This window comes from Trachurus japonicus, chromosome 5 (assembly GCF_045865225.1).
Source record: "Trachurus japonicus isolate A0001 chromosome 5, Traja_1.0".
In the NCBI taxonomy this organism is placed as follows: Eukaryota; Metazoa; Chordata; class Actinopteri; order Carangiformes; family Carangidae; genus Trachurus; species Trachurus japonicus.
The window spans coordinates 20,794,350-20,938,528 of NC_140911.1; the positions used below are offsets into that span (position 1 = coordinate 20,794,350).

The 144,179-nt window shown below is 43.0% G+C and overlaps 9 protein-coding genes across 9 annotated transcripts; all 9 read right to left on the minus strand.

The window, feature by feature from the left end:
- Positions 1-5,209: 5,209 nt before the first annotated feature.
- On the minus strand, positions 5,210-8,401 carry LOC146987517 (odorant receptor 131-2-like). Its single transcript, XM_085777907.1, has 3 exons — positions 8,164-8,401; positions 6,779-7,568; positions 5,210-5,340 (listed from the first exon to the last, which is right to left on the minus strand). The coding sequence occupies exons 1-3, from the start codon at positions 8,317-8,319 to the stop codon at positions 5,210-5,212; spliced, it is 1,077 nt and encodes a 358-aa protein (XP_085634033.1). The 5' UTR covers positions 8,320-8,401.
- A 5,098-nt stretch (positions 8,402-13,499) lies between these two features.
- LOC146987518 (odorant receptor 131-2-like) lies at positions 13,500-15,057 on the minus strand. Its single transcript, XM_085777908.1, has 2 exons — positions 14,902-15,057; positions 13,500-14,297 (listed from the first exon to the last, which is right to left on the minus strand). The coding sequence occupies exons 1-2, from the start codon at positions 15,055-15,057 to the stop codon at positions 13,500-13,502; spliced, it is 954 nt and encodes a 317-aa protein (XP_085634034.1).
- An 8,155-nt stretch (positions 15,058-23,212) lies between these two features.
- On the minus strand, positions 23,213-24,013 carry LOC146987519 (odorant receptor 131-2-like). The gene has a single exon (XM_085777909.1). It carries the CDS (start codon positions 23,996-23,998, stop codon positions 23,213-23,215), a length of 786 nt encoding a protein of 261 aa, XP_085634035.1. The 5' UTR covers positions 23,999-24,013.
- Positions 24,014-28,381: 4,368 nt separating this feature from the next.
- LOC146987520 (odorant receptor 131-2-like) lies at positions 28,382-32,743 on the minus strand. Its single transcript, XM_085777910.1, has 3 exons — positions 31,955-32,743; positions 29,290-29,471; positions 28,382-28,451 (listed from the first exon to the last, which is right to left on the minus strand). The coding sequence occupies exons 1-3, from the start codon at positions 32,723-32,725 to the stop codon at positions 28,382-28,384; spliced, it is 1,023 nt and encodes a 340-aa protein (XP_085634036.1). The 5' UTR covers positions 32,726-32,743.
- Positions 32,744-51,255: 18,512 nt separating this feature from the next.
- Positions 51,256-52,733, minus strand: LOC146987521 (odorant receptor 131-2-like). The gene is made up of 2 exons (XM_085777911.1): positions 52,578-52,733; positions 51,256-52,053 (listed from the first exon to the last, which is right to left on the minus strand). Exons 1-2 carry the CDS (start codon positions 52,731-52,733, stop codon positions 51,256-51,258), a joined length of 954 nt encoding a protein of 317 aa, XP_085634037.1.
- Positions 52,734-88,484: 35,751 nt separating this feature from the next.
- On the minus strand, positions 88,485-89,302 carry LOC146987522 (odorant receptor 131-2-like). The gene has a single exon (XM_085777912.1). The coding sequence runs from the start codon at positions 89,217-89,219 to the stop codon at positions 88,485-88,487; it is 735 nt and encodes a 244-aa protein (XP_085634038.1). The 5' UTR covers positions 89,220-89,302.
- A 19,975-nt stretch (positions 89,303-109,277) lies between these two features.
- On the minus strand, positions 109,278-110,051 carry LOC146987523 (odorant receptor 131-2-like). The gene has a single exon (XM_085777913.1). The coding sequence runs from the start codon at positions 110,040-110,042 to the stop codon at positions 109,278-109,280; it is 765 nt and encodes a 254-aa protein (XP_085634039.1). The 5' UTR covers positions 110,043-110,051.
- A 9,512-nt stretch (positions 110,052-119,563) lies between these two features.
- On the minus strand, positions 119,564-121,627 carry LOC146987524 (odorant receptor 131-2-like). The gene is made up of 2 exons (XM_085777915.1): positions 121,478-121,627; positions 119,564-120,349 (listed from the first exon to the last, which is right to left on the minus strand). The coding sequence occupies exons 1-2, from the start codon at positions 121,625-121,627 to the stop codon at positions 119,564-119,566; spliced, it is 936 nt and encodes a 311-aa protein (XP_085634041.1).
- A 13,000-nt stretch (positions 121,628-134,627) lies between these two features.
- Positions 134,628-138,416, minus strand: LOC146987525 (odorant receptor 131-2-like). Its single transcript, XM_085778050.1, has 2 exons — positions 138,267-138,416; positions 134,628-135,395 (listed from the first exon to the last, which is right to left on the minus strand). The coding sequence occupies exons 1-2, from the start codon at positions 138,414-138,416 to the stop codon at positions 134,628-134,630; spliced, it is 918 nt and encodes a 305-aa protein (XP_085634176.1).
- Positions 138,417-144,179: the final 5,763 nt, after the last annotated feature.

Sequence of the window (144,179 nt, forward strand, 5' to 3'; positions counted from 1 at the left end):
ATGTGCCCAAACAACCGCCAGGTGGCATCTGTGAGCAGCAGATCGCCTCCATAAGACAGCAGCACGGAGCAGTGCAGGCATGGGGAATGCAATATAATAATAATACAGTATAGTTTTTCAATGAGAAAAATGTAACGACGGCAGCTATACGTCTCACTCTCTTTTATCGATCCTCTTGTCAGCTCCAAACACACCCATCTGCACCGCGATTAGGCTATGGACCACAGCGTGGTTTTCCACACAGCAGTTAATTAACTCAGTGGGCGATGCTGCCGGTGTGTTTTTAAAATGAGCCAACTACTGTACAGTAGTGTTCATTCCCCACCTTGTTTGACTGAGAGTGTAGCTGGATGATTTCTCATGAATGAACGGGCAATAGCCTATGTCACTTTCGGGCTGGGCGATAAAACAGGATATCCTGAAATAACTTTCCCTCGATAGAAATAGGCTACAAGATGTGTGGATATAGGTTTCATTCATCCATGTTTTGACAGACAACACAAACAACCAGTGGCAGGGACGGACTGGCCATAGGGCAATATGGGCAAATGCCACAGCAGCCGCGACCGAAGATGCAGCCGTGCTGATGGGACCGCAAAAAAAAAAAGTCAGTCGGGGTCAGCTTTACAGCCGGCCGACTCTGAAACACTCGAGACACAATAACATTAGTAACGCAAGAAAGGTATAGTTCACTTAGTAGAGCAGCTCTCACTGTAAGCAAAGATTTTATTTCAGTCTGGGATGCCAACGTGCAGTTTTAGTGAACAATGCATTTTCTCTTATCATCATTATTATGATCACTGATAGGCTATAGCCTATATGTGCGGCTATATCGTATGTGTGTGTTTGTGTAATGCAGGGGTGCTTTAAAAAAAAACACAGTTGTCTGGACAGCAGGCATTTTTCTCACAACCGACCTCAAAAGCGAGGCCAGGTCCGTCGAAGCATCATTCCGGTTTGTTGCCGCTCCACAGAGCACATGGCTACTTAATTATGCACGTGCTGACCATATATGGTTGTGCTGATGCATTCTGGGGGTGGAGTACGAGGTGTGTTCATGTCTGCACCATTCTTGGGTCCGGATTTATCAATGGAATATTGCGGAGAGTTGTGCGTATGCACAGCTTGATCAGTGTTTCCCACAGAAAAAATACATAAATAAATAAATGTGTCCACGTCTCACGTGTGTTTACGTGCGGTGCGCCCGCACGCGAGAGAGGCGGCAGGTTGAGAGGCTGACTGGCGGAGATGAGAGCTGGTGAGATGCTAACATGGTTATTTAAAACACCACCTCTGATCTCTGCCCGCACATAGACAGACACAGGTTCACATACAGACAGGGGCGCACGGCAAATGCAGCTGCAGCGCTATTAAACTAGAGCAACAGCAACTCTCATATTTAAATTGTGTTTTATATTGATTTCATATATTTCACTGATTGCAATTAGGCTATAGAATGCTAGTGTGTGTTTTATTGAAAGCGAGGCTGGGTGAAAATCGCCACAGTGGGGTTTATATGCAGCGGTCTGTAGGACCAGCTTATAGACACATCAGCGACACATTAGCACCTTCATTTATCTCTGATCAATAGGTGTGCTTGTGGATACTTCACTCAAGTAGGCTACAGCCCTGCCCTGCCCCCCACAGAACTTCACACAGCTGTTCAGTCAGCTTAGAAAAACCGGTTCTTACAGTAGCTACCTCTCCTCACACTTTTCATAAGCCGGAGGACAAAACTGTAGGCTTCATTGTTTCGTTTCATTTCGTTAAGTGAAAATCATCTCTGAATTATGGAACTAAGAATAAAATAGGCCTATCTTAAAAAAAAAAAAGATCCTATGATATTTAGCCTAATTGCATTATTTTTATTCAAATGTGACTGAGACCTTTATCTACCTAAACAGAGGGTAACATGAATAAATATCCTGTTTTGTATTTTTCTGGAAACTGTTACATTATGTAACGTGACCGCGGCACTCTCTCCCCCTGTCTCCCTCCCAAATTGGGCATATTATGATAAATATAACTGTAGATGAAAACAATAATTGAAGAAAAAATAAGCTATTGTCGGCCCGAGGTATAAATGCCCAGAAATCGAATGTTTCATTTGAGTAAGTTGTAAGCTTCAGAAACCATCACACATGGAAAAGTCACGGACTGAGAGACCTGTAGTTTTAATGTAAACAAGTCATTTATGTAAGAAAAACACAAACGTCTGTGTGAGACCATCTGGGTGGTTCTAGTGTTAACATTAGCCTAATGAAGAATGAAGAAAACACGTTACAAATGAACTATGACCGAATTGACAGCAGAAACAGTGTGCACTTATCTCAAGGAAATTTAAATCGAATGCAACTGTAACTTGTAATCCAAGAGGCTTCAGCCTCTTGACTGAGAGGTGAAACGTCTTCCTAGACCAATAACCAAGTCCAGTTGCATTCGATTTAAATTTCCTTGAGATAACTAGGCTATGACCGGGAGTCCGGGACAAACGAGAATATTCACAGGCTTTAGTGCATGTGCACACGCCGGCCGGAGTCACTCGCAACAATGTAGCTTTCCCTCGATTAAAGTAGTTCTGTCATCTCCCACTTTGTACCGGATAAGAGACAGCACCCGACAGATGCTAAATGTTTGGATGCAACAAAGTCACTGTTAACAAAATCAGCATCTAGTCTGTCCCTTCAAGAGCAGCTGCTGACAGATGTGCATTATTGCTCCGCTCGTGGGTCCAGCAGCATCGGGTCCAGGCTGCTGGCACGGACGTAGCGATCGTGGGCTATGAGAGGATTGTTACATTCACCAGAACTTGCAGAACTCAAACTACTCAAACTTGGAGCCACCCAGCCAGGCTACAGGAGAGATCAAATATATGCAGGGGCCCCCCAAAAGGCTGAGAACCACTGATCCTGTTGAACGTAGGCTACTGTAACCACTGTGAAACAATAAAACAACAACATTGATCTGATTGACCGGCGTAGCGGTCCCTCTCTCCACTCACTCTCTAGCTCTCTCGACCACAGCTGCAAATGAAGTACCTATGGCCTATGAACAGCGCCACTCTCCATTGCAGCTACGTTGTGGTCAAACGTGGAATTACCCCAAAATCTTTTGAGCTGCATCTCAGTACGATGCTTCCACCTAGTGGCTACAGTGTGACCTACAATTTCACGCAACGCGTGAATCACGCGTTACGTGAGGGAAACGTCCAAATGAAACTCGTACCCACTGTATTTGCCGAAATCCACCGCGACTGACGATTCTCCAACAGTCAGGTAGAGGGAGCAGGAGGAGCAGCCAATCGCCGCTCCTACACGTTTGACGAAAGTAGGGATGCTCCGATCGATCGGCCGCTGATAGTTATTGGCCGATATGGACCCTAAACAGGTTGATCGGTGGGCTCTCAAAGTGCAGATCAGAAAAGCAGATCGCGTATAAATAAATATATATCTATACAGCTCTGGAAAAAATTAAGAGACCACTCCCAAAATGATCAGTTTCTCTGGTTTTACCATTTATAGGTATGTGTTTGAGTAAAATTAAATTAAATTTTTTTATGTTTTAATCTATCAACTACCGACAACATTTCTCCCAAAATTGAAAAAAAATATTGTCATTTAGAGCTTTTATTGGCTAATGACTAAACTACTCTAAATAACAAAAATATAAAGTCTTTTCAGACCTTGAATAATAATAATAATGCTAATAAAACATGTTCATATGCATTCCTAAAGAACACAGCAATAATATTTTAACTCAGGAAAAGAAAAGAATGACTGTCATACATGTAGAGATGCTTTTAAGAAACATTTTGTGAAAGTGGTCTCTTATTTTTTTCGGCGAGATATCTTGCTGGAGATTCTGAGCAAGATAGTTATCTGTAGTTTACCTTAGTACTTGCGAGTACCCGACCCAGTGCAGGACTGAGAAGGTGGAGACATGTGGCGTGTATTTGTGACAATTAAAAAGAATTAAAATTTGAAGGAGCGACGGCTAGAATTTAGGAATGGCGGCCCGCCACTGCCAAATGAATGTAGAGGAAACACTGTTACCTGAAAGTTGCTACTGCTAATACTATGGTTTGTTTCTGCGTGTTTCCGACTTTCCGACCGGTCTTGGTCTTGTCAGGTTTGGTTCGTTTGCCACACAACAACAAAGAAGAAGAAGCATTCTGCAATATGTAAATTTTGCAACGCGTGTTTAACGGAGACAGGAGGGACCACATCGACTTTCACCAGACATCTGGAGCGAAAACACCGGGAAAGGTAAGCAACTAGCTCTGATACTTAGTTAGCAGTAACGTTAACCACCTCTCCAACCTTCCATGACCAAACAGATTATGTGTGTAATTTATTATTGTGACTTATTATGCGTTCTTACATGTGCGGTATAAAGTTAGATAATAGGGATAGATTTTTGTAAGCCTCTGCGGACTTTATTAACCTCGTGAACACCGAGTGTAAACACATGCTAAGTACAGGTAGCTAGCTCTTATTGAATGGCTTTGACTTCAGCTAACGAAAGGCTGTAGCATCGGTCGTCTTTGTTTGGATTTCAGTGTTTCCCGCTGAAAACCACCACCACCACCATGCGTGGTGACGGTGGTGGGGGGTGGGGGTACGGTACGGTGTCACTGCTGCTGCACACAGTCTGTCAATCCGTGAGAGCACACACACACACACACTTAGATACGCTTGCTCCCTCTCGTGCCTACATGATCAACATGCAATGCAGCCCTATTTTATTATTATATATTTTATTTTATTAAATGTTTGATGTGGTATATGATGTGGTACAAATGTATGATGCGGTTAACAGGGTTAAGTCGTCTTCTGTGTGGCCCTATGAGCCTATCATGCCATTACAGCTGCAGAATGGTTTAGGCTACAGATTCTGTAGTGAACAACATCAGACCTTATAGAGTAGAAGTGTATTTTCTGTTAAGATTGGTTTCATTTCTTATCAACAATACACATGAGTTAGTTGGCTGACAGGAGGAGCAGGCATAGTGCTGCAGTTATGCAAAAAGATGAAGTCAAATACATAGATGATCTGTTAATGTGTCATACTGGACTGGATTTAGGTTTCATAATGCAAAGACCTGATGTTTAGACTGTACACTTAATTTTCATATCACTTGCAAGACAGTTTATTGTGGTTGAATATGAACAAATGTCTTACAGATATCCCTATTTTGCAGGTACTTGGACTACAAAGCAGGACCTGCATCACTGGCGATGGCAGACACCACACAGCAGATGTAGCCGATGTCGATCTGGCCCTCTGCATTGTGTTTATGTCGGTACGGACTGCCCAAGGTGGGGTTCGGACCCTGGTCTCCTGCACGGCAGGCGACGATGCTAACCGTTTCGCCAAGAGGTTAATGACCACTTGGCAGTCGGGTTAGCCCGTCCTTTATGGGTGAGTGAGTGCACCTCCGTTACACAGACAATATCTTCCTTTGCGCAAAGAGTCCACTTATATGCCCCAAATTCATTTCAATTGTTGAGGAGTATGGCATTAGCAACAAAATAAGCTTCATTCTGACGGATAAAGCGTCCGCCTGCAGTGAGGACTATCGCCTCAACGTGGGGCAGCAGCTCTACCACGTGAGCTAAACGCCGCCCCAACGTAGAAAACTTCGAACAGCTGTGGTCATCAGGTGAACGCCTGTCTTGCTTCGCACACTCGCTCCAACTGGTCGTCAGTGATGGCATGAAAGAAGTGAAGGCAATAGCAAGAGCCATTGCTAAGGTCACCAAGTTCACAACCCAGCAGTTCTAAGGTCAGAGACATGTTTGAGACCCACTTTGGGGCTAATAAATCAATGCCGGCAGCTAACAACACACGCTGGAATAGCACCTTAAAACAGTTAAAAGCTCTCACCACACTTGACCACCGGGCTGTCACAGAAATGTGCAATGAATGTTTTCAGTCCGAGAATGGGCCCAGCTGAAAGACCTTTGTACTGTGCTTGAGCCTTTTTCTGAGGCAACAGACCTCACAGAAGGAGACACTGTGGTTACCATCAGCATGGTGGTCCCCACCGTCCTGGACTTAAGAACTCATCTCAACAAGATGGATGTGCAGCTGCCGCAGATTGTGACAATAGTTAGAGCACTAAAAAAGTCTTTAGAGAAAAGGTTCTCAGGGATCTTCAGAAGGATCAACATGGAGCAGGGGGATCCCGAGGAGCCATTTAATCATCGGATCTACTGTCTTGCTTGATCCCCAGTTTGTTTTGAGCTGAGTTGATTTAGATGTCTATAATGGGGAATCCGGTCCAGCACTGAAGAGGTTTAGAGACGACCTTAAGAAATCATTAACAGGTGGCTATAATTATTATGGTTGTTGTTGTTGTTGTTATTGTTGTTATTATTACAGTTATTGTGTCGAGGCCCCGCTGTGGCAGTCGTCCTTTACTTTTCTTGTTAGTGATGAATGTGATGAGCAAATAAAGATGTTGGTAAGTATAAAAACATTTCTGGTTAAGTTTTGGATTTTATGTGCATTGCATGCATTGATATCCTTTGCCATTGTGTCTAAGTGATGATATTCACTTTATTGTTTTTAGAGATGGAAACGAGATGGCCTGTAATACAAAACTATCAACCTCTGCAGCACCATTGCTCTGTGCTAAAAGGACTCAAAGATTACCAGAGAAAATAAGGATCATGGATGGTCTCAACACGTTCGGAATCCACTGAATATGCAGTGTCAAGAAGAAAGAGGATATTGAGCAATTGTCACTACAGTTTTATAGGAGGTGTCATGTTACGCATGTTGACATTTTCTGGGTGGCTGCTTGTGCTCACTTTACAAAGCAGGTAACGTCTCACATATCTCCTAAAAGACTGGTCTCGCAATCCATAAACAATGGGGCTAATGAACCGTGGCAGGATCTGGACAATGATGTAATTGACAAAGCGTATGGACAAGTGCTGTTTGGGCATTAAGTAGATCAAACCTTGTTCAAACATGGGCATCACATAAGTAAGCATGCACAACAGCAACTGAAATCCATGTAGGAGAATAGTATTTCTGGCTTTCTTAAAGTCTAAAGTTGCTCCTTTGGCAGCAAACAGAATCCTGAAGTAAGTATAAAAGAGTATGAGCCAAACCAAGGCAAGACAAAAAATGTTTGACACTTCTCCCTTCTTTAGGCTGTAGTAGCTTCTAAACACATAAAAAGGAACACATAACACTCTGGAGTGAAAGAAGTGCAGAGGCTCTGTGGCCAGGAGAATGAAGAGATCTGGTAAGATAGATAGTGAACTCGCGACCCAGATCAAACCAATGAAGATGTAGGTTTTCTTTACAGTGCAGATCAGGCCATGACGGAGGGGGATGCAGACAGCGATGTAGCACTCAACTGCCATTTTAGCCAGGTTGAGTAGTGTGTTGAGGGTGGTGAGGATGGTGATCATCAATAGGTTGAGGCAGAAAGGTACACTGATGGTAAACAGGGTGTAGCTGAGAATGTGCAGCAGAGTGGACAGGGCCAGCTGTGTCATGTCATTTATCACCAGGTGAATGAACAGGATGTAACGAGGGCTCGAACTGAAGATCTTTAAGAAAGGGGAATCAAGCAAAAAAACATAACATGAAAAACAGACGACCGTGGCAGCTGGGTTCAAGTCTGTCTCATGACCTTTCTTTGAATAATCCACCCTGTCTTCTTTGATCAGATTGATTGAATACGATGGACACTCAAATTAATTTCAGAATGTCTGATTTTTCTTTGGAAAAATAACTTCACAATTATCCCAAATCTATGACCAGTTGAAGAAAACTTTAGCTCCATTTGGCTTTATGCACAGCTGCACTATTTCCTGAACTTTAGCCAGCTCCTTTATTTCCCGTCTTACATTATTGGACACACTGATTAATCCAGGTGTGTCTGACCATTGTTGTGAGGTCAGACACACCTGGATTAATGTAATGTATAATGACAGGAAATAAAGGAGCTGGCTAAAGTTCAGGAAGTAGTGGAGCTGTGCATAAAGCTTATTAGAGGTGTAAGTTTTCAATACATAATGGTAAATCTATATGAACAGGAAAATAATAAATAATAATTGTCTGGAAAATTGATTTGGTAAAAAGATGGATCTTTGCTCCTACAGTACTTGCATATGTGTGTGAAAAAACAGCTTTGCTTTAGACCTGGTGCTTTCTGAAGGTGTGGACCAGTGTACCATTGATGTAGTTAATGGAGATACAGAGGGCTGTGACAATCACATTTTTGACCACGGCTGTGGTGAAGGAGTCCCGCTGTCTTCCAGCTGCAGTTGAAGTGCCATTGACAGATGATAGATTCATGTCTGAAATGGAAGAGTCCTCCGTGTCTGAAAGAAGCACATACAAAACTTCAGATCATGCTGTACTCTTCACAGTGTGAGTATTAAAAGAATGTAATGGTCAATTATATATTCAAAATTAAGAGAAATGCTAAGCTTTGAAAGTCTGATGATAACCAATCTGCCACACATGTACAAATCCAAAGGGTAAAAGATCTTCCCTGGATCGAATGTGTAAAGAAACATAAATTAAAATTTCCTATCTGTCCTTCGTTCCTACCAGAGCACAACATTCTATGTTACATTGTATGTCACAGACTATAGTTTATTCTGACACTCTATCAGCTATCATAGAGCAGATGGCTTTGTCTATCAAAGTTGACGTAGAGGGATCACGACCACTGAATGAAGATAATTTGCTAATTTTTCCCCCTACAGTACATTTACAGGCAGCAGCTACAACCCTCAAACCTCTGGATTCCATTTATCACTCTGCTCTCAGATTTATTACCAGGGATATATCAATATGACACTTATCATTGCTTACTATATGAAAAAGTTGGTTGGTCCTCCCTTTCTGACAGATGCATGAAGCACTGGTATATGTTTATTTTTAAGGCCCTTACTGGTAAACAGCCCCCATACATCTCATCTCTATTAGAATGGCGCTCTGGATCTTATTCTACTCGCTCTAGTGGTTTATTATTTCTTAAGGTCCACTTTGTACATTCAGAGTTGGGTAAATCTGCCTTTTCCTTTGATGCTCCTAACTCATGGAATATTCTCCAACATACTTTTCCTGCAACTGTTATTCAGTGTAATTGTATTTATGTTCTGCTGCTGCTTGTAAACTCATCGTCCCTGTAAATGAGGGAAACCTCAGTGACCAACAAGTTAAAATAAAGGTTTAAATAAAAATTACATCTCCCAGAAAACCCTTACGTTATTTTCAACAGACACAGCAATATCTTTTAATAATGAATAGCAGGAAAAGTACATCAATATATCATACAGCAATACAATAGAATGATCGACACAATAACACAGTCCTTTGCAGCCCATGCAATATTGATTCAGTGAGATAATGACAGTAAGCGTGAGGAGAATGCTCATACCCCATTGGATGTCACATACAGTAATAACAGTCTGCCGTGCATGTGGATGCAAGCATAGGCGCCGATTTATGTTTTTGCCCGTGGGTGCTCAATTATTATTATTATTTTTTTTTGGTGCTCAAATTAAATGAATACCACCTAATGGTTGTCTCAAACTGACTTTTATTGCATAGCGATTGACAGCGAGGCTGGATGACGTATAGGCTACGTATGGAAACAGTGGATTTTTTTAGGTGCTGTGGCTACAAGCAAATCTCATATTGTCTCTGTACAAAGACAACAAAGACCTTTGTAAATGTGAAAACAGTGTAGACTTATACAAGATTTGCGTTTGGGCAACACTGATCTAAATGAATTTATTCATGGCCACATTAAGTGAAATTATTAACTTTACCGATTATCCATCTGATTATCTCTCCTGCTGCGAGCACACAACTTATTTCAGTGTAACACTGACTGTATATAAAAGTAAAATATATAGATTAATATATAATGAGCTCCTGACGCTCAGCTCAACGGGTGAGGAGAACATCTGTAGGCGGAGACAACTCTCGGCGGAGACGCTCAGTCAACAGCAGCGGATCAGCTGATCTCTCCCTCCGTACAGGCGCTCCGTTCTGATCCAGCTCCACTGGACTTTCAAAGTAAAGGTGCCGCAAGCTGTAAATAAGTTGAAATAGTGAAACAGCGGCGCTTTTATAGCCGGTTTTAGGATTAAATTGGGAGCATTGGTGGTTGTAGACGCAGTTCCACTTGGTTTTCTTATTACAAACTTGTCCATTTTTAACCGCCGATACGCAGCCAACCTTCACATTTTTGCTGTGTGTGTGTGTACGTGACGGCCTCTTGTTTAGCCGTAGCTTGTCTCGCTTGCCAGACCCTCCTCCAGAGAAGAAGCTCCGCAGCCAAATCCGATCATCTGATTGGTTACGTGACTACGCTAACGTGTGCACGCACAGAGCTGTAATGATTTTGATTGGTTAATACGATTTAAGTAAATGCAGTTCATTTTAAATATACAGTTTCACCACAAGTTTCATTTATTCACTCTTTTTATTTTATTTTTTTGATCGGCCATCCCGATTGGCCAGTGGGTGCTCAGCGTTGCCAGTGGGTGCTCGAGCACCGGAGCACCCACGGGATCGGCGCCTATGGATGCAAGGAGTTTATAGATTAATGGGAGTTATTTGAGATCATTAGTTGTGTAGGAGTGTTCATGTTTGAATGTGTGGGTGTGTTCAAGCTCCACTGTGTAATTCTATTGCCTATTAACAAAAATTGATTATTTCATTCAAAAGTATGAACACAACAAACTGAAGTGTTCTGCGCTCAAAAAAATAATTGACCCAAAAATGTTGACGTTAAGTATTTCATTTGCATGAAGTTTTTCCATGTAATTTTATTAGGCAAATTCAATGTGAGGGTTCCATTTATAGTCTAGCAGCAAGTCCTCAAAAAGGCTTTAGTTTTTGAGATACCCCTACCTGAGGTAGAACAAAACATGTTAGCTGTTGAGGTGTTCAGCGAAGACCTACAGGGAAACTGTGCTCACTCCCTAGCAGTGCAGGACCAGGTTCAGGGACAGAGAGATGTGTCTGCTTTTGTTGACTTTGTTGATAAGCTGATTTTTAACTTCAGCAAACATTTTGACAACTTCTGCTTTGGACAGCACCTGGCCATCTTCATTCAGAACCCATTTCTCATCACAGATGTCACATCTCTCATTTGCCTCGTAATTTTTGACTGTGCCACTGTTTACTGCTTGGAATGCAGTGTTTCCCCCAGAAAATGTGTTAGTTAAGGTGGTGCCTGTCCTGTCGGGGGGGCAAACGGATCGTTCGATCGTCCGGGGGGGGTGTCTGGCGCGCCGTATTAAGTTTGGCTTTCACCACGCGCTGCTGTTATGCATGCGCGCTTCTCTGTGGTGTGTATGTGTGTGAGAGGATGCAGAGATGAATGGAGATGAATGAAGGCGATCGTCCGACGGGGGGGTGGGGCGAATATCGCTACATTTTTATTTTTTTTAAGACGTTAGTTTAGGCGGCAGCTCTTTGTTGTTAAGGCGGCCGCCTTAACAGGAAAGCGCTACGGGAAACCCTGGAATGCAGAGACTTGATTGGCTGAGTAGCATCACGTGGGATGGCTTAACTTGTATGTGATTGGTCAGTTCATTTCCTGATCTTAACCAGCGCAGCTTTTCTAGTGTTTACAGCATTGGTTATACACACTGGAAAAGCTGCGCCGGTTAAAAGTATCCCGTCAAATTCATCTAATAATTAATGGATTATAGATCCGGGTCTGTACAGGATTTCCTCTGGGTCCGGACTCGGGCCACGGGCCACCAGTTAGTGAATTATGGACTAGGACAGTGATCATCAACTGGCGGCCCGCGGGCCGAATCCGGCCCGCCGAACCTTCCAATCCAGCCTGCGACTGAGTTCTGATAGTTAAAAAGTAGCTATTATATTTCTCAGTCTCTGTTGGTGTGCGCCTGTAAGTCAATGCGCTGGGACACGGAGACACGCAGACACGCTCAAAGAAAGTGTTAGTGTGCGCCTGCCTGTAAGTCAATGCGCTGGGATTAGGAAACGCCGCGGGACCCAAAGCCGGGTGCATGAAAGTTTAGGGAGCTGGACTGCAGGGTTTTCCCTGCCTGTCTGCAGAGGTGAGCTGCCGGGGTGAGTTTGGCCGCCGCCTTGGTTAAACTGGGTGTGCACGGGCCGTTCAGATGTAGCGTCTTTTGCGCACTCAAACCCATTCAGTGTAGATGCGCGTCATGCGTGCTCACAACCCAAAAACGATGCGGTAGCGGCGCGTGTTTGATGCCACGCGGTTGTTTTTTGTGCACGTCCTGTGGCGCACGGACCTGCTTCTCCCTCCGGTGTTGTGTCCCGGTTCCCCCTCTGCCTGTGTCTCTCCTACTGTTTCCCACTGAGCTCTGCCCGGGTGTGGAAAAACGTCGCCTCCAAGATGTAGAATGTGTATTATAGAAGAGAAACACTACTGACTACTCAGGACTACTGACTTGTATCATCAGAACCGATTGTCAGCCTCCTTTCATATTTAGGCTGAAAATCACAGGGCCAGTCAGCAGTGTAAAGCTCCAGCATGTGGGAGCATCTGAAAGTCCAGCTGTCAAGATTTTCATTTTATATCATACCAAACACCAGAGATTATATGTATAAATGAAAATTATGAGCTTACAGGTAAAATAGAATATAAACAAATAAATTAGGCCTATTAGGCAAAAAGGTGAATTTAATTTCAATCTCGGCCTATTTAAATGTCCGGCCCCCAAGGTGTCTGTTGAGAAAAATTCTGGCCCTTCAACAAATATAGTTGATGACCCCTGGACTAGGATGTCATTTGCGTGGCACAGAGCGCCCTTTGCCGCTGCGATGATTTGGGAGATTCTCAACTGAAAATGTTCAGGCGTGGAAGATATACCAAAGGGGAGCCTCTGAAAGCAGTATCTTCTGTCAGTCTGAATCTGTCGAACTGTTTTATCCATTGCGGCCATGAGCTGGGCTCCTCAAAGCTGAAGTTACCAGTAAGGTGCGATAGAGAATAGGGATGTAACGATACACTCAACTCATGATTCACGATTACGATTTTATCACAATTCTTTTTAAATCAAAATGAGCTACAGACAAATTATGACCTAATAAAATTATCTCTTCTTCATAAGAGAAAGTGCAACTGAAATAGTCTGAAAAATTCACCTTTCATTACAGATACACTGCACATCACCATTTATCACCTTTTATCACAAGTAAAACTGGTCTTATTTACAAATAATCGTTCAATTAAAAAAAATCAAATAGTTTGAGCCAATTTCATTGGTCGATTGGTCTGAGGAAAAACAAAATAAACATTTGGAGCCGAGGCTTGTCAAGAACTGTGTATGAAGACAGACAGCTTTTCATATGAGTCTTTATAAACACTGTAAAACAGGACTGAAAGATTACCAAAGAAAATAAGGTTTATGGATGGTCTCACTCTCAACACGTTCTGAATCATGCAGAACATGCAGTGATAAGCAGAAGGTGGACATTAGGCAACTGTCACTGCAGTTTCATAGGAGGTGTCATGTTATGCATGGTGACATTTTCTGCGTGGCTGTTGTGCTCACTTTACAAAGCAGGTAACGTCTCACATATCTCCTGAATGTCTGGTCTCGCAATCCATAAACAATGGGGCTAATGAACCGAGGCAGAATCTGGACAATGATGTAATTGACAAAGCGTATGGACAAGTGCTGTTCAGGCATTAAGTAGATCAAACTTTGTTCAAACATGGGCATCACATAAGTAAGCATGCACAACAGCAACTGAAATCCATGTAAGAGAATAGTATTTCTGGCTTTCTTAAAGTCTAAAGTTGCTCCTTTGGCAGCAAACAGAATCCTGAAGTAAGTATAAAAGAGTATGAGCCAAACCAAGGCAAGACAAAAAATGTTTGACACTTCTCCCTTCTTTAGGCTGTAGTAGCTTCTAAACACATAAAAATGAACACATAACACTCTGGAGTGAAAGAAGTGCAGAGGCTCTGTGGCCAGGAGAATGAAGAGGTCTGGTAAGATAGATAGTGAATTCGCGACCCAGATCAAACCAATGAAGATGTAGGTTTTCTTTACAGTGCAGAACTGGCCATGACGGAGGGGGATGCAGACAGCGATGTAGCACTCAACTGCCATTCCAGCCAGGTTTAGTGGTGTGTTGAGGGTGGTGAGGATGGTGATCGTCAGTAGGATGAGGCAGAAAGATACACTGATAGTATACAAGGTGTAGCTAAGAATATGCAGCAGAGTGGTCAGGGCCAGCTGTGTCATGTCATTTATCACCAGGTGAATGAACAGGATGTAACGAGGGCTCGAACTGAAGATCTTTAAGAAAGGGGAATCAAGCAAACAAACATAAGATGAAAAACAGACGACAACATGGTCCAAGTCTGACATTGTTCAACCTTTTCTGAATAAGCCAATCTCTTCTTGGACCAGTACTGGAATATTACAAACTCGCAAATGATTGTCAGAATTTTGAAGTTAATGAGCCAGATCATACAAATATTATCATATGGTGTCAATACACATGCTTTTGTCTTGGAAAGGCATTTTTGTCTATTTTTAAATCCTTCATACCATCATCCATTATTCTGCTAAATCAATGATCAGATAATTTTACACAGTGCACTTTAACCCCTCTCCCCACCCCCCATTAAACCATTAATATTTGGGAGTTATTTATTTACTTATACTATTTATTTATACTTTTTAATAGATATAAAACTGCCTTTTGCATATATTTATGCTACATCTCTGTTTATGAAGCCAAAGATGAATTTACACAACAGTGGACAATAAAGATTTTCAATTCAATTCAATTTCTTTTTAGCCTGCTATCATTTTTCTGGAAAATGGATTTGGTAAAAATGATGGATCTATACTCCTAATTGCACGTCGTATATGAAAACACAGCTATGCTTCAGACCTGGTGCTTTCTGAAGGTGTGGACCAGTGTACCATTGATGTAGTTTATGGAGATACACAGGGCTGTGACAATCACATTTTTGACCACAGCTGTGGTGAAGGAGTCCCGCTGTCTTCCAGCCGCAGTGAAGGTGCCATTAACAGATGATAGATTCATGTCTGAAATGGTAGAGTCCTCCCTGTCTGAAAGAAGCACATCTTTAGGTAACGCTGTACTCTCCACAGTGTAAGTATTAATAGAATGTAATGGTCAATAATAGATTCAAATTAAGGGAAATGCTCAGCTTTTAAAGTCAATCTGCCACAAATGTACAAATCCAAGGGTAAAACATATTTTCCAAATGTTAAAAACAAAAATCCTACCTGTCCTTCCTTCCTACTGGAGGTGCATTCTACATCACAGGCTATTTAATTTATTCTGACACTGTATCAGCTATCATAGAGCAGATGGCTTAGTCTATCAAAGTTACCGTAGAGGGATCACAACCACTGAATGAAGACAATTTGCTGATTGTCCCCTACATTATATCTTCCAGAAAACCCTTACGTTCTTTTCAACAGACACAGCGATATCTCTTGATATTGAATCTAAATAGCAGGAAAAGTACATTAAACAAACATATATCATGCAGCAATACAATAGAATGATCAACACAATAACACAATCCTTTGCAGCCCATGCAATATTGATTCAGTGTGATAATGGCAGTAAGCGTGAAGAAAATGCTCATACCCAGTAGGATCTCACATTATACCAGTCTGTTGTGCATGTTAATGAGAGTTTATAAAGGTTGATGGAGGTCGTTAGTTGTGTATGAGTGTTCATGTTGACGTGCGTGGTTCATCTGCATATTTGTGTTATTTCAATGAATGAGATAAGTGTGTCAAATTGAATTTTATAATCAGTATATGATATATCAACTGACAATGTGAAGCTATTGAATGGTGTCTCTTTAGTAGTAATGAACCTACAGGAAATTACCAAATGAATCTGCAGCTTATTTGGATTTTAAATAACTTAAAGACGAACCTTTCCCCTGTTTTGCTAACCCTCTACCTGGCCATGTGTATATTTTAGATGAAACTCCTCCAGAGTTCTGTAATTGTGTTGATGATATATGTAACATATATGCTCTCTGTAACCGTGATGATGATACGTATGCGGTCTAATATTATTGTCTGGGGGTTCCACATGGGCTTTCCTGGCTACATGGGTGGACCCCACATTGTCCACAGCAAATACATATACCACATTTACTTGTCACACATCAGTTTTCTACAACAACATTTACTGGGGGGATTGTGTTGTTCTATGGGATAGAGATGGGAGGCTCCTGGTCTCGATGTGAAGCGATTATTGATATAATTTTTATCCAGGTCTTGATCTAATGCAGATAGTTGGGCGTAGTGTTGTCATGATACCAACATTTTGGTACCGGTATCGGTACCAACATGTTTTTCGATACTTTCCGATACTTTTCGGTACTTTTCCAAATAAAAAGAGAACACAAAAAATGTCATTATTGGCTTTATTTTAATAGAAAATCTTAGAACTATAACATATGCATCAGTAATCAGTAAATCAGTAAACAGTTACTGCTGCTGCAGGATTAAATTTCCATCTATATTAATCTGAACTCTTCCTAAATTAAAACATTAGTGGTCTGTTTAAAGTCCCACTCCCGCGACCCTTTTCGGCCATTTTAAAACCAGCTCATTAGCCATGCACATTAGCAATGCACCTCTGGGGGGTGGGCGGAGACTGCGCTGCTCTGCACCCGCCCAGCCACCTCCTCGCACCCCACCCCCCCGCTTGCTGACAGCTGGACATTGTACAATTACAGATTCAGCGCGTTTAACGTAAAACTCCACACTGGGATTCGATCCCAGACTGGTGCATAGTCCTTGCTCACAGTGCAAGCTGCTCTACCAGGTGAGCTATCCCTGTTATACCTTGACAGCTACACCGAGCTGTGAAGGCTTTCACCTCTGAGCCAGATGCAGAGCGGGGCGGGAGCTTGTAGCACTAGTGCCCTCCCCTGGAGCTGTGACACCCTCAACTCCAGTCTTCCTGAAACTGCCAGTTTGAGTCTGCCATTGGTTCACAGCAGTTTGAAGGCAGAAAAACTCTGAAATGCAATTTTGCACTGCTGATAAGTGCTCTAACACAAGAAAAATGCCACAGGAACATGTGAAAAGCTCAAAAAACACGATTTTCACGGGAGTGGGTCTTAAAAATGAATATCAACTTGTTTTCTTTGCATTATTTGAGGTCTGAAAACACTGCATCTTTTTTTGTTATTTTGACTAGTTGTAATTTTTGGGAGAAATTGTTATCAGTAGTTTATAGAATGAAACACAAACGTTCATGTTACTCAAACACCAAGGGGGCAGTTGTCGGTCTGAGAAGTGAAGCTCACTTCCGCGTTCAAAAAACTCCAATCCCCTCGGCTTCCTCTGGGGGCTGGCTCCAGAAGGGAGCAACTCCAATTGAGCCCCATGTTAAAATAGCCGATTTTACAGCTTAAAAAAACATATTTACAGCCTGGTACATTTTAATTTTTTGGTCTCAACCGATAGTTTCTACCCCCGCACACACTCTGAGGGGGGTGAATTTTTTTTAAACTCTACCGTTTTACTATTATTAGGTTTAAAGTTCTGGCCAATTAGGGCGCAGAACCGTTGAGTGACAGGTCCGGAGACCGCTGCTACGAGGCCAGTGGGCGGGCTCTCGGCCGGCCAACCGCCGCACCGCTCCAAATATGGCAAGTAGAATCCAACATGGCGCGGTTCAAACCCCCGTAGTAGCGGCACAAAACAGACTCCCCCAAACCAATGGCGGACGTCACGGGTGCTACGTCCATTCTTTTTACAGTCTATGTCAAACACACACACCTACTGTTTCCCATACGTAGACCAAATTGATTCTGCCCCCCCCCATCAACGCAAGAGAGAGAGAGAGAGAGAGAGAGCATGCCAGTGGTGGTGCGCGGTGAAAACGAAACTTATCAACCAGCAGTGTTTGCATTAATTAACGAGTCTGTGGCGGCCGTCTCTCTCTCGCGCGCACACACAGAGACACACACACAAACACAGGCACATGGACAGGTGGCGCTGTAACGGTAATAAAAAAAAAAGCACCTTGCTTCGTTTGTGGCTCGCTCACTTGCTCGCCGCGGCTCAAATTACAATGCGGCGACTTCACGTGGCGACGTCACCGCTGCCGGTACCGGTCCCATCTAAGCGCAGTATGGTACCGTTTTAAATGCGTCAGTACGGGGCGTCGCGTGGCGAAGTGGTTAGAGCGGGCGCCCCATGTATAGCGGCACAGTCCTCGCTGCAGTCGGCCCTGGTTCGAATCCCGTGTCGGGCGCCATTTACTGCATGTCATTCCCCCTCTCTCTGCCTCCCCGTTTCCTGTCTGTCTCAACTGTACTATCTATAAAGGTATAAATGCCCAAAAAATATATACTTTAAATGCGTCAGTACCCCGGTACCACTCTAGTACCGGTATACCGAACAACCCTAGTTGGGCATTTTGTCCAAGTTTTTTCTAGGTTCCATTTGGACCTTCTTATGTAGTTTGGCCTGTATCTATGTGATGCTACTATTGTTCTTTTTTTCTTTTCTTTTTTGTCCCTTTTCTATTCATGGCATTCTATTTATTATAGTCGAACCCACAGCCTCTTGTCTCGTCACTGTGCGTAAAAGTTCTATTTTCTGATATGATAGGGATATTTATGATGGCTCACTTTTGTCCTAGTTGTATGTAAAACATGTTTACAATACATTATCTAATATCTCACTGTCCTGAATAATTTCTATGATTGGGTTGTATACCGTGATGACTGATTTAGACCAGCTGGTTCTGTTTAAAAGGGAGACACACCCACAAAACCAGTGCTGAGGATGGCTGCTGGCCGAAACGCATCCTTTTCTGTACTGCTGCTGTGCACCTTATTTTAAAGGTCCAGGGTTTCCCCCAGTGCATTATAAGCCTGGCGGGCCGCCAAGCCTTACTTGCCCCACCGCCAGGCTAAGCATCGTTTATTAATTTTTTAAAATCAGGTTTTGTACTCCATAAACACGTGATCAGGTATCTTTTTCATCACCTGACAACGTCACTGCTGCTTCACCAGCTGACCGAGAGGAACGCACCGAGTCCACGTTAACGTGAGCCGAGCCGCGGCTCCAGAGGCTCAGCCAGCTGTTGTAGCATGGCAGGTAGCTGTTAGCTGGTAGCTGTTAGCTGTTAGCATGTCGTCCCCTGCAGCGTCAGAGCTCCGGACTCCTGTGAGCCGCGGGGCTTCTTTGACCTGATGTGGAAATGATCCACTGTTTCATTTTTCAGCTCGTAAAGTTTGCGATCACACACGTTGTCTTCTCTGGTCCAAACAGTAGATCCGTGAGTGTCACGTTTCCATGACGACTGACTGGAAAAAGAGCGTATGTAACGTGACTCCAGATGTAAAAAAGATCTCGGAGAAAAAAAAAAAGATCTGAGAAATAACGCCACACTTCAACAATGGAGACACCAGTCAGTCGTTTTTTAGTTTTTAATGCAAACAGTTGATGTTATTTATTTAAATATTTTTGTTACAATTATAATAATAATAATTATTTTTTGTGGTTGATTGAACAGTATTTCAAGAGTGCCTTTCTGTAAGACTCATCTTCTAATAACAAATCTATCTTCTAATCAAATTTCCAGTCAACTTTTAATATCGATCTTAAGGCCTTATTGAATCACGCCTTCTAAATGCTACTGCTCCATTAATGAATCTGTTCCCTACAGGGCCCTGCCATCAGTCAATGGTCAGGGTCAGGCCCCTGTCACAAAAAAACACGCTTGGGCATCGGTGGCCCGCCGATGGGCTACCGATGTCACCCTACCACCGGGCTTAACAAGTTTTCTGGGGGAAACCCTGAGGTCCCATATTATACTCTTTTTAATCAATTTCACACAGCCGTCAGACGTCCAACTACACTGTATTCAAAATGTATTGCCCCAAACTGATCCGTGGTCCTGAATTTCAGCTGTCTAAAAGTCGCTCAAATGAGCTCTACTGAGAACAGGCTGTTTCTGTGCCTGCACCTTTAAATGTTAATGAGCTCTGTCTGTCAACGCCTGCCTTGCCTGTTACACGCCCCTCTCAGGGAGAGCATGTGGCTAACGGTAGCATGGGCTAATGTTTATGGGTGGATGTATTGCTATGGCCAGAGTGATTGATATAACAGAGTGGCGACAGCTTTTGATGTCACCGCCAGTGTGGTGATGTGGTTCATGTAGCTCCCAATAGTCCCAAACTAGGCTTGACACAACGTTCAAAACACACAGCCAGTATCACAACTAAGCATAAAGTCCGCTAGCCTAATGCTAACGTATAATGTAAAACTCCATAGATGGACTAACAGAAATTAGCATCGCTATCGCCGTTTCGTGGCAAACCAACAGCCATAGCAGTAAAGATGCTAAAACCTGTTTTAATTCTGGTTTTATCACTGTTATCACGTCAGTTTTAATATTTTTTCATGCGAGAAAGTCACAGTTTAATCCAGAGTCTGTGGTCAATTTGCTCCGACGTTTGTTTTGGTCTGTGTGAGCCCCGACCGGGGACCGTGACAGCGGCTGTCACAGCGGCAGCAGCCGCTCTACTGGGCTGATCTGCTGGGGCCGACCTTCGTCGTCATCCCTGGGGAGAAAACGAGCCAAGTAACTTATCCGCATGCTTTTAGGCTGTCTTTACACTGCACGGCTCAAGTGGCCCAATTCCTGGCTCAGATCGGATCTGTAACATGAATGTGTAAACGGGACAAATGCGCATTGAATCGGATATTGTCAGATCGGAAACAGACAGATCGGATCTTTCCTGGCAATGCGTGCCATACGTCATCAATGAAAATATTAATTCACGTGCTCACGCGTCTTGCTGGACCTCTGTAGCCTGTGATTGACACATGGGGCTGACCTGGACTACCGTGGCCAGCTGTGGCCAGCTGTAATTGCTGTCACAGTGTTTAATTTTTGTGGTGTCCGCAAGTCTGTTTTTTTCCCCCCTCACTAGTTCTTGTTCTCATATAGGCCTACAGTAACATTCATTTCTATGCGGATCAATATGAGGGCAAGCGAGGGAATTTGAAAAAAGAGAGCGCGCAAGATAAACACCAGATTTCACGTTTTCCTACCAGCAAAAACTGAACCAAGCCGATAAGAAATCAAGAGAGAAAAAACAAACAATGTACACAAATGTGCCCAAGAGGCTGTCCCGTCCTCACTACGTGAACGACGGAGGATCGAACGGTGGCACAACTGTCACCGTCACTGTCAGCTGCTCATCTCACAGCAGCTCCGCTCCACGCAGCCACTTCACTAACTTTATTTTGTAACGTTCACTTTATAAGTGACGTGTTGGATATAAACTCTGAACACCAGTCTCACCTTCGTTTAAAAGTATTATTATACGTGACAATCTCCTCAAATCACTAGTTTATTTCCAGCGGGTCGTTTCATGCAAGCACAGCAGATGTAAATGCAGATTATCAGATCTGGGTCACTTCTGATAGAACATGTAAATAGACTGTCAAAAAAATCAGATATAGGCAACAAATTGGAATTGGGCATAAAGGCCTGCAGTGTAAAGACAGCCTTAGAGGTTTACCGCTGGCTGGTTAAATTCTTTTTAGGATATTAATGTTGGTCTCATTGATGAAATCTAACAACTGTGGCAGTCACATTAGTTTGTTTGAATGAAAAGTGAGGAGGAGCTGGGCTAGTACTGAAATCACCACATTTACGTAAATAAATAAATGTTTTACAATGAACCGATCAGTCTACAATAAATTTTATTTTGTTAAAGCAGAAGTAAGCGATCCGGTCGTTTTGGCTAATGCTGCGTTCTAGGCAGGCTTTTGAAACCGTAAGTTACAGCTTCAAGTCACGACTTACGACTTTGTAGCGTTACAGGCAACCCACAACTCGCGTTTCTCTGACCTGTTGCCTGTGAAAGTCACTATAACGGCCACTCGTAACTTCCGACTTGTGAACTCGCCCCAGATCGAACTGGTACGACTTCACAGGTCAGAAAAACACGAGTTACGGGCTGCCTTGAACGCACCATAACTTCTTGTCAGCCGATGGAGTTAGCAGCCCCCGCCCTCGTCATGGATCTATTGGTCCTCGTCCCTACGTCACCACATTCACGCGCATCCCTTGGCTGCACACACAGCCCTTCATGCTGTTCTCTCTCCTCATTGGATAAAAATTGTAGGATACAAGAAAAGTTTTCTCCTCGGCTCAGAGCAGAGCAGAGGGACTGAGAGACCCGTGTTTCGGTGCAAACACTCTATGTAAGTGATTGCTGTCGGGAGATATAACTATTTAAGACTTATATTAACACAAAAATATCGCTTACTTCTGCTCTAAGTAACATGGTTACTTACACGGCAAAGATTATTAGGCTACCACTTTATGACTTAAAATTGGTCGGCATTTCATCAACTTAGCTCAGGAGGAGTTTCTTGCTGTGCACTGCAGCCATAGAAACAGACGTGACCACAGGAGCTGAGTCTGAACAGCCTGTTTTAGCACCAGCTGGCAACAGATTTTCATATAATGGTGGCGGATAGTGCTCACTTTTGAATCGTCCAAAACACACACTACGTTGCCCCCCGCCCCTTCAGAACTCCAAAAGCATTTTGATGACACTGAAACTTCTCCAAACCCTTCCTTAGTAGACAATTGGGTGAATATTGTCATATACAAGCTGGGACCCCCCTTTTTATTTCTTTAGTGAACATGAGCATGAATTGGGGAACTTTAGTGATTCTGGAAATTAAGCCCTTGACCAAGTGTTGCCCTGCAGATTCACAAGGAAGTCCAAATTTTAATGGGGATAGAAAGAATCCTTTTTATTGAACATTTATCATTGGACATTGTCATGTCTTGAGGGGAGCAAGTAATAGGAACCAAACAAATTAAATACTTATCTATTTATTTAAAGGAGACTTATTATGCCCCTTTTCCACAAATTAAAATAGTTCCCAGGTGTCTTAAAGACATGTCTTTGACATGCTTCAATCAAAATACCCCAAGGATCAAACATCGCAGCACTTTTTTCATCTGCTCAAAACAGCCCAGTTAAGAACGGCTGGTTTCAGTGTCTGTCCATTTAAATGCAAATGAGCCGTACTGCTTGCCCCAGTGCAAAAAAAAAGGTGCAAAATTCCGCAAAAATACTTTTAACAAAAATTGTTTCTTTTTTCATTTTAATGTGGGACAGTTAAAACTTAATAGAGACACCTCAAACTGGACTTTATCGTGGTCTCACAGATTTTTGTGGAGGAATGTTAGCCCTTGTGTGGAACAGATGTCTTTTCAGATGGTTTCTGAAAGTTTTGTCTCGCAGCCCATAAACCACCGGACTGATGAGTCGAGGCAGAACTTGAACCAATATTGAGACTGTGAAGCGAATGGCCAGTACCCCTCTTGGGAATAAGTATGTCAGACCTTCTAAAATTAGATGAAAAACATAGGTAAGCATACACAACAACAGCTGGAAGCCATGGAGGAGAACAGTGTTTCTTGCTTTCTTGGCATCTGTTGCAGCTGCTTGTGCAGTAAACAGTATCTTAAAGTATGTATATACAAGAGTGAGCCAGACAATGACCAAAAACACAGTGTTGGATATGTCTCTTTTCTCTCTTAGATATGGGTTTCTGAAAATATTTTCTCTGAGGCAGAAAACCCTTGAGCTAAAGAACTGCATAGACTCTGTGGCCAAGGCGACAAATAAATCTGGCAGGATTGAAAGTGAACTTAGCACCCAAATCAGGCCGATCACTACATAAGTTCTCTTGACTGTACAGATCTGTGTGTGGCGGAGGGGGAAACAAATGGCAATGTAACACTCTACTGCCATGACGGCTAGTGTCAGAGGATTGTTCAGATTTGCAAGTATAGCAGTCATCAGCAAAATGATACATAAGGAGACGTTTAGAGTGAACACAATGTAACACAGGACTTGAACGACGGTGAATATAGTCAGCAGGATGATATCATTGATTACCAGATGGATGTACAGGATGTAGCGAGGGTTCATATTGAAAACCTGTAGGGATGGACACAGGAAAAACAGCACAGTTGATTACATGGTAATACATAACAATAATAGCCTGTGGTGCTAACTTCCAAAGGGATTCCTTGAATTAGGTCTTAGAATTATACATGTGAATTGATTCAGACCTGATGTTTTTTGAATGTGTGTACCAGGGCACCATTGACATAATTAATGCAGATGCAGAGAACCACAGTAATCACATTCTTGACCACGGCTGTTTGTAAGATGTCCCGGTAGACTGGTGTTGTAAAATTTCTTTCAGTGTGTGAGAGGCTCATGAGTACATTGACCAGGTCCTCCAAAGCTCTTTTACCAGGGAGAACTGTAGGTCACAGTAGAAGAGAAGACAACAGAGTATCAGCAATGAGCCGGTCAAGCTTTTCTCATGAAATAAGTGATTAAGCCATTAATACCAAACATCTATTCAAATGAATTACATTTGCACAGGGTCAGGGTTCGACATTAACAGTTGCCCGATTGCCCGGGGCAAGTAAAAATTGCAGGCGGGCCAGTAGGACCTGTGCGGACTTGTCCGGTCAGGGCTCCGCTTTTCGGCTCTTCGCGGCGCTTCCACGTCCGGTGGACGTTCCGCAGCGCTATGCAGGCACTGGGCACTGCAGCCAAAGATGGTAAATAGAGAATCTTTGCTGCAGCCTACATATCGAGCAGGTCATTACCGCTCGAATATGAACTTTTCACCCCACATTCGAACGAATATTCGAATGTCGAATAAAAAGTGACAGCCCTATGCTCTACCAGGTGAGATAGGCTATCTACGTCACTCGTGGCTCGCCGTATTTAATTGGCGATTTCACCGAGTATTTCACTGACGGTGAGCGGCCTGACGCTGCTTCATTAACGCCGCCGCTGTTTCTGACTCGGGGCAGACGCACGCAGCAACAGTCACCTGTTACCGTTACCATACCGACGAGCTAACGTGTCCTTTTTAGTTTTTATAACCCTGTTGTCAATAAACACACGTGGAAACGGTGCTTCAACCAGGGGTGTCAAACATGCGGCCCGCAGGCCAAAACCGGCCTGGCAGTGGGTCCAATCCGGCCCTTATCATGAATTTGCCAAGTGTGAAATGTATCAAGAAATTTCAGGTGGTTCATAATATGTTTTGTAAAATGATAGTTCATTAACTGTAAACATCTTAATAATGTACTAAAACAGAGGAAAAATGTAATTTTTAAAATATATTTATAGGCTATCATGCTATTGTTTACTGGTAAGGCCTACTTGAGATCAAATTGTGCTGTTTGTCGCCCCTGAACTAAATTGAGTTTGACACCCCTGTGATGATTGGCTGTTTGCCTGTCACTGTTGTTTCAATGTCCCACATCCTTGAGTTTTACAGGGGCATCTCAATAAACTAGAGTAACATGGAAAAGTCTAGGCTATTTCCAGTAGTTCAAGTCAAATGGCCCCAACCAAGTACTGAGAGCATATAGATGGACATGAACATTTTTATATTAAAAATGCTTTTTTAAATTGGTCTTTTCTAATATATTAATACTGAAGCTAAATTGCCCACTGTCCACTGCGGCATGTGAATGCAATGAAAAGAATAAAATCTGATTGGAGGAGCCAGCTATCTGTTAAAATGTTGTCCAGGTTAATGTTTTTAGCCATTAAAAGGCCCTTCAGTTCAAGATTTCAACTGTGATCGGGCATTAAACAGGTGGCTCACCTGTTCAGATGGAGGGTGTAACTGCTACTGGTCAAATAATGTGAAATAGCAGTTAATTTTACATGTCAGCAATGATTGCCATTTAAATGCAATTATAGATAATAATAAATACTGCTTTCTGAAGAAATAAGTGTTGTGTAGTGTTGTATATTGTCAACAGGAAGGATTTTAGTAAGATATACGTCATGAGCAAAAGTATACACAACCAGAAAAAAAAAACCTAGGCAGGGCAAGTAAGAATTTAGATGGGGCAAGTAGATTTGAGAAGTACTTGCCCGACAGGGCAAGTAGGAAAAAACCTTAACGTCGGACCCTGAGGGTGTTTATGAACAATGCACAGATTTATAGTTCTTCCATGTTGATGTGCGGTTAACTTTTTACTGAAATCAATGATGTCAGTGACTCATAATGTCAATATACATTATGTTACAGAGAAAGGATATAATTTTTCCTTTAAGCAGATTACTCAATTCTTTAACATGACTGATTACTGCCCCACAACAAGACACTCAAAATCTGTTAAAGGCACAACAGCAATCAAGTAAATAAAGCAACAATTATTCCCTGTCACACTTTGATATACAGTAGCAGAGCCATTTCTAATATAAGTATTTTCACCTGTGTTTTTCTGCCATCACAAGACAAACAGTTTATGCTGTGAATAGGACCTGTCAAACCCTTTGGTCAGTCAGACTTCATATGAATCTTTAAAATAGACATTTTTCAAGTGAAATATTTTTGACTTGTCATAGCATAAAAACATTTATGATGGCTCTCCTGTGTTATTCCCAGTAATTCCCATGCCCCAGCCAATCTTCCCAGTGAGCTTGCACACACAAATCCAGCACCCCCAGATAAGAGAGCTAAATGATATCCAGTAATGAATTATACCAGCATGTGACCTACTATTACACATAGAAATCTGCTGTTATCTATAGTCTATAGTCAGACCACAGTTTATAACAATGATGTGAATAAGGTTCAAATCTTGTCAATGAACAGTATAACCTTACAGGACACAATGATCGCCTACAGAATAATAGTAAATTAAAAATACCCCATTATTGATATATTATCTCTTTAGACTTAGACAGTACAACACTCACCTTAGTGTTTGTCATATATGGCAATGATACAGTAAGTCTGATGTCTTTGAAATTACTTAATATATAGTAGTCACTGCAACTGTCATGGGATCAATAACAGTAATGGGCATAACGTGTGTGTATGTGTGAGTCGTCATGCTTTGGTGACATTAACCTGCTTACACAATTACATCATGCATTTAGGTTCAGGCGTACATATGTTTATTTGTTGCTAATGTTCTAGAGACATAGTCATTCTTACTTTAAATTTGTTTGCACTGTTTCAGTGTGAGGATTTTCCTTTTGGTAACGATAACCTTAACTTTTATTAAGTTTAAGGTTTATTTTCAGTCTGGCTTTGATTGAGGTTAAGAGTAGGGCTCACTGATTTATTATCTTAGATTCATAAGCTTTACTATACCTCTAATGTGTAAACACATTAGAGGTATCAATCAATCAATCAATCAAAATTTATTTGTATAGCACTTTACAGTAAAGTATAGCACTTTACAGTAGCCAGACGGTACCCAAAGTGCTTTACATCAAGGCAATAAAATAATACATAAAGAACAATACATAGAAATCCAGGAAAGTGCCACAGTGCTGCAAGAAGACACAAGAAAGTGCTACTAGTGCTGCAGGGTGTTAAAAGCCCTCTCAAAGTGCATACAGTAGAATAAAAACAGGTAAAAATAAGTACACTTAAGAGCAGGACTTCCCTAGTCAGAGTTAAAAGCTAATCTAAAAAGGTGCGTCTTTAGCTTCGATTTAAAAAGGCTGAGGTCAGTAATGGTGCGAATGTCGGGTGGCAGTCTGTTCCACAGCCTGGGAGCTGCAACAGCAAACGAACAATCGCCCCACTGTTTATATCTAGAGCTTGGGACCTCTAACAGAAGCTGGCCGGAAGAACGGAGGGCCCTGCCATGATCGCGGATAGTTAAAATCTCTGACAGGTAGGAGGGAGCCAGGCCGTTGATGGCATAAAAAACAAACAATAAAAGTTTAAAATCAATTCTAAAACAAACAGGAAGCCAGTGGAGAGACGACAGCACAGGGGTAATATGTTCCCGCCTGGATGTGCCTGTTAAAAAAAGTGCGGCAGCGTTCTGGACGAGTTGAAGACGCGAGATTAAAGACTGGCTGAGGCCAACATACAGTGCATTACAATAGTCGAGTCTTGAACTGATAAAAGCGTGGATTGCCTTCTCGAGGTCCTGCCGACTTAAAAAAGGCTTCACTTTGGCCAAGAGACGCAGCTGAAAAAAAAAGCTGGTGCTAACAACAGACCTAATCTGCTTGTCGAATCTGAGTCCACTGTCAAATGTTACCCCAAGATTCTTTACATGTGGTTTAAAAAAGGGCGCCAAGGTCCCAGAGTTTGCAGGTAAAACATTTGACATAGATGGAGTGGCAAACAAAATACATTCAGTTTTGCTGTCATTCAGGTGCAAAAAGTTCAGAGCCAGCCACTGCTTTACATCAGCAATACAGTCCAGTAACTTAGCAAGTGCAATGTTTTCATTGGGTCTCATGGGCAAATATAGGCAGGGGTGAGGGGGGCTGATTCAGTTGTTGTCAGTCATGGGTTCAGTACTGCGTGCTGGAGGTTGCCAGACAGTACGCGGCTACCCAGCCTGCTTGGATGGATACCATCACCCTGGTAAAAGGAGGGACGGTTCCAGAATAAGTTAAAATTGTCAATGAAGTTGAAGCCCTGCTCTCTGCAGGCAACCTGGAGCCAGGAGTTAAGGGACAGGAGTCTGCTGAAACGTTCTGAGCCAAGATTGAGTGTGGGAAGAGGGCCACAGATGAAAACTGTTTTACCACAAGTTTTCAAAAACTCAAATAGTTTGTTGAATCTGGCTTTGAGCACCTCAGATTGCCGGAGGGCAATGTCATTTGTCCCTACATGGATAATGATGCGGTTGACAGAGGGGGGAGTTGATTGGAGCAGGTCAGGGAGCTTGTTTAATAGTGAAGTGACAGTGGCACCAGGTAGACAGTGTGTAGTGGAGTTTTGAAGACGGATGTTCCTAGTGATGGAGTCACCCACAACCATCTTGGTGGGTGGAGAGATATGAGGGAGAGTAGAGCGGGGGGCCGGGTGACTGGGGGCAGGTTTAGTGTATTGTGACCTTGTATGACACGAGGCTGGAGGCCTGGCAGGGCCTGCCCGGGGTGCGGGGGTGAAGTAGGCTATGGAGCGGCGGAACCCTGGGGGGGGCTTTGGCACAGTGGGTGGAGGAGGGAGGGGTCGCGGGGAATTAGAAGAACCCTGTGAAGAGGGGGACCTGGGTTGAGAGGGCGCGGGCAAAATAGGGAAGTCTTTCTGACTAAGAATGTCATATCTGTTATCAAGATGAAGATTAAAATGAGGAAGAAGAGGTGGGGGGGGGGTTCTTTCCTTCCTTTGCCACTGAACCACCAACCAGTTGTTATGATGGAGGGGGGTTGGGCATGGCGGGGCAGTATCTGAGGGCACGGTGACATCTGACCCCAAAGCTCTGTTTGGGTCCGTTTGGGCTGGTCCGAAGACGATGGTGTCCAGAAATTTCTCATCTTCCTGGATCTGGTAGAGGCGAGAGATTCTTGCTTCCAGCTCCAGGATCTTTCCGGCCAGACGGGTGCAGCTGTCACAGCTGGACGGCGAGGAGAGCGGAGGCATGGATGCGATGCACTGAAACAGAGGGAGAGAGAACAGCAGCCAGCAGAGCAGACAGCCGGAGAGAGCCGGGAACGATGTGCAGGACGAGGCTGCGGAGGAGAGGAAAGTGCCGTGCAGGACACCTACCCGCCAGGGCTCCGTCCTGGAGCCCACAGCAAAGCGAAGACGACACAAGACAGCAGCCGGAGGCTTTACCCGGCCAGGGCACGTAGACCGAGCCCGCTGGTGGAGACGAACTCAGGTGAGCCTCCGCTTGCGGTGGCAGTACTCTCCAGAGTCACTGGCTGCAGGATTCAGTCGAACTGGCTTCAGCCACAAGCCGAAGTGTTCGTAGGAAGATTATCCACGAAGTAGCGGAGGGAAATGTCCATACAGTGGTGGTGGAAACCCAGAGGAGTGAGTAAAAATTTTAAAACCGGCGTCACTCTAATGACGTCTCGGAGATGGCGGCGGGCGGCAGCGAACCACCCAGATTCTGCTTAAAATAGAGCGATCGGCACATTCGATCATTAAAAACAGTAGCCCGACTGAAAGAGACACTCCTTAAGATGTGGATCGAAGTCTTGAATCAAATTAAAAAGCCGTAGAAACTAGGGATGGGTACCTTTCGCATTTGAATCGATACGGTATCGATACTCAGTACCTGGGAACCGATATCGGTACCAATCGGTACCTGTTTTCGGTACTTTTTGTGTGTAGTAATTAAAATAAAAAAAAAATAAAAATGTCTAAAATTTTAATATTTACCTCTTAACAACATCACAACTCCTCAGCCTTTAAGAGTATTTTATGTTTTAGGGATGGGCAATGATTTTCATATAATGGAATAGTTATTCAATGAAAAAAAAAAAAAAAGCTTATGAGACTATAGTCTTGTCTGAAAAAATGTCCGTTTTTACTGTGGGAAAATGAGAAACATGGAGAGACTCCTACAGCCATCAGAAAGCTCTGTGTGAAACTTTGTCAAATAAAAAAAACAACTGAAACTGCAGAGCAAACTCTGCAACATGTGGACTTCACGTTTTGACGAGAGGAGAGTGAGAGACTTCATCCTCGTTTAGATCTGCTCTCATTACGTGACGAGGACTTGAATGGCGCCGCTGTGATGAGAAGCGGGACTCGGGACCGGACCGCTTCGGTACGGATTGTCACAACAGTCCGTTCTTCACGTTTAATGACGGGTGGCTGTATTTCAGGTAGTGATTTAAAACGACGGGCTGGCGCTGCCGCTTCTCCGCGTCTCATTTCAGAGAGAGAGAGAGAGAGAAGGGGGGCGGGCGCGAGTGTGCGGGGCTCATGCAGACTGCACTCTCTCTCGCTGACGCACGACGATGGTGCGTTCAGGTACCGAAATGTGGTACCGATTGACTTTATGTGAATCGATACTCGGTACTTTGGTGGGAATTCGGTCGGTATCAAAAAAGTACCGAATTTCGGTACCCATCCCTAGTAGAAACAAGTAAAAAAGCGTTGTTTCTGAGAGCCGAACTCGACAGCAAGACAGCGAGACAGCGAGACTGCAGACAGACAAGACAAGAGGTATTTAATGTGTAAACACAAAAATAAAAAATATCGCTTACTTCTGCTCTAAGTAACATGGTTACTTACACGGCAAAGATTATTAGGCTACCACTTTATGACTTAAAATTGGTCGGCATTTCATCAACTTAGCTCAGGAGGAGTTTCTTGCTGTGCACTGCAGCCATAGAAACAGACGTGACCACAGGAGCTGAGTCTGAACAGCCTGTTTTAGCACCATCTGGCAACAGATTTTCATATAATGGTGGCGGATAGTGCTCACTTTTGAATCGTCCAAAACACACACTACGTTGCCCCCCGCCCCTTCAGAACTCCAAAAGCATTTTGATGACACTGAAACTTCTCCAAACCCTTCCTTAGTAGACAATTGGGTGAATATTGTCATATACAAGCTGGGACCCCCCTTTTTATTTCTTTAGTGAACATGAGCATGAATTGGGGAACTTTAGTGATTCTGGAAATTAAGCCCTTGACCAAGTGTTGCCCTGCAGATTCACAAGGAAGTCCAAATTTTAATGGGGATAGGAAGAATCCTTTTTATTGAACATTTATCATTGGACATTGTCATGTCTTGAGGGGAGCAAGTAATAGGAACCAAACAAATTAAATACTTATCTATTTATTTAAAGGAGACTTATTATGCCCCTTTTCCACAAATTAAAATAGTTCCCAGGTGTCTTAAAGACATGTCTTTGACATGCTTCAATCAAAATACCCCAAGGATCAAACATCGCAGCACTTTTTTCATCTGCTCAAAACAGCCCAGTTAAGAACGGCTGGTTTCAGTGTCTGTCCATTTAAATGCAAATGAGCCGTACTGCTTGCCCCAGTGCAAAAAAAAAGGTGCAAAATTCCGCAAAAATACTTTTAACAAAAATTGTTTCTTTTTTCATTTTAATGTGGGACAGTTAAAACTTAATAGAGACACCTCAAACTGGACTTTATCGTGGTCTCACAGATTTTTGTGGAGGAATGTTAGCCCTTGTGTGGAACAGATGTCTTTTCAGATGGTTTCTGAAAGTTTTGTCTCGCAGCCCATAAACCACCGGACTGATGAGTCGAGGCAGAACTTGAACCAATATTGAGACTGTGAAGCGAATGGCCAGTACCCCTCTTGGGAATAAGTATGTCAGACCTTCTAAAATTAGATGAAAAACATAGGTAAGCATACACAACAACAGCTGGAAGCCATGGAGGAGAACAGTGTTTCTTGCTTTCTTGGCATCTGTTGCAGCTGCTTGTGCAGTAAACAGTATCTTAAAGTATGTATATACAAGAGTGAGCCAGACAATGACCAAAAACACAGTGTTGGATATGTCTCTTTTCTCTCTTAGATATGGGTTTCTGAAAATATTTTCTCTGAGGCAGAAAACCCTTGAGCTAAAGAACTGCATAGACTCTGTGGCCAAGGCGACAAATAAATCTGGCAGGATTGAAAGTGAACTTAGCACCCAAATCAGGCCGATCACTACATAAGTTCTCTTGACTGTACAGATCTGTGTGTGGCGGAGGGGGAAACAAATGGCAATGTAACACTCTACTGCCATGACGGCTAGTGTCAGAGGATTGTTCAGATTTGCAAGTATAGCAGTCATCAGCAAAATGATACATAAGGAGACGTTTAGAGTGAACACAATGTAACTCAGGACTTGAATGACGGTGAATATAGTCAGCAGGATGATATCATTGATTACCAGATGGATGTACAGGATGTAGCGAGGGTTCATATTGAAAACCTGTAGGGATGGACACAGGAAAAACAGCACAGTTGATTACATGGTAATACATAACAATAATAGCCTGTGGTGCTAACTTCCAAAGGGATTCCTTGAATTAGGTCTTAGAATTATACATGTGAATTGATTCAGACCTGATGTTTTTTGAATGTGTGTACCAGGGCACCATTGACATAATTAATGCAGATGCAGAGAACCACAGTAATCACATTCTTGACCACAGCTGTTTGTAAGATGTCCCGGTAGACTGGTGTTGTAAAATTTCTTTCAGTGTGTGAGAGGCTCATGAGTACATTGACCAGGTCCTCCAAAGCTCTTTTACCAGGGAGAACTGTGGGTCACAGTAGAAGAGAAGACAACAGAGTATCAGCAATGAGCCGGTCAAGCTTTTCTCATGAAATAAGTGATTAAGCCATTAATACCAAACATCTATTCAAATGAATTACATTTGCACAGGGTCAGGGTTCGACATTAACAGTTTAAAAATTGCAGGCGGGCCAGTAGGACCTGTGCGGACTTGTCCAGTCAGGGCTCCGCTTTTCGGCTCTTCGCGGCGCTTCCACGTCCGGTGGACGTTCCGCAGCGCTATGCAGGCACTGGGCACTGCAGCCAAAGATGGTAAACAGAGAATCTTTGCTGCAGCCTACATATCGAGCAGGTCATTACCGCTCGAATATGAACTTTTCACCCCACATTCGAACGAATATTCGAATGTCGAATAAAAAGTGACAGCCCTATGCTCTACCAGGTGAGATAGGCTATCTACGTCACTCGTGGCTCGCCGTATTTAATTGGCGATTTCAGAGTATTTCACTGACGGTGAGCGGCCTGACGCTGCTTCATTAACGCCGCCGCTGTTTCTGACTCGGGGCAGACGCACGCAGCAACAGTCACCTGTTACCGTTACCATACCGACGAGCTAACGTGTCCTTTTTAGTTTTTATAACCCTGTTGTCAATAAACACACGTGGAAACGGTGCTTCAACCAGGGGTGTCAAACATGCGGCCCGCGGGCCAAAACCGGCCTGGCAGTGGGTCCAATCCGGCCCTTATCATGAATTTGCCAAGTGTGAAAATGTATCAAGAAATTTCAGGTGGTTCATAATATGTTTTGTAAAATGATAGTTCATTAACTGTAAACATCTTAATAATGTACTAAAACAGAGGAAAAATGTAATTTTTTAAATATATTTATAGGCTATCATGCTATTGTTTTACTGGTAAGGCCTACTTGAGATCAAATTGTGCTGTTTGTCGCCCCTGAACTAAATTGAGTTTGACACCCCTGTGATGATTGGCTGTTTGCCTGTCACTGTTGTTTCAATGTCCCACATCCTTGAGTTTTACAGGGGCATCTCAATAAACTAGAGTAACATGGAAAAGTCTAGGCTATTTCCAGTAGTTCAAGTCAAATGGCCCCAACCAAGTACTGAGAGCATATAGATGGACATGAACATTTTTATATTAAAAATGCTTTTTTAAATTGGTCTTTTCTAATATATTAATACTGAAGCTAAATTGCCCACTGTCCACTGCGGCATGTGAATGCAATGAAAAGAATAAAATCTGATTGGAGGAGCCAGCTATCTGTTAAAATGTTGTCCAGGTTAATGTTTTTAGCCATTAAAAGGCCCTTCAGTTCAAGATTTCAACTGTGATCGGGCATTAAACAGGTGGCTCACCTGTTCAGATAGGGCATGGAGGGTGTAACTGCTACTGGTCAAATAATGTGAAATAGCAGTTAATTTTACATGTCAGCAATGATTGCCATTTAAATGCAATTATAGATAATAATAAATACTGCTTTCTGAAGAAATAAGTGTTGTGTAGTGTTGTATATAGTCAACAGGAAGGATTTTAGTAAGATATACGTCATGAGCGAAAGTATACACAACCAGAAAAAAAAAACCTAGGCAGGGCAAGTAAGAATTTAGATGGGGCAAGTAGATTTGAGAAGTACTTGCCCGACAGGGCAAGTAGGAAAAAACCTTAACGTCGGACCCTGAGGGTGTTTATGAACAATGCACAGATTTATAGTTCTTCCATGTTGATGTGCGGTTAACTTTTTACTGAAATCAATGATGTCAGTGACTCATAATGTCAATATACATTATGTTACAGAGAAAGGATAGAATTTTTCCTTTAAGCAGATTACTCAATTCTTTAACATGACTGATTACTGCCCCACAACAAGACACTCAAAATCTGTTAAAGGCACAACAGCAATCAAGTAAATAAAGCAACAATTATTCCCTGTCACACTTTGATATACAGTAGCAGAGCCATTTCTAATATAAGTATTTTCACCTGTGTTTTTCTGCCATCACAAGACAAACAGTTTATGCTGTGAATAGGACCTGTCAAACCCTTTGGTCAGTCAGACTTCATATGAATCTTTAAAATAGACATTTTTCAAGTGAAATATTTTTGACTTGTCATAGCATAAAAACATTTATGATGGCTCTCCTGTGTTATTCCCAGTAATTCCCATGCCCCAGCCATTCATCCCAGTGAGCTTGCACACACAAATCCAGCACCCCCAGATAAGAGAGCTAAATGATATCCAGTAATGAATTATACCAGCATGTGACCTACTATTACACATAGAAATCTGCTGTTATCTATAGTCTATAGTCAGACCACAGTTTATAACAATGATGTGAATAAGGTTCAAATCTTGTCAATGAACAGTATAACCTTACAGGACACAATGATCGCCTACAGAATAATAGTAAATTAAAAATACCCCATTATTGATATATTATCTCTTTAGACTTAGACAGTACAACACTCACCTTAGTGTTTGTCATATATGGCAATGATACAGTAAGTCTGATGTCTTTGAAATTACTTAATATATAGTAGTCACTGCAACTGTCATGGGATCAGTAACAGTAATGGGCATAACGTGTGTGTATGTGTGAGTCGTCATGCTTTGGTGACATTAACCTGCTTACACAATTACATCATACATTTAGGTTCAGGCGTACATATGTTTATTTGTTGCTAATGTTCTAGAGACATAGTCATTCTTACTTTAAATTTGTTTGCACTGTTTCAGTGTGAGGATTTTCCTTTTGGTAACGATAACCTTAACTTTTATTAAGTTTAAGGTTTATTTTCAGTCTGGCTTTGATTGAGGTTAAGAGTAGGGCTCACTGATTTATTATCTTAGATTCATAAGCTTTACTATACCTCTAATGTGTAAACGGAGCTAAACCGCTGGACCTTAAAGGGGAATTGCTGTTTTTTACAATCTGGACCTTATTTTTTAGCATAAAATGCGATCATTTACTCACCCAGATAACTTTGGTGTCATTACAAGTCGTTCCAATGAAATTAGATCCAGTCGAGAGCCGTGTATATCCGTATAATGCGAGACAGGGCAGTGGAATGCAGCCTCTAATAGCACATTATCTGCTGCAAAACTCGTTCATTTCACCAATATTTTGTTAGTGCCATTCCCCTCTGAGTCCAAGGTAACCTGTTATCAACATCCGGGGTCTGTAGGTTGACCTACTAACCTCTGACCTGGATGATATCATCTCCGACCGCTGCCCGCTCATTCTGATAATAATCATTCCGCTTCGGCATTCGGATCCATTTTTAGCGCAACTAGCCAGAGCTTTAGTAAATCCAGGTTGCGGAAAGGAAGCCTGTGGAAGCTGAACTTCGTCCAACTGGTCATTTTGTTCCGACAATTCGGAAACACGCATAAACGAACCATAGCATTTAGCAGTAGCAACTTTCAGGTAAACAAGCCGCACCGTGCGGCGCTCAGAGATGATGCAGGTCAGAGGTTAGTAGGTCAACCTACAGACCCTGGATGTTGATAACAGTTTGTCACGTTCTGTGTTCCCCTGATTAGTTTAGTTCCTGTTTTATTTTTATTTTGAAGTTCTGTGTATCATGGTCTGTGTCTTTGTCCTAGTTTAGTTCCTGTTTTATTTTGAAGTCCTTGTCCTGTCTTCCTGTGTGCTCCCTGCCCTTGATTACCTAATGTGTCTCACCTGTGTTAATTGCACCACCTGTGTCTCGTTCCCTCATGTATTTAAACTCAGTGTCTCCCTTTGTCTTCGTCCGATTGTATTGTATTGTTGTATACCCTGCCTTTATCCCCTGCCGTGTTCCTGTGTTTCCATGTTCAAGTGAGTTAAATAAACCCTTTTTTGTGCCACGTAACCTTGTTTCCTGGCTATCTGCATCTGGGTTAGGGATGGGAATTGCTAAGAATTTAGCGATTCCGATTTCATTATCGATATTGCTTATCGATTCGATTCCTTATCGATTCGATTCCTTATCGATTCGATTCCTTATCGATTCTCTTATTGATTCTCATTGGGTGAAGGAATAAAAGTTTTTGGCTCATGACCCCATTTTGACATCACAAATTTCTGGTGACCCTTAACTCATTGAGTGCCAACCACGTAATTTCTCGTTTTTCGTTCCCATGCGTTGAGTGCCAAAAACGAGATTTTACGTTTTTTGCTTTTTTTTTAAATTATGAAAATAGACACTTTAATACACATTATATGTAAATTTGGGGACTCTACGACGAGCAGAACTGAAATAGATGACGATCAAAGTCTCATGACAGCTCATGATCTGGAAGTTTTTATCATAACTCTGCTTTTGCAAACGGAGTTCTGCATGTGGATGCAGCAGCTGCTCTGCTCTCACCTGCGCTGCTGCTCCAGCTGCTCGAGCTGCTCGGAGCAGAAACAGGAAGCTCTCAGCTGACAGTCCTGCCCGGTCTTCATCTGGAGCAACACCGTGTCCTCCCGCGGTAAAATCTGATGGTCTCTGGGCCGCCGGCACCGACCCGTACCACAGCAGGACCGCGACCACCGGTGGGGCCGGTGTTCCAGAGCCGCTGTGGCCAACAGACCCTCACGTTCCGCGGCGAGAGGCTGTGACACGGCACGGTGCGTCTGTGTTATTGTTGTTTAGTGGCGCCCCCCCCGCCCCCGATGGTGGTTTTGTGAATAGAACAGCAATTGTTGTATATATTTATCTTACACGAGCCCTTTGATCCAGAAATGCGAGTGTCAGAAGAGCGACAGACACAAACAGAGCAGCTTTCATAAAAGACGCTCTATCTCCTTTTCTAGAAAAAAAGCAGGGATTTTGGTGAAACCCAGCCATGTTTAGCTTGACTTTTCTCAGGAACAGAGGCACGTAGAAACAAACGGTTTGTGGCCATTTGAAGCATAAAGTTTCACCTTTCAATTGAGCTACAGTATGTGTTGGTGGCAATAATATAGAATACACTATGGCTCTACATAAAAAGTCAAAAATGGTCTAAATTGCCGGTACACTTGACTAAAACTTTGGAAAGGAGCGCGGCACTCAATGAGTTAATCAAGATGCGCAAGCTCAGATATTTGTATGTTGAAATTTTTTTAAAATCAATTACTAGACATTTAAGGCGATCCCATTTGAATTCCAGGCGACCCCACATGGGGTCCTGACCCCAAGGTTGAAAAACACTGCATTAATGGCTCTAACATTAAAAAGGTAGACAGGACCGACCTGCCTGGACAGGTTAACACTATAGACCACTGTGGCTGTGGGGCAGCTGTGCTCACAGGAGGAATTAAACAATGTTTCCAACGCATCTGTATTCTTCTCACTAGTTATTGTTTTCATATAACGTTTGTTTTTATGCAGAGTGAGCGAGAAAAGACACAGGGCGTACCATTTCACTTGGCTACAAGCAAAACCTGGAACGAGGTGGTTGGAAATGAAGAGAGAAAAACACAAAGAATAGACATGTAGCCTGTTCAGGAGACGTTGACCTGTCCTCACGACGTGAGGGAGGGAGGACGGGATGGTGGCTCACAGGTTTAGTGATGAGGAAACTGTCACTGTCAGCTGCACATCTGTCAGCAGCTCCGCTCCACGCAGACACGTCACACAGCGTGTGTTGTTTGGTTCAGAAACTCGTGCATTTGCAAAGAAAAAAACAAACGGAATCGATAAGCGGACTCGTTTAGCAGACACGCACACAATCCCAAGAATTGATCCAAGTTGGAACCGGTTCCGGAGAGGGACCGGTTCGATTCCCATCCCTAATATGGGTCCTGTTCTCACCAAACCTGACAGAACGATCGGACCGCAAATGGACCCAGGGCCTGTGTGAACTGTTTGGGGACCTTCAGTGCATAGTTGCTGAATGCAAGCAGGACTATGGCCATAATTACAAGGAAGCAGCCGGCTACCTCATTTATGCCAGTGTCATGGAGATGCTGCAGAGTACCAAGACTTGGTGGGGGATGTAATTCCCCAACCCTCCAATACACTGCAGGCAAGTCCGCAGCCTTCAAGTTCCCCTCAGCCTGGGCCACAGCCTTCAAGTTCCCCTCTGGCTGGTTCCTGTGTTTCCCTGTTCAAGTGAGTTAAATAAACCATTTTTTGTGCCACATAACCTTGTTTCCTGGCTATCTGCATCTGGATCCTGTTCTCCCCAAACCTGACACAGGTTACCCCGGATTAACTCATTGAGTGCCGCGCTCCTTTCCAAAGTTTTAGTCAAGTGTACCAGCAATTTAGACCATTTTTGACGATTTTTGTAGTCCTTGAGGGGCTCTTGAGAGAGTCAGCATGTGTGATTTTGTAGTTAAACCTCAACAGTCTTAGCCTAAATTTGAGAGTTCTTGGAGGTAGATCATCTATGGACTGAGAGCCAAGCAGAGAGATTAAAGGTTTGTGATCAGTTCTCACTGTGAATTCCAAGCCTAGCAGGTATGAGTTTAAGTAGTTGTATCAATGTCTGCATGTAATCAATAACAGATAAATAAACATTTTATAAAACATTAACATTTTGACAATGTTTGTCACTTAGCGTTGGAGTGCACAGATAACATAAAATAGCTCTGGAAAAATTGAGCATCTTAAAATAAAGTTCTTATTTTGAGAGAAATAAAGTTTAAACAGCTTTTCTCATTTTTCTTTAACTGTCTCACATCTTGACTGAACAATCTCAACCACTTTTACAATAAAAATCTTAACAAATCCTAACAATTGAATAGGGCTGTCCCAAACGATTATTTTTCTCCCGATTAATCTATCGACTGTTTTTTCGATTAGTCTAACGATAAATTTTTTGACTAATCTAATGATTATTTTTTGGTTGACGATTAGTCATGTACAAAAAAACACTTCTGAACACTTCTCTTATTTAAATTCTTCAGGTACTCTTTCTGGTGTGCATTCCTCTTTATAATCTTTTTTTTTTGGAGGGGAAAAACAACACAAGGACGTGTTTACATCTATGGATACATAAAGCAGCGGAACCAGTGTTTCCCACAGGTTCCCTCCTCCCATGCTGCTCTGTTGCAGTGTTAATTTTGACAACAAATTCTAATTTAGTTTTAGTCTTAGTCTTTTGACTAAAATACAATTCAGTTGTATATTGTTGTATACAGTTGTCATATTTTAGTCATCTGAAATATTTTAGTTTTAGTCTAGTTTTAGTCGACAAAATATCTTTAGAATTTTAGTCAGCTAAAATTACAGTGGATTTAGTCGACAAAATGTTTCTCCAGAATATCCAGTCATTGGAATTATCCATCAATCTGTTATGGAATGGTATTAAGGTTTGAGTCTACAATACAAGCACAGAAACAGTTGTAATATGGTGCATTTTGTTTTATTCATGTTCTTTTAACTTTCATGTTAATACTGAGTTTCAATCAAATTGCTTTGGTTTTCTTTGGAACAGTTTAGTCAGTCTCCCATCTACTATCTCCATCATTAGCACAAAGTCCTCAGCTGCAGTTGTGAGTGGTAAATGTGTGTGTCCAGTCCATCTGGCCTGCTCCTTGGTCTGTTGTTCTAGAAGAACTGAGGGAAGCTGTAGAGATGAACTGCTGCTGGGTTGCATAGCAGCACTAGCTTTATCTCCACTTGGTCCATGGTCATCTGTGTCATCATCAGAGTCTTCTGTATCTGTGAGGGTGAATAAGGGGGGAATCAAGTTGTGATCTTTGTCGCTCAGTCCTCCCAGATCTCTCTGTCACACTATACACACACACACGCAGGCACACATGCACGCGCTTGCACACGCACACACACGCGCAACGAATCAATCTTCTAATCAATACAATTCAGAGGTGGTTTCCTTTAGCTTCTATTGCATTTCATGTTTAGTCCTATAAACACGGTGGTTTGTCTGATAATATAACTTTAGCGTGTGTGCTTACCGTCGCGTGTTCTGGATGAGCTCTGTGTAGATGATGCTTCACGTTGCTGGTGTGTGGATCGATGTGGGTCCCCGCGATTTCTGCTCCGGTTTACAGGGGGTCCTGGGCATTGTCCTTGTTGTCATATGTGAAGTGTGTGACCAGATGTCATTTCTTCGTTTCCGTCCTAAACTCAGCGCTGATATTTCCGTGGTGTTGTGTTCATAACTCATTCTGTCGCGCTCGGAGCGCGTGCACCGCAGGACGCTAACGAGCGAGGTCAGTTTTATTTTGAAACTTTTCATGTGCCGCGGCTGTGGCTCTGCTTCCGGAGAAATCAACATGATTGGACCTCTTCTCCATTCGGCCCTCCCTAACATTTTCGTCTCGTTTTTATTCGTTGACTAAATTGTTTATTAATTTCATCATCGTCTTCGTCATCACAGCTGACTTTTTATTTAGTTTTTATTTAGTTTTCGTCCGTGAAAAAGGTTCGTTGACGAATATATTTCGTCATAGTCTTCGTCAACGAAATTAACACTGCTCTGTTGTGGCCTGGGTCACAGCGGAGAGCGGAGCGGATCACTTCCTGCTTTTTCCCTGCATGTTTTAGCGCTGTAGCGTCACTTTACTAAGTTTTATTTAGAAGTTTACGCCGACGTTTCATGTAAGTGAAGCTGTACCTGTGTGAGCAGCGACGTACCGCCGGGGCGACGTTGTTCGTCGGACCGACGTAACGCTGGACCGACGGAGCACCGGAGCTCCGGAGCTGCAGCGGCTCCTCACACAGGCAGAGCCCGTCTGCAGGCCTCCTTGGCCGGGCAGACGTCCGTGCTCATCGGGGTAGAGAAAACCATCGCTAATAAACATACGGTACCCGCAGGTTTTTTAGACGTTTACCACCGTGTGGTTATTCTTTTTAGGAGATGGTCTCATTGATGAAATCTTACAATTGTGGCAGTTGGATTAGTTTGAATGAAAAATGAAGCTGTGAGAAGGAGGAGGAGAGGAGGTGCAGTGCTGCGGAGCTCTGTAGTCTATGTGCACAAATCACCACATTTACATCAATAAATGATGGAGATTAAGATGGCGGCCGTGAGGCTTGCCACAGTACAAGCAGCGTTCCTGTCTGTCATTCTAGTGTCTTCGGTATTTGTTTGTAATGCGTCGTGCCTGATCCAATACGGCCGATCGGAGCTCTTAAACCTCCAACACATCTCTCACAGTCATCTGAGTCTGTCTACCTTGCTGGAGGAGAAATTACGGGACTTTAACATCTTAAGCCATTCAACACCATGGCCGCCGACCAAGAAGAGCCGGCGCTCCGGCACCTCTGCCAGGTTCAGGAGACGCCCTTACCGGCCACCGCTCCCAGCTCTTCTGCTGTCTAACGTCAGATCCCTCCGGCATAAGATGGATGAACTCCAACTTATGATACAAAGCAATAAGGACTACAGCGACTGCTCCGCCATCTGCCTGACAGAGACCTGGCTGGATCAATCAGTACCTGACCAAGCGGTAACACCTCCAGGTTTCACATTACACCGTGCCGACAGATCATCCAAACTGTCGTGCAAGAAAAAAGGCGGTGGTGTCTGCATGATGATAAACGAACGCTGGTGTACAAACTCTACAGAACTCACCCATGTATGTTCTCCGCATCTGGAATATCTCACTGTCAAATGCAGGCCATCATTCCTCCCACGAGAATTCGCATCAGTAATTCTGATCTGTGTTTACATCCCACCTGAGGCTAACGCCACCACCACCATAGCTGAGTTAGCCAACCACGTCTCCTCGGTGGAAAACTCACATCCAGACACAGCAGTTATCGTCCTTGGGGATTTTAACCGGACTAACCTGTCAAGTGAGCTCCCCGGCTACCATCATCAGGTAACTTGCCTGAGCAGAGGAACCAGCACGCTGGACCACTGCTACACTCCCATCAAGGAAGCTTACCGTGCTTTCCCGAGGGCTCCGCTGGGCAGGTCCGACCACGCAATGCTGCTGCTAATTCCACGGTACAGGCAAAAAGTTAAGTCCTCCAAGACTCCAACAAAACCTGCCCGGTGCTGGTCCACCGAGGCCATCGAGAGACTTCGGGGCTGTTTTGCGTGTACAGACTGGGATGTTTTCCATGTGACAGGTGACCTCAACGACTACGCCGACGCAGTGACGTCATACGTCAATTACTGCGTGGACCTCTGCATACCACTCCAAAAAGTCAAGCACTACAATAACAATAAACCGTGGTTTAACAAGGACATTAAAATATTAAGAATGGAGAAAAACTCAGCACATTTGTCAGGAAATAAAGAGCAATACATGGCTGCAAAATATAAACTGAGATCAGCAATAAGAAGAGCCAAATCAAATTATGCTACTAAACTGGAGGAACAAATCACCACAAACGATACACGTTTCATCTGGAAAAAACTTCAAATCATGACAAACTACAAAAAGAAACCCTCCTCCATACCTGGAAATGACAGTCAGCTTCCAGACACACTCAACTCCTTCTATGGCCGGTTTGAACAGGTACCGACTCCATCACCACCTCTCCCTGACCCCCTCCCCCCCTCTCCTTTCACCATCTATGAGGAGGAAGTGAGGAGCACCTTCAAGGGACTCAAGAGGAACAAAGCCGCCGGCCCAGACAACATCAGCCCCTCTGTTCTCCATCACTGTGCTGCGGAACTGGCCGGGGTTTTCACTTACATTTTCAACATCTCCCTCTGTCTATGCTCGGTACCCAAGTGCTTCAAAGAGTCCATCATCATCCCGGTCCCTAAGACTAAGAACATCTCCTGCCTCAATGATTATAGACCCATTGCTTTGACATCTGCAGCCATGAAATCATTTGAGCGCATCATACTGAAACACCTGAAAACTGTCACCTCCCCCCTCATGGACCCACACCAATTTGCATACAGAGCCAATAGATCAGTTGAGGACACAGTCAACTTAGTAATTCATCACACACTGAACCACCTAGAGTCTGCAAACACATATGCCCGCATCCTGTTCATGGACTTCAGTTCTGCATTTAACACAATAAACCCGGCCAAACTGTTCACTAAATTAACAGATATGAACATTGACCCATGCATTTGTCACTGGATTTACAGCTTTCTCTGGAACAGGCAACAGAAGGTCAAAATCAACAACAACACATCCTCCCCTCTGACCCTCAGCACGGGTGCACCCCAGGGCTGTGTGCTCTCGCCCTGGCTATTCTCCATCTACACAAACCAGCTCACATCACACCATAGTTATGTCAATCTGTACAAGTATGCGGACGATTCTACTATTGTAGGATTCATCACCAACAACCAAGAAATAGAATACCGTGGCGTGCACAGATCAACCAAGTAGTGACCTGGTGCACAGACAACAACCTCCTACTCAATACATCAAAAACAAAAGAACTCATCATCGACCTAAGACGCCAGCCATCCCTCAAAACCCCTGTGCTCATCAAAGGTGAACCCATCTCCATTACCGAGTCATTCAAACTGCTCGGAACCCACATCACCAATAACTTAAAATGGAAAATCAACACAGAACACATCTACAAAAAAGCTCAACAAAGACTCTTCCATCTCCGACAGCTCAAAAAGTTCAGAGTCAGGTCCCATCTCCTGCTCCGTTTTTACACAGCCATCATTGAAAGTATCCTCACCTCATCCATTACAGTCTGGTACAGCAGTCTTGATACACTTTCAAAGAAGAAACTACAGCGCATCATCAACAGAGCATCCAGAATCACTGGCTCCCCCTTACCATCACTTGAATCACTTCACCACAAACGGACACTGCGCAGAGCCCGGAAAATTGCAAGTGTATCCATCTGCGGCCTGCAAGAGGGAGGCGTGTCGAGTAGTAGGCACTGTAGGAGGCGTGTCGCGTAATGACGTCACTACGAGACACGCCCCCCGCCACTACAGGGAACGCCCTACACACGGTTCTTAAAGGGATATGAGCCCACTACAGTTGCATGTTGCATGCAAAAGTTAACGACTTTGCCTACGCGTTCTTTGCCCTATAATGAATGTATTCAAAAGCTTACAAATGTTATTATTACATTTTTAATTGGGTAAAAACAATTAAGGCAGGATTTCTTTATAGTAAAATTTAGATGTAAAATTTTCTGACTTTGTCACAAGAGAAAACACAAGATAATTAACAGACAGGAATTCATGAGCTAAATGTCAGTGCTTATGTGGGAGTAAGAGCGTAATGTGTTGATATATATATATATATATATATATATATGTGTTGATATATATATAATATATATATATAAAAGTAGTGGCCTACCCTATATTTATTTATATAAATAAATAAAAGTAGTAAATAATAATGTCAGTGCTTATGTGGGAGTAAGAGCGTAATGTGTAGATATATATATATAAATAAATAAATATATATATATATATAAATAAAAGTAGTGGCCTACATAACAAAATTAAAATAATGTGATGACAATAACTTTTATTATTCCTTAATGGGGAATTCATTTGTGAATCTCTCCATTCTGTAGGTTACTGAGCAGTGTTGCTCCCTTGCTTTCTCTCTTGATATCAGCAGGGATCATCAGCAGCATTCTCCTGGAGCTTGAGTTGCTGGCCCTCTCGCCCTCTCTCCTACCTGCAACACCTCTTGGGCTTTGTTTGGTATTCTGATTTCCTTTATTTCACCCTACAACACACACACTACTGTACTCATGCACTCACAGCACTGATCATAGACCATAACTTTCTTTGTCATGGTCGTTTTGTGACAAGTAGCAATTCATCTCAACTATATTTGGTCTGTCAAACGTATTTGTAGTGAAGAAGAGATCTATTTAAAAAAAACCAAACCAAAACATTTCAAGGCTCATTTTTATTTTATTTTATAGCCTGCTCAGAAATGCCTCAGAGGAGAGGGCTTCTTCCAGTTTCTCCTTGTAAATTTGGAGCTTCTTTGCTCCCTCCTTGGACATGTGCCCCACCAGGGCTTCGGCCATCACATTTAACTCACTGTCAAAAAAGAACAATAAAGGTTTTCAATTACATGTTACATCACACATTGATGTGTCATGTGTCTATCATCAATTCTTTACATATTAATCTTACCACGGTTGATATTGAGGTCCCATTCGGAATCTCGCCACAGCCTCTGGCACTGTTATGTTGAATTTCTCCGCCAGGGTGATTGCTGGCTAAGTTACAACACCCAATTCTATTTGGCTCAACCTTTTAGGATCATTTGCAATAAAACGTATGTATAGCTGCATGTCACTTATCAAACAGGCAAATAACCCTCTGAAACTTTGCTAACGTTACATTTTGCTGAGTCAGCAACGGGCTGGCTTCGTTCTGTTTATACACTTATATTTAATAATATGGATAAATATAGCCTTACTTCCTTAGTCCATCGCTAAACACAATTATTATATACATTAATCGATGAATTAATCAAATTACACTGACACTTACAGTCTGCATATGTTCGGCCATTCAGACTAGTCAAGTTTTACGGCGGAACTGGTGTACTTCCTGTTTTGTTATCCGTTTTGGCGGTCTCATTTTACATCTCGCGTGGTTCAACGTGACTTTCCCGTGTGGAGGGGGCGTGTCGCGTAGTGACGTCACTACGCGACACGCCTCTACGCGAAACGCCTCCCTCTTGCAGGCCGCAGACAGACCCCTCTCGAAAATTGTCCAAGATCCCACTCATCCTGCACACTCTGCCTTCCAGCTGCTCCCCTCTGGGAGGCGCTACAGGACAGTGGCCTCCAAAACAACCCGCTTCAGAAACAGCTTCATCCCCACTGCAATAAATATCTTGAACTCTGTACACTGTGGAACAAGCATGGCACTATAAGTTGCAATTGTATGTCTGTCTATACATGTTATATGTTTGGAACCTGTACCAATAAGCTGTACTGGAAGCAAATTCCACCAGCCTGGCTGTGTGGTCATTAAAAGAATCAATCAATCAATCAATCAATCAATCAATCAATCAATCAATCAATCAATCAATCAATCAATCAATCAATCAATCAATCAATCAATCAATCAAATAACTGTTTTACTATGAACTGACCAGTCTGCATATATTTTAAATGTATTTTATTAAGTTATATTACATGTTACATGGTTACAGTAGCCTACATGGCAAAGACTACTCTATACCATCTTTGGTTAGGGTGAGACTAGGTCATGGGCACATTTCATTACACAATGTAGACTGGTCAGATGCATACTGGAGATCTGGCAATTTGCCTACTGCAGATTTAGCTTTTGTTTGCATACTACATTTTGGCCAAATCAGTACTAGTAGTAGACATCGTCATGGTAACGCAATGCTGAGGGAGTGGTTCATTTGCATTTAAAGGGAGGGGCCACTGAAACAGACCGTTTTGCAGAGCCCTGTTTTTGAGAATGCTGTGATGTTTGATCTTTGGGGTATTTTGACCGAAGCACGTCACAGACGTGTCTTTAAGACACCCAGGAACTATTTTAGTTTGTGCAAAAAGGAGCATAATAGGTCCCCTTTAAAGGGATAGTAGTATTTTTTTAAAGTGGGGTTGTATGATCTCCAAATAGCCCCTAAGTACTTTAATTGCAGTAGAAGACTCTTTACACCTAACCAACTGCTGATCGGCGGGCGCTAACCCTGGGCGGAGGGATACGTGAGTTGGTTAGGTCCAAATAAAAACTGCACTTTGAAGGGCTGGAAAAAATTATATTATAGCGAACAATGGAACTGTGTATTTTTTTTCACGTAAAACCTCTTTTAGGCCGCGAAAATAGGCCGTTTCTTTGGGTCCATTCATAACAATGTATGTTGTAAATCTCTGGGCAGGGCTATGGGCTGGCGTTGCTAACGGGAGGAGTGTAGACAGTCTTCTACTGCAATTAAAGTACTTAGGGGCTATTTGTAGATCATACAACCCCACTTTAAAAAAATGCTACTATCCCTTTAAGCAGGTATGCTCGGTCGAAATCTTTATGTCTTGGGTCATAGTGGCGCTCATCTTCTTTTCCATTTTGTACTGACGCCAGTCTGAACTTGTTGAACTGTCTTATCCATTGTGGCCATGAGCTGGGCTCCTCAAGGTTTAAGTTACCAGGAGGTGCGATGCGATAATATTTGATCCGTCATTTGCCTGTCTCTGTCCGGGCTCCGGTGTGGGTCCTATGTTCACGTATACTGTGTAGCTTTAGCTTGGCCTCCGCGTCGGCCAGGTATACGATGCCTGTCTGTACCGGACTATCTCAGACTTACTTCACTCAACTAACACTGCCTAGTACCTACTTTATACTCACAATAGGTTCACCCCTTTCTGACAAAATGTAGAAGTGTTTATATTCATAACAATAGACTGCAGAGACTTCAGGTGAGTTGAACATGGCTTCTTTTACCTGTGCATCATAAACATAACACATTCTCTTCTTCTACGCTCCTCAACCTTCGCAATACACCTCAAAGCCGCCACCTATGGGCCACATGTGCTATCGCACTGAACATCTGTACATATCCCTCTGTAAATTGTGTACCACACCTGACCACAGGGACACAAATTAATCTGCAATCCCTCTTCTCATTTCACTCACAGAAGGAAAACGAATGAGTGTATTTTCACAACAAATGTTGGGAAATTATATTATATACTGTGATGTAAGTCAGGTCGGACACAAAGAACTGGTCCTAAACCTGCATTCTTTCCTTTTATAGGCACTTGAGGGCAGAAGACCATGAGCAGAATCAGTGTTTATCATTTTCTCTGGTGATTTTTGAGTAATGTTTTAAAGTGTTTATAAAGACTTGCTTGATGAGCTGTCTGTCTTGAGTATTCATGGACACAGGGACATTAGTGAACATCCTGTGGCATGTGGGATCCACACATTGCTCCAGGGAGCGGGTGGGTATAGCAGGAGAAAGTAGGTCAACAAAGATTTGATGATAAGATGAGAAGTGATGTTGTAGTACAAAGGGCCCCTTAGTATAACATCTGCAGTGGACAGCCCTCTGTTCTGCCCCAGCTATTCATATGAGCTCATACTGCTAATAGGTGGCAATAAAGGGTTGTGAATGAACCCAAGCATATTTAAGTTAAAAGTTAAAGTTAAAGATACTTTATTAATCCTTTGCAGGAAATTACAATGTTACCAGCAGTAGGGATGGGAATTGATAAGAATTTAGCGATTCCGATTCCATTATCGATATTGCTTATCGATTCGATTCCTTATCGATTCTCATTGGGTGAGGGAATAAAAGAGAAATGGGTTTGTTTGCATTAATGCAGTGGTTCCCAACCTTTTTTGGCTCATGACCCCATTTTGACATCACAAATTTCTGGTGACCCTTAAATCAAGGTGCACAAGCTCAGATATTTGCATATGCTGCATTTTATTTGATCTCGATTTATATTCGAGAAAGTGAAAGTATAAAGAATATAGTTGTTTAAGATTGTCTGTGGTGTTTTTAATAATAATTTAAAAAAGAAAAATAATTAGTATATTTAATTAATTTTTTTTAATCAATTACTAGACATTTAAGGAGATCCCATCCCATACAGGTCGTTGGTCCGACGGGGGGGGGGGGCGATATAGCGCTGCAGCTGCGCATTTAGCGTGCGCCCGTGTCTGTGTATCTACTGTATGTGCAGGCAGTGATCAGAGATGGTGTTTTAAATAACCATGCTAGCGTTTCACTAGCTCTCATCTCTGCCAGTCAGCCTCTCAAACTGCCGCCGTGCGCACCGCACGTAGAAACACGTGCGAAGAAGACTTTTTTTTTTTTTTCTGTGAGAGACTGTGGCAGGCCCAAACGAGACTGTGGCGGGCCACCACAGACTCGTTAATTAATGGGAAACACTGGCGCACCATTTCACCTGGCTACGAGCAAAACCTGAACGAGGTGGTTGGAAATGAAGAGAGAAAAACACAAAGAATAGACATGTAGCCTATGTTCAGGAGACGTTGTCCTGTCCTCACGACATGAGGGAGGGAGAACCCGAGGGTGGCTCACAGGTTTAGTGATGAGGAAACGTCACTGTCAGCTGCATCTGTCAGCTGCTCCTCCACGCAGACACCTCACTAACTTTATTTTGGGAGAACAAACGGTGACATGTGGATATAAACACACTAAACACACTAAGCACCCTCATTTATAATGATTGGTTTTAACTTAACGTCATTAATCTCTCGTTCAATTCCGGTAGAATAATGAGTCTTTGTGGGCACTGTGTAACCTAGCGATCGGCTCTAGAACAGCTGTAAAACACCTGGAGCTAAACTAAAGCCAGGAACACACCGGCACGACCGTCGGGCGTCAGGTCGCGGCGGGGAGAGGCTCGCAAAAATAACAATCTAGTAAACACTGACATCAACTCTTGACGCGAGAGCAGCCCACATGTCCACACTACACAGTGTCGGCAGTGTTACACACACAGGTGTGTGTGCCATGGGTGAGACAGGCGATGCTGTCACACCACTCAACCCCCAGACCGAGGTTTCTGTCTCCACACCGTGTTTGCTTTGCTCTGACCCGAACACAGCGTGTGTTGTTTGTTTTTTTTTCTTTGCAAATGCGCGAGTTTCTGAACCAAACGGAATCGATGAGGGAATCGTTAAAGCAGACACGCACACGATTTCAGGAATTGATCCAAGTTGGAACCGGTTCCGAAGAGGAACCGGTTTTCGATTCCCATCCCTAACCAGCAGCAGATGACAACACAAGACCACACACACGCATCGTCCACAAAAATACACAATAACAACAACATTGCACAACCTATTAAAACATACATGAATAAGAGCAGCAAGGTCTAAAATAAGATTAAAAAGAAGTAAAAGTAGCAAGGTCTAAGATAAGATTTTTTAAAAAGGAAGGAGAGACACTATCACATGATTACAGAAGTTAGGAGAAGCCAAGGCTCATGATTCCAGTAGACAGTTAAAAAGCCAAATGGCACATGATTACTATGAGTTAAAAAGCCTAAAGGCAGCTGGTATTTGTACTGCATACAAAAAGTCCCTTCTCAAAATAATAGTGTACACTCAAACTGATATCCTTTGAAATCGGACTTCTTGTAGGCAGAGAAAATGCAGTCCTGGGACCCCATATGTGTCAGGAGGTTCACTATTGTCCCCTTTGTCCGTGAACACTCAAGACAGAAAGCCTTTAAAATTAGTCTTTATAAACACTTTAAAACAGGCCTGAGACAAAGAAAATAAGGTTCATGGATGGTCTCACTCTCAACACGTTCTGAATCTACTGAACATGCAGTGATAAGAAGAAGGTGGACATTAGGCAACTGTCACTGCAGTTTCATAGGAGGTGTCATGTTATGCATGGTGACATTTTCTGGGTGGCTGTTGTGCTCACTTTACAAAGCAGGTAACGTCTCACATATCTCCTGAATGTCTGGTCTCGCAATCCATAAACAATGGGGCTAATGAACCGAGGCAGAATCTGGACAATGATGTAATTGACAAAGCGTATGGACAAGTGCTGTTCAGGCATTAAGTAGATCAAACTTTGTTCAAACATGGGCATCACATAAGTAAGCATGCACAACAGCAACTGAAATCCATGTAAGAGAATAGTATTTCTGGCTTTTTTAAAGTCTAAAGTTGCTCCTTTGGCAGCAAACAGAATCCTGAAGTAAGTATAAAAGAGTATGAGCCAAACCAAGGCAAGACAAAAAATGTTTGACACTTCCCCCTTCTTTAGGCTGTAGTAGCTTCTAAACACATAAAAATGAACACATAACACTCTGGAGTGAAAGAAGTGCAGAGGCTCTGTGGCCAGGAGAATGAAGAGGTCTGGTAAGATAGATAGTGAATTTGCAACCCAGATCAAACCAATGAGAGTATAGGTTTTCTTTACAGTGCAGAACTGGCCATGACGGAGGGGGATGCAGACAGCGATGTAGCACTCAACTGCCATTCCAGCCAGGTTTAGTGGTGTGTTGAGGGTGGTGAGGATGGTGATCATCAATAGGATGAGGCAGAAAGATACACTGATAGTATACAAGGTGTAGCTAAGAATATGCAGCAGAGTGGTCAGGGCCAGCTGTGTCATGTCATTTATCACCAGGTGAATGAACAGGATGTAACGAGGGCTCGAACTGAAGATCTTTAAGAAAGGGGAATCAAGCAAACAAACATAAGATGAAAAACAGACGACAACATGGTCCAAGTCTGACATTGTTCAACCTTTTCTGAATAAGCCAATCTCTTATTAGACTAGCACTGGAATATTACAAACTCACAAATGAATGTCAGAATTTTGAAGTTAATGAGCCAGATCATACAAATATCATCATTTTTGTCTATTTTTAAATCCTTCGTACCATCATCCATTATTCTGCTAAATCAATGATCAGGTGATTTTACATTAACCCCTCTCCCCACCCCCCATTAAACCATTGATATTTGGGAGATACTTTTTAATAGATATAAAACAGTCTTTTGCATATTTCTATGCTACATGTCTGTTTATGAAGCCAAACATGAATTTCCACAACAGTGGACAATAAAGATTTTCAATTACATTTTTTTTTTAGCCTTCTTTCATTTTTCTGGAAAATGGATTTGGTAAAAATGATGGATTGATACCCTAATTGCACATGTTGTATATGAAAACACTATGCTCCAGACCTGGTGCTTTCTGAAGGTGTGGACCAGTGTACCATTGATGTAGTTTATGGAGATACACAGGGCTGTGACAATCACATTTTTGACCACGGCTGTGGTGAAGGAGTCCCGCTGTCTTCCAGCCGCAGTGAAGGTGCCATTAACAGATGATAGATTCATGTCTGAAATGGTAGAGTCCTCCCTGTCTGAAAGAAGCACATAAAAAACTTTAGGTCACGCTGTACTCTCCACAGTGTGAGTATTAAAATAATTTAATGGTCAATAATAGATTAAAATTAAGGGAAATGCTCAGCTTTGAAAGTCAATCTGCCACAAATTTACAAATCCAAAGAGTAAAAGATATTCTCCAAATGTTTTTTTTTAAATTATTATTATTAAATTTATTCTGACACTGTATCAGCTATCATAGAGCAGATGGCTCTGTCTATCAAAGTTACCATAGGGATGGAGGCGGTGCGTGGTGCAGTGGTTAAAGCGGCCGCCCCATGTAGAGGCTAACAGTCCTCAACGCAGGCGTCCCCGGTTCGAATCCCGCGTCGGGCAGACCTTTCCTGCATGTCATTCCCCCTCTCTCTGCCTCCCCCTTTCCTGTCTGTGTCACTATGCTATCAAATAAAGGCAAAAAACGCCAAAAAAATATACTTACCGTAGGGATCACAACCACTGAATGAAGACAATCTGCTAATTGTCCCCTACATTATATCTTCCAGAAAACAGACACAGAAATATATCTCAATACCGAACCTGAATAACAGGAAAAGTACATTAAAATACAAATGTCATGCAGCAATACAATATAATGAGCAACACTATAACACAGTCCTTTGCAGCCAATGCAATATTGATTCAGTGTGATAATGGCAGTAAGCATGAGGAGAATGCTCATAACTAGTAGGATCTCACATTATACCAGTCTGTTGTGCATGTTAATGCAAGGAGTTTATAAAGGTTGATGGAGGTCATTTGAGATCATTAGTTGTGTAGGAGTGTTTATGTCGTGGGTGGTTCATCTGCATTTGTGTTATTTCAAAGAATGAGATAAGTGTGTCAAATTGAATTTTATAATCAGCATTTATATACTAATGATATATCAACTGACAATGTGAAGCTGTTGAATGGTGTCTCTTTAGTATTTACCAAATGAATCTGCAGCTTATTTGGATTTTACATAACTTAAAGGGACAACGAGGAGTTTTGCGAAGTGTTGCAGGAGTGACAGGAGTGACCCAGTCCCATATTGCTGCGTGACAATGCTTATACAGTAGTTCATGGGATTAAAATTAAATAAAATCACTGGCTCTACAGGAATCACATTATATTCCTCTAAACTGGCCTGTTGGTCACATGTAATTTTGCTGTGTATGAGTTCGGTGTGTGAATATCTCACATACACTAAGTGTTAAAAAAAAAAAAGACTCGGAGCGCTGATCGTGAGAGGATCCTGAGTGTTCAGGGAGTGACAAACTGACAAACCTCTGTCAGATGATTGAACCATGTCGTGCGCTCAGTGTCCCATTAACAACAGTGATGTCGTTTTCCAAGAGAACATAACCTGCTCCGGACCAGGCTAGTCGTTCAGCATGTTACCATGGAGATTTATCCCAGTAAGAAGTGAACCACTGTCGTAGTACGGAAGACCTAGAGTTAACCCTTGAGTTACCTGGATAAGCTCAAATCCTGCTTTGTAGCCTCTGGTGTCTTTGACACACAAGCCGTTCGACTTCATACGGTAACCTCGGATAATTGGGACCGGCAGTAAATTGGGAGTCGGCTTTTACGGGTACACAAAGTCCTGTCACCAAGCAGCAAAGGACACCACTGTGTCTCCTTCTCTCTCTCTTCACACTCTGCGCCGGTGGGGTGTGTTCACGCTCATCTCATCAACTCATCAACGTCATCTCGTGGCCCGGAGCTGAAATCAAACGCACCCTTCTGCTGCATCGAGTTGAACCGAGTTGAAAACAGCGCCACTGAGCTTCCATAGAACTACATTGATTTGCAATCAAGATTCCAGCGCGGCTGCCGCCTCAAAATTTATAATGCAGAAAAAACCCTGCATATAGCTGGGGGCGGCACAAAATAAGCTGGAGGCGGCCGCCACGCAATTTTGAACGCAGGAAAACATTTTTTGTTCTGCCGATGGAGAAACTCCTCGTTGTCCCTTTAAAAGCGATACTTAAGAACTTTCAGTTTTGGTTGAGTTTGGCGGCGCCAGTGGACCAAAGTGGTAGTGTTTTGCCTGAAGGAAGACCCCATTTCCCATGAGCACCAACGCGTAGCGTTGTAAACATCCTGATCTCCCAGTCGCGTGCAACAACTCGGTGCTGACCTGTTGATCTGCCTATTTTGTGATTTTAGAATCAGTACCTCCTCGTTCATGGTGTCAGCGGGGTGAAATGGTGTTTGTAAACCTCTGACCTGTTGACTTAAGGCCGGCCTCAGCCCATTACAATGTTTTAACAGTGTAGTGTGGGAAATATGATCCGCTGTAAACACGGTTTTATTAAAAAAATTAACCGAGTGTTTTGTTTTGTATTTTGTGTACGATTTCCTGTCTCACACAAGCTGCTCTGTGCTGAATTTATGCACTGTGCTCCGGCGTCTGGCAAAAATAGAAGCTCTGCATGTTGCGGGGGGCTGCCAGATGCAGTGAAGCCGCAACCAGTGGAAGCACACACATTGACCAGTATAGAAACGTGTCGGCTCCGCTCCGTTCCGGAACGATTGCGTACTCTGCCGTCCACCAACACCCACTGGATCCGTTTGTGATGTGCACTGGTGTGGCGTGGTAGTCACGAGATCTCACAAATTCACGGATAATTGTGCGATACCGCCGACTGTAGTCTTTGGGAAGAGAACCACAAAGTCATGCATGGTGTTGACGGGGTGAAAAGACGCCTCAAACCTCTGACCTGTTGACTTCGGGTCTGTCCCCGCCAGTGTTGGCCAAGTTATATCCAAAATATAATACATTACATATTATTAGTTACTGTCATTTGAAAGTAATTAGTTACATTACAATATTACTGTCTCAGAATTGTAATGCGTAACACTACTTTTGCATTACTTTTGAGTTATTTTCGCCAAAATAACCGCAGAAATATGACGTCTGGTTTATTGCAGCTGATAATACATTCAGTGGAGGGTGATGTAGCATAATGACTGTGTAGGCCTCTGAAGCTACTAAAGCTACGTTTTGCGGGTAATCTACTAAGAGTAAATCCCTAAATAACAGCATGTGCAAACCACAGGATTGAAATGACTGTTTTACACGTTGTAATGGTTAGGGATGTCCCGATACCACTTTTTCACTTCCGATACAATACCGATATTGCAGCCTTCAATATCGGCCCGATACCAATATTGATCCGATATTAGGGGTGGTGAAAAAAAAACCGATTATTTATACTTTTCAAATTCTAATTAGGGCTGTCAGGCGATTAAAAAAATTAATCTAATTAATTATAGAATTTGTAATTAATTAATCTAATTAATCGCATTTTAATCTTATATCTGCTAAAGTTACCCAAATAAAGAATTCAAATTCTAGGACATTACAAAATTGTACTGCATGACTAATCAATTGAATACACCTAGAAGAGAAGATTTGAAATCCACATTTTTATTGGTGAAGTGCGTTTCATAAATGAAATTTAAAGCAGAAGTAAGTGGTCCGGTCGTTTTCGCTAATGCTGCGTTCCAGGCAGGCTTTTGAAATCGTAAATTACAGCTTCAAGTCACAACTTACGACTTTGTAGCGTTTCAGGCAACCCACTCGTGTTTTTCCGACCTGTTTTACCGGTGAAAGTCACTATAACGGCCACTCGTAACTTCCGACCCGTGAACTCGTACCAGATCGAACTGGTACCACTTCACGGTCGGAAAAATACGAGTTTCCTTGAACGCACCATAACAGTCCTCGTCCCTACGTCGCCACATTCACGGCGGCCCTTGGCTGCACACACAGCCCTGCATGCCGTTCTCTCTCCTCATTGGATAAAAACTGTAGGATACGATAAATGTTTTCTCTTCGGCTCAGAGCAGAGCAGAGTGACTGACAGACCCGTGTTTCGGTCCAAACACTCTATGTAAGTGATTGCTGTCGGAAGATATAACTATTTAAGACTTATATTAACACAAATATATCACTTACTTCTGCTTTAAAAGAAAATGGTCAAGCACATCCCAGCAAACCAATGGGCTCTATGCACAGCTCCAGCACTTCCTAAGGCAGGTCCTTCATTTCCTGTTTTACATTATTGGACACACTGATTAATCCAGGTGTGTCTGAGTAGTCACAATGGTCAGACACACCTGGATTAATCAGTTTGTCCAATAATGTAGGCTGTGTTTGAAACCGCATACTACATACTATATACTTCCATACTGCATACTGTCCATACTCATACTATATACTCAACGATCAGACAGTATGCAGAGCGTTTACACTGCAGCATACTACATGATAACCCATAATGCATTGCGCTCCTACCCGAGCCGAAATCAGTGGTCAGAAGCTGATTTCATTTTAGCTCTAAACTCTGTAAATATATCACTTTATCAACATTTCAAACATTTTTAGGTGAGAAAGTAGCCATTTAGATCAGCAGTGTGTCGTTAATTTGTCTAAATACCAGCTGTTTACAAGTTTGTTCGGACGAATTCGGCGCTACTAAAGCTAGCCGTTGTGACCAACGCACTTCCGGTTACTTTAACAAATAAAACACCCGTTGCCCTTTACATACAGAAAACCATGACGATAGAATTTGTGCTTTTATTTTGAAACAGGAAGCTAACCTACCCTCGATTTAGCTAGCTTTAACCCTCCGCTTTGACCGATCTCGTCCCGTTACCGGCATTTGACCGCTCAAGATGCCTTACCGGAGAGTTTTGTCAGCTCTGAGACGAAGATCGGCCCGCCGGTTTCGGTTCATCAGGCTTGCTATCGACCTCGGATTGTTCTCAGATGTAAGTTACCTTTTTAATCAACTATAGCCTAGCTGGGACATTTTTACTTCACAGCCTGAAAAGTGGAGGGAAATATTGAATCTACATAACTGAGCAAGAAAAGTCATTGAATTTAATGATTTCATTAAGTTTAATAAATAATATCATTTAAAAACGGTTTATTTCATGTAAAATTAAATAAATATAATTAAAAACGTCTTCAAATTCAATACATAGTTAAATAAATAGACAGACATTCATATTAAATATTTACATATCAAAATATTTCACAGGTGGCTTCAAGAGGGCCATACTGCAGAGTGAATCTGCATGTTCCTCTGCTGCGCCTGTATTTCGGTGGCGGTGACACCAGGAAGGACTTCCGTGTGTCCCGAGAGTCCCTGGAGAGCCTCATCCAGCTGGCGGCAGACAAGGACCACGGCTGGGGGAAGTCCTTTGAGCTCCTGGTGTTTCTGTACTGGCTGGCCTGTGGAACGTCATATCGGGTTGTGTCAGAGGCTTTTGACATTCCCCGCACCACATGCCATGACATGATCCACCGTGTCAGCAGGGTCATTCAGGGCGTTTTCAGGAGGCTCATCCGCTTCCCTGACATGGAGGAGCTGGAGGAGATAGGTGCTGGGTTCCAGGAGCTGTCCGGCTTTCTCCAGAGTGGCAGGAAGCATAGATGGGTGCCATGTCCGCATTGTCCCGCCCGGGCAATTTGCAGCAGACTATTTCAACCGCAAGTTGTTCCACTCCAGTTTCAGGCCATCTGTGACCACAAGGGCCGTTTCCTGGATGTGGTGGTGGGCTTCCCTGGCTGTGTCCATGACGCCAGGGTCCTGAAAAGCAGCCCCTTCTATGTTCACCAGCTGTACCCACCTCCTGGATGGTACCTGATCGGGGATGGCGGATACCCGTGCTTGGCTGAGCCGATCCGCCTGCTGACACCCTTCAGGGAGCCTGTCCGCAATGCAGTGGAGGGGAGGTACAACGCCAGGCTGTCCAGGGCACGGTGTGTGGTGGAGCGGGCATTTGGAGTCCTGAAGACCAGGTGGCGCTCCATTTTCCTCAAGGCACTGGAGGTGAAGGTGGAGTTTGTGCCCGAGGTCATCACTGCCTGCCTCTTCCTGCACAACCTCTGCATTGGCAATGGGGACATTCTGGAGCCTGAGCCTGAGGGAGAGGAAGAGGAAGATGGGGGTGATGGAGAGGAAGGCCACGAGCCTGTTCAGCGGTCTGGGGACACCCTCAGGCAGCGGCTTGCAGCTGCAGTGTCTGCGCCACAAGACCGGGTCCCAGTTCTGCAAGAACATGACATGTATATAGGCCTACACACAGGGAGTTCTGTTTTTGTTCTTTGCAACGTTCATGTTACTGTTTTATTCAACCCTGTTGTACATAGTTAGTGCCTCTTAAAATCCAACCCCTCGTCCAAGTCGTAAGAGGTGGAAACAGGTCAAGTACAGGATTGCCAGGCAGGACGAAGTATGGTGGGTGGTTCAGTCACCCTGGTCGATGCGTTAACCAAGAAAGCCTGTCTGTATCTACCTGGAAACACGCTGGCTAACGGGGCTCTGGTAAATGTGTCTCTTGTCCAATAAAACATTTGTTCTTTCTTTCAGTAGATTTACTGCAAATAACACAAATATTCTATTTCTGACTGCCAAATCTTCTTTATCTATATAAATGTTAATACTTGTGTTATTGCTTTTCTTATTCCATAAATATTTGTTTTAATTATTATTATCCGTTCTCTCTCTCTCTCTGCACTGTAAATGCTAAAGTATTCTTATTAACATCAGGTGGACCAATCACCTGCTTACTAAAAAACATATGGAAAGTATTCCTGTGAAATTCCTAGGGTCACAACATGGTAGCAACTGTTTAATACCACAATCATAAAATTATAATGCGTTTCTATCTATATTTAACTGTTGCTTCATCTTTTTGACACTAATTTTTCATGTCATCTCCTTGGATCTTCTTAGATCCAATCATAATACCAGAGACACCTGACCACATACCTGATCTCATGTTTTGCCATTAATCTGTCATGTCTGTGAAGGTTCTTATTCATCCAGGTCATGGTTATCCAAAGCTGCTCTGCCCCAACTCCCTCATCCCCACATGGTTCATACATTTCTGGAAGGTGTGAATGTAATTGTGGCAGTGCAAAAAATATATTGTGCTTCCTGTGCCTTGATCAAATGTATTCTCTTCTGCTATTACTTCAACCAAAGGAATCAGAGGAAAAATTAAATAAAGCAACGTTTGGTCTATTGGGTGATCATCCTACTATTTCTGTCTGCACTAGTTCTTTTCACAATCACTCACATCTTGTACACATGACTGTATAAAATAACAGACACACACTGACACTTAACTTCATATCCCTGAACTTTTATTTTTTCCCCAAAAATGATTGTAGCATTGCCATCAATTTATCCTCCCTGGCCCGACTCTCTCTCTCTCGCTCCTCTCTCACTCTCTGCTCCTCTCGCAATCTCAAGTCCATCCACTCTCTCCACTCTCTCTCTCGTCTCTCCATATTTTCTCTCTCTTCCTCTCTTCTTTCCCTCTGCATCCTTTCTTCCCTTTCCTGCGCCTCTCTCTCTCTTCTTTCAGCTTTCTCTTCTGCCCGCTCCTCACGCTTATCCAGCTCCCGGGGGAAACGTGACAAAGTGACCCAGTTGTCACGTTTCCCCCGGGAGCCACTGGGTGACACTTGGGAGGTACTGGGAGTGGAGGGAGGGGAGGGAGGGGAGGCCACTGCTGCAGTCGGCGCCACGGATGAGGTGATGAGGACAGGCGGCGTGATTGACGGCCTGTTCCCCAACACCTCATCCATGGCATCGAACCACTTCCAGCTGGCTGCAGTGGCCTCTCCCCCCTCCGTGCTCACACCTGTACGTGGGGCCTTCAGTTCCTACACAACACAACATGCACAACACACACACACAAAGTTCTGACACTCATTCAAAAACAACACTCACGCAAAACTTTTCAGCACTAGTCAAATACTCATCATCCTGTTTCTTTTAGTGGCTTACATTCAGACTGTAATGCTTTGATTATTCAACTCACTTTGTATTTTTGTTTGAGATTTTCCCATTTTTTTGACAAAGGACGCCTCCACCTTCCCCTCCAGTCCACGGTCCTTCAGGAAAGTTCTGCACAAGCATAATATGGAGGATACGTTAGATAGATAGATAGATAGATAGATAGATAGTTCTGCACAAGCATAATATGGAGGATAGATAGATAGATAGATAGATAGATAGATAGATAGATAGATAGATAGATAGATAGATAGATAGATAGATAGATAGTTCTGCACAAGCATAATATGGAGGATGGATGGATGGATGGATAGATAGATAGATAGATAGATAGATAGATAGATAGATAGATAGATAGATAGATAGATAGATAGATAGATAGATAGATAGTTCTGCACAAGCATAATATGGAGGATGGATGGATGGATGGATGGATAGATAGATAGATAGATAGATAGATAGATAGATAGATAGATAGATAGATAGATAGATAGATAGATAGATAGATAGATAGATAGATAGATAGATAGATAGATAGATAGATAGATAGATAGATAGATAGATAGATAGATAGATAGATGCCCCGCATCATATTCATTCACCGAAAATAAATATCTTACTCAAAACCCTTCACGGCAGCGTTTCGCCTCCCGGTGAAGAGGGCCTCATTTACCCCCCTCCACCTGATGAGGCGGCCCGTATCGTCATCAGTCCCTTGAAGACACAAACAATTTAATTAATCCAACGCTTTATTTCGGACACAGAGGCGGTCCATAGTAAAAAAAATAACATTTGCGCTGAAATATGCGCCATAACTTGATATTTGGTTCATAGGTATTTATCGATCACAGGCCTCTAACGTTACCTGGTAACGTTATAGAATGAATGGACTACACTGACCAGCTGGAGTGATAACATAACGTAACATTACATGTAACAATCAAAACAACCGATGAAGAACTGATATATCTTCGGGAATATTACACAACCGCATACATGCCGTCAAGTTGCTAAAATACATCAATTTACTCACATTTGTACGGTTGCGGCGGATCCATCTTGTCCTCCGTAAAAAGACGGTTCTCCCTCCAACTGTTTTTTTTTTTCGCGGCAACGGAAGTGACGATCGATGACGTCACGTTTACATTGCATCTTGGGTAATTTGAGTGTGAGTAGTGAGCTCCTCATGTATACTCAACAATCTGGCGAATCTAGTATGCCATCTGGGTACTCCTCGCATAATCAAACTCGCATACTGCGCATTCGCATACTCAAAATGACATCAGAGTTAGTATGAGTAGTAGGAAAGTATGCGGTTTCGAACACAGCCTAAGACAGGAAATGAAGGACCTGCCTTAAATTCAGGAAGTGCTGGAGCTGTGCATAGAGCCCATTAGGTCAGGTGAGGAACCGAAGCGCAGCGCCCTGGAGCGGAGGCAGTTTCAGATCACACACACAAAACGGTTACACCCCGCCTTTCCGAAGCCCCGCCTTTCCGACAATAGACTTCCATTCATCGTAATAGCGGGGTTTTCTATTTTTTCTAAAGACCCCGCTACTCCGAAAAGGCCAGTGGGGGAAACCCCCCCACTCCGAACGGACAGACGGACCTAATCAGAAAGGAACCAGAGGCTGTGCAGTGCGCAGTGCGCATTGATCCTTTTTTCCTTTTTGGGGTCAAACGGATCATGTGCATAATTAACTGCAAAACAAGCAAATACTTCATATTAATGACATATAACGTTCATTATGCTTCTAGCCTGTCTAGCCTCTACCTGGTCTTTTTACTAAACTTAACCAACTCCTTTCTTCATTGCCTAAATCCAACCAAAGCATCTCCCTCAGTCAGCTGTCAGCACGAGCGGCGGCTGCAGCAGCCTCGCGCCCCTGTGAGCTCAAGCCGGCTTCAGCCGCGCTCGAGCGGAGGAGGGGGGGAGAAAAAGAAAAAAAGTGTATTTCTATTACTGTGTGGGAGATCTCCAACAACGGAGTCGGGGAGAAAGCAAGTGGGACAGATCTGCCCAGTCTCTGAGCAGCGCACGTTTCACAGACAAGCCACAAAGCAGAATGTAAACAACGTCACGCGGTTCAGCACCTTGGACAGCTGCGGGGGGGAGGAGGGGGTGTCGGAGTAGCGGTGTTTCGAAGTGGGGGTATTTCGGAACAGCGGGGTGTCGAAGTGGAGGTGTGTCGGAATGGAGAGCTGTCCCCACACAAAACACACAAACAAACAGGGAAAGAGAGAGAGAGGCAGAGACGAGTGACGAAGTGGCAGAGATGAAGTGGAGGGAGTTGTTTGACCCACAGCACACGGCATTATAATTATATTAGGTTATTTAGGCTACTTATCCATGATGTAAAAAAAAAAAAAAAAAACAGCTCTGAATGTGAGTAAACAACAGCTGAGGAGCAGAGGCGCTTGCGACCGCCGCGGAGAAATCAGCATCTGGTGTGAACTGGAGGGACAAGGCTCGCGCGCGATTTCCGCGGCCGCGGCGCTTCGGCGTCTCTCTCTGGCCGCACATCTCGGGTTGTGGGGCGGCCGCTGCAAGCGCTTCAGTTCGCCGTCTGTTCTATTTTTCACACGAGCCGCGAGCGCTGTTGTCAAGCTGGATAGTCGTACCAGACAGGAAGTCGGGCTCAGAAAAGACGAGAGAATCCGGTCAATTTTCAAAATAAAATAATTAAATGATGATTAATTAAGTTGTTGCTTGTCCGTCTATTTGTCAGTTGCGTCTGCACGCAAGACACACACATCCATTCATACAGAGCTAGAAACAGACCTGTGTGTGTACAGACGGGTAGATGCGAGTGGAGTTGTTTGACCGGTGGGGAGAGAGCAGGAGAAGCAGCTCCCTGTGCAGGCAGCCAAGCGTCTGTGAGGACGAGCGCTGCTTCCGCGGGCAGTACGTCCGGGCTGTGAGTCGCGTCCATGTCGGTCAGTCTGTTGTCACCCTGCTTTGACTAGCGACGCAGGTGGAAAGTGACCAACACGTCCGGACAAGTTCCTCGGTGCTATGCTACCGTGACGTGCCACTGCCAAGTAGCCAGGGTCATTCAATGGGCCAAATTTAAAGTGCTCGCGCATTGAATTGCCACTCAGAATTAATTGCGTTAATTTTTCTAACGCGTTAATTTGCAGTGAATATGAAAAAAAACTTCTGCTTTAAGATGAATAAACGCAAGTCGCTGCAGAGCGTGAGCCTGGCACAGAGGCGCGCGCTCTGGTGCATCTGACACAGTCGGTTAACGGGACCGAAAGGAAACTGCCTCCGCTTCGCGGCTATTTCACGTCCGACGTCTATGTTAAGCACATGTTTTTTTTGATATTGTAGCGTCCGACCCGACGTAACTACAACAACATAACACAAACTTATCTGACAGCTCTCACTTCTTCCTCTGCTCCTCCTCACTCACTCACCTACACACACACAAACACAGGACTCTGTCCTCCTCACACTCACCCCGGCCCATCAGTTTCTCATCCAACCTGCCCGTACCATACACATTCACAGTCAGAAATCACAGAACTTAAACATCATAACAAGAACATTAGCTACTGCGGGGTCGCTACAATATTTTCAGTTGTGCAGTAGGCTATTATTAATAATGAGCAATGAGTCCCATTGCTACGTGGCACCATTGTTTGTAGAGCCTGGTTCAGGGGTGCAACCAAGTCTAAGGATATGCAGTTGGATGTGGCCTTGTCTCAAATTAATGGACTAATTAAATTTATGAAAAGATACAGAGAGACTGGGTTTGCATCTGCAAAAGTAACCGCAACAGAGATTTTTTAAGAGATGCATCCTGATGCAGCACCAGTATTCAGGAAATCCCGTGTGATACAGAGAAGAAGAGATGCTCAAAATGTCCCACTAACCCCAGAGCGAGTATTTTTTGGTTATAATGGACTGGGCGCTAGCAGCAGTAAACTCTAGATTCACACAACTACAACAATTTGACCAGACATTTGGATTTCTTTTTGACCTGTCAAACCTTTGCAAAATGGAGGACACTGAACTGTAAGGATGGGTACCTTTCGCATTTGAATCGATACGGTATCGATACTCGGTACCTGGGAACCGATATCGGTACCAATCGGTACCTGTTTTCGGTACTTTTTGTGTGTAGTAATTAAAATAAAAAAAAATAAAAAATGTCTAAAATTTTAATATTTACCTCTTAACAACATCACAACTCCTCAGCCTTTAAGAGTATTTTATGTTTTAGGGATGGGCAATGATTTTCATATAATGGAATAGTTATTCAATGAAAAAAAAAAAAAAGCTTATGAGACTATAGTCTTGTCTGAAAAAATGTCCGTTTTTACTGTGGGAAAATGAGAAACATGGAGAGACTCCTACAGCCATCAGAAAGCTCTGTGTGAAACTTTGTCAAATAAAAAAAACAACTGAAACTGCAGAGAAAACTCTGCAACATGTGGACTTCACGTTTTGACGAGAGGAGAGTGAGAGACTTCATCCTCGTTTAGATCTGCTCTCATTACGTGACGAGGACTTGAATGGCGCCGCTGTGATGAGAAGCGGGACTCGGGACCGGACCGCTTCGGTACGGATTGTCACAACAGTCCGTTCTTCACGTTTAATGACGGGTGGCTGTATTTCAGGTAGTGATTTAAAACGACGGGCTGGCGCTGCCGCTTCTCCGCGTCTCATTTCAGAGAGAGAGAGAGAGAGAAGGGGGGCGGGCGCGAGTGTGCGGGGCTCATGCAGACTGCACTCTCTCTCGCTGACGCACGACGATGGTGCGTTCAGGTACCGAAATGTGGTACCGATTGACTTTATGTGAATCGATACTCGGTACTTTGGTGGGAATTCGGTCGGTATCAAAAAAGTACCGAATTTCGGTACCCATCCCTACTGAACTGAGAAGGAATTGCATGGCCCTCTGTGCATCTAGTATGAGAATATCACTGGTAGGTAGGCTCAGGGCTGTAAACTAACGGTCGCCACTCGCCAAATGCGACTAAAATATTCCCCTGGCGACTTAAATTTGGAGGGCTACACGCCACGGGGGCGGGTAGATGTTTGTCCCGCTTATCCCGTGTTGTTGATGTTGTGTCGCACTGAAGTCGCTCCCCCGACGACCCCGCTGTAGAAAACAGTTGTAGCCTCACGCCAGTGTCACACGCGGACACCGCGGAAGCGCTGCAAAGCGCCGCGCACCGAGCCGGAGCCTCCCTTCCACACCAGACGTGCATTTCTCCGCACCGGTTGACAGCGCTTTTGCCCCGCAGCTGTGTGTGTGCGTGCGTGCGTGCGTGCGTGCCTATTTCTCTCGCGCTCACGGAGCTATGGACCAGAGATGAGGACTCAGTTTGCGACTCGAACTCGAGTTGCACACACAGAGACTTCAGACTTGACTTGGACTCGTGTTTTGAGACTCGTGAACAATCATTATTATTATTTTTGGCTGGTGCCAGAGTGCAGCCAAACACAAGGGAGAGGGACAGCAGAGCTCCTCTGACAGCTCAGTCAGCTGCGAGTGAGTGACAGGTGACTGTAAACCGGCTTTTTTTTTTTTTTTTTTTTTTTTAATAGCCTATAGCCACACCGTCCGTACAGGTGAGGCACAACGTTTGTTGTCTGGCCCTCCTTCACGGGGACTGCTGCATAGCTAGTCTGGCACATATAAGGCTACTGTAGGATAAGTTGTTGTTGTTGTTCTTTTGCTGCAAAATATGACTGAAGGCCCGTATGGAAGTCTGCACGGGTCGACACGCCCCCATGAGTTGACTGTGCTAATTAAAAATAATAATAACAGCAGTTCTTCTGTCAGAAACATGCAGAGAGGCAGAGCAGCCTTGATTCTTTCTTGACTCAGAATACAGTTTTTCTTTAAAGGAAAGCTTTCATTGTGTGTTTTCTTCATATTGCATTGCAATAGCCTATTTAAAGTGATCATAAACAAGTAATCAGTAGGTACTGTTTGCTAATAAAGGAGTGATAATAATACAGTAAATGCTTTGAATTTCTTAGATTTAACTGTGCAGTAGCCTATTCTTAGTAGACTGGATAGCAGAAGGGTCATTACAACCAGAAGAGAGAGGAGACTTTTATTTTTTGGAGACTTGAGACTTGACTTGGACTCCTGACCAAAGACTTGAGACTTGATGAAGTCTCACCCCACAAAGACTTGAGACTTGACTTGGACTTGCAAAAAAAGACTTGTGAACATCTCTGAGTAACAGAATACAGAATAGAATAGAATAAAAGGAGTGTTTCGTTTGTTAGTTTTCCCAATTTGGAATGTTTTGATTATTCAATAAGATTACAATTTATTTGGCTTTGGCTTCTTTTCTAAGCATGTATTGCTATAAAATACTGTTATCTCAATGAAAAGTGCTGAAACTGATGTATATGTAACGAAAAGAGGCAACTTATTATTTGGCCGGTAAAAAATGTCCTTGGCCGGTAGATTTTTTCATCTACCGGTCCCCTTGGCAGGTGAGCCAAAAAGTTAGTTTACAGCCCTGGGTAGGCTGCTCTCTCTCTTTTTTTTGTCTAAGATTTTGAGTGCTTTTTTATACAGGAGCTCAACTGGTTTCACGATAGTAGAGCCGGTCATGGACCAGCTGGTAATACAGTAGCTTAAATGAGAAAACATCAGAGCAGCTGCTTCTGACAAAGATCCTCTGATTTGCTTGAAGTTGCAAAGGTGATATTTAATTTTTTTTGATAACATTTTAACATGATTTTTAAAGGTCCCATATTATGCTGTTTTTCAACTATTTCACATGGTTCTAAGTTGTCCAACCATATAGTATTCCTAGTGTATTGTCCCCAAATCAATCTGCAGCTCTACATCTCAGTAATCTAAAAGTGGCTCTCCAGAGCTCTCCTGCGAACGAGTCATTTCTGTGTCTGCACCTTGAAATGCAAATAAGATGTGTAAACAGGGTTCAAAATTAGCGGTCGCCAGTCGCCAGTGGCGACTAACTTTGATGCTTTGGCGAGTAAAGGAAGCCGACTGACCGGCCACTCTGGCGAGTGAAAAAAATCCAACTACTTCGTTGTTGTTACTGTTCCTCCCGACCCGGCTGTGATGCTTGGGTTGTGAGCCGGTGTCGTGCAGATCTTCAAGCTCACAACATGCCGTATAGCAATGATTTGTGACCGATTACAACGCTTGCGGCGCACGTGTGGCAAAAAAAAAAAATTGGAGCAGTTTTTTTTTGCCGTTAAATAAACATGTGCGCTGCGATATCTGATCAATGCCACATCCATTGTGCTCTGTCTCTGCTGATCGCGCTCATATGGAACTTCTCTTATTGAAAGTGCAGCCAAACACCAGACTGAAGAGAGAGGACCAGCAGCTCCTCTGACAGCTCCTCTGTGGAGCTGCAGGAGAGCTGCGACGTCTTTTTTTAAAAAAAAATTTATTGCAGCACCGTTATTACAGGTGATGCACATCTATGTCCGTGTAGCTACATTTATTGTCTGATCTTCCTTCATGGTGCACAGTGTCAGTCCTCCTGTGAAACTTTTAGCTACTAAATAATATGACTGAAGGCAGTGGAAGTCTGCACATGTCGACACGCCCCCATGAGTTGACGACATAAGGAGCTAATAAATAAATATATATAAATAACTGATAGTATTATTCGGTCAAGTTCTTGTTATAGGTTAATGGTTAGACGGTTAACCATGTGCATCCCTAAAATAAACCTTTTAGGGAAAAAAGGCAAACTTGACTCCTTTATTCCACACAAAAATATGCTAATAGCTATGATATGTGTTAAAAATGCTTATGAGTGTATTATAACAGTTCAACACAATGAAAAATATACAAAACAGCTGTACATCATTTTTGGCCAGTAAAAAAATCTTTCTGGCCAGTAGATTTTTAAAGCTCACTAGCCAGTTGGCCAGTGAGCAAAAAAGTTAAGTTTGAACCCTGATTCCAACACAGAAACATCCTGCCAGGTTGGGTTGAGGTGGCCACGCTTTCTGTCCTGAACCAGGACACGTCTAATGGCTGGGAGCTGCTCCAGCACCCTCTCTACCATCTTCTGCTTAGTGCCCCATCGTGTGGCGACATCCTGTGGGAAATATAATATTTGTCATTTTTCATTAGTTTGTCTATATCAACAGTCTTAAACTACTTTTTACATCTCCATTATTTATCATTAATAATTTGTACATTTTATTAATATGCAACACTATGTACTCTGCACTATACATACAGTGTGTAGAGAGAGAGAGAGAGAGAGACTATCAATGACATAAACACCACCACTCACCAGCACTAGACTATGTTGGGGGAGACTGGCCTCAGTCTGTGCCTTCCTGAGGTCTCTCTTTTTGATCCAGCTCAGGTGAAATATGTTCACCAATCCTCTGCAGAGTCCTATGGCACGGGCTGTCCGATCTTTTTCACTGTCCAGACCATGGGACACAGCCAGATGGAGATTGTGGCCAAAGCAATTAAGCCATGGCCAGCCAAGGTTTCTTATTTTAGCCACAATGTTTGGACCATTGTCTGTCGTGATGCAGGCGAGTTTATTCTCATCCAGTCCCCAGTCTGCTAAAGCCGCCTGCAGGTTTTCTTCCAGGGTGGCAGCAGTATGATTGTCAGGGACATATCTGGTCTCTAAACATTTGGAGTGGAGGGTCCAGTCGTCAGTGATGTAGTGTATGGTCAGGCTCATGTAGGGGGTCATGTTTGAACTGGACCACATGTCTGTGGTGGCGGAGTAAAATTTGATGTCTTTTATTTCTTTTAGTATGTCATCTTTCACCCCGTTGTACATCTTGGGAATTGCCGTTTGTGATATATATTTTCGGGAGGGCAATTCGTATTGTCGGTCAAAAGTTTTTATCATTTCTCGAAATGCTGGCTTTTCAACCGTACTAAATGGGAGCATTTCTTTGGCAATGTAGCGAACTACACTTTCAGTGAGCGCACCCCATTTTACGCTGCCCCGACTGTACTTGCTTTGTCGACCAAACGCTTCAGTAAGCGTTGACTGTCGACCCGACGGCTCTGCATCTCGGGGTGCAGTTTTTTTCCCCAGCTGGGAAAACTCGACCGGGTGATTGTGTTTGAGGTGGGCATGCAAGTTCGTCGTGTTGGCTTTTTTTGTTGCTACCATTTTTAAACAAAGTCGGCATACTGGCTCGTCGGTGTTGATGTTCCCACCTTGCTCACTGGGCTTGAAGCCAAAATATTCCCACACCGGGGCTGTAGCATTTGGCTTTGCAATAAGATCTTCCATGCTCTTCACGAGTCTCACTTGCTGCGGTCTGTGTGTGTGCTTGCGGCTCCGCCTCCTCCCACAGGTACAAAGATCCTGAATGACTGACAAGATGGTTCACTCCTTTCATTTCATTCCGCTAAGCCACAAACGCGCCCAGGTGCTGAGACCGATGTACAGAGTGAACCCTCTTGTCATCCAGCGTGTTTGGAGGCGAGAGACGAGGAAAACCTTTTACAGTCTATGAGGAAAACAAATACACGCATGCACATAGCGATTTATCGAGGCCGGAAAAGTTATCGAGTTCATTTTCATTTATCGTGCGATTAATTGATTTATTGATTATCGTCCCAGGCCTATGTCCATGTGTGATGTTCAGGGACAGGTCTGAAGACAGAGCTCTGAGGTTGAAGTCCTATCATAATGAGATGAGATGAGAGACACCTGTGACAGTAGCTGGGTTTCCATCCAAGTCGTATCGAATTTAAAAGCGGATTTTGTGAAAATGCGCAAAAAGCAAAGCGAATTTATGCCCGTTTCCATTCATTAGTGTTTTGCGATTAGGAGGAGTGCACTGTGAGATTACGTCATAAGAGAGCGTGACTGTATCCAACAGTTGACACTCAGCTGACACTCAACATCATGGACAATTTACGTACTTTCCGGACTATAGACGCACCTGTATAATCCGCACCAGCTACATTTTAAAAGAAAATACATATAGCCTATAGGCCGCACTTGAATATAAACTGCAGGTTTTCATGTTGTAACATGAGATATTTACACAGAAAGACAGTAGGAACTGTGACAGTCCGCTCGCTTTTCCGCTGTTTTGGTTATGCTCCTCTCCTCCATGTGCATCTGTTTACATACGAAGCCGGTGAAAAATCAATAAGTTACATAACGATGTTACGGCGTGTGTTTGTGTAGTCTTAACCGTCATAAACAAAAGATTATGGGTTACGGAGCGCGTTTGTGTTGCAGTGCAGAGAGGAGAGCTGGGAGACCGGGGCGTCGCTGGGTGAAGTCCAGCAGCTTCACCCACAAACTCTGCCTCAATTCGCATAATCTGTTTCCATCACAAAAACTTGCATTTCCTTTATTCGATACGCTGACAAATCCACCCCCTCCAAGCGTATAAACTTTTATGCGCATTTACTGCCTTTATTCGAATTTCTGGCGTTTCCATTCAAGTATTTATGCGCATTTTCACAAAATGCGCATAAGAAAAGGTGGATGGAAACCCAACTAGTGACAGTAGGGATGGGGCAGATCCGATCCAGTATCGGTATCGGGTACCGATATGAGTGTAATTAATGGATCGGAAAATTCCGATCCCACCTGCGCAAATTTCCGATCCCTGAAACACATGTGCTTTCATGGTTATCTGCTGAAATGATTCCAAAAGTTACTCCTGTTGGCTACTCTGCTAGGTGGCTGCAAAAGTGTGGAACGGATTTCCTGAAGGAGGCGTGTGCCGTGTGTGTCAGTGAGGCCGATGAGACACACCCCCGTTCAGGAAATACATTCCGCTGTTTGCAGCCTGCTGAGCCACTAGCAGCAGCAGCAGCCGGGTAGCATTGAGCAGCACACATGTCCACTGTTTGTAAATATTTCATGCTCGAAACACCGCAAAGTAAGACAGCAACGTGCAATGTAGGGCTGGGCAATAAATCGATTAATTCGAATTTGTACTTTACATCGATTTATTTTAAGAAAAACTATTTTCTCTTCAACATCCACTACCAACGCTCCCTGCTGGGCTCCCGTAGTTCAGAGTGCGCGCCCCCCGCAACACCTCTCCCGTGTTGTTGCTCCCTATGAAAGGAACAAGACCGCGGCAGCCCAAGCACCGGCACCACCATGTACCAGCTACCGCTAATGACAGCGGCGCCCCGACGGTCAGGCCGGTGTGTTCCGTGGCAGCGACAACGGGACCGCCGGTGCGGCGCCGGCCACCCCCAGGACAGGGCGCTGTGTGTCGGGGAGAGAAGTAGGGAGACACGGGGTCTAAAGCTCGCGGAGCCGCGGTGTGCTGTGTGCAGAGCGACCCCGCTGCAGCGGCGGTGCTGATAGAGCGGAGTTTATGTTGAACAGGTAATCTTTGGTTTTATGGTGGAAGTTGTGAATCCGACACTGTTACTCCGCATTCAAAGCCATTTGGTTTCTGCAGGCAGGCTTGTTGCTCTGCTCTGCTGAAGGGGGTGTGTCGTAACTTAGGAGGCTCCGAGGGCCATACGAGCTTGGGGGGGAGGGTGTGTGTGTGTCTGTGTGTGGGGTGCTTTTTTCAAAATTTTCTCATAATTTTTCAGATTGTAGACCAGGGGTGTCAAACGTGCGGCACGCGGGCCAAAACTGGTCCAGCAGGGAGTCCAATCTCGCCCTCAGAATGAATTTGCCAAGTGTGAAAATTACATAGAAGACAGAAGAGGCATATTATTGTTGGCAGTGCACATGTATTTTTATGAAGAAATTTCAGATTGTTCATAATATGTTTTGTAAAAGAATAGTTCATTAACTGTAAACATCTTATAATACAAAGGGAAAAGTTCTTCTTTTTATTTATACCTTATCATGCTATTATTCTACTGCTCTGGCCCACTTGAGATCCAGTTGTGCTGTTTGTGGCCCCTGAATGAGTTTGACACCCCTACGTAGAACATAGCTTTAGGTGGGAGGGGAAAATCTAAAAAAATAATTGAATTAAAAAAAAAAGCTCTGGTATCGGAATAGTATCGGTATCGGCAGATATCCAAATTCTTGTATCGGGATCGGATCGGAAGTGAAAAAATGTGGATCGGTGCATCCCTAAGTGACAGGTCTACTCTGTAACTTCGTCTTGACCACATGCCAGCTGATCAGCTGCAGCAGAGGAAACTCCGCTGCTCTAATTAAGCTCCGGTAGCGACCGCACCGACATAACGTAGCGGGATCTCTATTTAAATGTGTGCACACCGCACTGAGCAGCGCACTGAGCACACAAGGGAGATACGACAACACTGTTACCTGCTGTATACTGGCCCTGTCGTGGAACTTTTTCTGCTTTGGTGAAGAATGAAATAGAGACTTCTTGCCGGTCGACCGAGTTTTATTTTCCTTGCAAAGAAAAGGTCAATCAACATGCAAGCGGTTCAAAATGAAGAAAGACCCCGAACATGGGGAAAACCTATACATTTATAGCTGAGGGAAGGTCCACCTCTGGGGTATGTTTGTGTCCTTTAGCCGGCCCCTTCCCTGATTGTCTTTTCACACCTTTGTCTTTGAAGGCATCGTCACCGGTCTCCCGAGGTATGGAGTCAGGAGATACAATTTAAAATACAAAGGGGTTTGAGTGTGAATTAGGAAGTGGGAAGCTGGGCATCACAGATGGCCAAGTGTAAAGGAACTTGAATTCACAAATTACAGAAGGAAGTCTGGGAAAGCAGAAGGTTAGGTGTCTTAGGTGGTTTAAATGCAAAAGAACTTGATTATATAATTACAATAGGAAATATATCACAAAGGAGGTAAAAATGCTATTACAGCCCTCAGCCTGTACCATCGCTAACACACAGACAGGGCTCCAGACTAACTTTTTCCCAGGTAGCACCGGTGCCACCTAGCTTTTCATTTAGTTGCACCAAAACAAATTAGGTAGCACCATATTTTTCTTTGTATAGCGTGTTATTAACTCATTGAGTGCCATTGACGTATATATACATCAATCAAAATCCAACGCTTGAGTGCCATGACAAATGTTTTTTTCCCTAGTTAAATAGAGAGTCTCCTCTTTCCTTTGAGCTATTTTGTGTTTTCAGAGTCATAATACAAAATATTCTCTTGGTCTTAAAATATTACTCAAAATGCCCCGAAATGCTGGCACATGGCACTGACCATTTTATAAAAGGGCTGGCACGCAAAGAGTTAATACGTGACCTAATACACAGAGCGGCATGTTTAAAGAGGCTGCAGTAGAGTGGGCTGTTGATGAGGTAAGAATGCTAAAATAATCAACCATAGACCACAGTGATGGAAAGAGTACCAAAACAATCTAGCCTACTCAAGTAAAAGTACTGTTACCTTGATGAAATTGTACTCAAGTAAAAGTAAACTTATTTAAAATGTACTCAGAGTAGCTAAAAGTTACTTAGTTACTTCTTTTGGGTGAGGGGATATAGTGGCCAGGGATTGGCCTCACATTCTGCGTGCATGTCTCTGTGTCACTGGTCTCCATCATCTTTTAGCTCGTGGCACCAACTTCTCTATTCTGACCTTCTGACACTGCAGTTGTCCAGATAATCAGATGGACAGTTACTGGCACTAAGGTTGTCACAATCATGGTCAGGATACTAACATTTTCAACTCAATATCGATATTCGGGAAAATATTCAATACTCAATACCATTTTCGATACCACAGGGATAAAAAAAATATAATAATAATAAAAATCTCTCTCCCTCCCTCACTCACACACACCTGCTTCTTTACTGTCTTTCCTGTCTGCTCTCAAGGAGGGGGGGTATTTTACTGTAGTCTCTCTCTCTCTCTCTCTCTCTCTCTCTCTCTCTCTCACACACACAAACACACACACCTGCGTCTTTACTGTAACTGCTCTGAAGCAGTGCGCTTCTTGTCTGTTCCTCTGAGCTCCTATAGATGCTCCTACATTTAACTCAACGGGCCGGTACCGAGAATGAAGTCGGGCCGCGCCGGTCCGCGGTCCCGTTAAAAACAATGAACACCGCCGATGATTTCATTTAGGGGAAAAAAAAAAACCGGACGCCTCGGACAGGACGTGAAATGTGGACATGTCTGGGCAAACAGGACGTTTGGTCACCGTAAACGTAGCCTAATAGATGGACATGGCTGATAAAGTTAACGTCAGCTAGCTGTGGATAATGGTTAATAATAATAAGACTACAACATTGTAGCGACTAGCCCTGTGCACACGTAGCGGTGAGGGGGAGAGGGGTGTGTGTAGTGTACCTGCCTGCTGCTGTGTGCGTGTGTGAAGGGAGAGGGGGGGAGAGAGAGAGAGAGAGAGAGAGGTGGCGGCGGCGTATTTTTGACTGACAACCCATGCAGACGCAGTGCAAGTTCATCTATTTATTTTTTTTACTTTGTAACGGAAGCTATTTAAAATAAAATAAAAACTAACATTTTTTTTTTTCAGTCGTCCTCCTGCAAGTAGTAGCGCCGGAGCGACCACATTAAATTTTAACTCGCACCTTAAAGCAGAAGTAAGTGATATATTTGTGTTAATATAAGTCTTAAATAGTTATATCTTCCGACAGCAATCACTTACATAGAGTGTTTGGACCGAAACACGCGTCTGTCAGTCACTCTGCTCTGCTCTGAGCCGAAGAGAAAACATTTATCGTATCCTACAGTTTTTATCCAATGAGGAGAGAGAACGGCATGCAGGGCTGTGTGTGCAGCCAAGGAACGCCGTGAATGTGGCGACGTAGGGACGAGGACTGTTATGGTGCGTTCAAGGAAACTCGTATTTTTCCGACCTGTGAAGTGGTACCAGTTCGATCTGGTACGAGTTCACGGGTCAGAAGTTAGGAGTGGCCGTTATAGTGACTTTCACAGGTAAAACAGGTCGGAGAAACACGAGTGGGTTGCCTGGAACGCTACAAAGTCGTAAGTTGTGACTTGAAGCTGTAATTTACGGTTTCAAAAGCCTGCCTGGAACGCAGCATTAGCCAAAACGACCGGACCACTTACTTCTGCTTTAAGAAATTAAGTCGCATATGAAGTTCCTACGCTGGAGCCCTGCACACAGACCAGTGTGTAACGAGTCAAAAAGCCGCCGTCACTGCAGCCTGAACGCAGCTCAAACCGAGGTGTCTCAGCACGGCGACCAAGCTTTGATAAACACACCGGATCCGCGTCGGTTTGGCAGCGCAGTGTCTGCGGCTTTTTGACTCGTTACACACTGGTCTCTGTGTTTTAGCGATGGTACAGCCTGAGGCCAGTATACAACAGGTAACAGTGTTGTTGTCGCTTTTCACCTCCTCTCTCCCCTTGTGTGCTCAGTGTGCTGCTCAGTGCGGTGCGCACACATTTAAATAGAGATCCTGCTACTTTATGTCGGCTTTGCTTGTTTACATTTCACAAAAAACTCCTTGAAAAGGATTAACTGCAATTAATTTAATTGTTTACATCCTTACTTGGCTTGGCATGCACTGAACACGTGTGATCACACAGCAGTGAGTGTCGGGCGAGAGAAGACACAAGGCGCAGCGTTCATATTAGTTATCAGTAAATGGCATTGGTGCGTCATTTGTTTTACTCGTCGATACCGATGCCAGCATTTTAGTGCCGTATCGGGCCCCCTACCGATACTAGTATCGGTATCGGTGCAACACTACTAATAATGTGTCATTCACACACACCAGATGTGCCGCCGGCTCGCGCCCTGCAGCGATCGTTTCATCTGGTGTATTTTCCGCGAGCGATTGCGTCAAGCCGGGCAGGAAGTCAAACAAAGACACACGAGAGAATCCGGTAACTGACCCTTCAAAATAAAACACCGTGATTGACGGGGGGCGACCCTATTCCGAAGGAAGTCCGAAAATTCCTTCCAAGGGGCCGCTGTTCTGAATGTGTTTTATTTTGAAATTTGACTGGATTCTCTCGTGGTTTGACTTCCTGCCCGGCTTGACACGATCGCGCCGCGGGGACAGCCCCCCCTTCCCCTCCAAAGTTTCACCCAGGTGCGAGCAGCCGCGGCGCTACTGCTGAAAAATAATGTCCTTGCTCTGTGCTTTGGTTGGGTTTAGGCAATGTACAGATGTAGCCACCTAGAAGTTCCCCCTGGTCTCTGCGGGACCGTGATGGGTCCGTGTCGGGTCCGTGACGGGCTCCCGCTTGGCCCGTGGCGATAATTTAATCCCCCGCGATGACGTAGTGAACGCAGCCACGACTGTTAACGCCCCTCTGCAGCCGGTGTGAAAATCAGCTGCAGTGTCGCCTTTGTCCACGGGGAGGAGCAGTGATTTTGACCAGAGTTAATCTGTCAATCACTTTTCCTCCTCCTTTCTTTTTTCCCTCAGATGAATTGCCTCCAAAACAGGCGATCTATAAGTAGCTTCAAAGATAAATAAACACCGACAGAGCACAAATAAAAATGTATATCACTCGCAGTTTACCTGTCTACAGAATTTGCATTCTAGTAAATGTTTGCCTTGTGGTGGTTTTAATGTTAACACTGAAGCATACGGTGCGCAAATAAACCCTAACCAATAAATAAACAACATGCCAACGTGTCCGTGAATATACACGCATGAGACTGTATGTGTAAAATGAAAGTGTGGTCCTAAGTGACCACCCTTATATTCAAACAAGAGGAAAGAGAAATAATTATGAAGTTCATAAATTAAAACCACATGTGCGTCGTGCGCCCTCGCCATGGCACAGCTGAGACTTAACATAGGCTACTGGATGTTTTTTGTTTGTTTGTGTGAAACCTGTAATATAAACAGTTATTTACAAGCCCCTCTTTCAGTTTTTGCCTGTCGGCAACCATGAAATCTGCTGTGCATCTCCACGGGCTACATTTGTGTATTTATTAGGGCTGTGCAAGTTGCGTTATGGCAACTCATTAAACTATTAACGTCGACATTTATTTTACTGCGCATTAATGCATGTTGCTCACATGCTTTTATTTTGTAAAAGTCTGTTGCTGGCTGCTGCGGTGTAGGGGTCAGAGTCGCCGGACATCGTAAACATGCGCTGTGCACCTCTGTAAAATTCCTCAATAAAATTTCATGAATGAGTGTATTTTTCACCACAGAATACTAATATCCCTCCCCCTGCGCTATGCTGACCTGACGCGTCTAGAGTGGTTGACAGCTCTCTCTCTCTCTTTTTTTTCACTTTTAATGATAAAGTCACGTCAAACCAGCCATTCCCACTAGGAGAGCCAAATGTCTGATGCGCGATCTACTGGCACTGACGCACCTGTCTTAATATGGAACTCAACATGAGAGCGAAGGTGCGCTCTGCTCTTATTTCCATCTCACCCCACACACGCCGACCTGTGTCTTGTGAAGACGTACAGTGCGATGGAGAGAGAGAGAGAGAGATAGGCTAGTGCTATAACTAGTAAATTATAGTGAAAAATCAATACATTTAATTGATAAATTTAATCCAGAGGAAGTACAGAGTTAAATGAAATTCCAGCACTGACTCCATATGTTCAGACTATCTGCAATCCTGTTTGACTGTTTGGGATGTCCCTTTGGCCGAATGGTTAGCGCACATGACTGTTACCCAAGAGTCTGGGGTTCGAAGCCCGCCCTGGACCCTCTTCACCTTGCCACACGTGCCTTTCCTAACCTCTGCCATGAAGCACTGTTGCAAAATTACAAAAAATTTTGTAAGATAGATAATAATGTAAGATAATCATGAAAATAAAAATGTTTAAAGCAGGACCTTATAAGGAAATACCTGCTCATTTTCTAATCAATTCATAGTCAAAGCAGTGGGGGATGCTTGGAGATGGTAATGCTCTGGAGCAGGTGTGAATGTTCAGGGGTTTGGAGTATGTTGTTGCTCAGGAGAGAGTCTGGTCCAGCTAGCCTTCCAACATAACCTCCCCTCCCCCGGTCCTCCTTCAAAGTTGAACAGCCAGCTCCATTGCAGGCTCTGTGCGATTTGTGTGACAATGGGTGACCAATAGGTGGCCCATTAGGGCAAACAAAAGATTGAGCAATGATAATGCTAATTCCCTCGTCGAAGGCATGCACTGAATACCTGCAACTACAAACATCTTAAAAAGGCTTTCATCACTCCCTTAGTTTTTTCCTATTTAAATGTAGATCCACAGTAAATAAATTGTGATAAAAAAAATTGACAGTAGGTATTATTAGCTACAACAATTTATTTCCAGATAAAACAGTGGCCAGCGCATCTCCAGTAGCTAGGTCCGTTATAATTTCACTTCTTAAATCAAACATGTACTCGTGGTTCTATAAATTATGTGAATTTCCACTCACCACCAGCGGGCGGCACTTTAAATGCCGCCTCTGGCGATATGTACTGTTCTGTGAGAGAAGCGCCATCTCCTGGTCATGTCATGTATTTCATTGAATGGGTGGAGTTCCAGTAAAAACTAGTCACACCCAGGAAAAGGAGGGGGTCACTCCAGCTGCTGGGACTTTGCTGGAGCTCTGCTGGAACTCTCATGGGAACAGCATGGGAACAGCATGGCAGCAGCATTGCAGGGGAATTTCTATGTGGCTCCCACTGTAGAATGGAGTTGGTTAAGTTTAGTAAAAAGATCAGGTAGAGGCCAAGAAAGTCTCTGCTAATATGGAGCTTTACCGGGAGTCGAACGCTGATCTCCCGCGCCGGAGGCGGATGCTCTAACCACTCCGCTACCAAAGCATTCGCTGTGATGTGTGTACCCAGTGCCTTAAACCTTTTAATGGCGGACTTTTTTCAGGTTCGGAATGGCAGCCCTTTTCCATAAATAATTAAGGGCCGGCATTCCGACAAATTAAAGAAAACGTTCGGAAAGGCGGCCCTTCGGAATGGCACCCTGGAACCACAGTCGGATTTAAAAGCCCGGGCGAGAGGGGATCAAAGACGAGGTGAGGTCTCTTGGCCCCGGACCCGGAGCTGAGCAGCCAGGTGCTGGAGAGGGAGGAGCGCACCGAGGGTGCCGCGCAACCTGCGTAACAGCGCTTCAAACACACTGCTACAGCAGCTGGAGTGACCCAGACGCCAGGAAAAGCAGAGATGAAAGAACTTTTGCCACGGCATTAACTAACTAATTCGTGTCAGGGGCTCCAAATCGACCTGTCTGTTTTGTTTTATGTGTTTTTTTTGTAAACGTGAGTCTATGTTCCATGTACTCCGCTACTGTCTGTAATGCTGCGCTGTTTTTAACGAATGGGGAAAGGAGGAAGTGACGTATGCCGTAAAGCAGTCAGCGACAGAGGTGTCATTCAACCTGTTGTAAGTTGACGTACCATCACAAAAGTTCTGAAAATATTATATGAAGGTTAAAAAGTTACTTAGTGTTGGTTTAAAGAGGAACTACGCAAATATGGTCGCTTAAAGCAGAAGTAAGCGATATTTTTGTGTTGATATAAGTCTTAAATAGTTATATCTTCCGACAGCAATCACTTACTTGTTTGGACCGAAACACGGGTCTGTCAGTCACTCTGCTCTGCTCTGAGCCGAGGAGAAAACTTTTCTGGTATCCTACAAGTTTTATCCAATGAGGAGAGAGAACGGCATGAAGGGCTGTGTGTGCAGCCAAGGGATACGCGTGAATGTGGTGACGTAGGGACAAGGACTGTTATGGTGCATTCAGGGCAGCCCGTAACTCGTGTTTTTCCGACCTGTGAAGTCGTACCAGTTCGATCTGGTACGACTTCACGGGTCGGAAGTTACGAGTGGCCGTTATAGTGCACTTTCACAGGTAAAACAGGTCGGAAAAACACGAGTGGGTTGCCTGGAACGCTACAAAGTCGTAAGTTGTGACTTACCAAAAAGCCACTTACAGCCACAAATAATGCTCAGAACAGCACCAAACGTCATCAACAGTACAATCAGGGTCCCAGCACATAATATGAGGCATCAAACATCTGTTAGCTTTACCTGGTTTCTATTGAAAAGAGACGAAAACAACTCACCCACTCTCCTCCAGTTATACGCTATGCAGCAACTTTCCGTGTCCAGCACAGAGTCCAGGCACAAATGTGGTGACACCTGAGGTTCTTAAAAGGAGAATAGGCCTATACACGAATTCGGCGAAATAACCGTTAGTCGAGCAGTCGCCATTACTGTGGTGACAGCTCCCAGTCAGGCAGCGATGGGTTCTGTGCGCGAAGCGGGCATTTGAATGCAAGCGCCAAGAAGTGGACCTTTTCTCTTCTGTAAATATGTCTAGGAAGGCTGGGAGGACATGTGCCATCCTCGACTGCTCTAAAATCAGCAAAACACAGCCCCTTACTTCAGGAGGAGTGTCCGTGTTTAAACCGTAATGTTACGTACAGTGTGCTGCAGCAGCAGCAGCAGCAGCAGCAGCCGCCAGCGACGCAGTCACAGCTGACCTGTACAACCTGCTACTCGCCCTTCTCACTATTACCTTCACATCATGGTAAAAGTGGATGGTCTGTGAATGTCTCACTGATCCCTTCAATATGATGTGATCATGGTCGTCTAAAAGCCGGTGTAAGATATGTCCGACCCATCCGGAGCTCAGGTAATTTTGACCATAAATCAGAGACCTGTAGGCTAATTGACGTTTTTTCTGATCATCGGAGGCCAACTGATCAATAAAATATTCTTGAATATGTAAAACAAAGCAAAAGTTGTTGTTTTTATTCATGTAGCCTGTCCACATGATTAAATATCCCGCTGCTGGCTTGTGATCGTCAGCACGCATAACGTTATATTGTTTATGATACAGTCTCTTATCTCCCTGTTACTCTAATCTTTCCTGCTAATCTCTCAAACAAATGATTAATTCCTAAATTAATATTGGTATTCATGTAAGATACCTTAATCAGTTACTGGGGGGCACTAAACATCACAAATGCAGCCTATTTATGATGCTGTCATAGAGAATCAGTTTACTATGACTGACACATGTCGCCGCCGCAAGATGGCGGCATACACAAATCACTCGCCGAATTCATGTATATGTCACATATGTCGGTGGCCACTGAAACCAGATGTTTATGCTGCCAGTCGGCCTCGGTGTGTGTTGTCAGTGCCTGGACACTGTGCTGGACACGGAAAGTTGCTGCATAGCGTATAACTGGAGGAGAGTGGGTGAGTTGTTTTCGTCTCTTTTCAATAGAAACCAGGCTAAGCTAACAGATGTTTGATGCCTTGTATTATGTGCTGGGACCCTGTTTGTACTGTTGATGACGTTTGGTGCTGTTCTGAGCATTATTTGTGGCTGTAAGTGGCTTTTTGATCGGTGGATAGTGGATCTGTATACTGCGCTGTTTGTTACGGTGCGGTCATTGCTAAAGTTGCTACAACTGGAGAAGCTAGCGGTTAGTGGACTTCATCTCTTGAGGGAGGGTCTAACTCGGTGTTACGGTGCGTTGGACCATGGCTTAAACTTACGCCGGAATATCCCTTTAAGACATGTATATTTGTGTAGTCTTAAAGGGATACTTCACCCAGAATTGATAATTCACCAATTTTCTACTCATCGTCATGCCAAGGAAGGGTTTGGAGGACTTTTGGAGTCATCAAAACGCTTTTGGAGTTCTGGGGGGGCGTCTGGCTGGCAATGAATTTTCATATAATAACAGCTGTTAGTGCTCACTTTTGAATCGTCCAAACATCTGTTTTTAGCCTTGTTGTAGTAGTAGCTCCTAGTGGCTCTGTTGATGTTTGTGTGCATGCGCGAGATTTGCTGCGAGATGTTTGTTCGTCATTGTAAACCATTGGATGTATGATGTAAACATGGAATCCGTTGCCAGCCCTGCAGATTCACAAGGAAGTCCAAATTTTAATGGGGTTAGGAAGAATCCTTTTTATTGAACATTTATCATTGAACATTGTCATGTCTTGAGGGGAGCTCACTAGTAAGAGGAACCAAACAAATTAAATACTGGGATTTTGACATTTTCATTTTTTGATATTTCCATAAACTAGACGTTTTCAGCCATTCATAACTGTTTGAATAACAGAGATAGCCCTTTCAGATCAAAAGTTATGGGCATTTTAATCTATTATGACCAAAAAACTGAAAAGTGAGAAAAATGGCTTTAACTAGAACGTTGCTGTTTTAACCCTCTAAAGACGAGTGTTTTACAAAACATTAAACAGCTTCTGAACCGTTTATGATAGAGATTAGCTGTAAACTGTATCTGAATCGTGTGATTTTCTGCTTTCCGAGGGTCCTTGAATGGTGCCTGTATGACAAGAAGGGACCGCATAGGGTGCGTGTAATCACGTGGTACGGGAACAGACGCTAACCTAGCGTAGCATCGATGCTAATCCGAACGTAGCATCAATGCTAAACAGAACGTAGCATCGGCGCTAAACCGAACTCATCATCGGCACTTGCACACGTTTTACAAAACACCAACAACCGTTTATGATAAAGACGAGCTGTAAAAAAGCATCTGAATCGCGGGATTCTCTGCTTTCCGAGGGTCCTTGAATGTTACCTCAACAACAACAACGGACCTGTCTCCTCTAGCGCTGCTGCTGCAGATCAGCTGTTCTGTGTCTCAGGTGAAAATGAAACGCTTTACTCGCCACAAAAACATAAAAATAAGTACTTAACGTTTTGTTTTCTTAAAATATTTATTCACCACGATGTAGTAGGGAGTTCAAAGTACCAGAATCACACAAAATATCAAAATCGTGGAAATAGTACTTTTCCACCTATTTTGGCTATTTGCCACAATCGAACGTCCGCGACATCCGACGGGTTTTCCCAGGCCGCCACACATTTATTTAAAGGAGACTTATTATGCCCCTTTTCCACAAATTAAAATAATTCCAGGTGTCTTAAAGACATGTCTGTGACATGCTTCGATCAAAACCCCAAGGGCCCTAGTTTCTTAGACCAGGTGAAGTCTAACATCAGCGCAGCTTCGCCACGTCAACGGGGTGTGGCCCAGGTCCATTTCGCAAGATTGGTGGGCCATGCAGTCAGATTTAGACCAGCGCAATCCCTCCCCTCGTCCCTCCCACCGGCGCAAACGGCAAAGGGGGAGGAGAGAGGGCGGGAGAGAAGTGGGATTAACACAGCCGATTCGGATCTTCACCAATCAAAGGAGCTCCTCTCCTCACCTTTAACTGCGCCGCGGGTGATGCGCACTGCAAGTTTGTCATTTTATACTTTGACATGGACGGAGGAGACAGCGACGCCAGAGGCCGAACCTCTCCCAGGAGGAATCAGCTGTTTTGGTCCGGAGGTCCGAGCTCAGAGTGACCAATAATGAGTTTACTAATATACTTAACCAGGATTGATCTGATACACTGAGAACCGGTGCTCAGTGTAAGAAACAACAACTAATAACTAATAAACTAATAAAGAAACTCACATTTATTCAAACCCTGTGTAAGCAAGATGAGAGGTGTAGGCTACACTAATCACAACATAAACAAACACCATGCGGAATGAAATCAGCGTAAAGGACGCTCTCTCTCTCTCTCTCTGTCCTCCTCTCTCTCTCTCTCTCTCTGTCCGTCTCTTTTTTTCTCTTTTTTTTCTGTGATAGAGATGCTGAGTATACTGTAGTAGGCTATATACTGACTATCTGATACCGAGGCTGTTGTGGTGGACTAAGACAGATGAATATTTGTGTTTTGTTTTTCATTACGGCTGCGTGATGCGGTCGCTCGTGCTAATGAATTAATAAGTAAATAAATAAATAAAGCGATCATCACAAGGGCAGAGTGGTATCTCAACACGGCAGCGACATGCAGTCATCCACCCTCAGTCCTGCTTGGGACATCCACAGCTGCTTTTCAGTGCCAGTTCGTCCCTGCTGTGTTAATTCAGGTGGAGTTTCCTTTACGCACCGACAGCCTTTGATCTCTGCTTTGATCTGACGTCAGATGTGACGGGACAATCTATATAGATATAAATTCACGTGTTGATTCCGTTAGTTGCATTAAATAGTGGTTATTGTGGATATTTATTGCATTGAAATGTGTCTGGAACTGTGGAAACCTGCCTGTGAGGTCTTGGTGACGTGTGTGCACTGCAGGTCAGTCAGCCAAACTTCCACTGCACCTGCTGCGCTTCGCCCTGCGCTGAGAGTAGACCTGGTTGGAGGTGGCGAGCTTTCAGCGCAACCTCGGCGGGACATTTTCGCACAAAACTTCCACTGCACCAAGCTGAATCTGTGACGCCTCCCCCTGCTGCGCGGCCACGCCTATCTCAGCGCAGCGCGATCTGCCAATCTTCCAATCTGACTTTGCGCTAGGCTGCGCTGGTCTAAACTTGCATTAGACCAGCTGCGTTACCTTGCGCAACCTGCGCTGCGCCAAGAAACTAGGGCCCCAAGGGTCAAACATCACAGCACTTTTTTCATCTGCTCAAAACAGCCCAGTTAAGAACGGCTGGTTTCAGTGTCTGTCCATTTAAATGCAAATGAGCCGCACTGCTTGCCCTGGTGCAAAAAAAAGGGTGCAAAATTCCCCAAAAATACTTTTAACAAAAAAATTGTCTTTTTTCATTTTAATGTAGGACAGTTAAAACTTAATAGAGGCACCTCAAACTGGACTTTATTATGGCTTCACAGATTTTTGTGGAGGAATGTTAGCCCTTGTGTGGAACAGATGTCTTTTCAGATGGTTTCTGAAAGTTTTGTCTCGTGGCCCATAAACCACCAGACTGATGAGTCGAGGCAGAACCTGAACCAATATTGAGATCGTGAAACGTATGGCCAGTACCCCTCTTGGGAATAAGTATGTCAGACCTTCTAAAATTAGATGAAAAACATAGGTAAGCATACACAACAACAGCTGTCTGGTTGGCATCAAAGCCTTCACGTGGAGCTCCCTGAAGTGTTGCTTTAGGCTGGCCCTGTTTACTCCACTCTTATGATAAAAGGTGTAGAGTCCGCTCAACAGGTCCTCAATTTTCCTGACCATCACATTGTTCCTTATTCCATCTGAAAAGGCGAGCTCAAGCTTATGGGCCATGCAGTGGATCCCTAGCACATTTGGTCTGTCTGCACGCAGTTTTGTGACTACACCATTGTTTAGTCCTGTCATTACAGATGCTCCATCTGTGGTGAGGGCCACCAGCTTGTTCTTCCAATCAGTGCTGACTTTGCTGTCCTTTATACTGCACACAGCTTTAGCTATATTAGCATCTGGCTTTGAGAAAGCTTTTACCCTGACAAAAACAACTCTGACCTTCCCCTCACTGGCACTCCTGATATTTCTTCTTCTATCAATGCACTGTCCAGGCATCCATCTGACCGAGATGAACTTGCTGTTTGATAATCTTGCTCTTATCTTTCTTCTCTCATCCTCTGCTATGTAGTGTATGAACTCTTTTGCCTGATAGTCATTTGTGTTTGTCTCTCCTATCTTCAAGGTAAGGGGTCAACAGAGATGGCTGGCATGGATAGCCTCGATCCCCCAGTAGGTAGCCATCAAACTCTCCTGTAATTATAGAGGACACATTTGAGTGCATTGAAAAGGGAGACAAAGAACATTTGTACAAAGCTTTAGCTTCCTTATCATGTGCAGATCTGTTGCTCAGACTACACTCCCAGTAGATCCGGGAATCATGTACAGAGCCAGGCCACTTGCAGTGTTTCCGCTACATCAGGGGTTCTCAACGTGTTCGAACAGATATTCCTCTGGAAATGACAGGACATCTAATCTTGGTCAGAAGATTATCTCGTGACGTAAAGCATTTTGAATGAGTTCGGCATCGATATCCTCGGATTGGGAATAAATGGGCAATTCATGTCTAACAGCTTTCTTCATGTGGGAGGAGACAGGTAGAAACTCAGGGTTTCTTATAGCAAACACGCCAACGAGCAGGTTATGTTACCTCTGTTTCTGAAACGGATGACACACACAGAGTTTCCCTCATGTCAGGGTTACTCTGAGTTTTCACATAACCCGTTTTCTGGAATACCCCACTGGTTCCACAGTAAAGGAGCCTGGTAGCCAAAGGCTCTACCTCCCAATCTGTTTTTAGAGATACTGGGAGTCACTAACAGACCAGTCTATTCTAAATCCTACAGGAAGCCAATGAAGAGAAACTAAAATGGGGGATATGTGTTCTCTCTTACTAACTCCTGTCAAAAAAAAATGTTGCTGTCTGTTGCTGACTTGCTGTTATGTATTCCAGCCCAAACATGAAAGCTATTGTGTATTCCAACCTTGGATTTAGGTTGGGGTTCATTAGTATTTCCCCGTATGATAATTAGAGCCTACATATAATATTTTAATCAATATTAGGTGTGATTGCTTATTAGGAACTATGCTCCCTGACTGTATTATACATTGTGTATGTGTGTCTGTCATGCGTGCGTGCGTGCATGTGTTCTGTGAACATGTGTTCGAAGGCTATCCCCTCATAGTTGATTAATGGTTTGATTTGTCTTTGTTTATTAGGTTAGGTTCTTCAGAAGCAAATGGTTCCAGGTAGAACCTCAGTCCTTCTAGATCATACATTTTACATGCATTTGCATTTTACGGCCCGCGGGCCAGACCTGGCCTGCATGCCGTCTCAATCCGGCCCGCGAGCCGAACTGCTATTATGACCCGATTGCTTTTATTACGTTGATGCGCACTAATCAGCTGTTTGAAACAGTGACAGCCCTGTTAGAACAGGAGCCTGCACATCGCAGACAGAAAGTAACCTCCTCCAGGTAGAAGACAGATGGCTGCTCAGTCTCTTTCTCTGTCGGACACCGGAGCTCCGACTGAGGAGGGAGAGCAGCCGCTCTGGTGCAGGTTTTCTCCACAGCGGAGTTTCTGATCACCGCGACCTGTCAGCGGTAGCCTAGACCGCGGGACCGGGCCGGTGTTTCACAACCTTCCGTCAGCCTAATCATAACTGCTGACGGTTACAAAGCCCCATCACGGCACCTAATTATTATTTCCCAAACACTAAGGTTTAGCAAACTGTGATTAAAAGAGCATTTTATGAGATCGCTGGGTTTTCTGACGTGATCGGCCATATGACTGATTGTAGCCACATGCGCCTGAAGCCTCCATCCACCAATGGCTACGCTTGTAATCAAATCAGTCTTCATGTTTTCATGTTGGTGCTGTTAGGCAGCAGCAAATGAGTATTGTGTTTCTTCATAAATAAAAGGTTATCTACATATAAATAGAACAGTCTCACTGAATCAGAACTGAAAAGGATCTGAGTGCTTAATTATAATATTCAGGTGTCTGTGAACATTATTAATTGGTGCAGTCATTTATGGTCAGTAAGTTTTGATAAAACTATCTGCCTTGAGTCCATATTTATATCATACACCATGTTTCTTCAGTGATCTGTGATGGATATTAGTTGAAAATGCGATTACATGGATTGTGGGCTGTCAGCCTATTGTAATGCAATAATTTCCACCAAATATATGTAGTTATATAGGCTAATATATAATTATATATAATTCAGCAATAAATATTCAGTGTGGAGTCAGTGTGGCCCTCTGGAAAAAAGAATTGCCCACCCCTGTTCTAGATGAACCTTTATTTCGGGAATATAGACATGTGTATGACTGGGAAAGATGGTTAAAGGTTGAGTCTGGAGTTTTTTGCCCCAAAATAAAGCTAGACTTAGACAACTGAACTTCGTCCAGCTGCCCATTTTGTTACGACAATTCGGAAATACGCAGAAATGAACCATAGTATTAGCAACAGCAACTTTCAGGTAAACAAGCCACGTGGCGCTCAGAGATGATATCATCCAGGTCAGAGGTTAGTAGGTCAACCTACAGATCCCGGATGTTGTCACTGTCGTATCGCTCCTTTGTCATCACTCTGTCTCTCAGCTGCAATCGCTCATCAGTTTGGCACAGACTAAGCACAAATCTAACCTAACATACAAACTCTCATTCAATCTTCATTCTTTGACAAAGGAGCTGTAACCAAGATGGCTGAAGCAAAGATGACTATGAACAGACAGAACAACAGAGCTCAAGTAATACATTGAATTGAAACAATACATGCGCTGGTTGCAGCTGGAAATGTTTTATTTAGATTGCATGTATTTTCAGTCCATGGTTAGATGCTTGGTCTCACTGAACACAACAGATACTTCTTCAAGTGCTGCCTAAAGGTCTTGTCTCGTAGCCCGTACACCATTGGACTGATAAACCTGGGGAGAACCTGGATAAAAATATAACAAGAAAAGATTACATGTGCTTGGTATTTAGGAAACCAGTACAACAAAGCTCTTATTACCTCATGGGCAACATAGGTTAGCATACACAAAAGTAGCTGAAAGCCATGAAGCAGTATGGTATTCCTGGCCTTCTTTGCATTTTTATCTGCTGATTTAGCCTCTTTAGCTGCTTTAGCAGCAAAGAAGATCTTAAAGTAAGTGAAGAAGAGTGTGAGCCAAACACCAAGTAGGTAAATTATATAGGATATATCTCTCTTTTTCAAACTTACAGGGTGGGAGAACAGGTTGTCCCTCTCACAAAATATTGTAGAATAAAATACCTGTACAGGCTTTGTTGCTAGAAAAATAAACACATCTGGCAGGGTTGAAATGGCACTCATCGCCCAAATCCAACCAATCAGAGAGTATGTTCTTTTGAGTGTGCAGAGCTCAGCGTGACGTAGTGGTAAACAAATAGCAATGTAGCACTCCACTGCCATAACAGCTAAATTTAATGGAGTGTTAAGGGTGGTGAAGACAGCAAAGGTAATGATGACACAACAAAATAAAGTATTAATTTTGTAGAAAACATAACTTAAGACAAACAGGCTGATTGTTGTAGTGAGCTGGATCATGTCATTCAAGACCAGGTGGATGAATAGGATGTAACGAGGATTCACATAAAATATCTGAAAGGGAGAAGGAAAAAAGGAATGAGCATCTTATGTTTGTTTCTCTCATCCATCCACATCTCTCTTCTACTAATAATGATTACTATATAATAACATAGATGATAATAATGATAATAAACAAAGTAAAGAAGAATCCTGACCTGGTGTTTTCTGAATGTATGAATCAATGTACCATTGATATAGTTGATGGTCAGACCAAGAGCCAAAACAATCACATTTTTGGCTGCAGCTGTTCTCAAAGAGTCTCGGTTACTTGTACCACTTGACACATTATAGTTAGAAGATGAGAAATTCATGGAGACAGTTTCAAGATCCTATGAGGGAAACATTCAAAATACCTCATTGTTATGTATAGATTCGTTTTGTAAATCAATTTTTTTAATTTTTCTTTGCACCAAAACAAAAACCACCATGGCCAGCTGCCATGCACTAATAGTAAACTACATTTAAAACCAATCAAATTATCTGACCTTTTTAGAGTGATCATCATTAAACATAATTATCCAAAACTGTATTATATTTACATTCACAATATAGAAAATAAGGCACAGGCCTTAAATATGCATCAACACTAATATCATGCTTCATTTAAACAACAGTAATCATGATGAAAAATGATAATGAAGGTCTAGCATGCATACACATACAACAAGATTGCAGTACAGTAAGCAGCCTTACGATAAATACGACAATGCCACAACACACTGTGATAACCAAAACCTCCCTACCTCAAACTGAGCTCATCAGATGCGGACATGAAATGAGCCTAGAATCAGTTTGACGGCTTTATACTAAAGAAGTAGGTTCAGAATCTCAGCGATGATGCCATCATCTGCCACTATGCGTCATGGTAACATACATCAGTTTAGTTTATTTAGTTTATAGCAGGACAGCGTGCAGTGACATTGATTATTCAAAGAAATAAAAAGATGGCTGCACCAGGTTTAGCGAGAACACTAATTTCCATCTGTAGTCCTTGACATAAAAACAGACATCATAAATAGATTGTAAGTACAAGTTAAGATACACAATACAGGGTACATTAAAGGATCATAGGGCAGGATTAATGAGAACGGCCAGTGACGCGACGGCCGCTGCGCATAACTACAGCAACCAGCGAAGCCACCGGCACGGGAGCGCGCACAGACTTTTCACTGTTTACTTTACTCTTTACAGTCTTTCCTATCTGGGGGTCTGGGGGGGGGGTATTTTACTGTAGGTTCTCTCTCTCTCTCTCTCTCTCTCTCTCTCTCTGTCTCTCTGCCTCTTCACTGTGCTGCAGCAGGGGGCTGCTTGTCTGTTCCTCTGAGCTCATCTGTATGGGCTCCTACAGGCCGGTACCGAGAATTAACGGACGCGTCGCGGACACGCCGGCCAGGACGTGAAAAGTGGACGTGTCCGGGCAAAAGAGGACGTTTGTCCACCTGCCTGATAACGTTGTTAAAGTTATAGCGTCGGCTTTTAACCGCTAGCTGCGGCTAACGGCTAATAATAAGACAGTAGTGAAGAGGGAGAGGGTGTGTAAGTTAGTGACCTGCCTGCTGCTGTGTGCGTGTGTAAAGGGAGGGGGAGAGAGAGTGGCGGGGGGGGGGCTTTCAGTTGTGCTGGGTCGTTTGGTGGCAGTAACAGTAATTTGGATCCACCGTGGTTCAGAGCGATTGATATAACAGGGAGTTTCGCCACTCTGTTACTATATCAATCGCTCTGCCGCGGTTGCCCTCTTCATGTCTCCATTCCATTGATCCATTCGAAGGCAGTCGCGAAATTCACCCCCTGAATTGCAGCGCATTTTGCAGCACAGACCCCGTTCAGGGCAATCGAGAGATACGCAGGTGGGCTCGTTCTTTTTGGTTTTGAACGCTTCCTCACCCACTATTATTTAAAAAACGTAAAACGCATGGGTATTTTCTCACAAATCCTGCCCTATGATCCTTTAATACTAGCAATCATAAAAAAAAAATTTAAGAAAGTAAAAAACAAAACAAGTACAGTCATTGTGAATAAATTACAGTACATTAAATACACAAACCTCACATTTAGAAAATCTACATAAGAGTCACAGTTATGTTCAGAGCATTCAAAATAGTATACGTATGACTTCACAATTTGAAAATTTATATAAAGTGCACAATATTGTTTAAAAGTATTGAAAATAGTATAAATGCTTATGAACTTAACATAAAGTGCTCATACTGTGAACACAGGTGCCCGTCACCTAAAAAACGTGAGGTACACACTGTATAATGCATTCAATCTAACAAATTCCGCTATAGTTTCCTTGTGGGGGTACATTAACTACAAAGAACCTCACAGTTAACAAATCTATACAAGATGCCTAGTGTTGTTCAGAGCCTTGGAAAGTGTATGTAAGACTTCACATAAAGTTCTCATGTTATTCAGTGCGGTTGTCTTCTCCCAGGGATTCTGCAATACTACTACTGCCTGGCTTCCGGTGCATCTGTCCCCACTGATGTTGAGATGGACGTGTTACAGTACGAGCAGAAGCTGTGGGCAAGGCTGCTAAAGCTGACTTCATCAGACCCCTACAGTGTGAATATCCAGGAAGCTTCTTTAACCCAACATCAACAACTTCTCAACATCTCTGAGCTTGCAGAATCCCTGGGAGAAGACCACCGCGCCACTCTTCTTGGGTTCTATGTGTTCAGTGGAGAAGACTGTACCAGTGCCATCAAAGGGAGAAGGAAGTGGGGCCCTTGAAGAAGAATCCCAGGTTTCACGTATTCAGTCAACTCTGCTAGAGTGTAAAGCCTGAGGCCTAGTCCACACGAACACGGGTATTTTTGAAACCGAACTTTTCTGGACCCCGGTTAAAAAAAATTTCGCGTCCACACAGAGCTAGACTTTTTCGTTGCCGGTCATTTTGACTGACGGGGTCATAAAAATTCCGTCATAATCTATTTTTACCGGTCACTTTATTTATTTTTTTAAATGATAATAATGCCATATTCAATAGCATTCAATTTTAATTCATGTTTAATTCATATCAAGTCCAAACAAATTGAACAGAGAATGCTCCGGAGCAGAGTCTGCGTCAGAGCACATCTAACTGTGGGGTCAGTCAGTGAATGCGGGGGTCACTTTCTGCCACTCAACATCTAAATACAACGTAAATACCTGATGATGACATCAGTTTTCTGTCAACAATCAACATGCTAACCCATGTGTTATACCAAAACATCCAAAGGAGCACGTTTTCACATAGGCACCGCATAGTGCACCGGCGTTAGCTCTCTCTCTCTCTGTGCCTCTCATCTCTCTTTTACGCAGCACGCACGCAGCCACTGCGCATCACTGAAACAACTGAAGCTATAGACCACACAGCCAGATGCAGCACAAATTCAGACAAGACAAAACCCACTCAGCTTTACGTGTTATAAACAATGCCACGGCGGGCAAAATACATTAAAATAAGGCTTAACGTTACCTTTGGAAGAGTTGTGCGCGGCGAGTGTGTGAAACGGTGATGTCCTGCCCCCACCGCTCTACCTGTACCGAGACACACCGCTGTGTAGCTACAGCTACGTAACTTAACAGCTGACTACTGTCGGCCCCTCGGACACTGCAGCTGAATCTCGCCCGTTAAATCATTATCGACCGTCATATTTGCACTGACACGACTCCCAGTCAATATTTAATCCACTTGTAATGTTTGGAGTTTGAATACTGCGGGAAGCTTTCTGTCTTCTTCTCTGTTGTTGGTGTTTATGTGTGGCAGCGCTACAGTGCCATACACGCTCCACACAGGCCTGGGGTATGTACTACAGCGTTCTACTGAGCGCACCAGCCAGCTGTGAGTTTGTTTGTTTTTTAATCTAATTCTCACCGTAGTGACTTTGAGACATTGTATATGTTTTATATCGTTATCCACCGCTCCATTTATTGATTATCCGCCGGCTTCATTGTAAACAAATGCACATGGCCAGATGGCCATGGCTGTGAATTGCAATCTGTCAAAATGACGGATGGCCTCAAAATTTTTCCGTCACCGTTTTAAAAAAACGGTCAATGACGGAAAATATCCGGTTAACGCGACCCCTGTGTCCACACCACCGGTGTGATAAAAAATAACTCCGTCCACATGAAACCGCAAATCCGTCTTCATGTGCATTCCAAAGCAGTAGGTGGAGATATCACTCCTAACAGGAAAGCAGCTATAACTTGTACAGAGAGAGTGGAGGCTCAAACAGCTCAAACTGACCGGCACCGCGAGTCCGCGCTACTAACACACCCCGCCCGTAATCTCTTGTTTATGACAGATACGAAAATACACAAATACACACATCGTAACGATAATCCATCGATCCACTGATTGATTCTGAAAGGCTTCATTTAAAACAAATGTACAGGACGGAAGGAAGCAACACAGTGGGGAAGTGACCGCAATTTACAATTTGATATATGCCATATCAGCATGGTGGGGTCCGCCCGCTATTCCGACATGTCTCTATTTAGACATCCCGCTATTAGACGACATCCCTCTATCTAGACATGCCGGTAGTCCGACACTTTTTGATACCGCTATTCCGATTTTTTTTTTTTTTTACAGCTGCGATACCCAGGCGCGTCTCTCTCTCTTTTCTTTTCAGCATGCCTGTCACCGGTTTGATGAGGGAGTGATGTTCTTAATTTCAACAACTCAACTATCAAGTCACAAACAAAACTAACACACATGATAAACAAACAGAACTATGCTGCAGTTTGTTTGTCAAGTTAACCTGTCACCTTCAGCACCACGGACAGCGGAGAGCTGCATCTGTGAGCGTCTAGGCTCTGGGCTCAGGGCCTGGGGCCTCATTTATCAAAACTGTAAGTAAGCAGTGTAAAACTGCTGCTACTAAATGTTTTGCTTAGGCCTACGGAGAAAAGACACCCAAAATATTTACACCTTTTTCAGATCTATCAAACTGTGCATGCACAACTCCCGCAATTTCTCTTTGATAAATCAAACTGGATACAAGAATGTTGTGCACGTGAACACACCTCTGCCCCCGGAATGCCTACACAACCATATATGGTCAGCACGTGCATATTAATTAGCCATGTGCGCTCTGAGGAGCAGCAACAAAGTTATTCTCTCTTCAGCTGACTTCAGTGACAGAATAATAACAGTCTCAGTAGCTGCAGATCAGCGGGTGCTGCTGCCGGTGTGTTTTTAAACTTGGAGGGTTTGTTTTTTCTTCTCTCTTATAGGCCTATGTATTTGTGTATGAGAAACAGTGTCTCAGATGAAGAAAAAAAATCAGGACAGGTCTGACTATAACGTAGCCTAATCAATCAATGTCGGAAAAGCGGAATGTTTGAAAAATAGTAAAGTGCCCCTACTCCGACAATGAAAAAAAGAATCTCGGAATAGTGGGACGCTTGAAAAATAAAATTAGAAGTCAATGTCGAAATAGCGGCATGTCGGAATAGCAGCACGTAACCACATATGGTGACCACGCGGTTTTGTATTAGTGTCCGCATGTTTAGTGATTATTGATATTCACAGGAGCGTCTGAGTGGTCAGCGCATGGTCAGCGTTGAGAACTTGACGTGCTAGCAACAGTAACTAGGGAGGGCAGGGATTTCTGAAAAATGTCCGGTTTTCCTGTCCACACGTGAAGCTGAAACCGGAGTTTTCGAAAAAGTTCACCCTGGACTCCGGTTACAAAAAACTCCGGTTTCAGGAGCCCAGTTCTGCGGTTACATGTGGACGAAAGGCCAAACCGTGTAGAGAAACACACGGTTTCAAAAATACCCGGGTTCGTATGGACGGGGCCTGAGATGCTGAGGCAGTTGGAGCAATTCACCTGTCTGATGTCTGGACAGAGTCGTGAGTCTTCAGTGGATGTTGTCCGTGCCAAGTTGCTACGAAACATGGTGGGGGAGGACAAGAAACTCAGTTGCAAGTCTAAGGTTGACCTGGCTCGCCTTCCTCCATGCCACTCTGCTCTGAAGCCACATGCCCGACGTGTGAACTACCGTGCCTTGTACAAGCCAGCTGATGAACCTATTCTGGTAAAACCAAAACCCTATGATGAGGGGCAGGGATGGATGAAGACTGATGAAGGAGTGTTGACACCGGTGTGGTCCTGTGGTCCTATCCTACCAACTTCACTGGTTGATCCCCATGACACTGGAGAGCATGAACAGGAAGAGGAGGAGAAAGAGGAAGAAGAGGATGATGATTTCAGTGAAAACGATGATGAGTGATGCATAGTGGAGAACCATTTACTTGACTGTTCATCTGGCATGGGAAAGAGAAGAGTGGTCACATCAAGAAGAGTTCTATTATGATGTTTGATCCAAATAAACCTTGGTTAAACACACAACAACCTCCGTCTAGACACCTTATTTGGTATCTCCAATATTGGTGTCTTGTAATTGGTAAAAGGGTTAGGTTTGCTTACTAGCATGGCACCAACATGTGATCACTTTATGAATAGTTTTATTATGATCTCTGACCCCCAAAACATGGGTCTAGACACCTTATTTGTTCAGTTATCTGCAATATTGGCTGAGATATAGTGAAATTAGGTTTTTACAATAATGGCGGCACTAATTTGCATAAAAATGATACATGGGACATTCTGACAACGTTTTAACATAGCTCATCATTTTCTACACATTTTTTCCAATCTAGAAACACTGTTTAGAAGTATATTTTCAGGGGATACATTTTACCCCCCTCTTCCTACTAGACTAAATACAGAACATCTTGAAAAAATGGCCGCCATTTTGAATTTTTGCGTGGCCAACATCTTTTTCCCAAAAAGTGACCCTTAGAGAGTATCTGTACCAAATTTCATGCTTTTATACCAAAATGAACGATTGTCTCACTAATCTGCTGCACTAAATAAGAAAGAAAGAATCAAACAGAATACAGGCTGTCCCCATACAGATTTGGACTGCCACAACCAGATCCTTTAACTACAAAATAGATGGATGATTGAATTACAATGCAAATATAAATTTTATAGTAATTAATCATCTTGATTAACCACCATAGAAAGAGGGATAGCGCGCCACTTGCCAATATCTCCTTTCAACTTGTCCACCTTAAAATGAAAGTTACATTTTAAAATTCATTTAGGATCTTTTGGCAAAATTATTCCAAAATACTTCAGCTTTAAAAGGTAGCTGTAGTGTCCACTCCTTGCTTTGGAAGTGATGAATCTGTGCAATTATTACGCACGGTCGCACATTTTCTCCCAAGGGCTGATTTCCAAGACGGTGCATCTGATCTACCACAACTGGGCTGGAGAAGTTGTTAGTACCAATATTACCAAAATTTTATTTGTAATGCGTTATATTACCATGATGTTACAGCAAATAGTAATACATTACACCGTTATGTCCCTAGTTGCTAGAGTTGCCTCTAGTGTCTCAAATCTTCCAGTCATTGTTTTGTTCATGCTCCGCATTGCCAGAAGAATGTTGCTGGACTCTGCGTCTGTCTCCCTGCTCGTCTCGGTGTCTGCCATGGCATGGTCTGCTAGCTTTTGTGGCGGTTGAGCTTCAGGGCCCTAGTTTCGTGGTACGGCGCAGGGTGGCGCAGTGAAAGTTTCGACCAGCGTAGCCCGGCGCACGGTCAGTTTGGCAGTTTGGTAGACTGCGCTGCGCCGAGATGGGTGTGGTGGCGCAGCAGGAGGAGGTGTCACAGATTCAGCTTGGCGCAGTGGGAAAAAAAAGCCGCGCAGAGGGTGCACCGAAAGCCTGTCGGCTCCAACCTGGTCTAATCTTGGCGCAAGGCGAAGCGTGGCCGGCGCAGTGGTAGATTTGGCTGACTGGCGCGCAGTGTGCACATGTCACCAACGATTGCATTTCACACAGCGTGACCAGTGTTTTATTAAAAAAAGAGAGAGAGAGAGAGAGAGAGAGAGAGAGAGAGGAAAAAAGGAAGCCCGTCTCCTATTCTCAGCGCGAATCCAGCCCAGACTGGCGCGTCTGGTCGGGAACTGCAGTTGAGAATTTATTATTAAGCTTATAAGTTGTTTATATTCAGTTTTTTACGAGGTGACAGAAAAGTCAACAGGACAGGGGGCGTATTAACCCGCTGAAACAACGGGTGACGCCGCATGCGGGGGCGGACCCCGTCAGTTATTCGATTTTCTCAGTTGCATGTATATTGAGACAAGGGGCCCTAGTTTCCTAGACCGAGTGAAGTCTAAGTGCAGCGCAGCTTCGCCACACCAACGAGGCGTGTCCAGGTCCATTTTGCAAGTTTGGTGGGCAGCGCAGTCCGATGCAGCCCAGCGCAAGCCCTCCCCTCGTCCCTCCTACCGGCGCAAACGGCAAAGGGGGAGGAGACAGGGCGGGAGGGAGACAGGAGGAGGAGAGAAAGGCGTGAAGTGGGATTAACACAGCCGATTCAGATCTTCACCAATCAAATGAGCTCCTCTCCTCACCTTTAACTGCGCCACGGGCGATGCGCACTGCAAGTTTGTCATTTTATACTTTGACATGGACGGAGGAGACAGCGACGCCAGAGGCCGAACCTCTCCCAGGAGGAAACAGCTGTTTTGGTCCGGAGGTCCGAGCTCAGAGTGACCAATAAAGAGTTTACTAATATCCTTAATTAGGTTTGATCTGATACACTGAGAACCGCTGCCCAGAGTAAAAAACAACAACTAATCAACTAATAAAGAAACTCACATTTATTCAAACCCTGTGTAAGAAAGATGAGAGGTGTACACTAATCACAACATAAACAAACACCATGCGCAACAGGGATGATATCAGCGTAAAGGACGCGCTCTCTCTCTGTCTGTCTGTCTGTCTGTCTGTCTGTCTGTCTGTCCGTCCGTCTCTTTTTTTTCTGTGATGAGAGATGCTGAGTATAGGCTACGGTATATACTGACTATCTGATACCGAGGCTGTTGTGGTGGGCTAAGAGAGATGATATGTGTTTTGTTTTTCATTACGGCTGCGTCGACGCGGTCGCTTGCCGGCTAATAAATTAATAAGTAAATAAATAAATAAATAAAGCGGATCATCACAACGGCACAGTGCGTATCTCAACACGGCAGTGACATGCAGTCCTCCACCCTGACAGTCCTGCTATTGGGACATCCACAGCTGCTTTTCAGTGCCAGTTCGTCCCTGCTGTGTTAATCCAGGTGGAGTTTCCATTACGCGTGCCGACAGCCTTTGATCTGACGTCAGATGTGACGGGACAATCTATATAGATATAAATCCACGTGTTGATTCCATTAGCTGCATTAAATAGTGGTTATTGTGGATATTTATTGCATTGAAATGTGCTTGGAACTGTGGAAACCTGCCTGTGAGGTCTTGACGTGTGTGCACTGCGCACCTGGCAGCCAAACTTCCACTGCACCTGCTGCGCTTCGCCCTGCGCTGAGAGTAGACCTGGTTTGAGGTAGCGAGCTTTCAACGCACCCTCGGCGGGACATTTTTGCACGAAACTTCCACTGAGCCAAGCTGAATCTGTGACGCCTCCCCCTGCTGCGCGGCCACACCTATCTCAGCGCAGCGCGATCTACAAATCTGCCAATCTGACTTTGCGCTAGGTTGCGCTGGTCGAAACTTGCATTACACCGGCTGCGCTACCTTGCGCCACCTGCGCTGCGCCACCAAACAGGACAGAAGTCCGACTTGACGCCAAAATCGAATTTTGAACATAGCTTGATTAAGCTCTGCATGTAAACATACTGAGTGAGTCATGAAATGATTCAGCCCTTTCGCTGGACAGCTCATCAAACTTGAATGAATCTTTCAACACTTTAAAGCAGAAGTAAGTGATATATTTGTGTTAATATAAGTCTTAAATAGTTATATCTTCCGACAGCAATCACTTACATAGAGTGTTTGGACTGAAACACGGGTCTCTCAGTCCCTCTGCTCTGCTCTGAGCCGAAGAGAAAACATTTATCGTATCCTACAGTTTTTATCCAATGAGGAGAGAGAACGGCATGCAGGGCTGTGTGTGCAGCCAAGGAACGCCGTGAATGTGGTGACGTAGCGACGAGGACTGTTATGGTGCGTTCAAGGAAACTCGTATTTTTCCGACCGTGAAGTGGTACCAGTTCGATCTGGTACGAGTTCACCGGTCGGAAGTTACGAGTGGCCGTTATAGTGACTTTCACCGGTAAAACAGGTCGGAAAAACACGAGTGGGTTGCCTGAAACGCTACAAAGTCGTAAGTTGTGACTTGAAGCTGTAATTTACGATTTCAAAAGCCTGCCTGGAACGCAGCATTAGCGAAAACGACCGGACCACTTACTTCTGCTTTAACCACTCTTACGCTGTGTTCCCACCAAACGCGATTAACGCGATTTAAACGCGCGTCAAATGACATTGCGTCGCGCAAGACGCTCCAGTTTTGACGCTGGTCCAATATGCAAAAAACGCCTCGTCGTGGCATCGCGTTGCGCGACGAGCCCGCCCAAACAACAACAACATTTCTTCCACTATTTCATTCTCTCGTCGAACCATGGCTGAGATAACCACCGTCGCTGCAGGGACAGGAACAGCGGTGTGGGTCTCTGGCCGCAGCGGAGACAGCTCCGTGACACTACTGTGTGACTGACCGCCTGTTGAGTGCTTTGAGACGGGGCGGCCGGCTCACAGCGCCCGCTGGTTGAACACAGCAATGATAACGTGCTTTCAGGTCCGAATCTCAAAACCAGAAACGTTTGTAACAGCGCCGGAAAAGCAACACTGAAGAGCCGTGGCTTTGCTGCAGCTAATGGGGATCTGAATAATAAACTAAACTAAACCAGATAACTTCTAATATTGTAAATAGACTCGCTCTGACTAAACTGCCAAGGGAACACCAGTATGTCCGTATGTACTGCGCGATGGAAGCGATTTTTCGCAGCCAACGCGTCCATCGTGCCGCGCTATCGCGTCCATCGCATCGCAAGCGTCATCGCGTTTGGTGGGAACACGCCGTTATGACCTACCTTATGGACAATGAAAACCGATCCACTCTAGAAATATCAATTGTTGAATCAACAATGACAGAGTAAAAAACAGCATCCTTAATTTCTTTTACAATCATTTGCATTGTCTCATTGCCAAGGCATGTGATAAGCTCATTTTGAGATTCTGGACTTATGTATTTATAGCCCCTGTTGACTTCGCTGATGTGGTTATCGATGATAGTGTCATATTTTGCCAATAGCTTTAACAGTTTGAGAAAGTTGCCCTTGTTAACAGTTGGTGCTCCTAGGCCAGCATACTCTCGATGTCCCCTGAAGGGAAGGCCTTGCTTAGCTAAAAACAGAGTAACGTCCACCAGCCTTTTAAGTACTCTCCTATTTTTCTCAATGGCCAGTCTTACTGCCCGCACAAGTCCTGCGATGACAGTTTTATCCTCAGTAATGCGATATTTAGTAAGGAATAGTCTCTGCCTTGCGGTGCACTGGTCATGCTTCATGGTGCTTTATCCTATCCATTCCTTTGTGGAAAGCATCGAAGCCCTTGTTGGGGTCAGACCAAATGGTTTGTTCACCCTTTTCGGCAAAAAGCCAACAACAAAGACAAAACATCTTGCCAGAAAGAGGAGAATACACCAACCAGTGTCTATCTATACTGACTTGCACATCATGCACTTGTCTTTTTGTACCAGTGTATTTTAAACATGTCGTCACGCGAATTTGTTACAAAATCTGAAAAGTTATCTTTTAACCCAGGCTGGCATTGACCATGTTGGACAAGGGCTCTGACTTTTGCGGTGCTGAGAGTTTAATTTTTAAAAAGAAATGGATCTGAGGCAGGGTTTTTTCTGCATTATAAATTTTGAGGCGGCCGCCTCACTGAAATTGTCTGCCGCCGCACTGGAATCTTGATTGAAAATCAATGTAGTTCTATGAAAGCTCAGTGGCGCTGTTTTCAACTCGGTTCAACTTGACCGCAGCAGAAGGGGTGCGTTTGATTTCAGCTCCGGGCCGCAAGATGACGCGCTGCTTGTGTGCCTGCGGGGGCGGGGCTCATTGGGACTCCGCTCCGTACAAATGTTGTGCTGAGCGTGAACGCACCCCACCTGCGCAGAGCATGAAGAGAGAGAGGAGACGGGGTAGCTACTGTGAAGCCAGTTTAGTGGGTTAGCGAGCTATGTTGAATCTAAAGCCAGGCTCTCCTGTATTACAAAGGTGGCTCTCTTTTAACCCAGCTAGATCACCATAGTAACTTATGCTTAGGTTATGTTCAGAGTTTCATCCTAAAATTGGCTATAAAAGCGCTGCTGTTTAACTATTTAACTCATCTAGAGCTGGCGTCACCTTTACTTTGAAAGTCCAGTGGAGTTGGATCAGAACGGAGCGTTTGACTGGAGGGTGAGATCACGCTGATCCGCTGCTGTTTACTTTCTCTCTGAGCGTCTCCTACAGATGTTCAGCTGAGGAAATACGCTGCTCACCCAATGAGCCGAGCGTCAGGAGCTCACAAAATAGCCCATATATTTCACTTTTATATAGGCCTACAGTCACCGCTGAAAGAAGTTGTCCGCTCGCAGCAGGACAGATAATCAGATGGATAATCGGTAGGGGTGCACACGATTTCGATTTTTTATCGAAATCAATCGAAATTACGTCATGGTCTCGATCATCAAAGTCAAATAGAGGATCGACGACCACCCCCCGCCGCCGCCTGTTGTCCCCATTGCGCACCACGTGTCTTTTAAGTCACTCTCCAAGTTCTCCTTTACTTTTTCTTTTGAGACAACACTCATTCTCTCTCTCTTTCTCTCTTTTATTTTTATTTTACCGGCGGTGTCAGCTCATGTGCACCTCTTCAGCAACCCAAACAAATGTTGACTGGCTCTATTCCAGCCACATGATTGGTTCGGCACGGCGCAACTCTCAATATCATTGGCTATTTGTATTGTCTGCCAAAACATGGATGAATGAAACCTATCGACCGCGTCTCATATTTCTATCGAAGAAAAGTTATTTCAACATTTATACCATTTTATCACCCAGCCCTAGGGGGGCTACTGTCCCTCCTACCTGGGAAACAGGAGGGAGACACAGCTCTAACTACACAACACTGATAAGCGCTGAGAGCCGCATGTTGCAGTGACGTTATAGGATTAAAAAAAACCCGCCGCAAATAATAAGCCGACGAGAAGGTGCAACTTAACTTCTTGTAGATGTATTATTTGCGGGGGCTTTCGGGGGATCTGGTGACGGTGGAGGATCCGGGACTGATTCACTGTGGGCCACCACCAGTCTGATCATGTCCATCACAGCACTGCAGCTGCAGCACTGCCCCACTGTCTGTGACAGTCTGTCACATACACACTCTCATGTATCAGCGCAATCTTGTTTACATTACATTAAGCCGACATCAGGAGAATAATGACACGACAGTGAATTAATGAAAATAAAATTATGAGAATGTACAGATATAAATATATTTGTTTCGAAACCTCTAATTCCCCTCTAGTTCCATGACTTTGGACATATTTTTTATTTATTTATTTTGTTTTGTTGCACATTGTCATTTTAAAAGTAGCCTAGTGCACACTGCTGTAACCAAAAGGATGACATGCACCCTCTGTGACCTCTCATTTATTTTGTTGTTACCTTTATATTGTAAATAAATTATTTAAATTTGAACATTAGTGCCTAATGTGATACATTATGGAAATTGCATCACTTATATGTAGCCCATACTTTGAAATAAGATTTACTGTACAAAATTTGATGAATAAAACAAACAGGGATGTCCCGATCTGATATTTATATCGGACTGCATCTAAAATCTCAGATATAAACGCTCCGATAAAAGCAGTCAATTATTCCGCTCCGGCACTTCTGTCCCATATGAATAGGTGACTCGTTCACACTCCAACACAGTAGGTGGCGGTAATGCACCTTAATGTTGGTGCGCCGCCCGCCAGAGAAGAAGAGCGCCCGGCTCCAGCATGCAGAGATCACATGATCACAACAACAGCAGTGTGTGTGCGAATCATCCATGGTGTGATTGTAGCAAGAAGTGATGTCAGCTGTGTGCCACGTAGGCTACACACACGTACACGTACACACACACACACACAGACACGGGCGCATGGACAGGTCGCGCTTGCCCGCAAATAAACGTAAATGCGCTATATTGCTCTATGTATAGTTCAACTTAACCACCGACGGGGTCGGTGGTCAGATTCTTATGGAGGAAGACCAGCTGGTCCACATGTTGTGCCGTGTTAACAGCGCTAAAGCCAGAATTAAATTAACGATGCTAATTTCTGTTAGCCCGTCTATGGCGTTTTACATTATACGTTAGCATTAAGCTAGCGGACTTTATGACTTTATTCAATTTGAAGTGACAAATAAAACCTTGAAGCAAGAAGATTTTGCCTTTTGTTTGACATTGATGTACATACAGTAATTCAATAACAGTTGTAAATAAGGTTTATTTTTTAATATTTTACAGTTCAAAAGTAAGCTCACTACTGTCTGTCCCATAGAATAACATGACAGCAGCAGCCTGTCAGTCAGCAACAGGAGGACTCTCCTTTGTATTAGAATTTGAAAAATATAAATAATCTTCTTTTTTCACCACCCCTAATATCGGATCAATATCGGTATCGGGCCGATTTTGAAGGCTGCAATATCGGGACATCCCTAAAAACCAATGATCGAAGACTAGACTAGTCTGAAAATGACATAGGCCTCTGTGCTGTAAGAAAATGAAAAAAAAATCAAGAATCGAATCGTGACCCTAAAATCGAAGGATCGAATCGAGGATTTGGAGAATTGTGACACCCCTAATAATTGGTAAAGTTAATAATTTCACTTAATGTGACCATGAATAAATTAATTCCGATGTTCCGATCGCCTGTTATCAGTGTTGCCCAAACACAAATCTTGAATAGGTCTCCGCTGTTTTCACATTTGAAAAGGTCTTTGTACAGAGACAATATGAGATTTGCTTATAGCCACAGCACCTAAAAAACCCCACTGTACCTATTTTCATACGCAAACCAGCCTCGCTTTCAATAAAACACACACTCGCATTCTATAATTGCGATCAGTGAAATATATGCAAACAATAAAATATACAATTTAAAAATGAGAGTTGTTGTTACTCTAGTTTAGTTTATTTAGCTTAAATGGATAAAGCTTCATATTTTAAAGTAGCGCAATAGAGCTGTCAGAAATTAAAAGCAGCCTCCTCTTGTCATATTTGCAGCAACACTGATGCTTCAGGCTGTGATCAAGCTTCTTTGTACTGTATCACTCAAACTCTCCATTAAAACAACCTGCTCCTCTTGGCTGAAATCAGACCGTTGTCGCTCCATTTCATGCGGTAGTAGAATATGACGCCAAACGCCTCCATTCATGTGAATGCGCACAGAGCATGAAGCTGAGAGCCGGACTTAAAGCAGAAGTAAGCGGAATATTTGTGTTAATATAAGTCTTAAATAGTTATATCTTCCGACAGCAATCACTTACATACGACTCGGCCCAAATTTTGGACATTGGGCCCTCAGCACTATTTGAGGGTAAAATAATGTGCTAATTAAACATTTTTCATTGTGATCCTAAGTAGGGCTGGGCGATAAATCGATTTTATCGATTAATTCAAGTTTGTACTTTACGTTGATTTATTTAAATGAAAATCGATTTTCTCTTCAACATCCACCACCAACGCTCCCTGCTGGGCTCCCGTAGTTCAGAGTGCGCGCGCCCCCCGCAACATCTCTCCCGTGTAGTTGCTCGCTATGAAAGGAACAAGACCCAAACACTGTCACCACCATGTACCAGCTACTGCAAATGACTGCTAATGACGGCGGCACCAGTTGCCTGTACCCGACGTGGTCCGACTCTCCGACGCCCGACGGTCGGGCCAGTGTGTTCCTGGCTGGTGCGTGGCGGCGGCAATCGGACTGTCGGTGCGGTGGCGGCGGGCATCCCCAGGACAGGGCGCTGTGCGTCAGGGAGAGAAGCAGGGAGACACGGGGTCTAAAGCTCGCGGAGCCGCGGTGTGCACTGTGCAGAGCGACCGCTCAGGCTGCAGCGGTGGTGCTGATAGAGCGGAGTTTATGTTGAACAGGTAGCCTAATCTTTGTTTTTATTGTGGAAGTTGTGAATTCGATATTTTACTCCGCATTCAAAGCTGGCGCCGTGTTTTCTGCTGGCAGCAGGCTTGTTGCTCTGCTCTGCTCTGCTCTGGGGTCGGGGCTAGGGGTGTCAAACCTGCGGCTCGCGGGCCAAAACTGGTCCAGCAGGGAGTCCAATCTGGCCCTCAGAATGAATTTGCCATGTGTGAAAATTACATAGAAGGAAGAAGAGGCATAATATTATTGAAATTGCATATATTTTTGTCAAAACATTTCAGATTGTTCATAATATGTTTTGTAAAAGAATAGTTCATTAACTGTAAACATCTTATAATACAAAGGAAAAAGTTCTTTTTATTTATAGTACCATATCATGCTATTATTTTACTGGTCCGCTCACTTGAGATCCAATTGTGCTGTCGTAGACCATAGCTTTAGGTGAGAGAGGGGGAAAATCGATTTAAATCGTGAATCGGATTTTTTGTAAAAAAAATCGGAGATTTTTTTTTTGGGCCATATCGCCCAGCCCTAATCCTAAGTAAACTCACAAATGTTTGTGTAGAGCCCTGTATAAGCAATGTTCAGCTTGTTATCCTGAGGGAAATTTAGGTTCTGAGGAAAATCGCTGCTCATCAATTCTTCAACTTTTTTGGAGGCAGCAGGTGAAGCACATGTCATGTGATAAAAATGAACTAATCAGCTCCACGGACCTTTCCTTTCTTGGTAACACTTTACTTGAAGGTGTCGTCATAAGAGTGGCATGACACTGTCAATAAGACTGACATGACACAGTCATGAACGAGTCATAAAGCATTATGTCAATGTCATAACGTTGTCATTACGTGTCATTCGGTTAACCCTAACCCTAACTCTACAAAAACCGAATGACACTTAATGACAACGTTATGACATTGACATAATGTTTTATGACACGTTCATGACTGTGTCATGTCAGTCTTATGACAGTGTCATGTCACTCTTATGACGACACCTTCAAGTAAAGTGTTACCCCTTTCTTTCTTTATTAGGATCTCCATTAGCACCCGGCTTCCTGGGGTCCGTCATACACACAACATACACATGAACATCCTCACTTACACATAACAAACATACATTTATACATAACAAAACAAGAACAAAACAACAACAGCTCCCTTAACTCTTTCACTGCCAAAGACGAGTTATCTCGTCTTAGCGAATCCAAGCGTAGACTGCCAAAGACGAGATAACTCGTCTTAGCGTTTTTTTAATTGCAACGCCATGTTGAATGTCTTGCCCTACTCCTCTGTGAAGATCAGACTTGTATCATCAAAATAAAGTGCAGAAAAACACATTTGGATTGAGAGATGTAAAAAATATAGCGTATTCCCCCCCCCCCTCACGGAGCGGAGCGGGTGTCTGACTGCAGCGGGGGCCGCTCCGTGACACTCTGGCCGCCGGTGAGAGCTTAGGGGGCGGCGGCGGGGCTCATGGCGGCTCGGCAGCTCGTTGAAGCTCCGTGCAGCTCTGTGATACAAAGCACAAACGTTAGTAACAACAACCCCGTTGATCGCTCGTCGTTAGTCATCAAGAGCCTTTGGAAAGTCGCCAGATTTTGCGAGAAATCACTCAAATAGCAGCTTGAAAATCCCACGATCTAGTGTGGATGAGGAGCGGACGGCGCCGGCGAATGTGACGAAAGCTAAAGGTGGTGGGAGTGTCTTGTGAGCGTACATAGACTGTCTGTGGTTGGGAGTTCAGGGGGCACGTCAGCCAGAGCTGTAGGCTGTGTGTAGATGTGTGTGTGTGTGTGTAGATGTGTGTGTGAGGCAGAGAGAGTGAGTGAGACCGCTGCCTGCTGACCAGAGGAAGCTGGATCTGATCTAAAGTGCCGTGTTTCGGCTACAAAAACCTGTCGAACTGATCCGAACACGCGCACACACGTACATGCACACGCACACGTCACGCACGCACACACTAAAAAAAGGAAAGAAAAAGTTGTAACTCAAAGAAAAGAAAGAAAAAAGGCTGCAGTAGTGTGTGTCAGTAGCTAAATGTTTTGTCTTTTGTCATCAAAAGTCATTTGTCAGTGTTGATTTTGTTGTTGTTTACAAGAGAGAACTGTACAGATGTTGAGGCATCACTAAAGCAAAATATAAAGGAGCAAATTGTACTGGTACACCTGAAAATGACAGCCGACACAAAAACCTCTTTTTCTCAAGATTTTAGTGCCAAAATTGCATTTTGGGCTAAACTAACCTATATTCAACCGCCAATTTCACAAGACTGGAACAAGATAGAAACAAACAGTTTGTTTTGCTGGAAACTAGAGACCCTCATCTTTCCTTTGATGGGTTGAATGTGTATGTAGTAACAGTACATATAATATACAATATATGGTGGGTCTACGAAAATCAGTCAAAAAGCTGGGAAATGCCTGGCAAGCTGGAGGAAGCTGCTGTGAGAATGGCTGGCAGTCAAAGAGTTAATAATAAACAAAACACAGAGGAAAATCTAATGACCATCATTTGACAGACATCACCATTTCTCTCCACTCAGAGTTCATTCTGTTCTTCTATTCCTTAAATAATTATTATAAAATTTAAAAATTAAAATATGTTAAATCATAATTCATTTAATTCCAAAAATTATTGTTTTAACTGCTTTTTAAAGCGATCATTATTACTTTCATGAGCAATATGAACTGACAGAGAATTCCAGCCAATCTGGAGATAAAAATTTTGAAATTATTTTCACTATTGACACACCTCTTCCCATTTTGCCTACTACAGTATCAATTTGTTTGGACCATGACAGATTATGATCCAAAGTTACACCCAGCACATTTGTCTCATACAGTACATGTTCAACAAAAATATTATTTACACTTAATGTCAGTGTTAATTCAGGTTTGAACATACTTTGAACAAAACAACATACTTAGTTTTGCCAACATAAAGAATTAATTTATTACCACTTATCCGCTCAACCAAGTTCAATTACTCTTTTTTTTGTTTTGTTTAAATCATTGTCTTTTTTACCTCATACGATTTTAACTTGTTTTAATTATTTATTATTTTTAGTACAGCACTATGAGAAGCTGGTGTGAAACTGTATTTTCGTTTCAGCCTTTGTATGAACATACATTTCTGAGAAATGACAATAAAGTCTTGAAGTCTTGCAGTATGTTATCCAGTTCACCTATTATAAGTGAAATATTGAAAATCCTGAAATGGGATAATACCACATACTGTTTATTTGACAAAGATTGTGTGAGCAACAAAGACAAAGAATACAAAGCAGTTCTTAGTCCAATGTTTCCTCTCTTTTTCCTCTTGTTTTGTAGCTGTACCGCCTTCTGAGGGTAATTTGTGCCTCTGTATCTTAATGCTTGACTATGTTTACAATCTGGTGAAAGTAGTGAACTGGGAATAAATCACAGGTAACCAACTGTTTAATCCTGCAGAGCCCCCCATCCAGTTGGCATTTAAACACTGGAAAAAAAAGAAGATAGGATTGAATTTATCTTAGTATTTTGGGTTGATCTATAGATTGTGGACATTATATTCTTGGAGTTATTTTATGATGGCACCTTGTTGTCTTTGGATGGTTGCTTATGTACAGTGTACAGAGGAGATATCATTTGAAGTACTTCCTGAAGGACCTGTCTCTCAGCCCTTAGACAACAGGACTGATAAAGCGTGGAAGAATTTGGTTTATAGTAAACATAATGCATTTCTTTTAGCTCAAATATCCCCTTGAAACAAATACAAAAGAACCTGCAGTATAGGCTGCACATAGACCATCATACTGCTGATGCTGCATCTGAAAACCATGCAGCAGGATAGTGTTTCTGACCTTTTCAGCATCTGCATCAGCAGCTTTGGCCACAAAAAATATTCTAAAGTAAGTGTAGAACAGAGTTAGACAAACTACCACCATAACATTTTGTATTCTAAGTTTAGCATTACCAACAGTTTGTATCTGTTTCATGCATGTGGGTGGTTGTAAAATGTACACACATACATTCTCAAGTATGTCCTGAAGGTCTTGTCTCTTAGCCCATATACAATAGGACTGACAAACCGCGGTAGGATTTGGTTTACAATGTACAAAATAAATGATATGGAACTAACTCCTCTTGGGAACAATTGTATCAAAGCTTCTCTTAACATAGGCTGCACATAGACCATCATACACAGCAGCACCTGAAAACCATGCAGCAGGATAGTGTTTCTGGCCTTTTTAGCTCCCGCATCAGCAGCTTTGGCCACAAATAATATTCTGAAGTAAGTGTAGAACAGAGTCAGCCAAACCACCACCAGAAACAGTATGTGAGATGTATCTCTCTTCTTCAGACTGAAGGGGCTCCTAAACACAGAGTCCCTGGAGCAGTACACCCTAGAATTTAGGAACTCCAGAGGTTCAGTGGCCAAAAGGATGAAGATATCTGGCAGAACAGAGAGTGAACTTATCACCCAGATTAAACCAATTACAACATATGTTCTCTTGACTGTGCATATGTAGTTATAACGGAGAGGGACACAGACAGCAATGTAGCACTCTGCTGCCATGAAAGCTAGATTCAGAGGGGTGTTCTGTGTGGTGAAGATGGCCGGCAGGATGAGGAGGCAACAGACAGGGACGTAGATGGTGTGGAAGGTGTAGGTGAAGACGAAGAGAGAAATGCTGGTTGTCAGCTGGATCATGTCATTGAACACCAAATGAATGAAAAGGATATAGCGAGGGTTCATCTTGAAGATCTGTGATTGACAGCAGAATCAAGTTAATTCCAGTACAATATGTTACACATTTGTACCTGCATAGAACTACTCCCCCTCAACATTTCCAACAATAAGGACTAGCATTTCCCTTTTTTGTTCATGGATTCGTAAATTTGATATTTTTACTGTTCATGTCATATCAGTGTTCTGTCACTCAAATATCAATACAGACACTTTGCATACTCACTAATACATAAAATGATAGCTGCACATTAAAAATGTTGCTCTCTCTTGTTGAATAAGACAAGGTATTGAGGGTTCATACAGAATAATTACAGAATTATTTTGTTGACAGCCAGGCTGTCAGCTAAATTGGTGTTTAGACTCTGTGGTATTGAAGTATATGATATTAGACAGGAGAGCAAAGTACATACTGTAAAGCGAGTCAAAGCTGTTAGAAAATTAAGTGTCGATGCAAAAAAATTATTTGATGATGATAGAGTTGTCACGATACCAAAATGAGTAACCACGGTACTATACCAGACAAAGTATCACGGTTCCGGGTAATATCACGATACTGCAACCTTTTTTTATTATTATTATTTTTATGAATTTTTTATGTATTTGTACAAGTTATAAATACTTATTAATTACTAATAATGTTGTTTGGTGCATGATAAACATAATACTGGTGAAGTAGGAATTAGACTGAAACAAATATTTTTAAATAAGCAATAAAAAACAAATAAATGAAGTTAGAATTTATATGGTTGAAAATAAACAACCATTCAGTCTCTTGCACATTCATTTATGTTTAACATATAAATAATCAACTTAGGATAAAAACAAATCCACTGTCTTTTAAAAAAATCTATTTGACAATAATGCAATAATGCTTCTTCTCCAACATAATAAACCATAGAGGACAGAATACAATGAACAGGAACTGATTCCCTGTGAAAACTATATTTTTATGCATTTTCTAGGTGCTTTATACTTGGACATCCTTTAACTCTTTATTCATCAGCCTGTACACGGAGCATATAGCTTGATATTAGCCAATGAGAAAATAAACACAGCTAAATTAATTAAGTGCTACTGACGACGACGCCGCAGCAGACTCGCCGCTCGCGCCCGGTGCTTCAGCCGTGGTGAGTGTGTTGTCTCGTGTTTGTGAAGCCGTGTGCGCGTCTGGGCGAGACAGAACTTTAGCTCGTTGTTTGTTTTGAAGCGAGTTTCTATCGAAGCGGCCGGAGCTGTCTCAGCTGTCTTCATGGAGTCTGTTCTTGCCGGCATGAACACACGAACAGCCAATCAGATAACAGACGGGCGGACCCAGCGTGTGGAAACAGCCTATCATATCCCCGGACATCACCAGTAACAGGCAAACAGCCAATCATTCAGCAGCTGTGTAGTTAGGTTGCAGTGGGTGCATGTGGGTTTTGTTTACAGGGGAGTAGCATGCAGTGAGAAGCCGGGAGGAGAGGAGAGGAGAGGCGGCCGCTATGTAGCGGAAACTGGCACCGTAGTAGTAATCCACGGTAGTACCGTCGTGTAGGATTTCTAGTATAGTAGGAACCGTTACGTTTTGGCACCGCGGGGTACCGTGGCTACCGTGGGTATCGTGCAACTCTAGATGATGATGAATTTCAACATGGTTCTATACTTCAGGATAAGCACATATGAAAAGACAGAGAATAAGGAAAGGAAAGGGGAGGGGGATAGTTTAAATGTCATACATATTATGCACACCCCTCCCTTTAATTGCCTTACGATTTAACATTTTCTTTTACAACAAAACTATTTTACACACATGATGTTTGTTGAATGTGTGGACCATAGTAGCATTGATGTAGCTGATGGTGATGCCGAGGACAACAATGGTCACATTCTTGCCAATAGCCACAACAAATGTGTCCCGGTAATTCAAAGCCATCGTTACATTGCTGTCCCCAGGTGTGAAATTCATATCAGGAGCCGATGAACTTGTTTCAAAAGAAAAGACAAAACATATGGTGACAAAATGCTGCAAAACATCCTTGCAACCGCATATTTAGACTTTCCCTCATGTAATTAATTTAGAACACATCAATATAAGCAAACAGTTTAGTACTGACCTCGGATAATGATTCTGAGCTGGATTATCATTGACCATAACATGATAATGCTGTTGTGAGGGTGTGTCATTTATACAGAAGGTTCATTGAGCAACAGCTTTAGCGGGTCATCAGGACAGCTGAGCACATCATTGGCACCCCACTCCCACGCCTGGATGAGATACACTTGGGCCATCTCCACCGGCAGGCCACGGCCCAACCCACCCAGGACACTCTTTGTTCACCAGACTCCCATGGCAGGCTCAGAGGCATGCAAGCCCGCACCAACAGGCTTAAACACAGCTTTTTTCCCATGGCTCTGAAAAGTATTTGCACAAGCCTGCTTTAATGTGGCCACTTCAGCAACTGCTGTACTTGCAAGCTTTTATTTCCTTTTAATTATGCACAGCACTTCATCTCCACTTTTCCTTCCTCCTCGGTCTATAAGTGAAATATTGAAAATCCTGAAATTGTATACTGTTTATTTCACAAAGATTTTGTAAGCAATGATCAATTGGCCCCTTGAAGAGCAACAAAGACAAAGAATACAAAGCAGTTCTTTATTATTTCACTTTTGAACAATTAGTCCAATGTTTCCTCTCTTTTTCCTCTTGTTTTGTAGCTGTACAGCCTTCTGAGGGTAATTTGTGCCTCTGTATCTTAATGCTTGACTATGTTTACAACCTGGTGAAAGTAGTAAACTGGAAATAAATCACAGGTAACCAACTGTTTAATCCTGCAGAGCCCCCCATCCAGTTGGCATTTAAACACTGAAAAAAAAAGATAAGATTGAATTTATCTTTGTATTTTTGGTTGATCTATAGATTGTGGACATTATATTCTTGGAGCTATTTTATGATGGCACCTTTACTGTTGTCTCGAGTTGTCACGATACCAAAATGAGTAACCACGATACTATACCAGACAAAGTATCACGGTTCCGAGTATTATCACGATACTGCAGCCTTTTTTATTATTATTATCATTTTTATGAACTGCAATGTATTTGTACAAGTTATAAATACTTATTAATTACTTATAACACAATACAAATATTTTTAAATAAGCAATAAAAAACAAATAAATGAAGTTAGAATTTATATGGTTGAAATAAATAACCATTCAGTCTCTTGCACATTAATTTATGTTTAACTAATATAAATAATCAATTTAGGATAAAAAATCCACTGTCTTTAAAAAAAAAACCTATTTGACAATAATGCTTCTTTTTTTAAAAGTATTTTTTGGGGGCTTTTTTGCCTTTAATGCACAGGACAGTCGAGAGAGACAGGAAATGGGAGGCAGAGATGGGGGGGAATGACACGCAGGATAGGGCCGCTCGGCGCGGGATTCGAACCGGGGTCGCCTGCAGTGAGGATTATAGCCTCAACACATGGGGCGGGTGCTCTACCAATTGAGCTAAACACCGCCCCGACAATGCTTCTTCTCCAACATAATAAATCATAGAGGACAAAATACAATGAACAGGAACTGATTCCCTGTGAAAACTATTTTTTATGCATTTTCTAGGTGCTTTATACTTGGACATCCTTTAAAGGGATAGTTCAACATTTTGGCAAATTGGCCCATTGCCATAATCGCTATAGTCATAGCAGTAGGTTTGTTACCTTTAACTGTCGGTGTAAGCTATTTTTAGAACGGAGGAGCGGAGTGGCAGGCTGCTCAGGGCTATACTATGGAGGCTAAGGGAATTTCTTGGTTTTCCTCATCAAACTCATCAAATACACAACCCAACCACTCCAAAAGGCTGTCGTAGACAAGTTGTGACCTGCACATTCACCACGCTATGAGATAATAATGGAACGTTACGAGACGGAGCTGTTTTAGAGGTAAATTCATGCAAAACCGCTGATGCGCGTTGCGTTCAGGGACAGTTTTTCAGCAAGCAGACTCTGTATTTACCTCGAAAACGGCTCTGTTTCGTAACTTTCCATTATTATCTCATAGTGTGGTGATTGTGCAGGTCACAACTTGTCCTCGAAAGCGTTTTGGAGTTTTGGGATTGTGTATTTGATGAGTTTGATGAGGGAAACCAAGAAATTCCCTTAGCCTCCATAGCGTAGCTCTGAGCAGCTCACGGCTCTGCTCCGCCGTTCTAAAAATAGCTTACACCTACAATTAAAGGTAATGAACCTACTGCTATGACTATAGCGATTATGGCAATGGGCCAATTTGCCAAAATGTTGAACTATCCCTTTAACTCTTCATTCCTCAGCCTGTACACGGAGCATATGTAAGGGATAATGCCCGACGAGGTGTCCATTATCAGAAATTAATGGACGACGCGGAGGCGTGAACCGTCCGACGCGAAGCGGAGTGTCTGTGTGGATATTTATTGCATTGAAATGTGCCTGGAACTGTGGAGATCTGCCTGTGAGGTCTTGGTGACGTGTGTGCACTGCAGGTCAGTCAGCCAAACTTCCACTGCACCTGCTGCGCTCCGCCCTGCGCTGAGAGTAGACCTGGTTTGAGGTGGCGAGCTTTCAGCGCAACCTCGGCGGGACATTTTCGCACAAAACTTCCACTGCACCAAGCTGAATCTGTGACGCCTCCCCCTGCTGCGTGGCCACGCCTATCTCAGCGCAGCGCGATCTACCAATCTTCCAATCTGACTTTGCACTAGGCTGCGCTGGTCGAAACTTGCATTAGACCAGCTGCGTTACCTTGCGCCACCTGCGCTGCGCCAAGAAACTAGGGCCCTTGGAGTTTGAGCTCTGACTGCAAACTGTTCCATGTACTCGGAGCAGAGAATCTAAAAGCTTTCTTCCCCATTTCTGTTCTCACCTTAGGAACAGTAAAATGACAAAAGTCCTGAGAGCGGAGACTGTAGGCCCTGTTAGCCAAGATTAGAAGAGATGCTACAAAAGCCAGAAACACAATCCTCCTACATGGGTTTCAGCTGCTGCTTTGTATGTCAACACATGTAGCCCCCCAGTTATTAAGGGCTGTGCAGCGACGGTTTCCTAAGAGTTCAACAGACCTCCGCTTTGCTTACTACATTGTAGTACAGATTCTGCCACGATCTATTAGTCCGATCATTTATGGCGTACGGGACAAAACCTTCAGAAAATATCTGAAAAGACATCTGCTGTGTGTAGCCAGTAAAAGCTGAGAAACCTTGCAGCTAAATCCTTCACTACAGGATTAGAAAATCCTTGTACATTTGTATAAATTCAAAACAAAATGCAATGAGCATGGTGCATGTGCATTCAGAAGTTTGGTTATTCAAAATACAGTTGTAAAAGACACAAATGACAAAACTACAGAAAGAAGGGAGAGGCATATAACCCACAGAACACCACCCCCACAGTGAAACATGCGGTGGGAGTATTATGCTGTGAGGATGCTTCAGTGTGTCTGGAACTGGGAATCTTGTCAAGGTGGAGGGAATCATAACGAAAAAGGAATATGTGAAGATTTTGAAAGAAAACCTGAAGCAGTCAGCAGAAATAAAACTGGGTCTGGGCTGTTGCTTTGTCATCCTTCCGCGAATAGTCAGTTGTGTATCATTTTTGCTGGGTAACAGCGTGCAGCTGTTTGTTTTAGTTTTCAACAAGTCTCTGACAAGTCTCTTGTGGAATCCCAGCCCATTCTTCTTTGGGAAATCTCTCCAGCTACTCCAGATCTAATAATTTTGACCCTTGTAGTTTTTGTTTTTTGTGAAATAATTATGTTTCTGTGTGAAATGTTAATGAATGCAAGCATCCAAAATACAACTACTGTCATTGAGATTTAATTTAGCATAAGCAGAAATGTAGGTATCAACGTATTTATTAGACCATATCAAGGAACAGAAGCACAGAGATGCCAAAATAAAGTTGATGTTTTCCCTTGAAATATCTCTCACTTAAATGCCCGAGTTGCTCTGATGATGGAGTGCAGATCATTTAGGCTCAGTCGTTGTTGTGGCAGCCGGGTCAGATCCACCTCAGGCCCTTAAACATGCTAATTTGAAAAAGTACTCTGGTCTTGGCGCTTTTAAGTTTTTATTTATAGAAGATAAATTATACAAATAATGTAAAACACTTCATTTAGTTCATTCCTGATGAATACAAATTGATTTTGAAAAGTCAAGTCAAGTTTATATAGGCTACGTGCACAAGCGTAGTATCGAACTTCCGGTTGGGCGGGTAGTCGGCTTGTCGACTTCCGGTCAGCAGCCGGTCACAACAAAAATGGCGAGCGGGTTGTCTTTTCCCCGGTGTCTCACAGACTTACCGTCAATAGGCGTCAGCGACGTCCACAGGATCGTCGATGCCCTGTCCCAAACCCCAAGAAGCAAAAGGGACAAGGGTCTTAAAATGTGCATATCGTCATACATTCACAACTACGAGGGTAAGATAGCTGCTAGCAGGCTAGCTGCACCGAGTGCCAGCTAGTGTTTTTATATTCAACACCAGTGGCGGCTGGTGGTCAAATTAGTTGGGTGGGCTAATAAATAAATTATACCCATTAAATGGTTAACACAGCAGTAGCTCAAAGTTAGGGTTATCCCATCTCACAAAAGTAGGCCTATAGCAACTAACTAGGCCTACACACTGCATTAAGTAGAAGGGTCTAGTCCAAAAAAAAAAAACAGTCTCTCTCTCTCACCCACCCACCCACACACACACACACACACACACACACACACACAGTCTCTCTCTCTCTCTCACACACACACACACACAGTCTCTCTCTCTCTCTCTCTCTCTCTCACGCACGCACGCACGCACACATACCCGACGATATTGCTCAATTAAAAAAAAAAAAAAAGAAGACGCTATATGCAGCTCACATCGACGGCCTTTCTGGTCTGTTATCGCCATGTCATTAAGTCTGGTGCTCCCGGTGAGTTTAGAAACTAGATTCTCCACTTCGTTCATGTTAGCAAAGACAGTTTAGAGCAGTAAAGTAATGCTACCTGTGATGCTAGCGCCTAGCGCCGCTGTTTCTGTCTTCTCCCTCCCACAACAACACAACTTTTCCTCCGGTTCCTGTCATTGGTCTGAAAACAGCGCTGTTGGGCTAAATGAAATTAGCCCCAATGACAAGTGAATCAAGGGGGCGGGACATGACGCCTGTCAATCACTGACCCTGCGTCAGCCCGCTGCTGATTGGTCAGAACCGATCGGCCTGTGGGCTGAATGAAATTAGCTCAAACAGTCGGTGAATGGCGAGGGCGGGACCTGGCACCTGTCAATCATCCACAGTCGGAAAATGAATGAGAGCAGACTCGGTGAGCTGGGGCTGATTAAAATTAGCCCATGTAGAGATATCCTGTGTTTTTCTTGAAACTATTTAATATTGTTGCCAGTTCCGATTTTACTAAGACTTAGAACAATCTTTTGTATGTTATTTAGAGAATATTTTTTCCTCATCTTTTGTTGTGTAATGCAGGGAGGGCTTAGCCCCACTAGCCCATTGATACCAGCCGTCACTGTTCAACACATAACTTGCTTGTTATCAATACTCATGTTTTCATATTGAACACAAATTATTTACGTTGAGTTTATTAATTTTTTTTATTGGGTTATAAAGTTTAGTTATGACATCACATTACCCACTACGTTATCTCACGGAATGAGCCATGGACTGTGCCTTTATTAACACTTTGTTAATTGTGATTTTGGTAAATGCGCATACACAGTAATATGAACAGTTAAGGTACTTGGAACTTCTATTTATTATACATATATATATTATAATATATACATACAGTTAATATGTTAAAAACAGTAATTAATGTGATATGAAAATGAATTTACTATCAGCGTGTATCACCATCTTTTACAAATAGCCTATATCTTAATGCAGTTGGTGCTGTTGGTTGCTGTAGATAGATGCGCTGTGTGTGCTTCCCTGCTCAGTCCCTCCAGAGAGGTGGAACCGGAACTAGTGGGCGGGGCTGACGCTGCAGTGAGTTCCACTTGCTATTGTGTGACACCGAGTACGCGGAGTCCGCGCCGCCGTAAAAATTGAGCTTTGTGCGGACGGGTCCAGCAGAAGCCCGCCTTGGGTCCGCATTGAGTACGCACAGACCTCTACGGAGTGAAGTACCCATGACTTTGTGGGGGGCCTTAGGGATGTGAGTAACCTAGCTGTGCTGTTAAGTGCTGTGTCTAGGTCCAGTAGAATTACCTAGAAATTACTATAGCGTGTCGTGGCTTTCATCACTTTTTTATGTGAGTTGCTCTGCTAGAATGTGGAACAACGTGTCTGAAAATATGCTGCACTATGGAGTTGTGGGTTGCAGAATAGTGAGAAAATATGTTTAAATTAGAAAAAATGCACTTTGAACTTCTCTGACTCCAGTTTAAATACTATGAGCCATTTTTCACCACTCTTCACACTGCAGTATTTGTGTTTAGTGGACACTGTATAATGAGCTTGTATCTCAGAAGAAGTTTGACTCAATCTATTGTCTTGTCTCGCATCTGTGTTTCTCAGGTTATCAAGAAGGAATAGACAGCTGACCTTCTAGCCACATGAATATGCAGGTGATCACATTTTAACATTTTAGCATTTGGTGATTGTATTACTAGCGCTTTTATTAATAAAGAGTTTGTCAATGAAAGAGCACAGCATAAAGTCCTTTAGTCATCTTTTTTAAAGGACACCTATAAAGTCGGATAAATGTCCAAAAACTACACTCCTGAGTTAAAATAGCTACTGGTGTTTTCACTGTTGTATAATAAACATCTGACATTTTGATATTTTTAACATTACAGGCAGACAAGGTGATAGCCTCCGTGCTGCTCCCCATGCTGCTGAACTGTACCTTACAAAGGCGGAGAAGAGTTTGTTACCCAGCAACCTGTGGATTTTAAAGACCCTCATTGATGTCCAGCCTGTGAGACACACCTGAGACAGACAGGTGAGAGTTGTGACAGAGGTTTACTGAACACTTGAACCTATCTTTTGAATCTTACACTAACATGGAGAATTTCACGAGAGCAACATAATGGTGATGGAGAAGAATCAGCCTGCCTTTGTCATTATCGACAGCCTTGAAGAAGTTAACTTGGTGTTTCTTGTTTTTCCAATAAAAGGAAGGTTGGAAGAACATGTGTTTTTGTTGTTTTGTCATTTAGTAATTTATTACAATTTAGATTTAACATTTTTAAGTAAAGGTAGTAGTAGCAGTATAAGTAAGTATATTTTGACCCAGAATTTAGGTTGTATTTTTCAACCCAATTTTTGGTAGCTTTAACCCAACAACATAATTGGACATAATTGAACATCATTTTTGAGTCAAAGCTTCAACCCAGTATGCTGGGTCAAATTTTTTACCCAAAATTCTGGGTATAACTAACCCAGCGTTGGCTCGGTCTGGGTTAGCAAATTAACCCAACTTGGGTTACTTAACCCAGCAGTTTTAAGATAGTACATGCTTTTTCATATGACATTGCAAACAGGAAACTGCTAGGAAGTTTTAGCTGTTGATTTTTAGTATTAGATTCCATGAATGTTTACCTTAAACACTGATTTACACAGCAGATGTCTTTTCAGATACCTTCTGAAGGTGTTGTCCCGTACACCATAAATTATCGGACTAATAGATCGTGGCAGAATCTGTACTACAATGTAGTAAGCAAAGCGGAGGTCTGTTGAACTCTTAGGAAACCGTTGCTGCACAGCCCTTAATAACTGGGGGGCTACATATGTTGACATACAAAGCAGCAGCTGAAACCCATGTAGGAGGATTGTGTTTCTGGCTTTTGTAGCATCTTTGCTAGCTGTTTTAGCAGTGAAGAGAATTCTGAAATAAGTGTAAAAAACGACGACCCAAACTATAACCAGATAGACAATATAGGTGATGTCCCTCTTCTTGATAATGAGGGGATTTGAGAAGACAATTTGTCTGATGCAGAGTACCTGGGAATGGAAGAAGTCCAGTGGTTCTGTAGCCAAAGTGATGAAGAGATCAGGCAGAGAAGACAACGTGCTGGTCGCCCAGATTAAACCAATCAGCTTCAAAGTCCTCTTGGCAGTGCAGATCTGAACATGGCGAAGGGGGGCACAGATGGCAATGTAGCACTCCACGGCCATGCAGGCCAGGTTCAGGGGAGTGTTTTCATTGGTGAGCACAACAAGAAGGATTAATATGCAACAGATGGAAACACTGATTTTGTAGATGGTGTAGCTGATTATGAACAGGATGATGGACAGTGTCACTTGCGTCATGTCATTGGCTACCAGGTTAATGAAAAGGATATACCGCGGGTTGGTGTAGAAGATCTGGAGGAGGGGAAACAAAGAGAGGTAGAGGGTTAGGGGGTTATAAAGATTAATGTGTGGTGTGACCTTAAAGGGATAGTTCAACATTTTGGCAAATTCCCCAATTGCCATAATCCCATAAGGGTAGGTTCATTGCCATTAATTATAGGCGATTTTGCCAAGATGGTCTAAATAAATGTTCTCCTTATATGTGAAATGTCCCTTCATCATTTTTGTAAAAAAAAAACTTAACTCTTTGCTCAGTGACTGTAGGCCACTGAACCCCTTTTTTCTGTTTGTTTTCTGGTCTTTGTCTAATTGAATACTAACGTACAAGGCTTAACAATGACTGCTTATGACAGTCATGGGTTGTCCTCACAGCATTTGTTTGTACATGACTAGCAGGATGACATTGACTCTGTGACATCATAAATGCCCTTCATTTGGGGATGCTCGGTGCTCGAGTGGTTTTAAAGCACATGTTGGCATAGCTGGTTCGACTTCCTGCTTTCCTGTGTCTTCACTGTCCTATATTATAAAGGCAAAAAATGCCCCCTTGACAACTTTAAAAAACAAATGCCCTTCAGTCTATTTCTGTGTTTCCTGAAGAGCGGATGATTACGTGAATATAAAATGTTGATAAATTTGTATTATTTTATTTTCATTTTTCTCATGTTCAAAACATGTTTTTTTTTATCAATCATCATCATCATCATCATCATCATCATCAACCTTTATTTAACCAGGCAAAAAAAATGCTAAGAAAAATTTCTTATTTAAGCAATGGCCTGGTAGGAGGTGAGGGACCTCCTAGGGGGAAAGGGGAGAAGGGGAGACAACACTAAAATATAGCCAGTAAAAGCACACATAGGCAACAAGAACATATACAACATAGTAACAGAAATTTGACATACAGCAGTGACATGCAACATGGCAATAAATAAATTGACAGAAAACAGTGACATAAAAACAGTGATGTAGGACGACCACATGATACAACACAGCAAAGACAGACATTTAAGCAATGGAGGAGAGAGTTGGTGAAAGTGACTAGATCAATCAATCAATCAATCAATCAATCAATCAATCAATCAATCAATCAATCAAATTCAGTATCACTGCCAACATGTGATTAAAAGAACATCAGACCTGGTGTTTGCAGAAGGTGTGAATGAGAACTGCATTGATGTAGTTGATGGAAATCCCAAGAGCCACAACAATCACATTCTTGGTCACAGCCTTAGAGAAGGAGTCAGCTTCTCGAACAGCCACCGTTACATTAGAGAATGACTCATTCATTTCTTGAAAGGCCTGTTAAAGCAGAAGAGAAAATAATACAGTACAATAATCTTCAATCTTATCACGTTGCACAGCCTGCCTTGCTGTCAATCCTCATTTCACTGCTAAAAGCACAATAAAAACATATTGCACAGTCACATAATTATATGTTATTAAAAAAAGAAACACATTAAATGCTGTGAGTTTATGTCAGAAATTGTTTTCTTATTGTGATTCATACTAGTGGGTGTGTTCAGGGTTGGCAGCCTGTTGATGATAAGTCTTTGTGCAAGTGCAACATGATCTGCACGTTCCTACTAGTTTCATGCTGAAGTTTCCTCTTTTTCAGTTGCATCATGGCTCTGTCTAACTAACAGTGATGAAAACACTGTGGCAGAAGGCTCGGCGTGCTGCAGCCTTAGAAAATGACACTGCTGACTAGTGGCAGAAATAAAGATGTCAAAAGTGTACAGTGCTCATTGATTGATTGTTTCTGTTCTACTTTGATGTTTTATACTGAGGTTGTATCACATGTAAATACTGCATGGTCATAAATAATCAAAATCCAATCTGTATGGTGAAAAGATTCTCCAGCATGACCACCTGAAGAGTTAGCATGTTCTCTGTTCTCTTCTTCTGGTCTTTTCAGCTTTTGAGCAGTAATAAAGGAAAAACTTACATCTCTAAATATGAGGTTATATCCAGTCCAGCAGAGCTACTGATGTGTGGTGATGGTGAAAAATCATCAGTATAACTGTGTATTGGCCTGTTTACAGATAAAAAGGTCCATCTGTGTCTGCACAAAAAACTATATATTTTACTTCCTTTTTGCACATTTAAACTGAGGCAAGCAACCATTAATTTTAAATGGATTGGCATTGGCCTTTAAAACAGTTTACGTTTTACTTGTACAGTTTCTACCTATTTCATCCAACACTGATGGAAGTGAAAATAATAAAGTGGTTCAACAGGAAACATTTGATTGAAAGTAGACATCACATACAGACTTGTGTCTGTTCAACATTCAGCTGTAGCATTTTGTTTTTAACTGTAAATATACTGAGTGAGACCTGGTAACTCTAACTGATACAACAGAGTCAGTTCATCAGGAGGCTGAAGGAGTTAACTGATTAAAATGTGACTTTTATGAAACTCCATTTGTCATTTTTCATTCATGTATCTGCAGTGTTCAGGAGCTGGTACTTACCTTAGTTAATGTATCGAGATTGAGACGCCAATCTAATTCCTCCAGTAAATCTCTGACTTTTAAACATCCCAGGTGTCGTGTGTGTGTTTGCTCACCTGTTGTCTACATACAGTAGGCTACGTGTGTGATAGATGCATGTGTGCCTACAGTTACAAGATTGATTGTGTGAATGTGAGTCTATTTGTATGTTGTTACCACCCACTATTTTGGGTCTGTCATTACGTCACCTTTCAATAGGCAGACTTTTCCACCTCAAACAAACATTTATCGCTGTTTTTAAAGCCTTTTTCTCTTTTAAAACTTCTATTCATTTGTTTGTATTTCTGATGTTCAAATGTGACTCTTACAGTAATATCACATTCTAAGTAAACCATACAACTTTTTTTTCTTTGTGTTTGTTAGTTTGTTTAAGTTAATTTAAATCACAAGTGAAGGTAAATGTACTGTAGTTTAAACAATAACTTGTGCCAGTGTGAAGTGACATCTGAGGTAACTTCCTCTGATCTGTTGAGGAGAGGCAGCAACATTGAGATTGAATTTAGCATAAGCAGAAATGTAGGTATCAACGTATTTATTAGACCATATCAAGGAACAGAAGCACAGAGATGCCAAAATAAAGTTGATGTTTTCCCTTGAAATATCTCTCACTTAAATGCCCGAGTTGCTCTGATGATGGAGTGCAGATCATTTAGGCTCAGTCGTTGTTGTGGCAGCCGGGTCAGATCCACCTCAGGCCCTTAAACATGCTAATTTGAAAAAGTACTCTGGTCTTGGCGCTTTTAAGTTTTTATTTATAAAAGATAAATAATACAAATAATGTAAAACACTTCATTTAGTTGAATACAAATTGATTTTGAAAAGTCAGTTTATATAGGCTACGTGCACAAGCGTAGTATCGAACTTCCGGTTGGGCGGGTAGTCGGCTTGTCGGCTTCCGGTCAGCAGCCGGTCACAACAAAAATGGCGAGCAGGTTGTCTTTTCCCGGTGTCTCACAGACTTACCGTCAATAGGCGTCAGCGACGTCCACAGGATCGTCGATGCCCTGTCCCAAACCCCAAGAAGCAAAAGGGACAAGGGTTTTAAAATGTAGGGGAGAGCTGCCTCAATTGTAACGCGTCACGGTTGTAACGTTCACGTTTCCTCTTGATTGGCCGATGCGATCGTGACGTCATTACGTCAGGGTGTGACGAGGAGTGTAATCCACATGCCCGGGAAAGTAGGACTGATTTCCTCCATGCTTGGGCAAGATATCGTCGGAGAAGCTGGATTTTCGAAAAGTAAGAAAAATTCACTCCCACATTAGTTTTTGACTACAGATTTTTTCTTTAATGTTACAGAGCTAAAATCAGCTTGGGTGTCTTTATGTATATGTTAGTCACTAGTTTGCATCGTTTTAACACATAATTATTGGTAGGTGTGTTCTATAAACGACGCCAAATGGACGGTGCTCCGAGCGGCGCATTTGTAACGCATGTTACAATTATGACAACGGCAGACATTTGCAAACGCAGCTCGAATAATTTTGCTCTTTGTTTGTTTTTTGTTTGTTTTACAGAATGTCCAACCAACGAAAGAGGAAGAGGGGCTTAATAACAGCTAATGTGCTGAAGGCAGCATCAGACGAGGTGCTGATAGGTGGGCTTTCTGTGCGTAGTGTGGCGAAAGCGTATAAAATGTGCCATGTCACTTTGCACAGATACTGCACAAAAAGGCAGAATCTGATGAGAGAGGGGAGCAGTCTGCTACCTACATCAGGCTACAGGAGCCATTTCAGGGTCTTCAGTGATCAACAGGAGAGCACACTGGTGGACTATCTAATGAAGTCTGCTGATCTTTATTTTGGATTAAGCCCAAAGGAGGTAAGAAAATATTGAAAAATAGACTAATTAACTTGGCCATAACACACTTAAAAATAAGAAGCAGTAAGCTGATTGTATTAAAATTAAAATTCATAGATCAGTTTAGTTAAAAAGGACACTGTGGTCTAAAATTAATTATTTTAGTTAAAAAGGACACTGGTTTAAATGTATTTATTTATTTAGTTAAAAAGGACATTGGTCTAAAATTCAAAGGTAATTTTAATAGATAAATATTTTTTTAAATAAGCATATTCATTTGATATTAAAAAATCATGTGGAACAATACACTATCAGAAGTTAATTAATAGAAAGGAGCTCTACTGGCCTACTTACACTGCACGTAACTATCTTTTTTCAGGTCCACAGATTGGCATACCAGCTGGCAAGCAAATATGGCTGCAAGTAGCAGGAGCATGGAAAAAGGATGAAATGGCTGGAAAAGATTGGTTTCGCTGTTTCATGAAGAGGCACCCAAATTTGTCCATACGCCGTCCAGAAGCCACTAGCTATTCTTGTGCTACAAGTTTCAACAGGTTCAACGTGGACACATTCTTCAGTAACCTGGCTAAAGTCCTGGAACGCCGCCCCCAGCCCTTTGAACCAAAAGAGGTCTGGAATATGGACGAAACCGGTGTTATGACGGTCCAGTTCCCAGACAGAATTGACCCTTTGTTGGCCTTCTGATTGGTCTGCTGATCCACCAATCAGAGCGCTTCTCCCCATGTCACATGTTGCACAACATTCTAAGGTTGGACAACCCTGGAATGAAACCCTATGAAACAAGATAGGTAGACAGCAATTTTTTTGGCAAAAACTACTTAATAATTTTTCAATATGGTTAAAATGTGCCTGGGGTTCCTGCAATAGCAACTCACGATATCTGTAACGTATTCCTGGAGTCATTTTTATCCCATTCCCCAAACCTAAGACATCAATAAACATAGGCTACTTGGCCCATGTGTACTGTATAACATATTACTTTAACCTTCTGTTAGTTGAGCTTAATAATAGGGTTTGGGGGTGGTCCACTAGGGGGAGCTCTAGGCATAGGTCAGGGGTTAACTGCAAAGTTTTGTTTGTTGTTGTTGTTGTGTGCAGTCCTCATGAGAAGTGAGCCTGTTTTTCCCTGGCTGTACTGAAGTGCTATTGAAGCTCATTCATCCTCCAGTCCACTCTCTGGTCGTGTTAGACAGAGAGGATCTAATACCTTCAAAGTTATCTAGCAAACGTAACATTACCGCTGCTAATGTCTTTTGAACTTTGTGAAGTTTTACGAGGAAAAACGGGAGATCGGCGGAGATTAGGCGTTAGCTTGTAGCTAGCGTCGTTAGCTACTAGCTAGTGAGTGACCAAAACAATGATTTTTCCCCATTTTTCGGAAAAGTCAGGTAATGCCCGTTCAATCGCTATTGAGCCACGTCTGTCCTCTATCATGGACACTATTTTTCTGATGCATAAGTTAATTAAAATTTTCTTTACAAGCAATTTAAATCTGCCTAATTTTCAATGGTTTCCAATGGGAGTTAACCCTTCCGTGACCATTGTTTGTCCAACCTAGCAACAGTAACCGTGGGGGGCGGGGCCTTGACAAAGGGTCAATTGTGTCCAAGAGAGGAGTGAAACAGCTGGGGGCAATGACGTCAGCAGAGAGAGGCACTCTTGTAACCATGGCCTTGGCTGTCAATGCACAAGGCAACAGCATCCCTCCTCTGTTCATCTTTCCCCGAAAGAATTTCAAGCCGTTTATGATCAATGGTGGACCTCCTGGTTGCATTGGCAGAGCCAACGGGTCGGGCTGGATGCAGGAGGAGGATTTTGTTGTTTTTCTCCAGCACTTTGTGAGACACACCCGTCCAACACCCCAGTCACCTGTGATCCTCCTCCTCGACAACCATAGCTCACACCTCTCAATCCAAGGGATTGATTTCTGCAGGCAACATGGTGTGGTTTTGGTGTCTTCCCCCCCCCCCCCCATTGTTCGCACAAACTACAACCGTTGGATAGAAGTGTGTACGGGCCCTTCAAGAGATACATCAACCGTGCCATCGACAGCTGGATGAAGAGCAACCCGGGTAATAACATTAATAGAGCCTAATAATATCATCATCATTATCATCATCATATCACTTTTCTGAGGAAAAGGTTAAAGTGCTAACTTTGCAGAATAGGACTTGGGCTACTTGAATAAAAAAAGCATAAATGATCTTGGATATTAATGGAATAAATTTCGAAACACTAAAAAAGTCTAATGTTTTTTAACTGATAAAAATGCAACTAAAAATTTGATTAAAATATTTTGTTTTGCAGGTAAGACTTTGGGAATCTATGATCTCCCAGGCATAGTGGCAACTGCTCTGCCATTTGCAGCCACACCAGCCAACATAATAGCTGGGTTCAGATGCACTGGAGTCCATCCATTCAACCCACAAATCTTCACAGAGCAAGACTTTTCACCTTCTTCAGTTACCGGCAGGCCTGATCCCTCCCTGGGTGTTGTTTCTCCTGCACATGATGGTCCATCCAGCTCCACGACCACTGTGAGTATTTTTACTTTCATATGCCTGTCACAATTATTACATAATCACTTCTACAATCACAATTATTTGTATGAAAATTAATTGTCATCTTACATTTTGTAATTGTGGCAGCTCTACTCTCCTGTACATGGTGGCCTACGACCAGCACGACCATCTGGCTCTCCTGATGAAGATCCATCTACCAGCTTCACCACTAAGACCATTGTCTCTCCAGCACATGATAGCCCCAGTCCTAGGTCTCCCTCTGGCTCCGTTGCTGACAGACCAGCTGCAAGCTTTACCACTTTGAGTGTTTTTACTTTCATATTCCTGTCACAATTATTACATCATCACCTTATGACAATTGTTTGTATGATAATTAATTGTCATCTTACATTCTGTAATTGTGGCAGCTCTACTCTCCTGTACATGGTGGCCTACGACCAGCTCGACCATCTGGCTCTCCTGATGAAGATCCATCTACCAGCTTCACCACTAAGACCGTTGTCTCTCCAGCACATGATAGCCCCAGTCCTGGGTCTCCCTCTGGCTCTGTTGCTGACAGACCAGCTGCAAGCTTTACCACTGTGATTGTTTTTACTTTCATATTCCTCTCACAATTATTACATCATCACCTTATGACAATTATTTGTATGATAATTGTCTTCTTACATTTTTTAATTCTGATAGCTCTATTCTTCTGCACATGATGGTTCACGCCCAACTCATCCCTCCTCGGGCTCTCCTGCCATTCCTGGTGTTGGGGATTCTTCTGCTCCAACTCAGCAGGGGACAGCTGCGGGTCCTGTGTTTCCATCCACATCAGCTGGAAGTATGGAGCCTTTCAGTCCTGTTACTGTACGCCCTTATCCAAAGGCTGGGCCCAGAATAGCCACCACGAAGGGAAGAAAGAAGAGGACAACAGCTATACTAACAGACACACCCACAAAACAGGCCTTGGAAGAGGAGGCAAGAAAGCAACGTGCAGCACCACGCAGGCTCAAGCCAACCAAGCTGAAGAAAAAGATGATGGCTACTACAAAGGCACCAGCTACCTCAGCCACAGGAAATGCCGAATGCCCGATTTGTGGGGAGGATTTTGAATCGTCACGGTCTGGGGAAGTGTGGGTACAGTGTGGCAGCTGTAAAGAGTGGGCCCACGAGGAATGTACGGAGGGTGGGAACACCTACACCTGTCATAAATGTTAGGGCACAGGTTGAGATGGTGATTTAATACATTTGGAGTTTGAAATGTTATACATTTGGAGTTTGAAATGTTATACATTTGGAGTTTGAAATGTTATTTTGTGCTGAATGATTTTTACTGTCACTGTGCCTTTATATTTCTGAATACTGTGTGAACTTTGCTTCTTATTGTTGCAATAAAACTTGTGAGAACTGACGGATTTTCTTTTGCATAGACTCTAAAAAAAGTGATTTAAGGTGTTGCTACATATTTGACCCAACAGAGGTCAGTGCAGGTATAGGCTATGAATGGGACTCTTAATGCTGCGTTCGATTGCACTCGTTGGAAATTACGACTTCCGAGGTAAATGCGTTTCATTGCACAACCTCGGAAAACATGGCCGACCACAGTGGTGATGTTTGTTTGGATGTCTTTCGAAATCAAAAAGTACTGCTGGGGAAGGATATTAGCTATTTGAGGGAGAGGGAGAGAGCGAGAGAGAGAAAGAACAACGCTGCTTCTGAGAAAAAAAAAAGGTTCCGGAGTGCAATCGTTTGCATGCATTCACCTATCAATGAATTCACACAAACGCTCCAACTGGTACTTTGGGTAAGTTTTAATAATATACAATATTTTTATAGGACATTCTTAGTGTTAAAGAAACGTTAAGCAGTTCCCTGAATGAAATATAATTGATTTGACCTGAAAACGATGAGTTTAATGCTACTTTTTAGCAGTGTTACAATTATCAAACCCCCTGTCACAATCAAGGCGCACCAGCGCTTCAGTTGTAACATCGGACACAGTCCGCTTTCAGTTATATTACTCAAGACCTCTTTTATTAATTGAAAAACTTTAAGTCGTTTTTGATAGCAGACATGTATTGGTACTTTGCCTGAAAATATGACATATGCAGATACAGTGGGAGCCACATAGAAATTCCCCTGCCATGCTGTTCCCATGCTGTTCCCATGCTGTTCCCATGCTGTTCCCATGAGAGTTCCAGCAGAGCTCCAGCAAAGTCCCAGCAGCTGGAGTGACCCCCTCCTTTTCCTGGGTGTGACTAGTTTTTACTGGAACTCCACCCATTCAATGAAATACATGACATGACCAGGAGATGGCGCTTCTCTCACAGAACAGTACATATCGCCAGAGGCGGCATTTAAAGTGCCGCCGCTGGTGGTGAGTGGAAATTCACATAATTCATAGAACCACGAGTACATGTTTGATTTAAGAAGTGAAATTATAACAGACCTAGCTACTGGAGATGCGCTGGCCACTGTTTTATCTGGAAATAAATTGTTGTAGCTAATAATACCTACTGTCAATTTTTTTTATCACAATTGATTTACTGTGACTCTACATTTAAATAGGAAAAAACTAAGGGAGTGATGAAAGCCTTTTTAAGATGTTTGCAGTTGCAGGTATTCAGTGCATGCCTTCGACCAGGGAATTAGCATTATCATTGCTCAATCTTTTGTTTGCCCTAATGGGCCACCTATTGGTCACCCATTGTCACACAAATCGCACAGAGCCTGCAATGGAGCTGGCTGTTCAACTTTGAAGGAGGACCGGTTATGTTGGAAGGCTAGCTGGACCAGACTCTCTCCTGAGCAACAACACACTCCAAACCCCTGAACATTCACACCTGCTCCAGAGCATTACCATCTCCAAGCATCCCCCACTGCTTTGAGTATGAATTGATTAGAAAATGAGCAGGTATTTCCTTAGAAGGTCCTGCTTTAAACATTTTTATTTTCATGATTATCTTACATTATTATCTATCTTACCAAAAATGTTGTAATTTTGCAACAGTGCTTCATGGCAGAGGTTAGGAAAGGCACGTGTGGCAAGGTGAAGAGGGTCCAGGGCGGGCTTCGAACCCCAGACTTCGAAGTCAAACAGGATTGCAGATGGTCTGAACATATGGAGTCAGTGCTGGAATTTCATTTAACTCTGTACTTCCTCTGGATTAAATTTATTAATTAAATGTATTGATTTTTCACTATAATTTACTAGTTATAGTACTAGCCTATTCATGGGTTGCAGTGACGTCACGTCGAAGGGACCGCCGCCATATTTGTGTCCGATTTGACAGGTCTCCTCATATGATAGCATGCAAACTGCAGGATGGAAATTACCGTTTCTTGACAAAATGACAGGGTTTCATACATCCTGTCTGGGTTTATATCTCTATAACAACAGACAAACTCTATATTATCCCACTTATTACACAGTTTATGAATTAATTAATTAATTTGAGACGTAATGTTGATCAAAGTCCTTAGTCCGGTCACTTCGCGCTGTTTGCTCCTCACCCTCCTCCTGTCGACTCGTGTGTAGTTGTTTTCAACAAGCTTTTGATAATCAATCAGTAGATTGATGAATTATCATGTAAATGTTACGTTGTGCGCATTTATGTAGTCCTGTCTGTCATAAGAGATTACAGTTACGGGACACGTTTGTGTCACGGACTCGCGGTGGCACAGACACAGCTGGTCACAGCTGTGACACTGCGCTGGCCCGTCCGCTCTGTCCGCTCTGATCGCAGGTTTGATTCCAGCAGCGGTGAGGGAGGCAGAGAGCCTCCACTCTCCCTCTAACAAGCTACAAGTCATTTTTCTAACATCACAATTAGTCTGAAGCTGGTAAAAATGAAACACAAGGTAAAAATCCTTATAGTTCTTCTGCCCTGCTCCGCTGATGAGAGCGGCGTCCCTAGCAACGGTCTGTTATACAGAAATAAAAGACCCTAAATGCAGAATCAGTGAGTAATTAATAAGAAAGTAATCAAAATGCAGAATTCAATATATCCATGTTATTTTAAAAAAAAGTGAATCTCCTCTTTTTGTGAGACTTGTCACAGCCCCTGCTGCCACTGATAGACTGCCTGCAGTCAAATATTTATTCCGCCTATAACTTTACGTCTTTTGGGATGGAATAAAACTGCAGTCCGGGGTTTTTTTGGCGACTGCTATCACATTCAACAGCACAATATAATCCTGGCATCTTTCATATAACGTCGGTTTCGGTCTCTTGCTGATTTCCTCCAACTACTCCACTTGTTCTGGTAACGTGACGCTGTGATCTGTGCCCAGGTTGCCCTGATTCGGACACAAATATGGCGGCGGAGAAACACAGTGACGTCATGTGAATCTAATGAATACTGTCAATGTCCCTATAAACCCCATTCCGATTTGATATCACAACTTCACAAAGTTGAAGACACCTGCTGCACCTAGTCTAATCTTTGTATGACTGAATTATTCTGCATAAGACCCTGACTAATACTCATAGTAATGCTGCATTAGCATCAAAGCAAAGTAGGCTAAATAAAAAATGATCATACATACATAGTCTAAGAAAAAAAGTGGAAAAGTCAGGGGCCCACTTTAGTATTCTTTCAGGGGCCCCAGAATTCCTAGCAACGGCCCTGATTATCTGACTAACTTGCTTATTTCAAGTGGACCGGCGGATCAGCTGGTGTGCAGTGCGCGCTGTATAGCGTACTGTATGATCTCTCTCTCTCTCTCTCTCTCTCTCTCTCTCTCTCTCTCTCTCTCCATCGCGCTGTACGTCTTCACAAGACACAGGTCGACGTGTGTGGGGTGAGATGGAAATACTCTGACCCCTACACCGCAGCAGCCAGCAACAGACTTTTACAAAATAAAAGCATGTGAGCAACATGCATTAATGCGCAATAAAATAAATGTCGGTGTTAATAGTTTAATGAGTTGCCATAACGCAACTTGCACAGCCCTAATAAATACACAAATGTAGCCCGTGGTTCTGAGACGTGACGCGCTGTGGTCACAAGAAATGTATTTATTTATTTGCGGATCGGGAGTGAATGAACAAGCCAGAGATGCACAGCAGATTTCATGGTTGCCGACTGGCAAAAACTGAAAGAGGGGCTTGTAAATAACTGTTTATATTACAGGTTTCACACAAACAAACAAAAAACATCCAGTAGCCTATGTTAAGTCTCAGCTGTGCCATGGCGAGGGCGCAGGACGCACATGTGGTTTTAATTTATGAACCTCATAATTATTTCTCTTTCCTCTTGTTTGAATATAAGGGCGGTCACTTAGGACCACACTTTCATTTTACAGTCTCATGCGTTTATATTCACGGACACGTTGGCATGTTGTTTATTTATTGGTTAGGGTTTATTTGCGCACCGTATGCTTCAGTGTTAACATTAAAACCACCACAAGGCAAACATTTACTAGAATGCAAAATCTGTAGACAGGTAAACTGTGAGTGATATACATTTTAATTTGTGCTCTGTCGGTGTTTATTTATCTTTGAGGCTACTTATAAATCGCCTGTTTTGGAGGCAATTATAGCAATTCATCTGAGGGAAAAAAGAAAGGAGGAGGAAAAGTGATTGACAGATTAACTCGGGTCAAAATCACTGCTCCTCCCCGTGGACAAAGGCGACACTGCAGCTGATTTTCACACGGGCTGCAGAGGGGCGTTAACAGTCGTGGCTGCGTTCGCTACGTCATCGCGGGGGATTAAATTATCGCCACGGGCCAAGCGGGAGCCCGTCACGGACCTGCCACGGACCCATCACGGTCCCACAGAGGTCCCACCAGGGACCAGGGGGAACTTCTAGGTGGCTACATCTGTAAAACGATCTCTGTGTAGTAGAGTGAAACGTGAAAAATGTTACAATTGAAGCGGCTCTCCCCTACATATCATCATACATTCACAACTACGAGGGTAAGATAGCTGCTAGCAGGCTAGCTGCACCGAGTGCCAGCTAGTGTTTTTGTATATAACACATAACTTACTTGTTATCAATACTAATGTTTTCATATTGAACACAAATTATTTATGTTGAGTTTATTAATCTTTTTATTGTGTTTTTAATTATTACGCTATTGCCTGACAAGATCTTATCTTATTCATTCGTTAGCATCACCATACAAATAGCCTATATCTTAATGCAGTTGGTGCTGTAGATAGATGCGCTGTGTGTGCTTCCCCGCTTAGTCCCTGCAAAGAGGTGGAACCGGAACTGGTGGGCGGGGCTGATGCTGGAGTTGTAGTTCTGCAGTGAGTTCCACTTGCTATTGTGTGACATCGTCCAGCAAAATTTGTTATCGTCACAGGCCTAAAATACAGTCTCATCTCTGGACTTGAGACCCATTTGAAGAAACAGCAAGCACAGAGCCGTAAAAAGAGCAAAATTTTGGAGGATATTGAGATGGATGACATGCATAGCAGCAGCATGTGGTAAGGAACATTTTTCGATCTTTCAACAGGCTTAATACAAACGCTATTGCGGCCTGTTATCCCAACAACTGCACACTGTTTCAAAGTCCCGTTGCTGCTTTGACATTTTATTTACAGTTGCCATGACGACTACATACCTTGGTCCTTTGACTTCATATCCGGACCTTAATGTCAGTAAATTCAAGTAAGACAGACGTCCCCAGGTAATACTAATCCCATGCAAATAGGGCTATAGTTGTATTTTGGATGCTTGCATTCATTAACATTGCACACAGAAACATAATTATTTCACAAAAAACAAAAACTACAAGGGTCAAAATTATTAGCCATCCTTACGCGAATAGTCAGTTGTGTATCATTTTTGCTGGGTAACAGCGTGCAGCTGTTTGTTTTAGTTTTCAACAAGTCTCTGACAAGTCTCTTGTGGAATCCCAGCCCATTCTTCTTTGGGAAATCTCTCCAGCTACTCCAGATTTGATGGCCTTCTGGCATGGACCCTAGCCTTCAGTCCACCACACACATTTTCAGTGGGATTGAAGTCAGGGTTTTGTGCAGGCCAGTCAATAACATTTACTTTGGACCACTGGAGGTAGTTCTTCACTGGGAGTGATGTTTATTTTTGTTCATTGTCATGTTGGAAGACAAAGCAACAGCCCAGACCCAGTTTTATTTCTGCTGACTGCTTCAGGTTTTCTTTCAAAATCTTCACATATTCCTTTTTCGTTATGATTCCCTCCACCTTGACAAAATTCCCAGTTCCAGACACACTGAAGCATCCTCACAGCATAATACTCCCACCGCATGTTTCACTGTGGGGGTGGTGTTCTGTGGGTTATATGCCTCTCCCTTCTTTTTGTAGTTTTGTCATTTGTGTCTTTTACAACTGTATTTTGAATAACCAAACTTCTGAATGCACATGCACCATGCTCATTGCATTTTGTTTTGAATTTATACAAATGTACAAGGATTTTTCTAATCCCGTAGTGAAGGATTTAGCTGCAAGGTTTCTCAGCTTTTACTGGCTACACACAGCAGATGTCTTTTCAGATATTTTCTGAAGGTTTTGTCCCGTACGCCATAAATGATCGGACTAATAGATCGTGGCAGAATCTGTACTACAATGTAGTAAGCAAAGCGGATGTCTGTTGAACTCTCAGGAAACCGTTGCTGCACAGCCCTTAATAACTGGGGGGCTACATATGTTGACATACAAAGCAGCAGCTGAAACCCATGTAGGAGGATTGTGTTTCTGGCTTTTGTAGCATCTTTGCTAGCTGTCTTAGCAGTGAAGAGAATTCTGAAATAAGTGTAAAAAACGACGAACCAAACTATAACCAGATAGACAATATAGGTGATGTCCCTCTTCTTGATAATGAGGGGGTTTGGGAAGACAATTTGTCTGATGCAGAATACTTGGGAATGGAAGAAGTCTAGTGGTACTGTGGCCAAAGTGATGAAGAGATCAGGCAGAGAAGACAACGTGCTGGTCGCCCAGATTAAACCAATCAGCTTCAAAGTCCTCTTGGCAGTGCAGATCTGAACGTGGCGAAGGGGGGCACAAATGGCAATGTAGCACTCCACGGCCATGCAGGCCAGGTTCAGGGGAGTGTTTTCATTGGTGAGCACAACAAGAAGGATGAATATGCAACAGATGGAAACATTTAGTTTGTAGATGGTGTAGCTGATTATGAACAGGATGATGGACAGTGTCACTTGCGTCATGTCATTGACTACCAGGTTAATGAAAAGGATATACCGCGGGTTGGTGTAGAATATCTGGAGGAGGGGAAACAAAGAGAAGTAGGGGGGTTAGAGGGTTATAAAGATTAATGTGTGGTGTGACCTTAAAGGGATAGTTCAACATTTTGGCAAATTCCCCTATTGCCATAATCCCATAGGGGCAAATTTGCCAAAATGGTCTAATAAATGTTCTCCTTATCTCTGTTCTAAACTTGTGAAATGTCCCTTCATCATTTTTGTAAAAAAAACTTCACAGCTGTTACTCTTTGCTCAGTGACTGTTGGCCACTGAACCCCTTTTTTCTGTTTGTTTTCTGGTCTTTGTCTAAAAGAATACTAACGTACTACAAGGCTTAACAATGACTGCTTATGACAGTCATGGGTTGTCCTCACAGCACTTGTTTGTACATGACTAACAGGATGACATTGACTCTGTGACATCATAAATGCCCTTCATTTGGGGATGCTCGGTGCTCGAGTGGTTTTAGAGCACATGTTGGCATAGCCTTAAGCAGTGACCGCTGGTTCGACTTCCTGCTTTCCTGTGTCCTCACTATCTTATATTATAAAGGCAAAAAATGCCCCCTTGACAACTTTAAAAAACAAATGCCCTTCAGTCTATTTCTATGTTTCCTGAAGAGCGGATGAGGAGTTGAGGAGTCTAGAGTCAATCCATATCGCCTAGAGGACGTAATTTACTCAAATATTCCTCAAAAAAACCTTGCAGCCAAATTTGGACCCATTATAGCCAACTTGCTTACAGTTTGGCGATCGGTTGAGGAAATTATACCCTCTCCTAAATTCCACCTTAATGTCCCACTATTTTATAATCACTCCATTACAATATGTGGTAATCCTATCTCCTTCCCCAGCTGGTCAAGAATGGGCATTGATGTTCTGTCAGACATCATATATGAGAATAGACTACGAGCAGTTCAGGAACTAAAAGGACTGTTCAACCTTCCAAGCTCTACTTTCTTTTTTTACCTACAGTTGAGATCTGCTCTCAATGCCTATGGGGTTCCCTGGGGTACAAATATGGACACTCCCTCTACATACAGAATATACACTTCAGGTTCTCACCACAAGCCTGTATCTAAATTGTATGGCTTACTTAGACAATCACTTTCACAGCGATTATCAATATGCAATATTTGGGCAAACGATTTAAAACAAACTAACATGAACTGGTCTAGGGTATGGTGCAATATCCGACTCTCCTCCAGGAATCCGGACCACCAGATGATCCACTACAATTATGTTTTGAGAACCCATCTCACTCCACAAAAGCTGGCAAAGTTTTCTCCCAACCACTCACCCAATTGTACATACTGTACCCAGGGAACCCCAGGCACTTACTTTAATATAATGTGGGACTGCACTGAAATCAACCCCTTTTGGGTATCAGTTATATCTCTGTTGTCCTCTGTTATCGGTAAAACTCTCCCTTTTACACCGACTTTGATTTTGTTAAATGACGACTCTGACTGTCATCTTTCAGTTTCCAACCGCCGCATTCTCCTGGCTGGCATAACTGCAGCTAAAAGAATGGTAGCCATCAGATGGAAGCAACACGATATACTAAACATCCCACAGTGGCTCAGATCGGTTGTGGATATCTTGAACTTGGAAATTTCAGTTGCAAGAATACATGGTGCCAAACAGATGAATGTAGCGGTATTGGAAAAGAGAAGAGAAATGATCAAAACACTTTTGGCTCCACAGTCAAGATAACATTATCATGGAGAATTGAGGATATGTAGCCTACATGTACATGATTACCCTTACCTCTACCCTCAAAGTTTTTCCCTTGCTGCTGTCTGTTTGTTTTTGTTTTGTTTATTCGTTTGTTGGTTTTTATCTTTATTTTGTGTCCCTGTCGTGCTCTGTATGATTGGTTGTTGGTTGTTGTTTTGCTGTGTGTATGTTTAATAATGATTTGTATGCACTGTTTGGTGGCTTTTGCACCAAAGCAAATGAAGTAACAAATAAATAAATAAAAAGTTGATCACGAAAAAAATAAATGCCCTTCATTTGGGGATGCTCGGTGCTCGAGTGGTTTTAAAGCACATGTTGGCATAGCCTTAAAGCAGAAGTAAGTGATATATTTGTGTTAATATAAGTCTTAAATAGTTATATCTTCCGACAGCAATCACTTACATAGAGTGTTTGGTCTGAAACACGGGTCTGTCAGTCACTCTGCTCTGCTCTGAGCCGAAGAGAAAACATTTATCGTATCCTACAGTTTTTATCCAATGAGGAGAGAGAACGGCATGCAGGGCTGTGTGTGCAGCCAAGGAACGCCGTGAATGTGGCGACGTAGGGACGAGGACTGTTATGGTGCGTTCAAGGAAACTCGTATTTTTCCGACTGTGAAGTCGTACCAGTTCGATCTGGTACGAGTTCACCGGTCGGAAGTTACGAGTGGCCGTTATAGTGACTTTCACCGGTAAAACAGGTCGGAAAAACACGAGTGGGTTGCCTGAAACGCTACAAAGTCGTAAGTTGTGACTTGAAGCTGTAATTTACGATTTCAAAAGCCTGACTGGAACGCAGCATTAGCGAAAACGACCGGACCACTTACTTCTGCTTTAAGCAGTGACCTATATTATAAAGGCAAAAAATGCCCCCAATGACAACTTTAAAAAACAAATGCCCTTCAGTCTATGTCTGTGTTTCCTGAAGAGCGGATACGTGAATATAAAATGTTGATAAATTTGTTTGATTTTATTTTCATTTTTCTCATGTCCAAAACAATTTTTTTAATCAATCAATCAATCAATCAATCAATCAATCAATCAATCAATCAATCAATCAATCAATCAATCAATCAATCAATCAATCAATCAATCAATCAATCAATCAAATTCAGTATCACTGCCAACATGTGATTAAAAGAACATCAGACCTGGTGTTTGCAGAAGGTGTGAATGAGAACTGCATTGATGTAGTTGATGGAAATCCCAAGAGCCACAACAATCACATTCTTGGTCACTGCCTTAGAGAAGGAGTCAGCTTCTCGAACAGCCACCGTTACATTAGAGAATGACTCATTCATTTCTTGAAAGGCCTGTTAAAGCAGAAGAGAAAATAATACAGTACAATAATCTTCAATCTTATCACGTTGCACAGCCTGCCTTGCTGTCAATCCTCATTTCACTGCTAAAAGCACAACAAAAACATATTGCACAGTCACATAATTATATGTTATTAAAAAAAGAAACACATTAAATGCTGTGAGCTTATGTCAGAAATTGTTTTCTTATTGTGATTCATACTAGTGGGTGTGTTCAGGGTTGGCAGCCTGTTGATGATAAGTCTTTGTGCAAGTGCAACATGATCTGCACGTTCCTACTAGTTTCATGCTGAAGTTTCCTCTTTTTCAGTTGCATCATGGCTCTGTCTAACTAACAGTGATGAAAACACTGTGGCAGAAGGCTCGGCGTGCTGCAGCCTTAGAAAATGACACTGCTGACTAGTGGCAGAAATAAAGATGTCAAAAGTGTACAGTGCTCATTGATTGATTGTTTCTGTTTTACTTTGATGTTTTATACTGAGGTTGTATCACATGTAAATACTGCATGGTCATAAATAATCAAAATCCAATTTGTATGGTGAAAAGATTCTCCAGCATGACCACATGAAGAGTTAGCATGTTCTCTGTTCTCTTCTTCTGGTCTTTTCAGCTTTTGAGCAGTAATAAAGGAAAAACTTACATCTCTAAATATGAGGTTATATCCAGTCCAGCAGAGCTACTGATGTGTGGTGATGGTGAAAAATCATCAGTATAACTGTGTATTGGCCTGTTTACAGATAAAAAGGTCCATCTGTGTCTGCACAAAAAACTATATATTTTACTTCCTTTTTGCACATTTAAACTGAGGCAAGCAACCATTAATTTTAAATGGATTGGCATTGACCTTTAAAACAGTTTACGTTTTACTTGTACAGTTTCTACCTATTTCATCCAACACTGATGGAAGTGAAAATAATAAAGTGGTTCAACAGGAAACATTTGATTGAAAGTAGACATCACATACAGACTTGTGTCTGTTCAACATTCAGCTGTAGCATTTTGTTTTTAACTGTAAATATCCTGAGTGAGACCTGGTAACTCTAACTGATACAACAGAGTCAGTTCATCAGGAGGCTGAAGGAGTTAACTGATTAAAATGTGACTTTTATGAAACTCCATTTGTCATTTTTCATTCATGTATCTGCAGTGTTCAGGAGCTGGTACTTACCTTAGTTAATGTATCGAGATTGAGACGCCAATCTAATTCCTCCAGTAAATCTCTGACTTTATGTAGGACAGTTAAATTAAACTCACATCCCAGGTGTCGTGTGTGTGTTTGCTCACCTGTTGTCTAGGCTACGTGTGTGATAGATGCATGTGTGCCTACAGTTACAAGATTGATTGTGTGAATGTGAGTCTATTTGTATGTTGTTACCACCTACTATTTTGGGTCTGTCATTACGTCACCTTTCAATAGGCAGACTTTTCCACCTCAAACAAACATTTATCGCTGTTTTTAAAGCCTTTTTCGCTTTTAAAACTTCTATTCCTTTGTTTGTATTTCTGATGTTCAAATGTGACTCTTACAGTAATATCACATTCTAAGTAAACCATATTCATGTATTGGTTTGTGTTGATCACGTGTGAGCAGTGACGCACACGCGCACGGGAAGTGTTACGGAAGTGTTAGGGAAGCCATGCTGTTGTTCATGTACGGTCGGAACAATAAAGCGAGTAAAAGAGACACTTCGAGTAATGATTCAATTCAGGATGCATTCTAATTAAGTAATAAGATATGCACACAACAATGGCGACGAGGACGTCGGACTTCTGAAGAAAAGTGCAGCTAAGTAATACCGGGAGACAGCTAGCATGGACACTAGTTTGCATCGTTTTAACACATAATTATTGGTAGGTGTGTTCTATAAACGACGCCAAATGGACGGTGCTCCGAGCGGCGCATTTGTAACGCATGTTACAATTATGACAACGGCAGACATTTGCAAACGCAGCTCGAATAATTTTGCTCTTTGTTTGTTTTTTGTTTGTTTTACAGAATGTCCAACCAACGAAAGAGGAAGAGGGGCTTAATAACAGCTAATGTGCTGAAGGCAGCATCAGACGAGGTGCTGATAGGTGGGCTTTCTGTGCGTAGTGTGGCGAAAGCGTATAAAATGTGCCATGTCACTTTGCACAGATACTGCACAAAAAGGCAGAACCTGATGAGAGAGGGGAGCAGTCTGCTACCTACATCAGGCTACAGGAGCCATTTCAGGGTCTTCAGTGATCAACAGGAGAGTACACTGGTGGACTATCTAATGAAGTCTGCTGATCTTTATTTTGGATTAAGCCCAAAGGAGGTAAGAAAATATTGAAAAATAGACTAATTAACTTGGCCATAACACACTTAAAAATAAGAAGCAGTAAGCTGATTGTATTAAAATTAAAATTCATAGATCAGTTTAGTTAAAAAGGACACTGTGGTCTAAAATTAATTATTTTAGTTAAAAAGGACACTGGTTTAAATGTATTTATTTATTTAGTTAAAAAGGACATTGGTCTAAAATTCAAAGGTAATTTTAATAGATAAATATTTTTTTTAATAAGCATATTCATTTGATATTAAAAAATCATGTGGAACAATACACTATCAGAAGTTAATTAATAGAAAGGAGCTCTACTGGCCTACTTACACTGCACGTAACTATCTTTTTTCAGGTCCACAGATTGGCATACCAGCTGGCAAGCAAATATGGCTGCAAGTATCCAGGAGCATGGAAAAAGGATGAAATGGCTGGAAAAGATTGGTTTCGCTGTTTCATGAAGAGGCACCCAAATTTGTCCATACGCCGTCCAGAAGCCACTAGCTATTCTCGTGCTACAAGTTTCAACAGGTTCAACGTGGACACATTCTTCAGTAACCTGGCTAAAGTCCTGGAACGCCGCCCCCAGCCAAACCAAAAGAGGTCCATGACGTCAGCAGAGAGAGGCACTCTTGTAACCATGGCCTTGGCTGTCAATGCACAAGGCAACAGCATCCCTCCTCTGTTCATCTTTCCCCGAAAGAATTTCAAGCCATTTATGATCAATGGTGGACCTCCTGGTTGCATTGGCAGAGCCAACGGGTCGGGCTGGATGCAGGAGGAGGATTTTGTTGTTTTTCTCCAGCACTTTGTGAGACACACCCGTCCAACACCCCAGTCACCTGTGATCCTCCTCCTCGACAACCATAGCTCACACCTCTCAATCCAAGGGATTGATTTCTGCAGGCAACATGGTGTGATTTTGGTGTCTTCCCCCCCCTCCATTGTTCGCACAAACTACAACCGTTGGATAGAAGTGTGTACGGGCCCTTCAAGAGATACATCAACCGTGCCATCGACAGCTGGATGAAGAGCAACCCGGGTAATAACATTAATAGAGCCTAATAATATCATCATCATTATCATCATCATATCACTTTTCTGAGGAAAAGGTTAAAGTGCTAACTTTGCAGAATAGGACTTGGGCTACTTGAATAAAAAAAGCATAAATGATCTTGGATATTAATGGAATAAATTTCGAAACACTAAAAAAGTCTAATGTTTTTTAACTGATAAAAATGCAACTAAAAATTTGATTAAAATATTTTGTTTTGCAGGTAAGACTTTGGGAATCTATGATCTCCCAGGCATAGTGGCAACTGCTCTGCCATTTGCAGCCACACCAGCCAACATAATAGCTGGGTTCAGATGCACTGGAGTCCATCCATTCAACCCACAAATCTTCACAGAGCAAGACTTTTCACCTTCTTCAGTTACCGGCAGGCCTGATCCCTCCCTGGGTGTTGTTTCTCCTGCACATGATGGTCCATCCAGCTCCACGACCACTGTGAGTATTTTTACTTTCATATGCCTGTCACAATTATTACATAATCACTTTTACAATCACAATTATTTGTATGAAAATTAATTGTCATCTTACATTTTGTAATTGTGGCAGCTCTACTCTCCTGTACATGGTGGCCTACGACCAGCTCGACCATCTGGCTCTCTTGATGAAGATCCATCTACCAGCTTCACCACTAAGACCATTGTCTCTCCAGCACATGATAGCCCCAGTCCTGGGTCTCCCTCTGGCTCTGTTGCTGACAGACCAGCTGCAAGCTTTACCACTGTGAGTGTTTTTACTTTCATATTCCTCTCACAATTATTACATAATCACCTTATGACAATTCTTTGTATGATAATTAATTGTCATCTTACATTCTGTAATTGTGGCAGCTCTACTCTCCTGTACATGGTGGCCTACGACCAGCTCGACCATCTGGCTCTCCTGATGAAGATCCATCTACCAGCTTCACCACTAAGACCATTGTCTCTCCAGCACATGATAGCCCCAGTCCTGGGTCTCCCTCTGGCTCTGTTGCTGACAGACCAGCTGCAAGCTTTACCACTGTGAGTGTTTTTACTTTCATATTCCTCTCACAATTATTACATCATCACCTTATGACAATTATTTGTATGATAATTGTCTTCTTACATTTTTTAATTCTGATAGCTCTATTCTTCTGCACATGATGGTTCACGCCCAACTCATCCCTCCTCGGGCTCTCCTGCCATTCCTGGTGTTGGGGATTCTTCTGCTCCAACTCAGCAGGGGACAGCAAGTATGGAGCCTTTCAGCCCTGTTACTGTACGCCCTTATCCAAAGACTGGGCCCAGAATAGCCACCACGAAGGGAAGAAAGAAGAGGACAACAGCTATACTAACAGACACACCCACAAAACAGGCCTTGGAAGAGGAGGCAAGAAAGCAACGTGCAGCACCACGCAGGCTCAAGCCAACCAAGCTGAAGAAAAAGATGATGGCTACTACAAAGGCACCAGCTACCTCAGCCACAGGAAATGCCGAATGCCCGATTTGTGGGGAGGATTTTGAATCGTCACGGTCTGGGGAAGTGTGGGTACAGTGTGGCAGCTGTAAAGAGTGGGCCCACGAGGAATGTACGGAGGGTGGGAACACCTACACCTGTCATAAATGTTAGGGCACAGGTTGAGATGGTGATTTAATACATTTGGAGTTTGAAATGTTATACATTTGGAGTTTGAAATGTTATTTTGTGCTGAATGATTTTTACTGTCACTGTGCCTTTATATTTCTGAATACTGTGTGAACTTTGCTTCTTATTGTTGCAATAAAACTTGTGAGAACTGACTGATTTTCTTTTGCATAGACTCTAAAAAAAGTGATTTAAGGTGTTGCTACATATTTGACCCAACAGGGGTCAGTGCAGGTATAGGCTATGAATGGGACTCTTAATGCTGCGTTCGATTAGCCAGGCTAGCGCCGCCTACTGGTTCCGGCAAATTGCATTTGCCTCAACCATGTAGTCAGGAAACTAGCAATGCGTTTCGGTTTGCCAATCAGCGAACAGACGGGTAAGTGAAGGCGATGACGTTGAACTCAAGCGCTCAAGATTAACCTATGACCTTAACCGGTGTATAGCACACGTGACCACCAAGCAGCAGCGATTAGTTGAAGCAAATGTAAGCAACCGCCTCCCGGAAGCAAACGAATCCCTATGGCTCGTGTTCAGACGCTACATGAAATGTAATGAAATAAGCGGCTGATGCATCAGGCTAGCGTTCGATTGCACTCGTTGGAAATTACGACTTCCGAGGTAAATGCGTTTCATTGCACAACCTCGGAAAACATGGCCGACCACAGTGGTGATGTTTGTTTGGATGTCTTTCGAAATCAAAAAGTACTGCTGGGGAAGGATATTAGCTATTTGAGGGAGAGGGAGAGAGCGAGAGAGAGAAAG

Coding starts and splice junctions, on each gene's coding strand:
- LOC146987525 (XM_085778050.1), bottom strand. CDS start 138,416: ATGAATGAGTCATTCTCTAATGTAACGGTGGCTGTTCGAGAAGCTGAC. Junction 135,396..138,266: donor ACACCTTCTGCAAACACCAG/GTCTGATGTTCT, acceptor CCCCTCCTCCAG/ATATTCTACACCAACCCGCG.
- LOC146987519 (XM_085777909.1), bottom strand. CDS start 23,998: ATGAACCCTCGCTACATCCTGTACATCCATCTGGTAATCAATGATATC.
- LOC146987522 (XM_085777912.1), bottom strand. CDS start 89,219: ATGATCCAGCTCACTACAACAATCAGCCTGTTTGTCTTAAGTTATGTT.
- LOC146987518 (XM_085777908.1), bottom strand. CDS start 15,057: ATGAATCTATCATCTGTTAATGGCACCTTCACTGCGGCTGGAAGACAG. Junction 14,298..14,901: donor ACACCTTCAGAAAGCACCAG/GTCTGAAGCATA, acceptor CCTTTCTTAAAG/ATCTTCAGTTCGAGCCCTCG.
- LOC146987520 (XM_085777910.1), bottom strand. CDS start 32,725: ATGAACCCTCGCTACATCCTGTACATCCATCTGGTAATCAATGATATC. Junction 29,472..31,954: donor ACATTCCTCCACAAAAATCT/GTGAGACCACGA, acceptor CCTCTGTTTCAG/TGCATCGCATCCATGCCTCC. Junction 28,452..29,289: donor GACCCAAACAGAGCTTTGGG/GTCAGATGTCAC, acceptor TCCTTTTACCAG/GGTGATGGTATCCATCCAAG.
- LOC146987524 (XM_085777915.1), bottom strand. CDS start 121,627: ATGAATGAGTCATTCTCTAATGTAACGGTGGCTGTTCGAGAAGCTGAC. Junction 120,350..121,477: donor ACACCTTCTGCAAACACCAG/GTCTGATGTTCT, acceptor CCCCTCCTCCAG/ATCTTCTACACCAACCCGCG.
- LOC146987521 (XM_085777911.1), bottom strand. CDS start 52,733: ATGAATCTATCATCTGTTAATGGCACCTTCACTGCGGCTGGAAGACAG. Junction 52,054..52,577: donor ACACCTTCAGAAAGCACCAG/GTCTGGAGCATA, acceptor CCTTTCTTAAAG/ATCTTCAGTTCGAGCCCTCG.
- LOC146987517 (XM_085777907.1), bottom strand. CDS start 8,319: ATGAATCTATCATCTGTCAATGGCACTTCAACTGCAGCTGGAAGACAG. Junction 7,569..8,163: donor ACACCTTCAGAAAGCACCAG/GTCTAAAGCAAA, acceptor CCTTTCTTAAAG/ATCTTCAGTTCGAGCCCTCG. Junction 5,341..6,778: donor CCCAGAAAATGTCAACATGC/GTAACATGACAC, acceptor CCTGCCGTGCAG/GAGACCAGGGTCCGAACCCC.
- LOC146987523 (XM_085777913.1), bottom strand. CDS start 110,042: ATGAACCCTCGCTATATCCTTTTCATTCATTTGGTGTTCAATGACATG.